This window comes from Capra hircus, chromosome 12 (assembly GCF_001704415.2).
Source record: "Capra hircus breed San Clemente chromosome 12, ASM170441v1, whole genome shotgun sequence".
NCBI lineage: Eukaryota > Metazoa > Chordata > Mammalia > Artiodactyla > Bovidae > Capra > Capra hircus.
In genome coordinates, this window is record NC_030819.1 from 73,423,170 (window position 1) to 73,567,348 (window position 144,179).

The 144,179-nt window shown below is 41.4% G+C and overlaps 1 protein-coding gene across 2 annotated transcripts; it reads left to right on the forward strand.

The window, feature by feature from the left end:
• EPSTI1 (epithelial stromal interaction 1 (breast)) lies at nucleotides 3,028–106,121 on the forward strand. Of its 2 annotated transcripts, XM_018056782.1 has the most exons (11): nucleotides 3,028–3,456; nucleotides 23,438–23,496; nucleotides 25,309–25,392; nucleotides 29,315–29,388; nucleotides 30,221–30,304; nucleotides 45,850–45,923; nucleotides 60,834–60,927; nucleotides 72,629–72,712; nucleotides 93,881–93,954; nucleotides 100,347–100,446; nucleotides 105,584–106,121. In XM_018056782.1, the coding sequence occupies exons 1-11, from the start codon at nucleotides 3,278–3,280 to the stop codon at nucleotides 105,590–105,592; spliced, it is 915 nt and encodes a 304-aa protein (XP_017912271.1). In that variant the 5' UTR covers nucleotides 3,028–3,277; the 3' UTR covers nucleotides 105,593–106,121. The 2 variants fall into 2 exon arrangements, with proteins under 2 accessions (XP_017912271.1, XP_017912270.1); XM_018056781.1 differs by lacking the exon at nucleotides 100,347–100,446 and having other exon boundaries at nucleotides 105,584–106,118.

Sequence of the window (144,179 nt, forward strand, 5' to 3'; positions counted from 1 at the left end):
TGGCTCTTTGTTGTTGCTTAGTCAGTAAATCGTCTCTAACTCTTGGGACCCCATGAACTGTAGCCCATCAGGCTCCTCTGCTCATGGGATTTCCCAGACAAGAATACAGGTGTGGGTTGTTCTTTCCTTTTCCTAATTTATCAATTTTTAATTGGAGGATAGTTGCTTTACAATGATGTGCTGGTTTCTGCCATAAGTCAACATGAATCAGCCATAGGTATCCATATATCCTCTCCCTCCTGAATCTCCTTCCCACCTCCATCCCATCCTACCCCTTTAGGTTGTCACAGAGCGCTGGGTTGAGCTCCCTGTGTTATACAGCGAGTTCCCATTGGCTATCATTTCACATATAGTAATGTATATATTTCAATGCTACTCTCTCAATTCATCCCACCCTCTCCTTCCCTCGTTATGTCCACAAATCTGTTCTTTATACCTGCATCTCTATTGCTGCCCTACAAATAGATTCATCAGCACCGTTTCTCTAAATTCCATGTGTATGCATTAATATATATTTTTCTCTTTCTGACTTCATTCTGTATAACAGGCTCTAGGTTAATCCAGCGCACTAGAACTGACTCAAATTTGTTCATTTTCATAGCTGAGTAATATATCTTTGTATATATGTACCACCACTTCTTTATCCATTCATCCTTCGATAGACATTGAGGTGGCTTCCATGTCCTGGCTATTGTAAATCGTGCTGCAACGCACACTGGGGTATATGTGTCTTTAAGAATTGTGGTTTTCTCAGGTTATATGCCCAGTAGTGGGATTTCTAGGTCATATGGTAGTTATAGTCCTAGTTTTTAAAGAAATCTCCATACTGTTCTCCAAAGTGGCTGGATCAGTTTATATTCCCACTAATAGTGCAAGAGGGTTGTCTTTTCTCCACATCCTCTCCAGTATTTGTCTCTAGATTTTTTGATGAGGGCTATTCTGATCACTGTGAGATGATACCATATTGTAGTTTTGCCTTGCATTTCTCTAATAATGAATGATGTTGAGCATCTTTTCATGTGTTTGTTGGCTGGCTGTGTGTCTTCTTTGGAGAAATGCCTGTTTAGGTCTTCAGTCCATTTATTGATTGGGTTGTTTTTCTGATATTGAGCTGCCTGAGCTGCTTGCATATTTTGGAGATTAATCCATTGCCGGTTGCTTCATTTGCAATTATTTTCTCCCATTCTGAAGGTTGTCTTTTCATCTTGTTTATGGTTTCCTTTGCTGTTCAAAAGCTTTTAACTTGATCTAGTGATGTTTGGGGCAGGATGATTTTCTGTGTGGGAAAGCCTGTCCTGTACACTGTAGGGTGTTTAGCAGCTTCCTTGGCCTCCACTAGATGCCAGGAGTCCCACCTCCAGCAACTTCCAGGCTCCACAATAATTACCTCTTCTCATTGCCAAATGTCTGCAGGAGGCAAAATCAACTCCATTTGAGAACCACTCATGTGGATTATTTACAAATCCTCAAAATACCGCACAGGGTCCCACCCCAGACCTACTGAATCTCAGACACAAGGATTAGGGGCCAGGAGTCTGTTTCAACACACCCTCCAGGTGGTTCTGATGCTCTCTGAAGTTCGAGAGCCCAGGTCTACTTGACAGACCTCTAACGCTGCAGCGTGGCCCAGAAGCCTCGGCTTCCTTTCCTGACAAGCACCTTGCCACTACCTTCTCTCCTGTCCCACTCCACCCACTGCCTGCCCTTCATTCAATTCTTTCACTAGCTATCAAACATGTATTCATCTTTCTTTTCTAAGTACTAGTGTGTGGTTTAGTTGCTAAGTTGTATTCAACTCTTTTGCAACCCTTTTGCAGCCCTCTTTTGCAACCATAGCCTGCCAGGCTCCTCTGTCCATGGGATTCTGCAGGCAAGAATACTGGAGGGGGTTGCCATTTCCTTCTCCAGGGGATCTTCCCGAACCAGGGATCCAACCCTAGTCTCCTGTATTGCAGGCAGTCTCCTGCCTCTGCAGGCACATTCATTACAGACTGAGCCAGGTACCAGTAAGACAAACAAAACAACTGAGCTCCTTGGTGTCTCCCTGACTACAGGCTGGGGTGCTCCACCATCCTGCCCCGCCTGGAGTTAGGTACACACAGTGTCAGTTTAAGCCACAAGCCTCCTTCTTCCTGGTGAACTTCTTGACTTTTGTGGCACGTTCCCAAATGTCCCTTTGAATTATTCAGAGGGGTTAAGCCCTAGTTTTCCTGAACATCCACAGAGGTTGAGTCCCCAACCTCTGGGATCTGAGGTGGAGCTGATGTAGTAATAACAGAAATGAAGGGCATGATAAATGTAATGGATGTGCTTGAGTTATCCTAAAACCATCCCTCTCCAACAATCATTCTTCCAGGAAATCAGTCCCTGGTGCCAAAACTGCTGGCGACCGCTGTCTTAGGGTACAGGTTAGGTGAAGGAAGAGACTTCTTTCATGGTTGTACAGCCAACTTTAGGACAATGGTGATCAACCCAGCACACTTCAGAACCATATGGATGGGGGCACTAGTCCCCAGACCCACAGAATCTTGCAAATCTGTATTTTAAACTATTCCCACACCATGGTTGAATTATTGCCCAATGTCTTGCACAGAGCAGGTATTTCATCAAAACTTGACTGTGGGATCAGTCACTTAGCCGTGGAGTCATCTCTGCTTTCTCCTTGGCTTGCTTCTCCCCACTACTGCTTTTTTTTTTGATTTCACTTTCCATTTCCTGTATCTTGAGCGTACTCGGTAAAAGCCAAACAGCAGCCTTTACTGGCGAAAGGCCAGATTGTGTCTAGATGATTTTGACCTAATCTCTGGCATCTGAAGCTTAATACATTGTTCACAGTCTCAAATACTCTGCAGGAACCTCATATTAGGGTGGAGTTATACAGGCCCTAAGGCGTCTTTCAGGAATTTCAGTTACCTAGTGGCTACTCCTGCTTACACGAGGTGTCCGTCGCTGATCATAGACAGCTTTTAATCACTATTTAAGGTGGTTGTGACATCCTCAAACCGACTCACCTGGAGCCGGCCAGGTTCGCTCCATATCCTTGGTTGGGCGGGGCGGTGGACTCCTGCGATCAGGTCAGAGGGCGCCACAGAGGAGCGAGGTAGGGGAAGTCCTGGGGGGCGGTGCTGTCGGCTGCTGGGAGCGAGAAACCGAAACTCAGCTGTTAAAACCGCTGACGCGGCTCTTCGGAGTCGCAGTCTCGAGACCCGCCACGCATCCCAGCGCCGCCTGCATCCGTCTTGAGCGGCGCCGTCAGGGGCTCCGCGGGCTCTGGACCATGTATCCCGGCACCAGGGTGCAGGGCTCCGGAGTCGGAGCCCCCGCCGCCTCCCGCCCGACCCGGGACCCTCCTGCCTGGCGCGGGGAGCTGGGCTCACCGCAGGCGCCCAGGCAGGGTTTGGAGGCGGCTCCCGAGAGGCCTTCGCGGGAGAGCACGGAGCACGCGGGCCCGAGGTTGTAAGTATTTAACCACCTGTCCGGTGCGGCGGCGGCCCAGCAGGTCTTCCGCGAGCAGACCCGCAGGTTCTTCCCTGATCTATGGAGTTTGAGACACGCGGGCCCAATCAGGGTTAACAACCGGTGAATTACAGTATAAATTGAGAGTGCCAGTCCGGGGCCCTTTACTGAACATCGAAGCCCCTGTTCCTTTCCTGATTCTTGTGACCGGCTCCAGGACTGAAAGACATGCGTGTGTAGTGACTGCTTAGGCTTCTTGCGAATTTTCCAGGTCATGCTCTTGCGTGTTAGTCGCCCAGTCGTGTCCGATTCTTTGCGACCGGGTGGACTATAGCCTGCCAGATTCCTCTGTGCATGGGGATTCTCTAGACCGGCATACCGGAGTGGGTTGTCATTCTCTTTGCCAGGGTATCTTCCCAACTCAGGAATCGAACCCAGGTCTCCTGCATTGCAGACAGATTGTTTACCAACTGAGCCATCAGGGAAGCCCTTAAATAATATGAAAATATTTAAAAATTTCCTTTCTTTAAAAAAAAATCGATGCCGTAAATAGTATCTTCACATCAGCTGCCAGGGTAAGGGTGAAGAGGGAATGTGTTAAGGGGTAGAAGATGCAAATATTGCCTCTAGGAGTTTGCAGCCCAACAACAAAATTGTGGCATCTTAACATCAGAGGACTGAGTCAGAGAGGATATGAGTGGCTGCAGTGTTTAAGAGTTTTTATTATTATTAATTTTTTGGACTGTGGTGGGTCTTTGTTGCTGCACATGGTCTCTCGTTGCCATACATGGGCTTCTCTTGCTGTGCAGCACAGGTTCTAGGTGTGGGGATTTCAGTCGTTGCAGCTTATGGGCTCTAGAGTGTGGGCTCAGTAGTTGTGGAGTGCGAGCTTCGTTCCTCTGTGGCATGTGGGATCATCCTGGACCAGGGATTGAACTCGTGTCCCTTGCATTGCAAGGCAGAATAGTAACCACTGGACCACCAGGGAAGCCCTGCAGTGTTTCTTGTCGCCCGTGTTGAGAAGTGCTCTACATTTATCAACAGGTAGGTAGCACTTATTCCTGGTCTTTGGTTTAGGGACTACAGTTACTATCCTGGAAACATTTATTATGTAAAGTGTCAGTGACACTTTCTTTCCCACCAATGGATAAGCTACGTTATTAAGCCGACAGTACAATGGCACCCCACTCCAGTACTCTTGCCTGGAAAATCCCATGGACGGAGGAGCCTGTAGGCTGCAGTCCATGAGGTCGCTAAGAGTCGGACACGACTGAGCAACTTCACTTTCACTCTTCACTTTGATGCATTGGAGAAGGAAATGGCAACCTACTCCAGTGTTCTTGTCTGGAGAATCCCAGGGACGGGAGAGCCTGGTAGGAGGCCGTCTATGAGGTCGCACAGAGTCGGACATGACTGAAGCAACTTAGCAGCAGCAGCAGGGTTTGTAAAGACATTACTGCTTTTGAAGTGCTGCCTCTGTGAACTGGAACTTTCTATTGATAGGTAGTTTCATTTTCACTTCTCCCTTTTCATCAACTTCTAGTTACATGAAAGGCAAATTTTGGTTGCTCAGGAAAAATATATAAACTTACGACCAATAAACAGATTTTATTTCATCCCTTAACTTTTGAAAGAATTCATAAGTACCTGGCTTTTAATATTATTCAACTTAGATTGGAATGTGAAGTCAAGTGGGCCTTAGGAAGCATCACTACGAATAAAGCTAGAGGAGGTGATGGAATTCCAGTTGAGCTATTTCCAATCCTAAAACATGATGTTGTGAAAGTGCTACACTCAATATGCCAGCAAGTTTGGAAAACTCAGCAGTTGCCACAGGACTGGAAAAGGTCAGTTTTCACTGCAATCTCAAAGAAAAGCAATGCCAAAGAATGCTCAAACTACTGCACAGTTGCACTCATCTCACACGCTAGTAAAGTAATACTCAGAATTCTCCAAGCCAGGCTTCAAGAGTACATGAACCATGAACTTCCAGATGTTCAAACTCCTTTTAGAAAAGGCAGAGGAATCAGAGATCAAATTGGCAACATCCACTGGATCATTGAAAAAGCAAGAGTGTTCCAGAAAAACATCTATTTCTGCTTTATTAACTATGCCAAAGCCTTTGACTGTGTGGATCACAAGAAACTGTGGAAAATTCTGAAAGAGATGGGAATACCAGACCACCTAACCTGCCTCTTGAGAAATCTGTATGCAGGTCAGGAAGCAACAGTTAGAACTGGACATGGAACAACAGACTGGTTCCAAATAGGAAAAGGAGTACATCAAGGCTGTATATTGTCACCCTGCTTATTTAACTTATATGCAGAGTACATCATGAGAAACGCTGGGCTGGAGGAAGCACAAGCTGGAAACAAGATTGCCGGAAGAAATGTCAATAACCTCAGATATGCAGGTGACACCACCCTTATGGCAGAAAGTGAAGAGGAACTAAAGAGCCTCTTGATGAAAGTGAAAGACGAGAGTGAAAAAGTTGGCTTAAAGCTCAACATTCAGAAAACTAAGATCATAGCATCCAATCCCATCACTTCATGGCAAATAGATGGGGAAACAGTGACAGACTTTATTTTTTTGGGCTCCAGAATCACCGCAGATGGTTGACTGCAGCCATGAGATTAAAATATGCTTGCTTCTAGGAAGAAAAGTTATGATCAACCTAGATAGCATATTAAAAAACAGAGACATTACTTTGCCAACGTAGGTCCATCTAGTCAAGGCTATTATGGTTTTCCCAGTAGTCATGTATGGGTGTTAGAGTTGGACTATAAAGAAAGCTGAGCACCGAAGAATTGATGCTTTTGAACTGTGGTGTTGGAGAAGACTCTTGAGAGTCCCTTGGACTGCAAGGAGATCCAACCAGTCCATTCTGAAGGAGATCAGCCCTGGGATTTCTTTGGAAGGAATGATGCTAAAGCTGAAACTCCAGGACTTTGTCCACCTCATGCGAAGAGTTGACTCATTGGAAAAGACTCTGATGCTGGGAGGGATTGGGGGCAGGAGGAGAAGGGGACGAGAGAGGATGAGATGGCTGGATGGCATCACGGACTCGATGGACGTGAGTCTGAGTGAACTCCGGGAGTTGGTGATGGACAGGGAGGCCTGGCGTGCTGCAATTCATGGAGTCGCAAAGAGTTGGACACGACTGAGCAACTGAACTGAACTGAACTTTGAGTTGCCCTTAGATGGGGTGGATGATCTGGGTGATTTCAATTAGCAATTGCTGCATTTGTCTCCAACTCAGAGTAGCTGGGGGTGGGGGAATTCCTCACAGATCCCTCCCGCACTCGTCCCCCTGCACTGTCCCACCCCACACCTCTGTCCAGTGGTTAGGACTCGGTGCTGTCACTCCCTGGGCCTGGAGTTCATCCCTGCTGGGTAAATAAGGTTCCATAAGCTGAGCATAGTGGCAAAGAAAAAAAGGAGGGTTATCTCGTCATAATGGAAGTCCATTAATTTTGGGTAACTTCCAGCTCTATAAGCTGTAGCATTTGATAAAACAGAGGTCATGGATGTATGTTGATAATAAATACCCTCTATGCCTTTTTTCTATTATACAGCATCTACTTAGACATAATTATTTAATTGCAAGCTCATAACATCACATAAACATCGGCAGTGGCATCTATCTGTTTTCTTATTTGTAAATTAATTGTACCAGTAAATTACCCTCAGGATCTTGCTGGACTGAATTATTCAGAAAGAGGTAGTTTTCTAATTAATTTTCCAGACCTCAGTATTTGAAGACCTCACTGCAGACTATTTTGTAGTTTCTAATTTGCCAGTAGACATTAGAGAGTACACGGGTGGGTTCAGTTGTACTTCGCAGAGCTCATCATTTCCATGTGAACCAGCTACAACAAGCAGGACATTATAAGATACATTTCCTCTTAAGTATCTAACATGTAAGATCCTGCTTTGACCACTCTGAACTCTTCTTATATCTCCATTAGTCACTTGTATCTGCTGTTTATACTTGCTTGTCTCCTTTAATGGAAGTAGGAAACTAGGGAACCTGGTTGAACGGCAGATGCTAATAACAGCTCAATAAAACTGACAAAAAGCCATTAAGATTTATTTTCTTGGGGAGAAATTAGAAGCCTTTTCTGATGGGAAATGAAGAAAAAGGAAGGATAGAGTTGAGTGTTTAATAGTGAAACCTCCCTTGTTCTCTTTCAAGGTGAACTTATTTACATGATAAAGTGTTGAACTTTGACCTTGTTTTATATGCATCCTTCCACTTATTCACTAATTAAGCCCCAATCTGGGCAGAGGAGCAGGAGCTTTGATACCAATTAAAGAACTTGGGTTCAAGTTCTGATCCTGCCATTCCTTACTCTCTGCACTTCAACAAGGTTTTAGCTATTTTACCTCTTAGTGTCTTCTTTACGTGAAGTGGGATAATACCAGCCTCTCAGGGTCTGTGTGTGTCTGTATGTGTGAATATATGTATGCATAAAACAATTTCATGCCTGTTAGAAGGCAAATATCCAGTACCTGTTGGGTGCTGATATCCTTGAATTCATTTCAGAAATGTCTTATTGACCAGGTACTCTGCTGTCACCCCAGAGTGTTTATGCCTTGTAAAAGCATACTGGTTTAAAACACTGACTTACATATGAAGAGACTTTAAGGCACGTTGTTAGATTCCTGAGGTCGTCTAATAGACTCTAAGGCAAAGCTGAGCCCTCGACTCTATTTGGATTTAAGTAATTACAAGTGTTTACTAATAAATATTAGCTTTCCTAATTATTTTCAGTTGGTGATTTTATCTTGGCCTTAAATGTTGTCAGCTATTCATACAGATTTAAAGAGGAAAAACTGGGGACTTCCCTAGCTGTCCTGTGGTTATGACTCTGTGCTTCCACTGTCAGGGGCACGGGTCTGATCCCTGGTTGGAGAACTAAGATCCACAGCCAGTTGTGTGTGTGTGGTGAAGCCAAGTAAATAGCGCAAACTTCTAATCAAAGTGATCCTTTACCCTTCCCCCAAACTCTAGATAAATATAAGACGAAGACATGGGTTTTTCTGGAAGGGCATTTTACCCACAGGGCTCTTTGCCTATGACGATAATACAGGCAAGGTTCACATACTGGTCTAAAACCATCTATAGAAGTGGTCCTTAGGCTTGATGCTAAAAAGATATTCTGAAAATGAACCCATCATGTGGAATTTTACTATACAGTTAACTTGAACCTAATTTGTATACAAACTCAGTTTACCTTATTTGTGGCCAATTTTATAGTGAGAACTGTAGGAACAAAGATTAGCAAAAATAATGGCAAATACTTGTGTATTTAACGTATGTATGTTAAAGTGCATTACAAATATTAACTCTTTGATTCTTCACAACAACCTTGCAGTAAGAGAGGGTCTCTAGCTCTGGATGTTTAATTAGAAATATAGGAACAAGCACCTACTCAACAGAAAGAGAAGCCCTTATGAAGCTTATGGTCTAATTAACGGGGCAGACAGTTATCAGAGAACTACATGAGTAACTCTTTATATGCTCTGTGAAGCAGAGCCAGTGCCTGAGCTAGCCCTGGGAGGGGGAGAATTACTTCCAGGAAAAGAGAGAATGTTTGAGCTATAATCTACCAGATAAATTAGGAGTTGTGTTTTTTGTTTTGTTTCTGACGAATGTGTTCTAACACTGATTATTTCTAATTCAGTTCTGACAGTACTCAGAGTTGATATAGACCCCGAATGGCAATCCACTCCAGCACTCTTGCCTGGAAAATCCCATGGACTGAGGAGCCTGATAGGCTACAGTCCATGGGGTCGCAAAGAGTCGGACACGACTGAGCGACTTCATTCATTCATTCATTCCACAAGTTAAGGGCTCAGTCCCACAAATGTGCCCCCACTTTAGGAGTAAGCCGATAAGGGGGACTGCAGGCTGCCTACATTTCTGACTACAAATTTGGCTGTTTCCCATGACCTCCCCTATGCCCAGGTTTAACAGTTCACTAGAATGACTCCCAGCACTCATGGGAACTTCTGTGCTTACAATTACAGCTTTATTATAAGGGATACAGCACTGGAACTCCCAAATGGAAGACATGGGCATGGGTGTTGCACACCCTTTCTCGGGGGGTCACCCTCCTAGCACCTAGATGTGTTCACTAACTTGGAAGTGCCCTAAACTCACTGTTTGAGGATGTTTATTAAGGCTTTAATCATATAAGCATAACAGATTGAACTATTGGCCATTGGTGACTGAACTCAATCTCCAGCCCCTCTCCCCTCCTCAGAGCTGGGGAAGGAGTAGACCTCAAAGTTCTAACCCTCTAATCACAGGGTGTTGTTGTGGTGGTGGTTGTTTTAATGGAAAACATCTCCAATCCTGAAGCTATCTAGGGCCCCCACCAGGAATCATTACTTTAACATATGACTGATACCCTTCTAACTTAGAATTCCAAGGATTTTAAGGAGCTCTGAGCCAGGAACCAGGGACAGTGATCGAATACTTAAACCTCATTATACCAGCATTGTTTAAATAGCCTCTGTGGCAGCCAGGGAAGCCTGCTATTCAGATCTTCACGACAACTTAAAGCGGGGAGCATAGCCAACTGACAGCTCTAGCGGCCATTCTTTGACTCCACTGTACCCTTTGCTCTGAGAGCACATTTATTCTGCCCTCTTGCCACCAGCGGGCTGAGCATCCCAGTGTGGGACTTCTCTACGGGCAGCTTTTGCCAGAAGACTCCCCATGGACCTACCCAGGTTTTCTCAGAACTGTATACCAGTCCAAGGCTCTTCCTACTATCCTCCTTCCCTCTCTCCTTTCACAGACTCAGACCTGCTCACGTTCTGAAGGCTTTCCCTGCCTACTCCTGCTTGCTCCCTTTATCCTTCACAAGTCTTCCTCTCAGCAGATCTCTTGTTTGTCTAACCTCGTCGTGATGTCTGCTCCTTGGAGGACCCAAACCTTTAAGACTCAGCCTTTAAGATCCATCCTGCTCCCAACCATAGCAGCTGAGACACTGTGGCTGGGGGGGGGGTGCCCTGGGTTCTGTGGGAAACCTCTCCTTTCCTGTATTTCCTTCTTTGGGGCTCAGGGGATATTCTCTAGTTTCTCCAACCTCAATGCTTTCTCCAGCTTCTTGTGCTCCAGGGATGAAAGTAACCCCAGTAATTAATACTTCTTTTCTTCTTCATCCACAAAATCTCAAGGGAGAGTGAAGGGAGAATAAAGAATGGCTTGGTAAGCCCACTGATTAATAACTAATTCCTGATTTTTCTCTCTTAAAGAACACGGTGTTATATTAATATTAAACATTTTGTAAATGTAAGGTGAAATATAAGATGGGCTAGATGATAGCATAGTCATTAAGTTATAGCATTGGTCCCATTTTTATAAACATCACTATTTAATCATTGTTGAGTATACTCCTAATCCTGATATATAATTTATGCCTAAAACAGACCATGAAAAAAACTTAAGTCATTCTTGATTCAGCTCATTTGAATCCGAACTAGTCACATAAAATAGTCTTAAATGAAATGCAAGTTTTTACAAACTTATGACACCTATAAGAACTGCTTTTACTATTTCCTCACTGTGAATGGCCCAGATTTCTCTTCTGCCTCCTGTTATGAGTGTGAGAAAATACGCTTTTGCCTGTAGATGTTAAATGGCATGAGAGCATCAGGCTGTTAGCCTGTAGATGTTAAATGGCATGGAAGCATCAGGCTGTTACTTCTCCCTGGAGATGGAGAACCGAATAATGCCAGAGTTCCTTTTAGTGCTCTGAGATAATGGTACATAGGAAGAGAAAATCTATGATTGATTCTAATGAGTAATCTTCTTGATGGCTCAGTAAGGGTAGCTATTCATTAGGGTACTATTTAACTCAATCTCCAGGCAGGGCTCATAAGCATTCAGAAAGTCTGTGAAACAACAGATAGTATTTAACTCAATGATAATTATACAACTCAATGAGCTGGGTAGGTGTCTCAATGATGACCGGATTCTACTACGAAACTAATCAGTTGAGCTCTGCTATTTGACTGATTTTAGACAGGAGAAATGTGAGAAAGCATCGCAACCCTGTGGTAGTGGAAAGGAAATTAATTGTGATCTAGAATAGTTAGATTGGGTACTCTGAGGGACTGAAAACCAAAATAACAATCGATAGCTCGAACTCTGATGTCTCAAACTTGTAATGCTGTGCCACCCACATCATATAATTCATTTTTCTCTTCATAATGAACACTCTGCCCCATTTTAGTTGAAGAAACTGAATCTTGAGAGAGTATATGATTTCCTAAGGTCTCATGGCTTTTTAAGTCACAGAACCAGCAGTCAAACTTGAATCTGTCTACCAGAGTCTGGATACTGAACGTGATGGAGCTGAAGGAGGGAATGACCATGCAACTCATGAATTTCCTATCAATGGTCCTCTATTCACATAAGAAAATAGAATTTCTATAGGCTAAAGACAGTGGTACTACATTTCACATGACGTGCATAGAGAGGTAGAGGAAACTTGCTGTGGGGATGCTCTGCTCTCTTCTGCATTCCTCCCGGCAGCTTGGTTGGCTTGCATTAGAACAGTTTTCTCACGGTCACAGTTTCTGAGCAACCTAAACTACATGCTCCCTTCCAGCAAGCTTTCAGACTTCTGACCATAGCCTAAGGTTAGCAATGCATTTGACATTCATGACCTAGTACATGTATGGGATATGTGAGTTTGTAGATAATTGAAAAAAATTTCAGAAAATAATTCTTACCCCTACTACATGTGATGTACTTTGACATTTTCTATTCTAATTCATTAAAAATAAACCCATTAAATTGATTTCATGGTCCACTAGTAGGTTATCATCCACAGAGTGAAAAGCAAAGCTTTGTTCTGTGCATGACAGATGAGATTATTTGAGTGGATGGAAAGAAAAGACACTTTGGTTCGATTAGGTCAAATTTACCTTCCTGTTTATACAGGAGGGGAGGAATTATGGTCTGATTTAGGATGAATTTCCAACTTTTCTGCACTAGACTCCACTTCTCAGTATGATATGTATTTGCATTCTGCCAGGTCTTGGGGAGCAATCATTTTTGTTCAAATATAATATCAAAAATGAGTGGGAATGTCTCAAAGTCTTTTGACAGCTGAAACAGTGAAACAATAAATCAGCAGTATGATGAAAGCCTGCACACACATAATACCTGTAATAATCAGTGGAAGCATAGCAGAAATGAGGAGAGAAAAAAAGAAACTTAGTTCAATTACACAGTAAGGTTACTTACTTCAAAGTCAGCAGAGTGTTGTAAGGTTATACATATTGTTAAGGTTAATTGCATCTATTCAGAATGTATTTGAATCTGAAACAAAAGCTTAACAGGAACAAAAAATCAAAGGGAGGAGACTGTATTTGAAGGGTCTGTTCTATATCAGAGAATCAGCCAATGATGGTTCCTTTGTTCTGTAATGTTGGTAACCATCCCTGCCCCCCCATAAACACTTAAAAGGCAATTTATTAAAGTCCGGAACAAAAACTGACCATTCAGGTATGACCTAAATCAAATCCCTTATGATTATACAGTGAAAGTGACAAATAGATTCAAGGGATTAGATCTCATAGACAGAGTGCCTGGAGAACTATGGATGGAGGTTCGTGACATTGTACAAGAGGCAGGGCTCAAGACTATTCCCAAGGAAAAGAAATGCAAAAAAGCAAAATGGCTGTCTGAGGACTCCTTACAAATAGCTGTGAAAAGAAGAGAAGTGAAAGGCAAACAAGAAAAGGAAAGATATACCCATTTGAATGCAGAGTTCCAAAGACTAGCAAGGAGAGATAAGAAAGCCTTTCTCAGCAATCAATGCAAAGAAATAGAGGAAAACAACAGAATGGGAAAGACTAGAGATCTCTTCAAGAAAATCAGAGATGCCAAGGGAACATTTCATGCAAAGATGGGCATAATAAAGGACAGAAATGGTATGAACCTAACAGACGCAGAATATATTATGAAGAAGTGGCAAGAATACACAGAACTATACAAAAAAATCATCTTCATGACCCAGATAATCGCAATGATGTGATCACTCACCTAGAACCAAACATCCTGAAATGCGAAGTCAAGTGGGCCTTAGAAAGCATCACTATGAACAAAGCTAGTGGAGGTGATGGAATTCCAGTTGAACTATTTCAAATCCTGGAAGATGATGCTATGAAAGTGCTGCATTCAATATGCCAGCAAATTTGGAAAACTCAGCAGTGGCCACAGGACTGGAAAAGGTCAGTTTTCATTCCAATCCCAAAGAAGGGCAATGCCAAAGAATGCTCAAACTACCGCACAATTGCACTCATTTCACACGCTAGTAAAGCTCAAAATTCTCAAAGCCAGGCTTCAACAGTACATGAACCATGAACTTCCAGATGTTCAAGCTGGATTTAGAAAAGGCAGAGGAACCAGAGATCAAATTGCCAACATCCGCTGGATCATCTAAAAAGCAAGAGAGTTCCAGAAAAACATCGACTTCTGCTTTCTCGACTACGCCAAAGCCTTTGACTGTGTGGACCAAAACAAACTATGGAAAATTCTGAAAGAGATGGGAATACCAGACCACCTGACCTACCTCTTGAGAAATCTGTATGCAGGTCAAGAATCAACAGTTAGAACTGGAAATGGAACAACAGACTGGTTTCAAATCAGGAAAGGAGTATGTCAAGGCTGTATATTGTCACCCTGCTTATTTAACTTATATGCAGAGTACATCATGAGAAATGCTGGGCTGGAGGAAGCACAAGCTGGAATCAAGATTGCTGGGAGAAATATCAATAACCTCAGATATGCAGATGACATCACCCTTATGGCAGAAAGTGAAGAAGAACATCAAGAACCTCTTGATGAAAGTGAAAGAGGAGAGTGGAAAAGTTGGCTTAAAGCTCAATATTCAGAAAACTAAGATCATGGCATCTGGTCCTGTCACTTCATGGCAAATAGATGGGGAACAGTGGAAACAGTGACAGACTTATTTTGGGGGGCTCCAAAATCACTGCAGATGGTGATTGCAGCCATGAAATTAAAATACGCTTGCTCCTTGGAAGACAAGTTACGACCAACCTAGACAGCATATTATAAAGCAGAGACATTAGTTTGCCAACAAAGGTCCATCTAATCAAGGCTATGGTTTTTCCAGTGGTCAGGTATGGATGTGAGAGTTGGACTATAAAGAAAGCTGAGATCCAAAGAAATGATCTTTTGAACTGTGGTGTTGGAAAAGACTCTTGAGAGTCCCTTGGACTGCAAGGAGAGCCAACCAGTCCATCCTAAAGGAAATCAGTCCTGAATATTCATTGCAAGGACTGATGCTGAACCTGAAACTCTTAATACTTTGGCCACCTGATGTGACGACGTGACTCATTTGAAAAGACCCTGATGCTGAGCAAGATTGAAGGCAGGAGGAGAGAGGATGACAGAGGATGAGATGGTTGAATGGCATCACCAACTCAATGGACATGAGTCTGAATAAACTCCAGGAGTTGTTGATGGACGGGGAGGCCTGGTGTGCTGCAGTCCATGCGGTTGCAAAGAGCTGGACACGACTGAGCAACTGAACTGAACTGACAAAAGCTGAAGACATTTGCCATCTTTAAAACTCACGGGCTAGTATTGCCCAGTGTTTGTTTTACTGGGGAACCAGTGAAAGCAAAAATCCTGGGCTACCTAGGCTTGTAAGAAAATTTGAACCCCTGCTTTAAGAAATCTTTAAATATTTTCTCATTTAAAATCCTTGGAATATTTTTTTCATGGCTGGAAAAGTGAAGTTATATCTACTTATTATAAAAATCTAAACTACATCAGGAATTCCCAGACAGTCCAGTGGTTAGGACTGAGCACTTTCACTGCTGTGTCCCAGGTTCAGTTCCTGATCCTGGAACTCAGATCCCACAAGCTATGTGGTACAGCCAGAAAAAAAAGACCAACACCCCCACCTCGACCCCAGAACAAAAAACTAAACATTACTAAACTAATATAGAAAGGAAAAATCCCTTGCAATTCAGAACCTCAGAAATAAACAAGCTGTTGATGTAAGGAACTCTTTAAAGTGTAGGTTGTGCTTTTTCACTTTTTATGCCAAGTAGAAAGTCTTAGAGCCATTATGCCTTTCAATTTCTACTGCCAACTGAAGGTGAGAAAAATAGTCTTATATATAATTATTGTAATGACATAAAATAGATATCTCTAAATAGGTGTCTTAAGCATTGATGGCTTTGTTTCTCTCCTGTAGAATAATTCTGAAGGTGAGTAGTCTAGGTCTGATAATAGGACAAATAACAGGCAACCTTAATGGAACTTTTGTTATTTCCTAGCTTTATTCTAAACATTTTATACTCTAAGAGATGGATATTTATTATCCCCATGTTACAGGTGAAATAATAGAAAAACTAGGCAATTTGCTCAAAGTTATAGCTAGGAAGTAACAGAATTAGGGTTCAAAGCCAGGCAATTTGGCAATAGATTACCACTAGTGTGGTGGTTTTACAGTTACAGGGCACCAGATTACTTCTTTCTGCTCTGCTATTTCTGAGGCATGTCATCTATATCCAAGTTGCCTCACTAACCAAGATGGTTGCTTGAGTACCAGCTACCACTTCAACCATCCAGGAAGGGGGATGGTTGAACAACAAAATACCTTTCCTGTCCATCTGTCTGTCTTCATTTAATGGAGCTTTCCTAGAAATCCTTCTCAATGCTGCTGCTGCTGCTAAGTCGTCTCAGTCGTGTCCAACTCTGTGTGACCCCTTAGACGGCAGCCTACCAGGCTCCCCCGTCCCTGGGATTCTCCAGGCAAGAACACTGGAGTGGGTTGCCATTTCCTTCTCCAATGCATGAAAGTGAAAAGTGAAAGTGAAGTTGCTCAGTCGTGACCGACTCTTAGCGACCCCATGGACTGTAGCCCACCAGGCTCCTCCGTCCATGGGGGTTTCCAGGCAAGAGTACTGGAGTGGGGTGCCATTGCCTTCTCCGATCCTTCTCAGTGGCTTCCCCTTATATCTCAGTTTGTTTATCTCTAAACAATCACACATCGTGTTTGACTATAAAGAAGGTTGGAGACTATAGTCTTTACTGGGCACATTGTTAACCTGAATAATACAGGAGTGCTTTCAGTAAGGAGGTGGTGAGAATGAATGGGTAGGTAGGCCAGCATATTGTCTGGTTTAGGCATTGAGGAGAGTCAAGCATATGAGCAGAAATCAATCATGTGATCAAACTATTGCAGGAACTTTGGAAAATGCAAATGGGGTATCTAAGGAAGAAAAATTTAAATGTAGTCCACATTCCTGTTCAGAGTATTGATTTTAGAGAACTATTAAGGGTTTTCTTCTGGATGATGTTCTGTGCAATCTTTGTTTTATGCTTGGTACATCCTGCAGGATTATAATAGTAAACAGTTGAAATGCCTGAAATGGTTAAGTGAGTGGTTATATCAATGATGCATCGATGCTGTGAAATATTATGTAACCATTTAATATTAAGCTTCTTATGTGCATAATTGGAAAAAACACTTACAAGTGAAAGCAGCATATAAAATTGGACTTAAGATATGACTACATCTGTGTAATATGTATAGAATATAGATTAAACTGAAATTCACCCAAATAAAACTATCATTGAGATCTCTGAAGAGTAGGGTTATGAGTGACTTTTAAATGTCTTCAAGATAATTTTCTCCTTTTTCTTATATGAGTATAATTTATTTCAAAATCAGGATGAATTTCATTTTTAAATATTCTGTGCAGATATTTAGATTATAAATACCTTATATCTTGCATCTCTCGTTTTCTCCTTTATAGGAGTTATAGATGACCGGGTAATAGATGACCTGGATGAGCAATGCTTCCGACCTGATTAGGGAGACATAATCAGATCTTAGTCTAATGATAATGATGATGGTGATGATAATAATAATCATAGAAAGTATATAACAATCTGATAAGGGTTTTTTATGCAGATGCCATTTTTTATCACTAAGTCATTCTTAAATATTCTTTTGTTGGAAAAGATAGTCCTCCTTGGATTTCTTGCATACTAGATGTCTTGCTAGGTGCCAAGATTGCATACCAGACTACTCTTTAAGCTGGACTATCTCTCAGGGTTGTTATGTACCTGGGAACCTTGAGAGATGAGGTACATTCTCCCCAGAGAAAAGACCAGGCTTGCTTACTACCTGCTTTAAAGATGGTGGATTCCACAATTCAGTGTTCCTCGGCTGCAATGCAAACACTTTGTGTGTGCAACATCCATCATGTTAACCTGAAAAGAGAGAGACCAGACATAAATATGCTGATGCTGGTGATGTGCCGTGAGTAAAAGAGTCCTTTGGCTCTGACTCAGGAGTCTTGTCTTCTGCCAGCATCCATGACATAGTAAGAGCCTGTTAGGCAAAGATTTGCTTACATGTAGGCTCCAGTCACATCCCAGATCTGACATCTCTGTATTCTGAAAATGTGAGTTTCTTATAGTTTTTCCTGAGGAAGCAACTTAAAACATTTGCAAGTATTCTTACCAGTTGGTCCTCATCTCTACTTCCATCACTGGTTTTTGGTCTCTTAAAGACAGTGAGTCTCTATAATATTATGTGTGTTTTAAGTGAAGAAGCATCATATATTTCAGCTTTCTGCTATATGATTATCTGGATAAGATAGTAATTTGAAGCTGGAGTACATACCAAATCATGTGCCCTAATCAGGTGGGATTACCTCTGCCTGACAGAAGGGGCACTTTTTTCTGATTTGCTTCAGTTTACCACCTCTGACTAAGCCGTGGGTCTACATGAGGATCCTGGATGGAGATATGTGTGTGTGTCCCTCTTTCTGTTTTCCATAAAGGTGTATTACGAACAAAGGCCCTGGTGTCCTGATGGTCTCTTATCTTTTCTCTCTGGGTGTCTATGCAGCCAGCCTTCTGGACATCTGTTCAGCCCTCCATCAGAAGCTGCTGCTGCTGCTGCTGCTGCTGCTGCTAAGTCGCTTCAGTCATGTCCGACTCTGTGCGACCCCATAGACGGCCTCCTACCAGGCTCCTCTGTTCCTGGGAGTCTCCAGGCAAGAACACTGGAGTGGGTTGCCATTTCCTTCTCCAATGCATGAAGGTTAAAAGTGAAAGTGAAGTCACTCAGTCGTGCCCGACTCTTAGCAACCTCATGGACTGCAGCCTACCAGGCTCCTCCGTCCATGGGATTTTCCAGGCAAGAGTACTGGAGCCATCAGAAGCTATGAGAGAACTAACCAGCCTCACGTCAGCCTCTTGGGTGTGCAGACAAAGTCCTGGGCTCTTCAGACTCTGAGACTAAAGAGAACTCACTCGTCCTTCCACACCATGGATGTGGAATATGGGTCAGGGCTGGTGTGACAGGCTAGGGGTCAAGGATAATTTACGCAGCCTGATCTTGTCATTTTTTTTTTAACTTAGGGATATGGTCTCTTTACAAAAGAACTCTTGAAAACCCAAGTGCCCTATAAGTTGACTCACATTGGTTAAAAACATATGCTTGAGTCCTGTGCCGAAAACCATGTTTTAAAAACCAATATGGAAAACCATATCTAGAAATTAAATATTCAGTGCCTTTGTAAAGTTTTATTTATTTCTTTTTGGCCGTGCTGGGTCTTTGTTGTCATGCGGGCCTTTTCTCTAGTTGCGGTGCATGGGCTTCTTGTTGTCAGGGCTTCTCTCACTGGGCTCTGGATCCACAGGCTTCCATAGTTGCAGCTCATGGACTTAGTTGCTCCGAGGCACGTGGGATCTTCCTGAACCAGGGATCAAACCTGTGTCTTCAGCATTAGCAGGTGGATTACTTACCACTGAGCCACCAGGGAAACCCTATCCACTATGTTTGATTAACCAAAAGGTTTTTTTGTTGTTTCAGTTTCCCCCAAAGGTAAGATTTTCTTGAACTATGAAAACCTCAAGCCAACTTTTTATAGGACAGTAAACTTTGTGTCTACTATTCTGCTTTATCTGTTTGTAATGTAATCTCTTTCTGAATTTTTGCTTGTGACTACATTCCTTTTTCAGCCAAATCAGTGTTGTTCCTAATTAGAAATTCAAATTACATCTGCTGTGGTTTATACACACCAGGGGATATATTTATGTAATACTTTTATCCAGCCAAGATATTCTTCATAACTTCAACAAAACATTTTTTCATAGAGTGCTTATTGATGAGACCTTATTAAAAGCATGCAAGACTGTGCACAAGAGAGACAGTGGTATAGCTTAGGAGAGAGCTCACAAGGCAAAGAATTCTTAAATATATATATTTATATAATGGTACAGAAAAACATTTTTCCCTTGTCACATGCTAATCTTTATACGTTCTCCCTTAGTATATCTCATGGATGTGGGCTATTGGAAAGTGAGAATAATCTTACAAATGGCGATGTTTCATTAAATTTCAATGAGGTAATTAAGGAAACTCATTTTCAAAGATATACATTTATTTCAGTGGCCTTTGAATGTGGCTTAATCAGGAAATGACTGGAATACTAAATATAGTTAGGTTGGGCTTGTCTCCATCAGCAGCTTTGAGAGTCAGGCTGTTGAAAGGGATGACATGGAGGTTAACCCAGCAGAGGCCCTTGCTGTGGGTGGAAACTAATTGGCTGAAAACATGAATAAGTTATACTTGTTATTCATGTCAAGGAAAAGCCAAGAGAGCAGGGATGAATATTTGTGTCTACCCAGGCATTAGGCTGTGCCACGGGATAGTAAAGAATAGAAGGCCAATCCTTAAACTTAAGCACCTCTTCCTACAGGAAGGAAGAAGGATAGAGGCTTCATTACTTGGCCAGTGCTTTCTTCTGAATATTATGTTTCAGCTTTGACATTTTCAGGCAATAAAATACTGCTAAGAAGGTTGCTAAGGAATTCTTTAACATAAAACATTTATTACTGGGACCACTGTCCTTGAGCCCAGGGTTATGTTTAAATGTTTTCAGTTAAAAGCCTCTGATTTCAAGGCTAGAGAATTCTTTTCTCATGGCCCTGTTCTGAGTCTGGGTACTTGACAGCTACCTATGTTGGCCATAGATTGACCATAGTCCTATTTAATCCTAAAACTAAAGATTCTAGTGTGATGTTGTCATACTTAATTAGATTAGATATTGTAGAATAAAATCTTTTACAAACTGTTTTTTTTTTGTTTTCAAACCTTTCCTGAAAATTTCATAAGAGAGATTCATGGAATTTGGAAAATTCTCTATGAAGCTTCTCTTAGCAAACATCCTTGTGGTCTGCTCCGATGGTTTCATGAATTGTTCCTAAGTGTGCATGCTCAATCACTCAATTGTGTCCAACTCTTTATGACCCCATGGACTGTAGCCCTCCAGGCTCCTCTGTCCTTGGGATTCTCCAGGCAAGAATACTGGAGTGAGCTGCCATTTCCTTCTCCAGGGGATCTTCCTGATCCAGGGATCAAACCAGAGTCTAAGTCTCCTGCAGTGGCAGGTGTAAGCTCTGTTAAAGGGGTTGTATCTGTTTTTTTTGCTATCTCTCTTCTCTCCTCATAAGCCCCTAACACACAAGACCATAGTGGGTGCTCAGTTACATTTATTTCCTTTGCTTGGAAGTCTATCAAGAGGCTGAAGTTAAGGATAGTCATATTTTATATTTTCTACTTTGAGATGAATATTTAGCTCCAGACACCCACCCTGGTTTTAGTCAAAAGTGCTAGGTTTGAGTCTCAACACAATTGCTTAAAAAACCTTATGATTTTTGGCATATGATTTAACCTTTACATCTTTATCAATATTTGTGAATCCTTCAATTCCCTTTTGGGGCTTCCCAGGTGGCTTAGTTTGGTAAAGAATCTGCCAGCCAATGCAAGAGCTTCAGGAGACGTGATTTCAACCCCTGGGTCAGGAAGATCCCCTGGAGGAAGAAATGGCAACCCACTCCAGTATTCTTGCCTAGGAAATTTCACGGAGAGAGAGGAGCCTGGTGGGCCACAGTCCATAGGGTCGCAGAGTCAGACACAACTGAGTGACTGAGCATGCCTGCACAATTCCCTTTTAGTCCAAGTATTTGAAGACAGTTTGGTTGATTACATCCCCGCTTCTCAAAGTGTGGTCCCCAGATCCAGAACATCATCATCATCTGGGAATTGTTAAAAAGGCAAGTTATAGGCTTCTCCCTCCCCCACATACCGGTTGAATCAGAAACTCAACATTTTATAAACCCTCCAGGTGATTCCAATACATGCTAAAGTTTAAGACCTATTGATTTGCAGTGTAGTCAAACCCTTGGTATGTTGAGAAGCTCCAAACCACAATATGAGGGGACCTTGAGGCTTCTGCAGTCATTTCTTCCTTGGCATTTAAATCCAGCACCTCATGTTTCATCTTTAAGGCCCTGCAGAATGGCTCACTGTTGCATCATATTCAAGTCTGCAGGTATGACCCACAGAACTGCAGCTCCCAAGCTTCTGTCAAGTGTGGGCACTTGAGAAGTGAAAAATCTTTCTGAGGGTGAACAAAAAATATGCAATGGACAAGGGATTAATTTCCAGCGGCGGCCTCCTAATTTTGTATTCATCATGTACGTATGTGAGGCTACACAGGCAACGTCTGTTGATATCCGTTAGGTAGTTGGGCATCCAGCAGCCACATTTGCATGCAGAGGGGGTTACACACCTCCCATGTACAAGTCTAAAATTAAAGCTCAGTTTGAAGCTGGCTGAAGGCTCACTGCTAGGAAAATAATGAGATAAGGAAGAAATGGCTTCGGTTAATCAGCACTTTTGGCCTCTGCTGTTCAATCTTTGCTAATTTGTCCTTTGAAACGGTACAGTCTGTCTGTGTTGGACAGAGACTTCTAAGAGTATCTGGGATTTTTTTTTTTAAAGGCCGACATTTATAAGCTGATGGTACTTATCCATAACATTTCCCCTCACACGGTACCCATATGTATGCTGCAGTCAGTTGCCGTGTTATATTTTTGCTGTATGAAGTAGTCATACTTTTGTGGGATTACACGCATCATGACAAAGAAGAGCTACTGCAGGACAGACTCGCAGACTGGGGTGTGTGGTATCATTTCAATTCAGTCCACATTCATCAAGCAGCTACTTTGTGCCAGGGGCTGGGCATATACAGATCAATCAAGTGGAGTTTCTGCCTGCAAAAGCTCACAATATTTGAACAACTTCTTGTATCTCAGTGTTGAATATTTTTGCCTAAATGAAGTTTCCCCTAATTCCCACTCCCTCCCCACCTGCTCATCCTGTGCCCCGTGAACTGAAGTGACTCTTTGCTTCTCTGAGCTCCTGATTATGCTCAACCTGTGTCCCCAGGAGAATGAGGGGCCCAGTGGACCCCTGCCTGGAAGTCAAAGCCCCAAAACCCAAGACTGTGGCCATCTGGCCACTCAAATGGGTCATTAAGAAGAGGTGTCTGCATTGCAAATGGCCCCTCCACCCAGTTTGCTGCAACGAGAAAGGAGTGTGTTCTGTATTCCCAGTGTGGGTGACGTGGGGGAACGCCAGTCATCTCAAGTGGATGTGCCCGTGAGGGCCACCGGGCGGAACAGTGGACCCTACGGTTTACCGAGAGCTAATGGGGAAGTAGTCACTTGTCAGGCTTCACCAACTGCTCTGTATTTCCATATTGGGCCATGTGTTCTTGTTTTACTTGAACAACTAGATTGTAAGCTCCTGGAGAACACACTCGGGTCTTTAGAGGAAGATTATCTTTCATAGTACCTATTTGATGGTGATGATCATAAATACAGTACATCATCGGAAAGAATATCTGGTGGTTTATATGCATTAATAATTTCTCATGGGGACTTCCCTGGTGGTCCAGTGGCTAAGACTCTGTGCTCCCAATGCAGGGAGCCTGGGTTTGATCCCTGATCAGGGAACTAGATCCCACATGCTGCAACAAAGTTCTGATGCAGCCAAATAAATATTTTAAAAAATAATTTCTCCTGATAATTGATTTTTTCTCTTCTTTCTAGCACAGGTGCATATACCTTGATAGCACCAAATGAAAAACGAAGAAATGAGATACAACAGAGTATGTATATTATTTAACACTCAAAATACTGCTCATTTTCTTACAGAGTAGAATTGGCTTGCATTGGTCTGAAGAATTTTTAGTTTCTGATCTGTATAGACTCACTGGAGCTCATTTTTTTCCTTTTTAAGTTTTGGCAGTTTAAATTATACCTTTTAAAACTATTTTATTGTTTATGCTTCTAAGTTTCTTTCTCTATGCTAACAGCAGAACTCATGGCACAATCATAAATCTGAGGTTTCTGTTGCAGTTAAACAATTTCACACCTATTGCCAACAGACCTATCAAGTGCCTGCAAAATTGGACTCACTTCACATATCTTTACAGGACTAGGGACACTTTTGAAAGGGACAAGTGATACATGAAATAGATTATAAGATAATCTTTCTTTTTCTTGGAACTCTCCCATTCCTTCTTAATGGAATTTTTCTTTAGTTTCTGTGCTCCTGTAATTTTGTAACCAACAGAGTCTAACCTCGGCTGTTTTTATTGGTGACTTCACTTTCCTTCTCTGGATTATAAGCTCTTTGAGGGCAGGGCTACATCTTGCTTGTTTTTGTGCTCCTTGTACCTAGCGGACATACAACATGATTAATGTCGTGTTAATGTTGCGGTAAAATAAGCGCTGCTGTTTAAAGAGACAGCATTAGTATTTTCGAGTTAGGAGGAGAACTGAAGCTCATTTCATTCACAAAGAAGTTTCTGAGGCTTGTTCAAGTCAGCTGTGGGGCTAGCACTGAGATCTTGTGCTCTCCATTCCTGATCTTACTAGGAAATTTGATTTTGTAATGATTGATGAACAGAAGGACACCACAGGAAGGCAGCTCTCTAACGGTCTCCACTGGACAAGTAGCCTCCTGGGTGGCAGATCGGAGTCTGTGCAGAATACGACAGTCACAGTTGCACAGACATGGCGACAGTGGGTACTGCCTGCAGTTGGCCAATGGAATCCCAAAGATTCTGGCATCTTACACGTTTTTTATTTAAATGGTTAACAGGAATTTAAGCTTCAGTGTGGTCTGGATTTTTGAGATGTTTCAGAAGTTTTTTTTTTTTCCCCTCTAATAATTAAAAAATATAAATGGATGTTTGAAACAATCACGTCTCATGAGATACCTTGGAAAAAACAGAACTAGTATCTCTGGCGCCCCCTGCTGCCAGTCAGTGTATACTTGGGGAATTGGGCCCTGCTCCACTGGGAGTAGGCTCAGCTCAGTGGGCCCAGGTAGTAGGAATTGGAGAGCTCTCATTCCTCACGGTTACAGTAATCTTGGGGAATATTTAAAATGCAGCAGATACAGGCATCAGAATTCTATGGGGGTTTATGTTTACTGTGTGTGCAAAGTTCTTATTGCCACATGAATGTTTTGTATACACCCTATAGGAAACTTCAAACATTAAATGATGTGTGCTTAGTTGCTTCAGTCATGTCCAACTCGCGGCAACCCTATGGACCATGGCCTGCCAGGCTCCTCTGTCCATGGAATTCTCTGGGCAGGAATACTGGAGTGGGTTGCCATTTCCTTCTCCAGGATTAAATGATGTAGGGTTTGAAAAATGCCAGGATGGGAGGAAGAACTAAACTTCTTTATGTAGCAGGAGTTCACATTGTTTTCACATTTGTACTTCTGTGCCAACTCTTGGAGAGAAAGTGCCTTAGGGTGACCCCAAGGGGTTAGGACTGGGTGGTGGCTTCCTTTCTGAGATATCTCGCCCATTCATGCCCGCATGTAGTTAAATGTCCATCTCAAGGGAGCAGTTTCCTTTTCACACTCTGATAATTGATGATTTAATATTTCTCACCTGACTTAGTGGCTGCGAAAGAGCTGGAGGAGCTGGAAAGGTGGAAGGAACAACAAAGGGTGAAGTCCATTACCCTACCGCCCATGACGCTCGGTAAGCCAGCAGGCCAGCTGCTTGAATGCAGGAGGACAGGGCCGCCCAACGATTTGCTTAGCACCTCGCCCACATCTGTCTTTCGATGTCCGTTATAGGTCATTGGGTCATTGTGCTGCTTGGAATGGAAAGCATTTAAAGTCAAAACATATATTTAAAGTCAAAAGCATGCAGGTAGACTGTTGTTTCTGACTCTGCAAGTAGCAAACAGATGATGCCACAGTTATGGGGGAATAAGACGATGGCTTAATTGCCAAATAATTTACAGCCTCTTAGTTGATCAGCTCTGAAGAAACCTTACCTAGGGCATTCCATATGCCCCGTCATAGCTGTTACTCTCATCCTGATTAGTGCTATCACAAGCATATTAATCATGGCAGTTAACTGGTTATGGGAGGGAAAATTGGAGGGTCAATTCCGACAGTAAGATGTCAGTGGGCTGGGGACACAGGGTAGGTACACAAATAATATCATCTGTGTTTTCATTTGCAAATAGAGACTTTGGGGGCCTCTGGAGCACAGGGCAGTGTGATAAATTGCCGGGGCTGCCTCTGCCCGGCGTTTGACTCACTCACCAGGGAAGTCCTCTCATGCGAAGCATTCACATCTTCTCTCTGCCAGCAGCAGCTGGGAGCTTCAAGGGCTGGACACGCAGTTCCCACAGGTTTAGTTAGCACAAATGTGGTAGAATCAGGGGGCACTGACTCTCGCAGTAGTTTGCAAGAAGTACCTTTTCCAAGATGTCGGTATAAAAAAGCTCATTTGGTGATTGTGTACAAGCAATAGCATTATCATTATCATCCCACTGTATTTCATGAACAGGGTTCATCTCATGTCACCTTTATGCTGAATAAGCTGCATTTGAGGGGTACAACCTGGAGGACAGCTCTGTCTTTCCTAACTGGCCCCCTCACACTAGCTATCTGGGTCTTTTTTTTTTTTTTTCCCTATGTTCTTTGGATGAAATTAGATCTTTTTGGTCTTTCTCAAATAATCAAGTTGTCCAGCTAATTCTAGGCATAAAACAGTGTCTTTTCAGTAAGTTTAGCCCTAAATACTGGTTATAACTCTATTGCTAATAGAGATTAAAGCTTCTTCCCTGTTCCAGCCCAGGCCTGCTTTCCTTTTTTTGCCACGCTGCATGGCATGTGGGGTCTAGTTCCCCACCGGGGATCGAACCCCTGCCCTCTGCAGTGGAAACATAGAGTCCTAACCACTAGACCACCAGGGAATTCCCAGCCTGGGCTTATTTTTGGATAGAAAGTTGGCAAAGGAAATGAGTGTGGCTGAAGTTTTCTCTATTGACTCCTCTGTTTCTCTGTTGATCCTTGTGGGTCAAAGGAAGAAGAAGAGATTATGGTCTCTCTTGCACCGATACCAGTTTCCCCAAGTTTTGGGGTGTGTTTGCTGTGCATCTCAGCCCTGGGGTCCTTGAAGTTCTTCAGAGCCCCCCTGTTGCTCGCCATCCATCTCTCCCCTGGCTTTCCCTGATGTAGACGATACTTTCCTGCTGGCAGTACTTGGCTTCACTTTGGCTCCTGGTAGCTAGACTGTCTTTGTAGAGTTCCATTGTGCCTATGGAGTTGTCCACATGGGCAAGTCCCTTTTAAAGTGGCTTTAGATTGGCATTCTCTTTCATGATAACCAGACCGGGAGTGTGGGAAACACTTGTGCACTCTTCCCACAGACTCTGGGAATACAGGCCGTTTGCCCTGTGGCCATTTCTTCTTGATGACCAGTCTGAGTAGCCGAGGACAGCCATGTGCCTTCTGGCACTGTCTTTCCTAAGCAGGGGTTCCTCAGTCTTTTGGGGACACAGCTTGAGCTCTTCAAATGATTTTCATTAAATCTCTCTTACTCACATTGAAGATGTGAAGATTCTTCCTTCCCCAAACACATACTCAGAGAAGATGAAATTCACAAAGACATCTTTTCTCTGATTTCTACCTCCCTTTGACCTAGCTAACCTCTTTTATAGGCTGAAAGTAGTTGCCAATTAATGTTCCCCAAACTGGTTTTAAGTTACCACCTTGCAGATCCTGCTTAGGGAGCCAAGCACTTGCCTTGAGTATTTGGAGTTGTTGGTGTTTATTGTCTTGGGGTTTTACAAAAATGATCAGGAGTTCTGGTATTTGGTGTATCTTGGAATGGTCAAGAGAAAGAGGGCACAGACTAGAAAAGAGTTCTGGGATGTATTAAACTTTGAGATGAGTTTTAAAGGAAAACCTGTAAATGCTTAGACATCTGATTTTCTCCATTTTTAAAATTCTCAACTCTTCCTCTATTCCTCTACCCCTTAAAATGTTGGAATGGTTCTAGGAGATACTAAAATTAGCTGTAACATTAGATAAAAGCTTCAATAGGCCTCACTGTTTCTTTCCTTAGGGCCAGGACCAAACAGGTATTACAGATCTTTTGGGACTCAGAAGTCTCTATGGTATCTTTAACTGTTCAATTATAAAAACTATGATGAATGCAAATTGTTTTAATGCATCTTCTGTGTCAGTGAATCTTTCATAGAACTGACACTTTTAGTGACCAAAGCACCAGAGAATTATTTCAAAGGAATCTTTAAAATATGCACGCCAAGCTTGCATAAACACTGAAAACTCCCTAAACAGTAATTCTTAGATGATTGTCAAGCTGCAAGGATTTCTGGCCCCTGGTTGTTATAGGTTTAAGAGAGAGTAGATGAATAATCTAACATCCATATTTTTTCTCTTGAATACCTAAAGAAAGAACAATAAATAGTATGGATTGACCATTAATTTTACCTAGAATATTCCCATTGTGCTTAAAAACTGGCTTATAAAGACTGTCTACTTGTCTCATGGCAAGACCTCTCAGGATTCCTGGAGCTTTGCTACTTGAATACAGGGCAGTAGAATCAAAAGAAGAAAAACATTAGAAACATCATTGATTATCATCTTTATTAGGTTAAGAAATGGTCATACTCTAGCAGGAAGAATGTTCTAGAATTTCCGAAGCACTATTTCTTATTTAGCATGGACCTTCACATGTGATTTCAGTCTATGTAAAAACTTGAATACCTACATGATTGAAAAACCCTCATAGCATTGTCCTCTTACTGAGGGAGTGTGGCCTTATCTTTCTTTTATGCAATTACTGTTGTTTAACGTCTCACTTAAAAAAACTGGTTAAGTTACCGAGTCAAATTTGGGTCTGCTTGCCCCTGTGCAGTAAAGCTAGTCTACTGATACTGCTTTTTGAAGTCAAGTGCAGTGTTTATTATAAGGCATCAGCCAAGGAGTTGGAGACAAATAGTGCTTAGAAAACTTGAACCCCCTGATGGGTTTCAAGAAAGCATTTCTAAAGGCCAGGTGAGGGAGGGGAGTCACAGAGAATACGGTCGGATTGTGCACAATTCTGATTGGTTGATGGTGAGATCCTAGGACTGTACCACAGGGATTAACATTATCAATCCTTACGCTCCAGTGGGCTTGGGGGCTACAGGCTTTAATCACAGAGTTACCTTCTTCCATTTTTAGCATCTATAAAACAACTCAGGAAAATGTACATCAGATACTATATATTATCTAGGTACTTCGGAGAGAAGCTAAAGTAGAGGATATGAGGATATGAGAGAAGGTTCTATCCTGGGGTCTTCCTGAGGGGTCTTGCCCAGTTACATTTCCCCCCCCTTTTTTTGAGATTCCTTAAGCTTGAGGAGGACAGGTGTTGGACAAAGAAGGGAATAATGTTCTGGATGGAGAGGTTAATCATAAACTCAGCAGAGGAACTAGGTTTTAGAGGGACTCAATTTCAGTTAGGCCCTTATTTCCAGTGGTATGAAAATGTTAAAGAAACACGTGGTATAGACTTATCATGTATTTAATTAGTCTTTGATGGCTGACATTTCAGTTTAACATTCATGTTTCACCTTTGTGACTTTTTTCCTTAGGGGGAAGCCAATCAGAGGCTGAAGTCAGGCGGAGACAACAACTTCAACTGATACAATCTAAATACCAGAAGAAGGTCAGAATCCATCTCTTTTAGCTTAAATTTGGCAAGAAATTAGAGTACCAGCACTTTCAAAATAACCATGAAATAACACAGTAACTTTACCAAAAAGCATAAAACCTTGAAACAAATTGCAAAAGAAAATCTCAAAAATCAAAGAAATCGAGATGTGAGAAGTGAAGGGATAAATACTGTGAATTCTCACCCAAGCTGTGTATCAGTCAGTGGGACCTTGGTAAGGGAATTTCTCCCACCCCTACCCCAGTTTAAGTCTCTACTATGGTTTGAATATTTGATTCCAGGAGCACAGATTTGTTTACTACATTCCCGTCATGAAAGCATGAAAGTAGCACGAAAAAAAACCAATGATCTTTTTTTTTTTAACAAGGAACTCAGGTTTTTTTGTTTTTTTGGGGTTTTTTTGTTTGTTTTTGGTTGTACCATTCAGCATGTAGTTCCAACCAGGGATTGAACCCACGTCCCTTGCACTGCAAGGCAGACTCTTAACCACCGGGCTGCCAAGGAAGTCCCTGAAGTCTGAGTTAAATACTAAGGAAAAATTATCTGCCCTTTCTTCTCCCTAACCTGGGCTGGCAGTGAGGGTGGTTTGGGGCCAGGGAAGACAGAAACAGACATCAAGGTAGAAACACAGAGAAATTTCACGGGCAGCAGATATAGCTTGACCATTTTTTGTGATCTAAGTAGCCTGCAGAACCAACCTATAATCATGGTGTGCTGTAGCACAAACAATACTGTAATTTGCCTTTCATCATAATTTTGTGTTCCAGGGGTTCGGGCAGAAAAATAGTAACTGCTTTTTGTCCTCTGTAATCTCAATACAATTTAGCTAAAAAGAGAAGAATGTGTAAGAATCAAGAAGGAAGCTGAAGAAGCTGAAGTCCGAAAAATGAGGGCAGCTCAGAGAGAGAAGGTAGGAACTGGAGAAGATGGTAAGCTAACATTTACCTAGGGCTTCTGATATGCCAGGTTCCCACACTGTTCATATACAAAGTGTTTAATCCTCACAAGAGCCTGTGAAGTGTATAATATTCTTGTTGTCCAAGTTTGCAAATGAAACTGACAGTTCGGTCGCTCAGTCATATCCGACTCTTTGTGACCCCACGGACAGAGGATCAGATAACTTGCCCAAGGACTCACAGCCAGTAAAGAGAGGAAAACTGAAAGTGAAGTCGCTCAGTCGTGTCCGACTCTTTGCAACCCCATGGACCGTAGCCCACCTGGCTCCTCTGTCCATGGGATTCTCCAGGCAAGAATACTGGAGTGGGTTGCCATTTCCTTCTCCAGGGGATCTTCCCGACCCAGGGATCAAACCCAGGTCTCCCGCATTGCAGGCAGATGCTTTAACCTCTGAGCCACCAGGGAAGTCCCCAAAGAGAAGAAGTAGGATTCAAATCCAGACTAACTGGTCTCAGAACTAGTGTTTTTTTTTTTTAAGTAATTTTATTTTTTTTATTGGCCATACCTCATGGCATACGGGATCTTAGTTGCCCAAACAGGAATCAAACTCATGCCCCCTCCGTTAGAAGCATGGAGTTTTAACCACAGGACCAACAGGGAAGACCCAGATCTGGAGTTCATTATCTTCACACTCTCACCTCCTCAGGAGGGTGATCAAAAGAGTAGCTGTAGCCAAAAGGCACAGCAACTAGTAACGATGGCCGCCAGTGGTACACCATCATGTTTATGCACAAATATGGAACCTTCCAGGCTAAATGTTAAATAGATGAACATGTCTTTCTCACTGGCAAAAGAAAAAGCATGCGTTGCATTTCAGCATTAGTGATATGAACTATTTTAAATCTCAAAGTGATGTGTTTAGTTTTGATCTTCTTTCTGGGGCTTGGGGGGAAAGTGTCTTGAAGATACTCATTCGCCAGAGAAGAAGAATGTACGGTTCTTCTGTCTGCCTCCTCCTTCTCCCATGCCCGGTGAAGTCCTAAGCTGTCACAGGTTTTAAGTGTTGGAGGTTTGGGGGGCAAGAGGTTGGCTGATGATACTAGTGACCAAGTATGATATCTGTTGTATGTATAAGTCATGAAAACACAATTCTTTTTCCTGCTATCTCTATTTCTCTTTATCTTTCTGTCTTATTTTCTTCCTTGTAAAGATTGGGTGTTGGTCAAACTTAAACCTGGTTACCAAGCAATAGATATCTTTACTAGTTAGAGTTAACAAAGCCCAAAGCTGATGGCTTATAGAATGCACAAGAATGTGAGTCTTCTTTCACCAAGGAGCTCTTTACCTGGCTGGAGAGTATATTTCTTGGAAGGTGTCCTCTTGTGTCATGTGACCTTGGACAGGCCCCTACCCCTCTCTGAACTATTCCTGTAAAATGAGTCTGTAAGCTGCACCTCCTCGTTCCCAAGGCCAGGAATATGTGTAGATATAGAAATGCTACATTTGTAGAGATGTAGGCTCTGGGGTAGAGATAAGATTGGACATATACACAAGGAATTGAAATGAGACGCTGGTGGTATTAAAAAAAGAGTATAGGCACTTTGTTTACTAAATTTGATTCAGCAATTCACTTCCAAGTCATTAGCTATTACACCTTCATTGAAAAGATTCTCATAATAATACTTTTTGAAACCTATCTCTCTCTCTCACTTCCTCTCTATTCTTCACTCTTTTGCGTTCAACGCCTCCCCCCCACCCCACCCCACCACCCATTTCCTCACCCTGTCACCCATTTCCTCCTTCAGAGGAAGGTTTACACTTCAGTCTCAAGATTGTAAAGGAGGTATTCCCTTTATATAGCATAGTCTTTCTGCATTTCAGGTCAAACTCAAAAAATCATCAAATAATCACCAGGAACAAATTAAGAGGCTTGCAGATCCTGAAGAATTGTGTTGTGAACTCTTATCCTAAAAGCCATTTCCTAGTTGTCATTTAATACCCATAACTGGCTGGCTTGCAGGTCATTTATAGCTCGTTTCTTCATGGTTCACATAATGAACTGTATACTGTTTAGAAATGTTAGTGGCTGAAACAGTTTCTTTGCCCCGAGTGAAAGCAGCATTCCCTCCTTCTTAGGTTCTGCTACACCACTGGATATACAGCAGCCATTAACTACAAAAATCCAAACTGAATTGTCTTTTCTAAAATGACAGCTACAATGATTATTGGTATAAATCTGTCTAAGAGTAAGGGATGGGGAGAGAGAGTTGATGTTTAGATCCTTGCCATTCAAAACGCAGCAGTTTTTGAACCAGCAGCCTTGGCATATCACTTACTAGAAATGCAGGAACTTCCCCGGTGGTCCAGTGGTTAACAATCTGCCTTGCAATGGAGAGGACAAAGATTTGATCCCTGGTAGGATAATTAAGGGGCTTTCCTGGTGGCTCAGCAGTAAAGAATCTGCCTGCAATGCAGGAGACTCGGGTTCAGGACCTGGGTTGAGAAGATCCTGTGGAGGAGGGCATGGGAACCCACTCCAGTATTGTTGCCTGGAGAATACCATGGACAGAGGAGCCTTGGTGGGCTACAGTCCATGAGGTTGCAAAGAGTCAGACCCAGCTGAAGTGACTGAGCATGCACACAGGATAACTAAGACCCCATGTGCCACAGAGCAGCTGAGCCCGGGTGCCATAACTAGAGAGGGTGTTCACTGCAATGAAGATCCTGATGCAGCCAAAGAAATAAATATTTCAAAAGAAGAAATGCAGAATCTCAAACCCCAGCCCAGACCTTCTGAAACAGAGCTGGCATTTTAATAAGCTCCCCAGGTGCTTCTTGTGCACATCCTGGTTGGAGGAGCCTTCATCTAAACTGCCTTGAGAGACAGGGCCGCCCACTCCAACCCTTGCACAGGCTTGATTTCTCTGGCTAATTGGCTCGGACTGCCACCCTGACCTAGTTTTTCCTACTGTATATAAATCTGTGGCTTTCATACTAAATGTGAGCCTATTTAGTAGCTTGTGTCAGATAAAAGAAAAATGGACATTAGCCATCTCGAAATGGCATGCTTCACATTGCCAGTGTGAAAATGGCCAAGGGAAGCGATAATGGCTGTGCTTATGGAGCATTTATTCTTTGAAATGCACAGCAGACACACACATGGACACCGGCCTACAAAACACCACCCTCCTCCCCAGGCATATGGCTGCTGTCCAGGAACGACAAGCCAAGGAGAATCCAAGCAGCCTGTTGCCTCCCGAGGACTTCGAGCTTGGCCCATTGGTCTTAACACCCCCTTGACCTTTATTTTGTCCTAACCCAGGAGGGTCCCTGGACTTCCCAGGTGGCACTAGTGGTAAAGAACCTGCCTGCCAATGCAGGAGACATGAGAGACTCAGGTTTGATCCCTGGGTTGGGAAGATCCCTGGGAGGAGGGCATGGCAACCCACTCCAGTATTCTTGCCTGGAAAATCCCATGGACAGAGGAGCCTGGCAGGAGGCTACAGTCCATGGGGTTGCAAAGAGTCAGACACGACTGAAACGACTTAGCCCACAAGCACGCAGGAGGGTCACCCAGGAACACCGGGTCTCTTTCCGATTGGTTACTACCTGTGTGTGAGTGAGGGGAGAGTAAACTGCATTCCCTGTATCCTTAATACACACAGAGGTGTGCAAGGCAGCCAGTCCTTTAGCATCTGGTCACGTCGTTGGCGTCCGGGAGGAGTTAATCCTGTGGGCTCAGGGGCACTTAGGCAAGGGCATCGGGGTGCTTCAGGTAAGCTTGTATTCCCTATACTAGGGGATGTTGATGATGCGTGCTCTTCCAGTGGTGTGCTGGGACCTCCCTGTACTGGCTCATGACAGTGGACTGTTACATTTTTAGTTGACTTCATGTTGGTGGATTGAAACTGACCATGAGGGGGTATTTTCACCACTGGAATCAGTAAATGCTACAAATCAACCACCCCTCCCCTCCTTGCTAGAGCTAGGTGTTAAATTTATCAGCACACCACTGCTTCACCCTAAAGGAAATAAGACCTCCCTCCCTGTCTCCCATTCTAAAACTAAGCCTCAGAGGGCTGGTGGGGGGCAAAGATTCTGTGAATTATCTGGCATGTTAAGTATCTGATTTAAAAGTGGATTCCAGGCAGAATAACGCCCCCTCCCCTGCTCTTCCACATTCTACTCCCTAGAACTTAGAAAGATGGGATGTTACGTGGCAAAGAGGAATTCAGTTTGCAGGTGAAATTAGTTACTAATCAACTTACATTCAAATAGGAAGAATAGCCTGCATTATTCACGTGGGTCCAGTGTAATCATGAGGTTCCTTAAATTGGGAAGAGGGACGCAGAATATTGAGAGCATAAAGGTATGGAGCTGCTGCTGCTGCTGCTGCTGCTAAGTCGCGTCGGTCGTGTCCAACTCTGTGCGACCCAACAGACAGCAGCCCACCAGGCTCCCCAGTCCCTGGGATTCTGCAGGCAAGAACACTGGAGTGGGTTGCCATTTCCTTCTCCAATGCATGAAAGTGAAAGTGAAGTCGCTCAGTCGTGTCTGACTTTTAGCGACCCCATGGACTATAGCCCACCAGGCTCCTCTGTCCATGGGATTTTCCAGGCAAGAGTACTGGAGTGGGTTGCCATTGCCTTCTCTGAAAGATATGGAGCAGGAGAAAGATTTAGCCTGCCATTGTTGGCTTGAAGATAGAAGAAGGCCACTGGATAAGAGACTAAACCTATAGGTAGGAGCTACAAAACCGTGACATGGTACCCCTAGCTCTACACTGACCAAATAGATGACTGGCACTTCGGACAGCAGGACATAAAAATACATGTGATTTCTGGAAACAGAGTTCTTATTGTAGGGGTTCAGTTCAGTCGCTCAGCCGTGTCCAACTCTTTGTGACCCCATGAACTGCAGCACGCCAGGCCTCCCTGTCCATTACCAAGTATACTCAAACTCATGTCCATCGAGTCGGTGATGCCATCCAGCCATCTCATCCTCTGTCGTCCCCTTCTCCTCCTGCCCCCAATCCCTCCCAGCATCAGGGTCTTTTCCAATGAGTCAACTCTTCGCATCAGGTGGCCAAAGTACTGGAGTTTCAGCTTTAGCATCATTCCCTCCAAAGAACACCCAGGACTGATCTCCTTTAGAATGAATGGGTTGGATCTCCTTGCAGTCCAAGGGACTCTCAAGAGTCTTCTCCAACACCACAGTTCAAAAGCATCAATTCTTTGGCGCTCAGCTTTCTTCACAGTCCAACTCTCACATCCATACATGACCACAGGAAAAACCATAGCCTTGACTAGATGACCTTTGTTGGCAAAGTAATGTCTCTGCTTTTCAATATGCTATCTAGGTTGGTCATAACTTTTCTTCCAAGGAGTAAGCGTCTTTTAATTTCATGGCTGCAGTCACCATCTGCAGTGGTTTTGGAGCCCCCCAAAATAAAGTCTGACACTGTTTCCACTGTTTCCCCATGTATGTCCCATCAAGTGATGGGACCGGATGCCATGATCTTAGATTTCTGAATGTTGAGGTTTAAGCCAACTTTTTTCACTCTCCTTTTTCACTTTCATCAAGAGGCTTTTTAGTTCCCCTTCACTTTCTGCAGTAAGAGTGGTGCCATCTGCATATCTGAGGTTATTTATATTTCTCCCAGCAATCTTGATTCCAGCTTGTGCTTCCTCCAGCCCAGCATTTCTCATGATGTACTCTGCATATAAGTTAAATAAGCAGGGTGACAATATACAGCCTTGACGTACTCCTTTTCCATAGGAACCAGTCTGTTTTTCCATGTTCATTTCTAACTGTTGCTTCCTGACCTGCATATAGGTTTCTCAAGAGGCAGGTCAAGTTCTCAAGAGACAGGTCAGGTGGTCTGGTATTCCCATCTCTTTCAGAATTTTCCACAGTTTCTTGTGATCCACACAGTCAAAGGCTTTGGCAGTCAAGAAAGCAGAAATAGATGTTTTTCTGGAGCTCTCTTTGTTTTTCAATGATCCAGTGGATGTTGCCAATTTGATCTCTGGTTCCTCTGCCTTTTCTAAAACCAGCTTGAACATCAGGAAGTTCACGGTTCACATATTGTTGAAGCCTGGCTTGGAGAATTTTGAGCATTACTTTACTAGCGTGTGAGATGAGTGCAATTGTGTGGTAGTTTGAGCATTCTTTGGCATTGCCTTTCTTTGGGATTAGAATGAAAACTGACCTTTTCCAGTCCTGTGGCCACTGCTGAGTTTTCCAAATTTGCTGGCATATTGAGTGCAGCACTCTCACAGCATTATCTTTTAGGATTTAAATAGCTCAACTGGAATTCCATCACCTCCACTAGGTTTGTTTGTAGTGATGCTTTCTGAGGCCCACTTGACTTCATATTCCAGGATGTCTGGTTCTAGGTGAGTGATCATGCCATTGTGATTTTCTGGGTTGTGAAGATCTTTTTTGTACAGTTCTTCTGTGTATTCTTGCCACCTCTTCTTAATATCTTCTGCTTCTGTTAGGTCCATACCATTTCTGTCCTTTATCGAGCCCATCTTTGCTTGAAATGTTCCCTTGGTATCTCTAATTTTCTTGAAGAGATCTCTAGTCTTTCCCATTTTGTTGTTTTCCTCTATTTCTTGCATTGATTGCTAAGGAAGGCTTTCTTATCTCTTCTTGCTCTTCTTTGGATCTCTGCATTCAGATGCTTATATCTTTCCTTTTCTCCTTTGCTTTTCACCTCTCTTCTTTTCACAGCTATTTGTAAGGCCTCCCCAGACAGCCATTTTGCTTTTTTTGCATTTCTTTTCCATGGGGATGGTCTTGATCCCTGTCTCCTGTACAATGTCACGAACCTCAGTCTATAGTTCATCAGGCTCTCTGTCAGATCTAGTCCCTTAAATCTGTTTCTCACTTCCACTGTATAATCATAAGGGATTTGATTTAGGTCATACCTGAATGGTGTGGTGGTTGTCTCTACTTTCTTCAATTTAAGTCTGAATTTGGCAATAAGGAGCTCATGATTTGAGCCACATATTGTAGGGGTTGCTGCTGCTGCTGCTCAGTCACTTCAGTCGTGTCCGACTCTGTGCAGCCCCGTGGACAGCAGCCCACCAGGCTCAAAAACTCAGCTGTAGTCTTTGGAGGGCACTCATATTGCTAGCTACCTGAAAGCCTTGTGGACATGACAGCTGGTACTGGAATCTGCTAATTTCCCTCAACCTCAGTATATTATTTGAGCCCCATGAGACCCGTTTTGGATCTCCAGAACTGTAAGATTATTAACAAAGTTATATTGTTTTAAGCCACTAAGTTTATAGTTGGTATAGCACCAACAGAAAGCTAATATACTCCATGTGGTTATATAGTGTATTAATTTCTCTTCTTGGAAATCTATATGGAAGAGAAAATATCTCTAAAATATTAGTGCATCAGTAAAATTAAGTCCTTGAAAAAAACAAAACAACGGCATACCACATGCAAGTACTTGCTTTGTCACTGATCTCAGCATGGTAGACAAGTCTTCAGGAATCGTCATAGCAAGCCTTTCACTCAAATGCAGTGCCATGAAAATAAACCTCCACCACACTTTCCCCTCATAATCACACTGATGAATTAAGTAATGATTTGATTTTTTTTCAGACTTTCATAATGCCCACAAACTTAAAAAATAAAAATCCCCAAGTCCATGTCAAAGACTTTCTTTACCTCTTGGATTTATCTTATTCTGCTTTTGATCAACACATGTTTGAAATAATAGATAGTGCTGTATAGTTTACGAATATTTTCATTCAATTCTCCCAACTTCTTAGAGCATCAGGACGTCAGAGAGGGCAAGAAACCAGCTAGAAATCTGAGTGGCAAATGAAACCTTTCTTTGCTCTTTCCAATAAACTATAAAGTCATAAAGCTGATGAAGTTATGTGGAGCCTTAGAGGTCATGGTATTTTTTATAGACACTGAAAGACGTAATTAGTTAGTTTTAATGCTAAAAGTGAGGTAGGAGCTACTTCATACCTACTTCATTTTCTATTAGCGTAGAAAACAAGGTCTGCGTATTAGGTGCAGAGGAGCATTCACATACATGTTTTTAAGGGTTCACACCTGTTGCTTATTTCTAGGAAACAAACAGTAGTAAGGGCTAATGACTTTAGAACAATTTTAGGGTTAAAACTCAACATCAAGGTAATTATTCCAATACTGCTTTTAAAAATTGGGAAAAGTTTCCATTTCTGAAAACTTTCAAGGAACAAAACCAAACTTTCAAGTTTTTCCCAGAAATATGGTTCCTACATTATGCATTTCTTTGTGCATGACCCAGCGTGGGCATTAAGCCTCTGATTGTTGAAATGCAGTAGGGTCCCATTAATTGACCCTGTTAATTAACACATAATGTTGGGATGTTAATGATATCTCTGAAATGCAGGTATAGGACAAAGTGTAAGCCATTTGTTTATTTATGCTTCACTCTCCTTATCTGTAATAAAGTGTGTCTGTGTGTTAGTCACTCAGTCGTGTCTGGACTAAGTCGACCCATGGACTGTAGCCCAGCAGGCTCCTCTGTCCATGGGATTTTCCAGGCAAGAATACTGGAGTGGGGTGCCATTTTCTCCTCCAGGGGATCTTCCTGACCCAGGCATCCCACTCACGTCTCCTGTGTCTCCTGCATTGCAGGCAGATTCTTTACCCACTGAGCCATCGGGAAAGCCACTATCTGTAAAATGGGTATAATAATATAATAATGGGACTGGCGGGATTAAAGGATACAATACATGCAAACCCCTTTGTATTGAATACCGTGGATAGTGCTAAGTGAGCACGGAATAAGGTGCCCTGGCCTAATTGACTATATCTGTAAACAAGCACCCTGTCTCATTCGACTCTCTTACTATTTTTAAACTATTTGTTTATTTGGCTGAGTCGGGTCTTGGTTGTGGCGCGTGGGATCTTCCGTTGCAGTGCACAGACTCTAGCTGTGGTGCCTGTGCTTAGTTGCTCCGAGGCAGGTAGGATCTTAGTTCTCCAGTCAGGGATTGAACCCTCTGTCGGCTGTATTGCAAGGCAGATTCTTAACCCCTGGTCCATCTGGTAAGTCCCTACCTTTATTACTATATCAACCTCTCATGTGGATGGCAGACAGGACTTTATTCTACACACAAATTGGATTGGCTTACTTATTTCATTTTCGCTAAGCTCACATGTTCATTGGAAGGACTGATGCTGAAGCTGAAACTCCAATACTTTGGCCACCTCACGCGAAGAGTTGACTCACTGGAAAAGACCCTGATGCTGGGAGGGATTGGGGGCAGGAGGAGAAGGGGACGACAGAGGATGAGATGGCTGGATGGCATCACGGACTCGATGGACATGAGTCTGAGTGAACTCCGGGAGCTGGTGATGGACAGGGAGGCCTGGCGTGCTGCAGTTCATGGGGTCGCAAAGAATCGGACACGACTGAGCAACTAAACTGAAGCTCACATGAACTGGGTTGCTGGAGAAAAAATACATTTGGCTCCTCTTCTCACAGAAATTGTTGGGCTTCCCTCTCATCTGGGTCTTTTATCATCCCCAGGGCACAGCGTTTTCCTTTGCAGTCTAGGCTCATCTCTAATTATCAACATGGTTCTCCCTTACCCTCATTTTTCATTTTCAACACATGACCTCATTTCTCACCGTCTCAGAGATAAAGACCATGAGGCTGAAAGTCTCTATATTTTTCTGTTTCCTTACTTTTTCTTTGCTGCTTCTACACCCACCTTATCTCAGGAGGAATAAGAAACTGCTTTTCCTTGTTGCCGTGATGGATTCTCCCACGTGTGCCTCCCATCCCATCCCATCTTTCCTCCATCCTCCTCAGGAACCTTGTTGCTCCATCGGTTAAGGCTCCATTTCTTCTGTAGCTTTCTTGTTTGTTTTTCTCTCTTGGGGTATAATCATACTCAAATCTCTCACCTTAAAAACAAATCTTCTCTATGTTGGCTTGCTTTCAACTCCTTCTTCCCAAGCATCACAGCTCAGCTTCTTGAAAGTCTTCTCTGCCCCACTGGATTCCCACATGCCAGTCTGTAGACCAACTCCTATCAATCATCTGAACTGCTCCCCTCCAAAATCTGTTTTAAGTGATGCTCCCTAGGTGATTTGCTGAGCTCAGCTGGCTTTTAGGAACTCACTCTCTTTGCGTCCTCACCTTTACTTGCTCCTTGGTGGGCCAAATTTGACTTCGGTCTCTAGTAATTCATTGGTTTGGATCTAGCTAAGATGGAGCTTAGTTGAAAAACGCAGTGGAGACTCTTTAGTTCCTAATTTATTTTAACTGTTTGTAATATTGTATCTACTAAGCACTCTGTCCTTCAGATTCTCTCTTCTGGATTTCCTCTGGACCCTGTTCCCTGCTTGTTTTTCTATACTGATGTTCTGTCAGGTCCCTTCCGTTCATCTTCTCATTGCCTTGCGCCGCCATATTCCTAGGTGAAGGCCCCCACCTTTCCACATCCGGATTTTGCTTGTGCTGATCATCTGTGAAAGCCCCATCTCCAGACCGTATTCCTGAATCGCAGAACGTCTATTTTACTGTATGCTTGCTATTCCTCTCTAGGTATGCCACAGCATATCTCAAACACAAATGAGCATACTCCTAACAGGTTCAAAACTGACCTCACATTCATTCTGATGCTCTTAAATCATAGTCACCTGTACTCTTCCCCCTTTTTTGACTCATCCTATTATTAATATGGATTTCCCAGGTGGCACAGTGGTAAAGAATCTGCCTGCCAATGCAGGAGGTGTGAGAGATGTGTGTTCGATCCCTGGGTTGGGAAGATCACCTGGAGAAGAAAAGGTCAACCCGCTCCAGTATCCTTGCCTGACAATTTCCATGGATGGAGGAACCAGGCAGGCTATATATAGTCCATGAGGTTGCAAAGAGTCTGACATGACTGAGTGCGTGCGTGCACACACACACATTAGTATAGCTCGCCTCCCATGTTTCCTCTTTACTCTCCTCTTATTTCTGTCCCTATATTTTTCCAGACTTTGTCCTTTCTTTCATGTCTGTGTTGTCTTAATTTGGGACTCATAACTTTATGTTGTGGCTTGTGAGGACCACACCAATGGTTTTTATATTTGTGATCCTTTCTGCAGCTTATCCTTCATGTTGCTTTCAGGATTAACTGCTTACTATCCTGCTTAAAGTAACACAGTGGCTCATCATTGCCTTTAATGAAGTCCAAACTCCTTTACTTGGCATATAAATTTCTTTATAATTGCCCCTTCCTCCTTTCTCAATCTTATCTTCTACCCATCTTGTACCAACCCCTTTGAATTTATACATAAGCTTCTTGGGGTTTCCTGAACTGATATATTCTCTTCTGCCTTTTGGTACTGAAAATACATGTTATAAATATGCCCTTTTCCTAGTCAGGGCCATAACTAGCCCATCATTGCCTTCGTGCAAATTAGAAACAGATGCTTCGTCCAGGCAGGCAGTTCTGTGGGTGCTCAGACTGCCACAGAGGTGACAGGTGGTACCTTTGTGAGAAACAGACAGATACCTCTGCCATGCTGAGGCCCCCTGTGCCGGGATGCAAAGCTTGGGGAGCTGAATGCTGCCTCTGTTTTAGCCCTTCGGACCTCTCTGCTAGGCCCCTGGGCAGTGAGAGATTCATACAGTGGAATGCAGTATCCTGCTCCCATTACCCCCGTTTCCTCCTGCGAAGTTCTTGCTTAATATTGGTCTCCATCTAGAATTTCTATCTCTCACTAGACCCATGGTTCTTATCCTTTTGTTTGGTCATCAGCCTCTAGGGAAATCTGAAGAAAGCAAGCTATGAACTCATTCACCATAAAACTGAGCATAGTTCTAACAGACACCTAATTCATGAACCCAAGGTTAGAAACCACGTTGCAAATGTTATTCAAATTTTGGCTAACCCTGACTCTACCCCTAACCTAAGATGGAGCCTGCCACATAGAAGATACCCAACAAATGTTTATGGGAACTATTGAAAGCATTTCTCCAACAGGCCACTTCTGTGCTTGTTTCTTTATATTCATACTAGAGATTTGCAAACCTTTACTCCCTAATGTATTGTACACTTTGCCATCATGGCTTTCTTGTCTGTGGTCCCAGCTAGCTTCTCGAATTTTCCAGGGTAGGCACTGCTTGGTTTATATCTGTAGTCCCAGCATCTAACGGAACACAGTATGGAGCATATAATAGGCGTATGATGAAGGTTTAATGAGTGCCTGGAATTCAGTGATAGTAAATGATTTGCTTAAGGTCACTCAGTGATGGTGAACCTAGAACCGACTCCATAATTTTTTCTTCTGGACCTCATGTTCCTAGATATTTTACATCCTGCCTTTGTATATGCATGTGTAAGTATGGTTGGGTGACTCCTTAACTCACTGCTAAATGGACAGAAATAGTCTGACTAAATCTAAGTATTTGGATTAGTGTGCTAAAATACCTGGGCTTCCCAGGTGGTTTAGTGGTAAAAAATCTGCCTGCTAAGCAGGAGACACGGGTTTGATCCCTGTGTTGGGAAGATCCCCTGGAGAAGGAAATGGCGCCCCACTCCAGTATTCTTGCCTGGGAAATCCCGTGGACAGAGCAGCCTGGCAAAGAGTTGGACATGACTTGGTGAACAACACAAAACAATTAAAACAACTACCACAGTGGAAGGGGCTGAATACTCAATTACTCTAGAATTTTGAGAACTACTTCCCCATCAACTCTTCAGGGATACACAGACCTTTGTTGGATGGATATAGCTACTGGGTAACTATTTCTGTGAGCTGAGTCCAGTGACAATCTATTAGTGCAGAGATGAGAGTCCATGTTCCAGTCTCTGACCTTGCTGAAGGAACCCAGCCTTGGCCTCTAGATGCCTGTGTGGCTTTCTCACTGTTCTCTCGGTAGCATTCCTAATTCTGGTTTGATCAATACCTACCTGCTGCTTGCCTGCTGCCTTTTAACCCTTGGCCCCCCTTTCTTCCCCCCGAGATGTGGGGAGCTCATCAAAATTGACCACTTTTGGTCTCATGAGTCAGGATTTTTTTTCTAGATTGAGATCATGTTTATTCAGTTTGCTTCCTAGAACTGTTTCATTAATAACCCCATTGCCTTGTATTATAATTCATGCTTTCAGATTGTAGTAAATTTTCCTATTAATATTATTTTTTTCCCTGAAACTGAAATCATCCATTTTACCTTTCAAGATGGGATAAGTAAATAGTTCTGTGTGAATGAAGACTTCCATGGAAATGAACAATTTTTTCCCTCTTTGGAAAATGGAACTAAACTTATGTTAGAGTTTGGAAGTGATGATTTCTGTATTCCTTTTTCACAGGTCTTCCCAGTGGACAAGTCCATTTTTTTTTATTAAAGCAAATAAAAGATGCTTGACATTAAAACTTCAAATCTCTCCTGTGTTGTGGAACTTGTCTCAACTCCCCATTAAATTTGCTGTCTAGGAAGTCTATTTGTTTTTCATGAGCAAATTTTAAAAATGACAGTTGTATCATAGTAAAAAAAAAAAAAAAGCAAGTGTTTCTAGATTATTAAGTCAGATTAAAATATGTCAGAGCCATGGTGACAGTAATATCACAGTAATATCAAATGTGAAATTCTTTAGACTCTCCAAACAAGTAATTTAAAAAAAAGGAGAAGAGTATTTAAGCAATGGCTTATTTTGGATATTTGCTGTTCTGTCTCTCAACAGCTTTAAGTGTCTGATTCTGTCAGAAGGGAACTGAATTGGCTTACTGAAAATTGTTTCCTGAATGCTTTATCAGGATATATGCTGCTGCTGCTAAGTCACTTCAGTCGTGTCCGACTCTGTGCAACCCCCTAGACGGCAGCCCACCAGGCTCTCCCATCCCTGGGATTCTCCAGGCAAGAACACTGGAGTGGGTTGCCATTTCCTTCTCCAATGCACGAAAGTGAAAAGTGAAAGTGAAGCTGCTCAGTCATGTCCGACTCTTAGCAACCCCATGGACTGCAGCCTACCAGGCTTCTCCATCCATGGGATTTTCCAGGCAAGAGTACTAGAGTGCGGTGCCATTGCCTTCTCCGATCAGGATATATAGAGTGATATATATATATATATATATATATATATATATATATATATATATATATATATATATATGTCGGAGAAGGTGATGGCACCCCACCCCAGTATTCTTGCCTGGAAGATCCCATGGATGGAGAAGCCTGGTAGGCTGCAGTCCACGGGGTCGCTGAGGGTCGGACACAACTGAGCGACTTCAGTTTGACTTTTCACTTTCGTGCATTGGAGAAGGAAATGGCAACCCACTCCAGTGTTCTTGCCTGGAGAATCCCAGGGATGGGAGAGCCTGGTGGGCTGCCGTCTAGGGGGTTGCACAGAGTCGGACACTACTGAAGCGACTTAGCAGTAGACTTAGCCTATATATATATATGTACGTAGTATAAACAATTTAATCATTACATATATATATATATTTATATCAACTATTAAACCATTTATCATCATTTTCATTTAACATGACTGGTATGGAAATTTTATGTTTTCCCTAGAACATTTTGAAAACATTGCTTAAGATAGAAATATTGCTATCTTCTGAACTAAGATTAAAAATATGAAATACTGATTTTTGTGATTATACCCATCAAGCTGGGAGAGGGGGACCATGGAAAGAACTTGGAGCTTCTGGCTTTCAGTGTAGGGCCCAAGAGCTGTGAGAGGGGTATTATGTTTGCAGCCCTGCTAGGCACCATAATGGATTATGGAGGCCACCTGAACCTAAAGATTTTGGACCTTGGGTAATTTTAACATCATGATTCTGCTTAGCTCAATTCAGTTCAGTCGTTCAGTCATGTCTGACTCTTTGTGAACACATGGATTGCAGCGCCAGGCCTCCCTGTCCATCACCAACTCCCAGAGTTTACTCAAACTCATGTCCATTGAGTCGGTGATGCCATCCAACCATCTCATCCTCTGTCATCCCCTTCTCCTGCCTTCAATCTTTCCCAGCATCAAGTTCTTTTCAAGTGAGTCAGTTCTTCACATCAGGTGGTCAAAGTATTAGAGTTTCAGCTTCAGCATCAGTCCTTGCAGTGAATATTCAGGACTGATTTCCTTTAGGATGGACTGGTTGGATCTCCTTGCAGTCCAAGGGACTCTCAAGAGTCTTCTCCAACACCACAGTTCAAAAGCATCAATTCTTTGGTGCTCAGCTTTCTTAGTCCAACTCTCACATCCATACATGACTACTGGAAAAACCATAGCCTTGACTAGATGGACCTTTGTTGGCATAGTAATGTCTCTGCTTTTTAATATGCTGTCTAGGTTGGTCATAACTTTTCTTCCAAGGAGCAAGCGTCTTCTAATTTCATGGTTGCAGTCACCATCTGCAGTGATTTTGGTGCCCAAAACATAAAGTCTCTCACCGTTTCTATTGTTTCTCCATCTATTTGCCATGAAGTGATGGGACCAGATGCCATGATCTTAGTTTTCTGAATGTTGAGTTTTAAGCCAACATTTTCACCTAAAGCTTCCTTAAAAGATAATATTCTGTTACTTGCAATTTCAGAGCAACAAATTAGAGGAGAAAAAAAGACTTCAAGAAAACCTCAGAAGAGAAACTTTTAGAGAGCATCAGCAATAGTAAGTTTGTTTTCAGAACTTTGTACATTTTACAGAGATATTGTTCATTGTGCTTTTAAATTCCAGTTGAAGGTAACTGTTTAAAATATCGGGTAATGAATTTTTGCCTATTAATTATGTAATTGAACTCTAAAAGTGAGTGTCTAAGTTTGGAGACTTCTATACTCACCAAAGTCGTGGTTAGTAGTCAACAGATTAGAGTGAATACTGCTAAATTTGAGAAATTCTAAATAACTTGGAGGGCTTGACTTTTTGGTAATCTAGGTTAGTTTTGATTATGAAGACTTCTGAAACACCAATATAAGCAAGATGATGTTTGAAAAGAAGTACCCAAGCAGAATCTAACTAGGGATTTAGCTAATGGACTGAGGACTTACATTTTTATAAACAAGATTTGAGAAATAATTTCACAGTTTTCAGCACAGCTCCAACTGATGGTCATACCTCAAGGTACTTTTTCCAGTGTGACTTGGGAATCACAGCAGCTAACGTGTATAGGGCAACCACAATATGCTTTATCATAAGTTGGTGTCCCAGCTCTAAGTAACACTGCCTAAAAGAATAGATAAAATTGAAGAACTGTATTTCTGTCCCTAGATTAATACCAAATATTGTAGAATTAAAACCAAGCAGATCTGGGTTCAAAAATCCTAGCTCCATTCTCCAGCTGTGACCTTGGACAAACTACTAAACTTCTTGGAACCTCAGTAGTTTTTTTTTTTTCCTAATAGGGTTGGTAATATCCCATCAGCCATTTGTAAGGATTAAATAAAATATATCAATGGTATACAAGTGATTTCATTTTATGGGGACTTGATAAGTAACTTCGTACAGAAAGAGGTTCTTGTTGAATAGGATCAGAAAACTCATTTTGTAAAGACTGTATAGAGATTTTTGGTTGCACCAGAGCTAGACATTGGCCTCCCACTTTCAGATGGATTGTTCTGACTGCTTCCTCTTATCTGTTCCCATCGTTATACCTCATTTGCAGAATTTAAGCTTATTCGCATGTTGGTATGAGCATATGTGACACCCTAAAGTGTATTCCTCTTCTAAGTACAGCCCTCTCTGGTTTTCTCATTCCACTGAAATTTTCTTTCATCTGTTGTAAGCAACAACTCCTTGCTTTAAGACTCAGGTCGGAATGCAAAATATGTTTCTCAATATTTCACTTCGCCCCTTCTCAAATGGGGCACTTTGCCTCTGCTACCCAGGCCAGGTAAAAAGTGGGAGATGGAATGGGATTGGGTGGAAGTGCTAAGGAATGGTGTTATCTTTCCCCACTTTTGTTTTAAGGCAGGCATGGGGTAAGAAAGCTGGTGTGAAGCTAAACACCAGGAGAAGTTGACTGTCCTGGAGATTGAGGGAGGCAGGCAATAGACTTGGGTTAATGTATTGTTGCCTCTGCCTTCTTTGGTAGATAATGGATGAAAGCTGATTTCTTGGCCAGTCAGAGGAGTTGAAGGAGACACAGGGATTCCATGGGAGCATGTTGCCTGGAGACAATAAGAAAGTATTTTAGTATTGTAATGTATTGTAATACATAATAAAATGCATTTGTCCTGTGGCATCCTCCTTTTACACTGGAAAAGGGAAGACCTTCTCACTGTGAGGACTTAGGTACAGGACTAGGAAAACAAGCCCATTCTCTGCAAAGTTTTAACATGGTAAGGTGAAGGATAAGAGATTCTTAGAGTTTTAGAGGATGTGGGAGATTGTGTCAGCAAACCTTTTTTATTTTTCCTAGTCCTCCAGCTTCTTGAGTTTGTGTTTTACTAAACATTAGAGATCATCCTTTTTCTGTAAAGAAAAAAGAATTCTACCCTCAGCCACCTCACACACTATCAGTGGAGCTGAATTCAATTTCATGCACATTTCACTCTTGCTTTCTTCTGCTTATCGTAAAAGTCCCAGTTAACCAGGAAAAAAAGAAGTTGGCTGAAAATGAGAAGTATCTCAAATTGATTTTTAAAGCCTATTGAGAAACACAAGAAGAAGTATACGTGTGTGTGTGTTTTAAGTATATTGTGTTTTGAAGTGCTTTTGAAATTAAAGGACTAGTAGCTAATGAAATGAATGACCATTATATAGCTAGAAATATGAAAGAAACTTCTTGGAAAAGATGGATCCTCTGTATAACAAGCCTTTATCATATTTTCTTAGAATCAATTTATGATGGAGAAACTGAATAGGAGAGCTGTTAGAATTTTTTTTTTTTTTAATATATGTTTAGCTGCACCAGGTCTTCGTTGCAGCACAGAGGATTTTTGACCTCCGTGGTGGCGCACAGGATCTTTAGTTGCAGCATGTGGGATCTTCGTTCCCTGACCAGAGATCAAACCTGGGCCCCCTGCATTGGGAGCATGGAGTCTTAGCCACTGGACCACCAGGGAAGTCTCCCCTGAGCTGTCAGAATTTTAACAGCACAAAGTTTTCACTAGACCAACCAGGCTGTTCCCTATTCCATCCTCTCACCCCAAAGTTAGATTCTTCTGAAGGTGTTCAAATGAAGGATCACAAAATAGAAACACAAATAAGGAATATTTTCGATGCCATGATATGTGTGATTCAAATATCAGACTGGGAGTGGTGGTCTTTGTTTTCTGTAGAATAGGGCAACCATGGACTTGAGCAGACTGTAACTCCAAGTTGCTGAAGAAAAAGCTGCTGATAGTATCCTGGGACACCACCATGGGAATCTTAATGTGCTCTTTCTTACCACCTTGTTCCAGGCTTGTTCATTTGCTTCTGATTATTTTTAGTGTTGTCAATTATTTAGCTAACAGGCAGAAAACTAGGCTTTTATTGACATCTAAAGGGACTCTCCTGAGTGTAATAATGAAGGCGGTTTATTGAATGCCTGTGAGGTTGCTTTCTAATTGTACACATTAATCTGCCCATGCAAGCTGGCTGGAAATACACAAGCAGATTGCACACGCAGATGGAGCACACGGGATGGCTTTTATGAAAGGACCTCTGGAATGTACTTCTGCCGTACTGGCTTTTCCTTAACAATCGAATGACTGTGACTATTTCAATTGGCGGCTGAGAACAGACCAGATTAATGGTGCATTAAGTCTGCTATTCTGGCTGGGGACAGACTCAAATTTCACGGTGGAGAGTTAGTTCTAGGATTCTTGAGCATGAAAGTGAAGGGGAGAAATAGGCTTCTAACCTTGGCATGGTTTTCATCATTATTTCACTCTGTCATTCTTTACTGCTTATAAAGGGTGAAATGTGATTTTTCAGGATTTTTTTTTTATGAGTCAATAGTACTGGTAGATTTAAGGATTTGAAGTAACAGTTAATAAACCTGTGTGTGTGTGTGTAATGTTATAATCAAAGAAAGGATGTTGTGATTTAGATTTTTCAAATTTTAGCATTTTTAATTTAAATGGTAATTTATTTTGAGTCACAGTCATCTTTCTAACCATGTGGCTTTTGGATGGATGTCAAGACAGGTTTGAATTTGGAGACTACATAATGAGTTATGGGGGCTAGGGTAAGGTATGAATGGGGCAATTAGATGCATTTTGGGTGCAGGTGTTCGGAAAAATAGTGCTCTCATAAGGATTTGCTGGAGAAATGAGAATTGTGTGTGCTTTGAGCATTTATAATTTTAATTCCTAATAATCATTTAATATAATAGATTATACATTTGTATGGTTTAAAAAATATAGAAAGTTGTGTGGCTCTTTAAAATGCTATTTCAAAGTAATAAGCTGCTATACTATTGAGAACTTAGGGTATTTCAGCCATATTAGGCATATTATATACATTTTTCATTTAATTTTTAGATCAATCCTATTAGAGATATATCATCTTTATTTTACAGGTGGAGGGATTGTGTAATTTAAATTCTACCCTTCACTTTCATGTTTAATCCTAGGACTGACCCTCCACTGTGAAATTTGAGCCTGCTGCCAAAGTCACAGACACAGTGAATGATGAGGTCCAATCTTGGTCCTGAAATCTGGGGGGCTAGGGAAAATGAGTATTTTAGAGGTGTGGTCAGGAGCATCTGGCTGGGGTGGGTGATAAGTACTGTAGCTCCATGGCGTTGCGTGGGGGTGCTGTGGAGAAGACTATCGATCAGTTCAAAGATAAAGACTTGGGCAAAATTGACTTCTGATTCTTCCAAGGAAGATCTAAATTTTGCCAGCAGGAAGCAAAAGAAAAACCAAGGAATATGTCTGCTTTCTCTGATTTTCCTCACACGTGAATGACATCCTCTTCCAGGTCTCACGTGGGATTAATTCCACAGTTAAGCTTACTGTAGGGTACATGGGCTTTTGTGAACTCTCCTGGGTAGACTCAATATGTAATGTTTCTAGGGGAAAAGGGGCTCAGTTCCTTTTTTTAAAATTTGTTTGTTTCTTTATTTATTTTTGGCTACACCGGGTCTTCACTGCTGTGTGCTGACTTTCTGTAGCTGCACAAGCAGGGGCTCCAGTTGCAGTGAGCGGGTTTCTCATTGTGGTGGCCTCTCTTGTGTGGGGCACAGGCCCTCAGGCCTGCAGGCTTCAGGAGCTGTGGTGCCCCGGGGCTCTGGAGCGCAGGCTCAGTAGCTGTGGCACATGGGCTTAGTTGCTTGCACAGCATGTGGCGTCTTCCCAGACTAGGGACTGAACCATGTCCCCTGCATTGGCAGGTGGATTCTTAACCACTGGACCACCAGGGAAGTCCAGGGCTCAGTTCTTAAAACCTTAGTTGGAAAAGCGTTTGGAACCAAGCTCATTCCCAAATAGGACCTTCTTTTCCCACTGCCAAGCATCACCATGCACTCCACCTGCCGATGGTAATGTTGGGAAGTTTTCTTCATTCCCGCCATTGGAGCCATGCATCTCTTTTACTTCCGTTTGAATGATAGTGTGATTAGTTCCTAGGAGGCACATCTTCATCTGTTTTAGTTTCTGAGAGCCAGGGATCCAGGCAGGTCTGCTGAATATGCATACTTAGGTTCCAAGTTTGTCTTCTAATATGCTCACAAAACTTCTAATGCCCTTCATGGGAGCTTCCAAAAGACACTTAAGGGCCAAATTGATCCCTTATCCATATGGTAGGCTTACATCCAACCTCACATTTTATAATCCAAGTAAGGTGAACCAAAAGTCATCCTATTCATAACTTTCTGTCTTATGCTAATGAAGTGAACTTATAGATACCAAAAAGCCTGATAGGATTTGGGCCTGTGTTGTTCTGTCTTATGCTAATGAAGTGAACTTATAGATACCAAAAAGCCTGATAGGATTTGGGCCTGATAGGATACCAAAAAGCCTGATAGGATATGGGAGAGGGTTTGAGAAGACAGGGCTTTGTTCTGGGTTGGCTGTTATCAGCAAGCAGCAGTAATAGTGATTAGGTATCAAGTATCTTTTAAAAAACTTTTTAATTTATATTGGAGTACAGTTGATTAACAATGTTGTGTTAATTTCAGGGGTATTGCAAAGTAGTTATCAGATATGTTATTTAAAAGGAGGGAAGATCAGAGTGAGACTAATACTGTAATTGACTAATAAGCACCAGTCTCTATCATTTGCCAAAATACTGGGGGTTTAGTTTAATAGTCATTTTTGTAGTTTAGACAAGGTTCATACATTTTTCTTTGTTCAGCCATGTCATGGAGTGGTCTCATTTTTTCATAAGCCATAAAGTGACCTCCTCTGATACTGATATTGTATGAAATTACTTTCAATAGGAGAAGACCAAGGTTTAGCTATGAGTTCCAGGCCAGCTCCTGGATGTCAGGAACAGCTTCTGCCTTTCTTAGGGTATGATTAATAATTGGTAAAAAAAAAAAAAAAAAAAAAAGTTGACTGGCCACTTACTTACAAAGTAGTTTCACTTAAACGATCTCTCATCACTGGAACATCATACCATCAGTGCCCCCCCCCCCCACCCTTGGGAGGGTGTATCAGGACCCAGATATACCAGGGACCAGACTGCCTGCCTGGTCTCAAAATTTAACTTCTAACATTTTTAATCTCTCTGCTTTATTTTTTTTTTTTTGGCTGCAAGGCATGTGGGATCTTAGTTCCCCAAAGAGAAATTGAATCCGTCCCCTTTCAGTGGAAGGGCCAAGTCTTAACTACTGTCCTAACTGGAAATTCCTGTTTAACCTCTTTGAGCCTCGGTTTCCTCATATATAGCATGGGGTGGGGCTAATATTTGCTAAATCAAAAGAAGATTAATCAATATAAACCACGTAAGAAATCGGACATAGTACTTGGAGGGAGAAGGTGGAGTATAAAGGAACAGCAAACAAGGACAGCAGAGGAAGAAGAGAGAGACCAGCTAACTCTCACCTTTACCTGCAAGGGTAGAGCCTAAGAACTTCTAGACAAGAGATTCATTAAGAAGGCCCCAGGGCCTGAAAGAGCACCTGGTAAATATACTATGCCTGGAGGGATATGCACCACAAGCTACCTGCATAGCTAGCCAATTTATCACTTCTGTGTGAATACTAAGATATTTACTTAAAAATGTCACCACAAAATGAACTCTGGTCAAACAAATAAGGAACCCTAGAGAGAGGAAGAGATATCAGAATAATTGTGAATAAAGAAAACAATGACATTTATAGTTAAATACATGATTAACTTTTTTCTTTTTCATTATTAAGAATCAACATGATCAAAATAAAATCATGGAGGGCTTCAGTGCAAGAAGCAGCATATGGATGGAAGAGAGAAAGATAGGAAGTAAAACAAGTATTATTTTTTATATGAGTGAATGCTAATGAATTTCAGATATTGATGTAAAAAATAAGTAATTATGTTTTTATTATATATTTAATTATATTAATGTTTAAATAGGATATATAACAAAAACATAAGAAACAAATCAAATGAAAAATTGATAATTACAACAAAAGGCAAGAAAAGGTGTGGAAGTTTTGTAAGCAACAAGACTGTAGTCAGCTCAATTCAGTTCAGCTCAGTCATGTCCAACTCTTTGCGACCCCATAGACTACAGCACGCCAGGCCTCCCTGTCCATCACCAACTCCCACAGTTTACCCAAACTCATATCCATTGAGTCGGTGATGCCATCCAATCATCTCATCCTCTGTTGTTCCCTTCTCCTCCCTCCTTTAATCTTTCCTAGCATCAGAGTTTTTTCAAGTGAGTCAGCTCTTTGCATCAGGTAGCAAAACTATTGGAGTTTCAGCTTCAGCATCAGTCCTTCCAATGAACATTCAGGACTGATTTCCTTTAGGATGGACTGGTTGGATCTCCTTGCAGCCCAAGGGACTCTCAAGAGTCTTCTCCAACACCACAGTTCAAAAGCATCAATTCTTTGGCAAAAAGTTATATAGGCTAAATTTCCTTATTAAAAAAATTTTCAGATTGCAAAAAAAAAAAAAGCAAAAATCTAGCTGTATGTTACTATTAGAGATAGCTACTACAACAAAAAATAAAGGCACAGAACATATATCCATAAATGCTGATAAAAAAAGGCAAATGTAGCAATATTGAGACACAACTGAATTCAAGATGAAAGCATTCAATAGGATAAAGGATATTTTATGCAGATAAAATATGTAATCCAAAAGATAATATGAACTATAAATACCAATAGAGATGTGAAATATATGAAACAGAAACTGCTGAAGTCTATATGTAGATTATGGATTTGTCAAATTTTCCTTTTATTTAACTAATTCTCCATAGAAATTAACAGGTCATCATATGAGCCAAAAAAATTTCATAAGGCATAGAGGATATGTGAATAACAATAACTTGGCATGATTATACCTACATAGTCACAAAGTATTGTGCCTAGTTTATGAAAATACCTATTCTTTACAAATATGACTTAATTACCATTGGCCATGACTCAAAGCCCTGGAGTAGGAAATATCAACCCACTCCGGTGTTCTTGCCTGGAAAAAGCCCATGGACAGAGGAACATGGCTGGCTACAGTCCACGGAGTCACAGAGTCAAACACAACTGAAGTGACTAAACAACAATGACTCAAAGACTCTCAGCAAATTCCCAAAATACTCCCCAGATCTATCAAGTCACCATTCCTAAGGGGGGAAAATGTAATAAAATTAGAAATTAAGCAGTAAGAAATTTTAAAGTCTATCCACTTAATATTTTAAAATTGTAAATGTTAGGTTACCATCTGTCACCATATTGGATTTATTGTACTGACCATTTCATAATGTATAAAAATATCGTCACTATACCTGAAACTAATATTATGTGTTAATTATTATTCAATTAAAAAATAAATATTCAGGTTTCCTGGGAGGATGGGGGAGACTATTAGGATAAAAATTTTGAAATTACAAATTACCTTGGGATAAGAGAATATAAAGTTTAAAGTATTCCACATTAAAAATCTATGGAATGTGACTATAAAATTATTTTAAAAATGTAGAGGTTTAAAAGCTTTTAGAAAAATGGAAATAAAATAACTAAGCACATAAATGCAAAAGAACAGAAAGAAGGAATAAAGGAGAAAAGTGATGAAGTTGAATAGAAAAATTTATCATCGATAAACCAAAGCCTAAGTTTTTTGTAAAACTCTGATAAAATGGATAAACTTTTGACTTGTCTGAGTAAGGAATAAGGAAGAACTCCAAGGATAAGAAAGGAAGTGTAACCACAATTCTAGAAGAGAAATACTATGTCCTACTTCTGTTAATTTGTTTAACTCAGATTTCCTAATTTATTTCCTAGGAAAAGGTATGCCATTAGACTTGAAACCTGAATAGAATGAAAACTCTAAATGGAAGAGAAAATGTAGTTTGATCTCATCTTTAAAAAGACACTAGGCCCAGCTGGTTTGAAAACAGAAAAAGAAGGCAACTTTTTCAGTAAAGTCAGGAACAGGATGACAAGACTATTTGCTATTCACGACTGATAGGGATTCTTAGATAGGAAATTAGAGAGAATTTATTTTTTTTTATTTTTTTTTAAATACATGTGGCTTTTATTATTATTTTTTGTGTGTGTGTGAATTCAAACTTTATTTATTTATTTTTTTTTAATTTTAAAATCTTTAATTCTTACATGGGTTCCCAAACATGAACCCCCCTCCCACCTCCCTCCCCACAACATCTCTCTGGGTCATCCCCATGCACCAGCCCCAAGCATGCTGTATCCTGCGTCAGACAGACTGGCGATTCGATTCTTACATGATAGTATACATGTTAGAATGCCATTCTCCCAAATCAACCCACCCTCTCCCTCTCCCTCATCTCCTCATCTCAGCACTGTTTATAATGGCCAGGACATGGAAACAACCTAGATGTCCATCAGCAGATGAATGGATAAGAAAGCTGTGGTACATATACACAATGGAGTATTACTCAGCCATTAAAGAGAATTTATTTGTAACAAAGAAAGAACTTAAATACTGGAAAGGAAGAGATAAGTGACTCTGATTGTTTATCTAAAACCTCTCAAGGGACTTAACTAAAAAATTCTCAAGGGACTTAACTAAAAAACTGTTAGAACTAATCAGTTTGGCTATCATGAATGAATCTAAAATCAATATGCAAATACTTCCGTCTTCACACCATCAGACACACCATCAAAAGTCCACTATAAAATGTAATTAAAAGAAAAATTTCATTTACAATATCTATCGACATTGTAAAACAGGTGAATGTGTGTCTAATAGACTTTTATCTATAAAAAAAAAATACCTAAAATAAGATGAAAATATAGAATATCTATTTACTAGAAGAGGAAAAAAAATCACCATTGTAAAGATAATTCTACTCTTTTTCATATATAAATTAAACAGGTGACTTAATTACCATTGACCATTTCATCCTTTTATGAAATATGATAAACCAATTTTAAAGAGAAAAATATTTTAAAAATAGACAAACTTGAAAAATTGAAGGGATAAGGGAGAAGCTGGTGACATGAATCATATACAACATAGGTATTGTAATAATAAAAAAGTGTTATTGGCATTGCAATTAATAGTGAATGGAAGAGAGTCTACCATTCTCTTAGTTGTGTCCGACTCTTTGTGACCCATGGACTGCAGCATCCCAGGCTTCCCCATCCTTCATTATTTCCTGAAGTTTGCTCAAACTCATGTCCATTGAGTCGACGATGCCATCTAACCATCTCATCCTCTGTCGTCCCCTTCTCCTACCCTCAATCTTTGCCAGCGTCAGGGTACTTTAGCTGTTGATACAAGTATTTTTTTCAAATCAGTGTCAAAAGGACAGATAATTTGACAAACTGTATTAATTCAACACAGAATGTAATGAACAATGCTTTAAAAATTTTGTGGTAGAAATGCCTTCCTATGCTATGTGTGCAACTTAGAATCCATAAGGAAAAAAATACAGATTTGACTACAGGAAAAACTTATGCTAGATGACATAGTGAACTATGTTACAAGGAAGTGATGGTCTAGGAGAAACTATTTGCTTCAAAAATAATAAAGGCTTAGTTTCACAAAGAACTCTTACAAATTAATAAGAAAAAAGGCAACTCCAGAAAAACTGGCAAAGGGATTGAAACCAATAGTCCAAAGAGAACAAATATAAACGAAAAAATATTTGAGAAACACAAGATAAAATTTTTATTCTAATGCATTGATAGTATCTCACAGGAAATGTGCTTTCATATATTCAAGAGTTTGTACTGTACCTGGTATGTATGCGCTTCCCTGGTGGGGAAGTTTGTACCACTATGTACGGGCTTCCCTGGTGGCTCAGATTGTAAAGAATTTGTCTGCAGTGCAGGAGACTGGGTTCGATCCCTGGGTTGGGAAGATCCCCTGGAGAAGAGAATGGCTGCCCACTCCAGTATTCTTGCCTGGAGAATTCCATGAACAGGGGAGTTTTGTGAGGTACAGTCCATGGGGTCACAAAGAGCTGGACACGACTGAGCGACTAACACGCTTACCACTTACGGACCTGGTGCGTGTCAAGCACTACACTAGGTTAGCAAGTTCTTGGTGTGTGTACTGTGTTACTGAGTGGTGCTCCTGTGGCCACCCTCTATCTAGGTGCCCTTCTTACCTCACTGTCTGTGCTCTGCAGTTATTGGAGTTTGTGTGTCAACTGACTAGGCGATGAGAGAAAGAAAAACTACCCCATCCACCCCGCAAGGATCCTGCCTTCCTAATTATGACTCTTGAGGGTTAAAATGGGTCCTTTAACATTTTTATTAGCACCTCCTTATCTGTCATGGTTCAGCATCGGATGTGGGCAACCAGGCAGAGGAAGCTGCGTGGCACAGCCTGTAACCCTGTGGTGCAATGGCTGGCGGGCACCTGACTCATGAGCTCTTACAGATCACTGTGACTGTTTTTAAACTGATTGTTTTTTAAAAAATCCTTGTTGTTTACCTTTTTTTTATATATGGTCCTTGTGCATCTGTTGATCCCATAGTCTCAAGTTATCCCCCCACCCCCACCCCCTTCCCCTTTGGTAAGTATTATAAGTTTTTTTAATATAAACTGATTCTTCCTTGAACATTAGAGATGCTGGTAGTCTTTTCTAACAATTTTTTTTAAAGCCTTATAGGAATTATCTTTGCCTTTCTGGCCTATTTAAATGAGCCAACACATACACATTTCACTCTCTGTGATCTTTCCCATATATTTTATCCTTTCAAAAAGGTCAAAAATTTTTTGATTGATGAATCGCCATTAACATTGATACTCCATCATATTACGTTATAACCAGTCATATCCCTCTCCTTCCCTGACTTTCTCGCCCTCCAGTTTCTCCTTCCAAACTCCCACTTGACCTCAAACTAGGCAAATCTTAGTGGTACTGAGATAAATGCCTATTCATTTTCACACCACGGGCCTAGGCAGCTGCTGGACCTGACACCAGTCAGCCTTAAGGACAGGTGGTTTCCTCCCCTTTCTCACCTTCTCCTCCCCTAAGGTTCTGAAATAACTAAGATGCCAAGCTTAACCCTTTAGAATTCTACTTTTTCTACTGTTCCTCTGCCCTTCTTGGCCTCTCCTCACGTCCTGTGAAACTGATAACCTAAACTGAGAGGCGATTCTGTTGTGTATATTATGTTGTATTAGTAGGGTTGGCTAATTGCTGTAATCAACAAACCTCAAAATAAAATAATTATTTGAGCCCTATTTTTTCTTCACGTAAGACATGGGCAAACAGGTTTGAGAAGAGGCCCCCTCCACGCAGATATTCCGACACCAAAAACAGTGGTTCTACCACTTTCAATACACAAATGACCTCCAGGATTGTGCTGGGGCTTGTCCCTATTCCAGACAGCCAGAAGGAGGAGGGACATGTATGGAGGCTCATGCATGGGAGGCTTATTATCAGTTCATCCTGGAAGTGGTGTGCATTACTTCCTTCCTCATATTGTTGGTCAAAACCACCATGTGGCCAACCTTAGCTGCCTGGGAAGCTAGGAAATATGGTCGGGTTATATGACTAGAAGAGAATGCTCATTTTGATGGATATTTAGAAGTATCTGCTACAACAGAATTATGTCCAGGTGATGTTACCCTGAAGAGGCCTTTTAGGATAAGCCATAGGCACCACCCTAAGGACAAGTAGGAAGGATGCTTAAGCATCCTAAGTTGGAGATGAGTTAAGGTTAACTAAGTCTTCAAAACCAGTCTGTTATTGGTGGTCCCTTTTCAGGTGTTCTCTGGAGAATAAAGGAAGGGATCCTGTATTTGTGCCTGGGTCAAAGTGCTAACGTGGGAGAGGATCACCCCCCTCATTAGGTGACAGAGTCACAGTGGTGGCAAAGAAGGAACCCCAACAAAAAGGTGACTCAGTGCCGGAGTCTGGGGCTCTTAGTTTTGTTGGACTTCCCCTCCAGTAGATGTTTGTCCTGTTGAGCCTCAAGGAGGTTATTTTATTTTTATTGAATTTGACCATAATTACCTACAGGGATTCCAATCCAGTTCAGCCAATCTATTGACAACAGAAAAATGCTAGTTAGCCTGGTAGCTTGGAACTTCTCTTGTTTGTAAAGTTAATCACTTGGGAGTAACCCACATTCTTCCCAGGCCCCTACTGGTATGCCTCCGGCAGTCCCGTGGCCCTGTCACTGTGCTCTGATCTTGTGGCATGAACAGGGCAGTGATCACGGGCACAAAGGCCGTGGCTGCTGGTGAGCTACCCAGCCAGCTCTGTGCTTGGCATTGGCGGGTAAGAAGCATCCCTCAGAACACAGTGCGGGGCTGCTGGTGCACCTGGTCTGAAGCTCCTTACTTGCTTATCATGGTGCTTCTTTTCCGCTGCTTTCTCCCATAGTCTGCTCTCAGCTAAGGATATTCAGAAATCTCAGCCAAACTTCTGGCAACACTCTTCTTTTTACGCTTGTGACTGATGGCTTCATAAAACCTCAGACGACGGGGCAGCTTCCAGATCCACAGCATCATTAGTCTCCTTGTCTACTCTGGGCAAGATAAGCAACCCTACACAAATGGAAAGGCTGCTCGTCTCAGCTGCTGAAGCCTTGTGTTTCTCTGGGTTATGTTCGTCGCTTAACTTTCAGCTCTTCCTTTCCCAGCAGAAGATTCTGACCTTGTTCAGATGCCATGTTCTACCTAAGTAATTATTTGAAGTGATGTTGGCATCTCTGTTTAACTTCTAATTCCTTATTTTGATTTCCACCCTCACTGGATACCATTTATTCTTACCAGACCATTTGTGTCTCCTTTGATGCCCATGCCCTAAGTGCTTGATAAATTGGATCTTAGCATCAGGCCTAAAATATGAGGGGGGAGCAGAGGGGTGACAGAGGAAAAGGCAGAAGGAAAGCAGGCTGCCAGGGTCTCGTGCGGTATAACCAGGCCTTGCTGAGCTATTTGATTGTGAATATGAATTAAGGGGATCAAAGTTCCACCAGTTACATGGGGAAAGGACCAAACAATAGAAATTCATCAATGGGAGGCAAAAAGGGGCAGTCGTTAAAGTAAGGACTAGGAAACAATTCCAGCATTCTATGCTTGACACATGTGAGGGAGAAATTGGGGTGACGGTTTGGATTTTTAAGGGAAAAGCAGCTTATTAAACCTGAGGGGACTTCCCTGGTAGTTCAGTGGCTAAGATTTCGTGCTCCCAATACAAGGATCTGGGTTTGATCTCTGGTTGGGGAACTAGATTCCCTGTGCTACAGCTAGGGTACCATGCAGCAACTAAAGACTCCATGTGTTGCAACTACAAGATCCTGCATGCTGCAACTAAGACCTGGTGCAATCAAATAAATCAATAAAATATTAAAAACACTGAGCTATGCCTTGGTATGCCTTTTGCAATCTCTCAGAGCTAAAAAGAGATACAGATCAGAACTGGCAGCATGTCTTTCTTCCATGGAAGATACAAATGAAATGCAAAGGGGTGTGTGTATGTCTAGGGAGAGGGCCCATTTCTGCTTTTAGGATTCCAAAGGGGTCCATGACCCGTAAATAGTTAAGAGTGACAGGCTTAGTGGCTCTGTGTATCCTGAGGGTAGTCCAAGCCACAGGGGCAGTGAGATGACTAGAAGAGAGACCCCTGGAGGGTGAAGGGCCTGATGTGACAGCAGCGTGGTGTGACGGACACCATACCACGGGAGGGATGTTGTAGGGGAGGGCCGTTCATTCTACAGGCCGTTCAGCCCTACACTGTCAAGCTTCAAGTGTTCAGGTAGGCAATTAGGGCCCATACTGTGGAGTCTGATAGGGCATTTATCTCCATGTAAAGGACACAAAGCAGAAGAAAATGAAACGGTAGGTTCACATTCCACAGGCCTAGTATTATATTCTTCCACCATGAGGTGCAGTCTCGCACTAGCATTTTGCTTGACCTTGTACTCTACCATGCCCACAAACTCGCCTTCTGTTCTATCACCCCCCAACAGAAGTCTAGGCTAGCATCCAGAGGCACAATGAAGAGTGATGGTTCTTCTTTTACGAAGGCACTAACACCTGTTTGTGTTCCTGCCAGCAAAACTGCTGAGTTCTTGAGAAGATTTGAGGCAGACTTGCCACACAGAGGGACCTGTCCAGTTGCTGGTTGTGATCCACAGTCTTCAGCTTGGGTGAGTGGCATATCACGCAAGGTGCCATCTGGCACTTTTTAAAGTGGATGAAGATCAGGGCCAGAGAGTGACTTCTACAGCACAGAATTTTGGAACTAAAGGCAGAGATGATCTGAGCTGAAACTGACCTCAACTATCGTCTCAGCTGTAAAACAATGCTTGCACCTGTTGCCAACATCGTGGACACTGGGACGAGCAGCAGCCTCTGAAAAGCCTTTGCTCTCACCCAGTCATCCATCCCTCACATTTGTATGTTTATATAAATACTGTCATGCGTGCTAAGTTGCTTAGTAGTGTCTGACTCTTTGCGACCCCATGGACTGCAGCCCGCCAGGCTCCTCTGTCCATGGGATTCTCCAGGCAAGAATACTGAAGTGGGTTGCTATGTCCTTCTTGAGGGTCTATTTCCAACTCAGGGATCAAACCCACATCTCTTGTGTCTCCTGCATTGGCAGGCAGGTTCTTTACCACTAGCACCACCTGAGAAAGCCCCAAAAAGGGCATGTTGCCTCCTCATTGGGGAATCAAACCCCTGACTTCTGCATGACAGGCAGGGATAGTCACCACTGTACTAACAAGGACCAGGCACATACAATTTCTGCCTAGAAGGACCTTAGTCAAGTGAAGAGGAGAACTAGGTATAGAGCAGAGTGGTGAGTGCAGGGGATACAAACAGTTGGAAAGCTGAAGCTTAAAAGATGAGTCACAGGAGAGTCATTCCAGGTGTCAGGAATTAGAAGAAGGAAGGAAGGTATAATGGCAAGGAAAAGCATGGATGAATTTTGTGTAGCTGCAGTTGAGAAGGGCAAGCTAGGAGCCTGCAGAAGTCAGGAGCCCTGAGGAGGGTTCCTCAGTTGTAGCAGTCTGGGTGGGGTGGTTCATTGAGTGGGCTGTCTTGGGTACTGCAGGATGTGTAGCAGCCCTGACACCCTGGGCAGAAGATGCTAGAAGCATCTCCCAGGTTTTGAGGCTCCAGAGATGCCATGTACAGGAAGCTCCTGGTCCCTGTGGTAGAACACCACTGCCGACCTGAACGAACTTGAACTTCATTCTGTGAGTCCTGAAGGTACTGAGATGTTTTAAACAGGGACGCTTCAAGGTCACATTTGCATTTTGGCTGCTGGATCACACTGGTAACCAGGTGAAGGATGGGTCTGAAGTAACAGAGAGGTCTCTGAGGCTTCCATATTAGACTCAGTGAGCAATGATGAAGGTCTGAAGCAGAGTGGTGGGTGAGAGGATGGAGATGAGAGTGTAGGTCAGAGGAACGCTTAGCAGGTGAAAAGGGCAGAGCTTGGTTACTGACTGACCAAGTGGGGGCAAGGATGACCAGGGGAAAGGGTTGTAATTGAAAGAAAAGGTTGTTTTAGGTTTTAGAAAGACAGCTTTGGGGAGGTAAATGAGAGGCTGTTAGAGACATCTGATTGTCCTCTTCCCCCAGCTCTCTTTCTCTTTATTGACCACATTTCAAAATGTCAGGAAGATACTATGACACTCCTCGGGAAAAAGTCATACTACTCTTACAGAAACCTCTCAGTGCTTTTTATTTTTTCCCTGCATTGAAGGCCACGGTGTCCCAAAGTCCAGATTTGCTAAATGTGGGCTCCACCAGTCATATCAAATCCATCGTCCCTCTCATTGCAGGTTACTGGAGGGAGAAGTTTTGAGGAGCTGTAGGTAGTAGGGTTAATCCCGTGTAGAGACGCTCCTTGACATATGTCTACCCAGCCTTTTCGTGATGGAGGAGGGGAGGCAAGACAGGAGTTGAAGAGCTTTACCACCTGGGTGTTTGGCTGGCAGGATGGTCTTGATTTCTGTTTGAAGGGTCTTGAATCCTGTGGCTGAAACACCTGTGTGCTTGCCCTATTGATTTTGGCTCATTTCTTCGATTGAACAAGATCCTCCTGGAATTTCAATATTGTTGTCCAAGGCATTAGTAATCTCTCCCAGAGCTGCATTTCCTGTGGATTGATTAGTGCCTTACTCATAAGATCCTCAGGCTATTAATAGAAAATATGGAGCAGGATTGCACCCAGGATGGCTCCTCACCAATAGCATTCAACAGCTGCTCCCATTTTGACACCAAACTATTAATAATTTGTGGGTGTTCAATATATTTACTGACTTGTTACCCATATTGTAGTCTTCTCATACTATCTAATCCATATGCATAGAATTCCTCAGAGAATGCATTGCAGAACCATTTTTTTAATGCTTTAGGAAAATCAAATATGTACATTACACCTCTGTGAATTTAAAGGCAGACACCTGCAGTTTGCCTTAATTATGGTCAATGCGCAGAAGGTGAACACTGTGTGATACCCAAATATGTGGAGTGTGAGGAGCTGCAAGGTTTCAAGTTTGTTTGTTTTTTTTTAAGCTATTTCAGTTTTACTACGTAATGCAACTTTCCTGAGAAAATGGTTGTTCTTACCACTTCTTTAAATGTGGGGCTACCATGGAAGATGGGAATTTAATAAGTACTATATATGATGTCGGAGAAGGCAATGGCAACCCACTCCAGTACTCTTGCCTGGCAAATCCCATGGACAGAGGAGCCTGGTAGGCTGCAGGGGTCTATGGGGTCGCACAGAGTCAGACATGACTGAAGCGACTTAGCAGCAGCATATATGATGTTGATGTAAAAAAACAAGAAAATTCCTGTAGGTCAGAACGTCAGAGAGGACGAATTCACAGTGTTCACTCACACATGGGTGGCTGCAGTTCTCTGTGCTGGGTGTGGAAGCAGATGTGCCAGCATCATCCCCCCACCCCCACTCCCTAGCGTTTCCAGTTGCGCCATCAGTGTACGGCCAGTCTCTGGTTTGCTTCCCCCTGCCTCTTCTACCGAAATCAACACTTTGAGAAAAATACCACCTCATCCTGTTGTTCCATGGTCCAGTGGCTCCCTGTCTTCAAGAATCAAGTCAAAATGCCTTAGCTTATGCACAAAGCCCTCTCTGTGCCTCCACCCCCCACCTTCTCCCCCCACAACCCCCCTCTCTCTGGTGCTGCAGTCTAGGTCTCTGCTACTCCAATGTGGTCCACGGCCCAGCAGTAGAGGCGTTGCCTGATTGATGCTCCAGACCTGAATCAGCGCCCACAGTTTACCATGGTCTGTAGCTGAAGTGTGCACACGTTTATGTTTGAGGAACACTGCTCTCTCATTCTGGCCGCTGCTACTGCTAATTCTGCTACTGCTACTTTCACTTCCACCACCCCGAACACTCACTGCAGGTTGCTTTAATTTCATCTAGGGGCTTAGAACACAAATGGAATCTCTTGCAGTTCTGGAGGTCAGAGGTCAGATATGAGGAGGAAGGGACTGAAGTCAGGGTGTCAGGAGGGCTGGTTTCTTCTGCAGGCTCGAGAAGGAATCTGCTCCTTGCCTCTCCCAGTGTCTCTTGGCTGCTGCTGCCATTCTTTGGTTCCTTCACCCATGTGTGTGTGCGTTAGTTGCTCAGTTGTGTCCAACTCTTTGTGACCCCACGGACTGCAGCCCACCTGGCTCCTCTGTCCATGGAATTCTCCAGGCAAGAATACTGGAGTGGGTTGCCATTTCCTTTTCCAGGGGATCTTCCCTACCCGGGGATCATACCTGCATCTCTTGTGTCTCCTGCATTGGCAGCCAGATTCTTTACCACTGAGCCACCTGGGAAGCCCCTTCCTTGGCCTGTGGCTCACTCTAATCTCGACTCTCATCGTCATATCACCTCCTCTCCACTCTGACCTTCTTGCCTTCCTCTTGTAAGGACCGTTGTGATTCTGTTGGTTCCACCTGTACCACACAGGTGCCTCTCTCTGTGTCCCGATTCTTGATTTCTACAAAGTCTCTTTTGTCATATAAGGTAACACTGACAGCTTCCGAGGCTTCCTTGGTGGCTCAGATGGTAAAGAATCTGCCTGCAATGCAGGAGACCTGGGTTCAATCCCTGGATTGGGAAGATCCCCTGGGGAAGGGAATGGCTTACCCACTCCAGTATTCTTGCCTAGAGAATTCCATGGACAGAGGAGCCTGTTGGACTACAGTCCATGGGGTTGCAAAGAATTGGACAAGACTGAGTGACTAACACTTTCACAGAGAGTGTGCAGGGGTTAGGATGTGGAGCTCTTTGAGGGGGCCCTTATTCATCTAGCCACACTCCCTTAGCTGTGTCTTTTGTTATGTGGCTCTGAATATGTTAATAAAGTTTTCTATAAAGAAAGCTGAGGGCCGAAGAATGGATGCTTTTGAACTGTGGTGTTGGAGAAGACTCTTGAGTGTCCCTTGGACTGCAGGGAGATCCAACCAGTCCATCCTAAAGGAAATCAGTCCTGAATATTCATTGGAAGGACTGATGCTGAAGCTGAAACTCCAATACTTTGGCCACCTGATGCGAAGAACTGACTCATTTGAAAAAGACTCTGATGCTGGGAAAGATTGAAGGTGGGAGGAGAAGGGGATGACAGAGGATGAGATGGCTGGATGGCATCACCGACTCAATGGACATGAGTTTGAGTGAACTCTGGGAGTTGGTGATGGACAGGGAGGCCTGGCGTGCTGCAGTCCATGGGGTTGCAGAGTCGGACACAACTGAGCAACTGAACTGAACTGATGTTAGTAAAGTATATGGGTATCTGTTGATTCATCTATTTTTAATCTTATGATTTTTCCCCCTGATTCTCCCCATCTAATCATTCAGTATCTCAGGCTTTCCTTTATTATGACTCTGCAAATATTTTTCACTGCCAAGCCAGTTATAATTTACAGTTTTTTTCTTTTATAATTTCGGAAATCTTTCCTTTTATTTTTCATTTTCTTAGTTTCCTTTGAACATCTGACTGCCTTCCTTTAGCTTTTGTGAGTGTTCTACAAAGTGCCTCTTGATGCAAATTTCCATAAAATTCTCCACTTTGTGACTGTCAGATTAACTTGTCAATTCTGGGTCTCTTTCCCTTCTGCAAACCTCCCTCCTCACTTCATCTGGGCTGGTTGATTTTGAAGCCTCCAACAGTGCTATTGTTCTGGGACTATCCTTTCAGGGAATAGTTCCCAACCTCAGCTGTTCACTGGAATCATCTGGGCGGGGGACTTTAAAGGTCCCTGATGCCTGGGTCACGCCCCCAGGGCTCCTACTGTATCCTGGCCTGGGCTTTAGGCTTTTAAAGCTCCCCAGGTGATTCTAGTGTGCAGCCAAGGATGGGAATCAGGGCTTTAAAACCATCCGGGGAATTGCTTTTATTGCTTTCCTGTGTTGGGTTCCCTGATTTCTGGGTTGCATTTCTTCTTTTTTCCTTTTTGCTTTACTTATTTGTGTTGGTGGGGCATATTATTTAGTAGCTTCCCAAGAGAAGATGTATGTTCAAGTCCTTGCATGTCTGAAACTGTCTTTATTCAACCCTCATACTCAACTTGCAATTTTCTAGTAAGTATTCCAAATTGCAAATAATTTTCCTTTACCATTTTGAAGGCATTGCTCTTCTGACTTTGAGTTATTCGTTCCTAAGGAATGCAAGGCCATCTGAATTTTGTACTTATATGGGGGCTTTCCCCTGCTTCCCCTAGAAATATTTCTTATCTCCTTCTCTTCTTTTCTGGTATTCTGTAATTGCATAATGATGATCTTAGTGTGAGGGTCATTTTATTCATTTTCAGTCCGGAAATTTATCTGTAGTTTTAGATGATTTTCTTGTGTTATTTCTTTGATTTATTTCCTTTCATTTTCTCTTTATGGGATTCTTATTATTCAAATCTTAGGCTTCCTTGATTTATCTTCTAACTTTTTCATAAAAAAGTATTTTTTCCCCTCTAATTTTTCATTGACTACTCCCCGCCTCCCTACCTCGTGTGTGTGTGTGTGTGTGTGTGTGTGTGTGTGTGTGTGTGTGTGTGTGTGTTAGTCAGTTACTTCCTGGCATATGGAATTAGGAAAAACCCCACTCTTTTCCCTCCTAAGTGTATCCTTAACTCCTACACTCCCTCGTGTGCACGCGCATGTACACACACAGAGACAGCACTTCTGATACAAAATGTGTGTGGGGTTTTCCCCACCAAGCAGTTCTGCAACATCAGCTAAATGGCCCTCAGTTTAACTCAGTTCTGACACTCTCTGCCTGGAGATAGCATCAGATCTCACAGGCTAAGGACTCAGTCCCACAAGACTGCACCCCACTTCAGATGCCAGGCACAAGTAGTCAGTCCTCAGGGTACCCAGGGCTTCTGCCCAACTTGGCTACAAATCAAAAGTATCCACAAGGGACTTCCCTGGTGGTCAGTCCAGTGGTTAAAACTCCATATTTCCATTAGAGGATTCAGGTTCAATCCATGGTTGGGGAACTAGGATCCCACATGCCATGTGGTACAGCCGAAAAAGAAGTTCCGACAGCCTGCATTTGGGATTTAATTAATTTGCTAGAGCCACTCACAGAACTCATTTTACTTAGTTATGTTTATAAGTTCATTAAAGAGAATGATAAAGGATATAGATGAACAGCCAGATGAGGAAAGATAAAGGGAGAGGCCAGGGAGGGTTCTATGCAGAAGCTTCTGTCGCTGTGGGGTTGGGGTGCGGCCACCCTCCTGGTGGATATGTTGTATATGGATATGGGCATCTACTCAACAGTTCCTTGAACCCCTATATTTCTGGGACTTTTATGGAGGCTCCCTCCTATAGGCATGATCAGTTATTAATTCCATTTCTGGCTCTTTTTTCTTCTCTGGAGGATGGAGGTTTGAGACTGAAAATTCCAAACATCTAACCACGACTTGGTTCTTCTGGTGGCCAGCCCCCATGCAGGAATCATTCAGGAGCCCACATGGAGTTGCCTCAGGAGAATAAAAGGTGCTCCTTGTGGTCTGATCACTTAGGAAATTACAGGGTTTTAGGAGCCCTGAATCAGAGATGGGGTCAAAGGCCAAAGACTGGAACAAGAGATGCTCTGAAAGCTCTTATCATTTAGGAAATTACGAAGGTTTTAGGAGCTCTGAGCTTTGTACCAGGAACTTGGGGTATGTGTGTATATATACACGTATACACATATCTGCCATATTTATGTTTTGGAACGACCCTGATGCTGGGAAAGATTGAAGGCAAAAGGAGAAGAGGGCAGCAGAGGATGAGATGGTTAGATAGTATCACTGGCTCAGGGGACAGGAATCTGAGCAAACTCTGGGAGATAGTGAAGGATAGGGAAGCCTGGCACGCTGCAGTCCATGGGGTTGTAAAGAGTCAGACATGACTTAGTGCCTGAACAACAACAACCTGCCATATATACTATATACAAATATGCATATAAAAATTTTAAACATAATCATTTTTTCTGTTATCTCACACATTTTATTGGCTTTATCTTCTAAATATTTTACTTGTTTGTCTTTTTGTGGGGAAGAGGAGATATTTTTAATTTCTAAGAGCTCCTTTTTATTTTGTTGCTAAAAAAAAAAAAAAAACAGCAACCTGTTCTTGTTTCATGGATAAAATATCATGCTCTATGTCTCAGAGGAAAAAGTGCAGGGAGCAGTAAAAAGTTCAAAGAAGGGGGCCCAGAGGCCCACAGCCTGGTATGCAGCAGTTTACAGTCTTTCCACTCTCACCCTGGGGTCTGAACATGGCTGCCTTCTGTCCCAAGCCTGTCTGGTTTGGTTGATCCAGAGGATACACTTTTGATTTCCTGTCAGGCTGGGGGCATTAGCACCTGAACTGTCAGGGTGGAAGCAGACATAGGCGCCTTCCTCTCGTCCATCACCTTCCCTGTAGCTGGTACGTCCATCTCTGGGGCCCTCACCTTGCTCTGTGGGGCTAGCTGCCTTCCTGTGGCTCCTGCATTCCCGCCTCCCCCCACCCTGCCCCCTCCCCCGCAGCAGGGCTTTAGATTTGCTCTTTGCTCTCCCGGCCCCTCAGTGTTTCTTCATCTACTTTGTCTTCATAGATTTTTTGTCTGAGAACACTGGTTTCTCTTGGGTTTTGAAGCTGGGGTTTGTGTTTGTTTCAGTTCCTCCTCTGTTTAGGGTAATTGCTGAGAAAAGCATGGAGCAGAAACATATTCACTTCACCATCTTGAAATGGGAACTCAGTGCTTGTTATGCATTGAATTGTGTCCCCTGTAAATTTATATGTTGAAGTCGTAACTGCCAGTACCTCACCATGTGAGCTTATTTGGAGATGGGGGTCTTTACAGAGGACATTAAGTTAAAATGAGATCTAATCCACTAAGGCTATGGTTTTTCCAGTGGTCATGTATGGATGTGAGAGTTGGACTGTGAAGAAAGCTGAGCGCCAAAGAATTGATGCTTTTGAACTGTGGTGTTGGAGAAGACTCTTGAGAGTCCCTTGGACTGCAAGGAGATCCAACCCGTCCATTCCAAAGGAGATCAGTCCTGGGTGTTCTTTGGGAAGGAATGATGCTGAAGCTGAAACTCCAGTACTTTGGCCACCTGATGCGAAGAGTTGACTCATTGGAAAAGACTCTGATGCTGGGAGGGATTGGGGGCAGGAGGAGAAGGGGACGACTGAGGATGAGATGGCTGGATGGCATCACTGACTCAATGAACGTGAGTCTGAGTGAACTCTGGGAGTTGGTGATGGACAGGGAGGCCTGGCGTGCTGTGATTCATGGGGTCGCAAAGAGTCGGACACGACTGAGCAACTGAACTGAACTGAATCCACTAGGAAAGGTACCCTTATAAAAACACGGAAATTTGGTCACAGGAGCAGACACATATAGAGGAGGATGATGTGAAGAGACATGAGAAGACTGTCATCTGTAAGCAGGAGACAGGCAGAGATCCTTCGCTCACAGCCATCAGCAGAAACATGTATATATACTACCGACACTACATATAAAGCAGATAACTGAGGACCTACTGGACGGTGCAGGAAACTGTTCTGTGTTCTGTGGTGACCTCAGTGGGAAGGAAATGCCAACCCACTCAAAGTGACATCACACTGTAAAGCAACTATACTCCAATAAAAAAAAAAAAAAAAAGAAGAAGCCAACTTTGTGGACACCTTGATTTTAGACTTTCAGCTTCCATGTGAGGCAATAAACATCTGTTGTTTAAGCCACCCGGTCTGTGGTTCTTTGTTATGACAGCCTGAACAACCTAGTATAATACAATGCCATTTTTCATTTATTCACAGAATGTCCTGCCCCTGCTTAGTCTGATTCCTACTCTTTAAAATGCAACCTGATGTCTCCCAATTTGAGAAGGTGTCCTTGATCTGCTTTAATTAAATGTCCTTCTTTTTGGCATCCCTTATCACAATACCTCTCATGCTCTACTGTAATCATTAATCTTGTTAATCTTTCTTTCTGTCTGACTTCCACACTAGGCTGTAAGTACTTGAGGCCTGGGGTCCTGTCTGACCTCAGGGATTGTGCATAGGAGGCTGAAATATTGCTTATTGAATGAATATATTATTAGTATCACTTGTGGGGGAGAATGAGCAAAAGTGTAGTTGAGTAACAAATTTATCATTAATATGTTAAATAATACTTTTTGATAGAAAAATTATATGAATATAATTACATAGAAATTTCTGAGACTTTAAGAAAGCTAGTGATACCCATACATGCACACACAACACTCAAGATTAAAATTTCATTGTGAGAATAAAAATAAAGAAAACCAGTAATCGAGAGTCTTTGCCCGTATTTTTAAAAAGAAACTTTTGTCCTGCCTAGGGGACCACAGCTGGGCAAGCAAGCACTGGGACTCCAAGTCACTTTGAACTCTGCAGTTGCGATGGCTTGTGAACTGCCCAGTTTCTGTGGCCTTTTCATTGACACTTAGTGTATCTAACCATTTTTTTCTAAGTCAAATATCGTGCGCTGGGTCCATGTGTACTCAGTCACGTCCAACTCTTTGCAACCCCATAGACTGTAGCCTGCCAGGCTCCTCTGACATGGAATTTCCATCCAAGAATCCTGGAGTGGGTTGCCATTTCCTACTCCAGAGAATCTTCCCGACCCAGGAATAGAACCCACATCTGTTGCGTCTCCTGCACTGGCAGACAGATTCTTTAACACTGTACCACCTGAGAAACCCAGGACCCATGTTCTGATAAAAACTCAAGAGGTTGAGTTTAACAGGAAGGTATACAAATAGGTTCCTCACTCAAGTCATCTCATCTGCTCTAACTAAATCTCTTATTCCTCCTTTTATCCCCTTGAATAGAAAATGTGCTACCAGCCTCTCTTCCTGCCTTTCAGACCTTCTCATATAAAAATAAAGGGTCATCCCCGTGCACCAGCTCCAAGCATGCTGTATCCTGCATCAGACATAGACTGGCGATTCAATTCTTACATGATAGTATACATGTTGACCCAGAGGGATGTTGTGGGGAGGGAGGTGGGAGGGGGGTTCATGTTTGGGAACGCATGTAAGAAAACAAAACAAAACAAAACAAAACAAAAGCATCAAAAAAAAAAAATAAATCAACTGAGAGGAAAAAATAAAAAATAAAGGGTCACTAGAGAATGATTCCCCACCATTTATATCTTATCACAGTCCCCTTGTGTTCAGAATATGGATAAAGTCTAGGATGTGTGTGCCTGTCTGATGTGGCAGGGTTTGGATATATGTGGGCTTTCTGAACACGTCTGGACACATTTGGAGCGCCGCAGTTCTCCTTAGTAGTGCTACGGCTGATGGCATCCTGAGAATCTCTCTCTTTCCAGCGAGGGCTTCTTCTTATTTGCTGGAAGATGGGTTTTATAGTGACAGAAGTGGAGGAATGAATTAAGAAGTACTTGAGAAAAATTATAGTAAGGGAAAAGGGGGGACCAGGCTACAGAAGCTTTATGGATTATTAGTCCAAAGAACTAGGGCCTGAAATATGTCGCTGCTGCCATGATGCTGCGAGTAGTTTATGAGAACAATGGATTTCCTACGTGTTAGCTTATCAGGCTGGCCTCTCTGCCTTCTGAGGGTGGGCTGCAAATCAGGGTGAGGGAGAGAAAGCATATGACAAATGAACAGATAGAATACTTGAAATCTCATCAATTCCAGCACATGTGGTCTCTGTGCCCATGGAGGAGGGGGACCCTGACATGGAGGGTCTCTGGGACTGAAGGACGTCTTACTGTGTGTGCTGACTCTTCCGAGCTTCCCCCTTGGGGTCCTAATTCAGCCAGAAATGATGGCTTCTGTGCGCCTGAACAGACTTTGCTTTCCCACTCGGGCACAGAAAGGAACTTCAGGTGCAGATTAGGAGCACAAAGACCTGGAGAGAAATTCATCTCTGGAATTACGCAGCATCAATCACCAGCTGACACGCTGTTTAATAGGACATCGTTAATGAGCAGTAGACACGTCCGTGCTGCTGCAGTCAGTGTCACCACGGCTTGCCTCTGATATTCATCAGCTAGTTGAAATATTCTTGAAAAAATACATTTAACTTTCCTCTGCTTCAAATCCTCCTTATGAGAAGGAGTAAACTGTGTTGATTATCTCTGAGGGGATATTTTTTTACAGCTTAATTAAACAAATGTTTAGAGCATCCTTTAAAGTGTGCTGGATGGTTGTGCTTATACTCGTCTCTTTTTGTATATCCCAAGGGGCATCTGCAGACATATGCATAAATCACTCAATTTTACGCAAGTGTACACGGAAAGCTTGCTATATGCTCAGGTTGATCTGTTAGAACTAGACCCACGGTAGGCATTAGACATTGTGGTGATGCTTTGTCTCATGATTGTTTTTTTTTCCATACCATTACAGGCCAGAAGACAGGCTTATATGGATACTCTAAAGGAAGAACAAAATCAAAAATTGCAAAAGATGAAGGAAGAACAGCACCAGAAGGTATTCAAAGACCATAGTGGTATTTGGTTGTGGTACTAGATAATGTTGAAGAGCTTGAGAACAGAAATATTTATATACATGAAAATCCTAAAAACAAAACAAAACACCATTGTTTTGTTAAAAATGGTGAGATGTGAGTATGTTTTAAGAGTATGGTGGTATGATCGTGGCTTCTATTCAACTACGTATTGGCTCCTGCTACTTACGTAGCCTCAGAGGGCTACAGTGTGTCTGCTGTAGTTGGTGCCACTGGTTCAGGGAGAAGATGATAGAACACTTGGGAACTTCTTTTTTTTTTTTTAACTTTTTATTTTGTATTGGAGTATAGTTGATTAAAAATGTGTTAGTTTCAGGTATATAACAAAGTGATTCAGTTACATGCATAAACATGTATCTATACTTTTTCAAATTCTTTTCCCAGTTAGGTTGTTGCAGAATATTAAGTGGGATTCCAGGACACTTGGGAACTTCTGGTCTACAAAATATAACAAATGCCGCTGCCATTTTTTAAATTAAAGATATATGATATTGCAAATAATGTCCAGAGACCACTATAATGCATAATGGAAAAAAAGCAGGCACACAAAATCGTGACACTGGCTTAAATGTTCATCTAAAAATACCCAAAGAATGAAACAATGCACTTTACACACATACAAATATGTGAGGTGTTTCAAAAAAACACAATATTCCCAATAAAATGAGCAATAGAAATTAGGGAGATGGACACTGAGAAAAGTACTTATTAGAATAGGAAATTTCTGACAGGGTAACTGAAAACAGTATTGTGACTTGATGGTCATACCTACCTTTGATTCATAGGCTCAGAGGCTCCTCAACCAAGAATGGGAGTGATGAGAGAGATGGGAGTCAGCTCCAAGGGGCCACTTGATTCCAGGTCCTTTAAACAAGCAAAACAAAAAATTATTCAGCTAGTGGGAGACCATTATCTTCCCCATATTTATTTTCCAACTTTTTTCTTGCTCTATTTGTACTTAATCTATCCTGTCATTTCTTCCAGGATATCCCTCAAGTCTGTTTCTTCAATTATTCAATTACCTTGAATTCTAACGCCCATTCTGATTTCCTTAATTTGGTTTGTTTTTTCCCCTTATATCTTTGCTCTACAAGGTAACTTATAGCAATCGAGTGTGGAAATCATATTTTAACATATTCATATTATGAAATGTGTAGTGATTGTTGTTGTTAGAATTGACCTTTTGAGTGCTACCCTCCTCCCAACAGAGGTCAAGCCCTTACTTTTTCATAGTTTAATCCAACATACAATATAAGTGGTTGTCACTGAGTTGTTTTGTGCTTCAGTTCAGTTCAGTCAGTCAGTCATGTCTGACTATAACCCCACGCACTGTAGCATGCCAGGCCTCCCTGTCCATCACCAACTCCTGGAGCTTGCTCAAACTCATGTCCATCGAGTTGGTGATGCCATCCAAGTATCTCATCCTCTGTCATCCCCTTCTCCTCCCGCCCTCAATCTTTCCCAGCATCAGGGTCTTTTCCAATGAGTCAGTTCTTCGCATCAGGTGGCCAAAGTATTAGAGCTTCAGCTTCAGCATCAGTCCTTCCAATGAATATTCAGGACTGATTTCTTTGAGGATGAACTGGCTTGATCTCCTTGCAGCCCAAGGGACTCTCAAGAGTCTGCTCCAGTACCACAGTTCAAAAACAGCAATTCTTTAGCATTCAGCTTTCTCTATGGTCCAACTCTCACATCCATACATGACCAATGGAAAAAACATAGCTTTGACTAGACAGACCTTTGTCAGTAAAGTAACGTCTCTGCTTTTTAATATGCTGTCGAGATTGGTCATAGCTTTTCTTCCAAGGATCAAATGTCTTTTAATTTCATGGCTGCAGTCACCATCTGCAGTGATTTTTGAGCTCAAGTCTCTGTTTCCATCGTTTGCCCATCTATTTGCCATGAAGTGATGGGACCAGATGCCATGAACTTAGTTTTTTGAATGTTGAGTTTCAAGCAGTTTTTTCACTCTTCTCTTTCACTTTCATCAAAAAGCTCTTTAGTTCTTCTTCACTTTCTGCCAAAAGAGTGGTATCATCTGCGTATCTGAGGTTATTGATATTTTTCCTGGCAATCTTGATTCCAGCTTGTGCTTCAACCCAGCATTTCACATGCTGTACTCTGCATACAAGTTAAATAAGCAGGGTAACAATATACAGCCTTAACGTACTCTTTTCCCAATTTGGATCCAGTCCATTGTTCCATATCTGGTTCTAACTGTTAAATTGTTGAAAGAAATAATGTAAATTGTCAGTTTAGTTATTAAGCCACTTACTAGGCTTAATTATTAAGCCAAGTGCCAATAAGGTGCTTCCCTAGTGGCTCAGTGCTAAGGAATCTGCCTGCAATGCAGGAAATGTGGGTTTGATCCCTGGGTCTGAAAGATCCCCTGGAGAAGGAAATGGCAACCCACTCCAGAATTCTTGCCTGGAGAATCCCATGGACATAGGAGTCTAACGGGCTACAGTCCATGGGGTTGCAAAGAGCTGGACATGACTTAGCGACTGAATACAAGCATGATAAGCAATAAAGAAGCCACAAAGCATTTTTATCTCTTGCTGTTTAAAAAAAAATTATTTTTCCTTTGACAAAGGCTTCATACTGAAATCCACAGTTAAATAAGCAGTGTTATAGTGAGATTCTAGTAATTAGCAAGTAGAAACTGGATCTAGTATATATTTAAGTTATATTTTCAATGATGTCCATCAATGACATGAAAGTATTAATATTTTTCTGTGATCTTTCAACTTATTACCACATCCTGAGGTACTTAGATACTAAGAGGGGTGTTACAAACCAGTGTAGACATAATGTATTTTAAAAATAACTACTAGTGAATCTTAAATACTGTTTTATAAAGTTTGGTATATTTAGAATGTGAAAACCTGTAAATGTAGAACATTTTACAAAGAGCATGCTCAACAGATTAGAAAATCAAATCTGCTATTTAATTTTCAGGTTGAGCAGTTATTTTAAACAGTGAAAATTAAGCTTTTTATTTCTTAATCTTGTTTTTCTTCTGGAGTCAGACAAATGTTGATACATATATATTTTTCTGGTTATTGATTAAACATATTTTCTTTTTCTATAAATTATTTCCTTTTACTTACTGAAGCTTTCAGTAAAATGAATAATGAGTGTACAGATAGTTCCATCACTAGGGACTTCAATAATGGTAGAATCAGTTCAGTTCAGTTCAGTCGCTCAGTCGTGTCCGACTCTTTGTGACCCCATGAATTGCAGCATGCCAGGCGTCCCTGTCCATCACCAACTCCCGGAGTTCACTCAGACTCACGTCCATCAAGTCAGTGATGCCATCCAGCCATCTCATCCTCAGTCGTCCCCTTCTCCTGCCCCCAATCCCTCCCAGCATCAGAGTCTTTTCCAATGAGTCAACTCTTCTCATGAGGTGGCCAAAGTACTGGAGTTTCAGCTTTAGCATCAGTCCTTCCAAAGAAATCCCAGGGCTGATCTCCTTTAGAATGGACTGGTTGGATCTCCTTGCAGTCCAAGGGACTCTCAAGAGTCTTCTCCAACACCACACCACAGTTCAAACACATCAATTCTTCGGCGCTCAGCCTTCTTAACAGTCCAATACATCACATCCATACATGACCACAGGAAAAACCATAGCCTTGACTAGACGGACCTTAGTTGGCAAAGTAATGTCTCTGCTTTTGAATATACTATCTAGGTTGGTCAGAACTTTTCTTCCAAGTGTCTTTTAATTTCATGGCTGCAGTCACCATCTGCAGTGATTTTGGAGCCCAAAAAAATAAAGTCTGACACTGTTTCCACTGTTTCCCCATCTACTTCCCATGAAGTGATGGCACTGGATGCCATGATCTTCGTTTTCTGAATGTTGAGCTTTAAGCCAACTTTTCCACTCTCCTCTTTCACTTTCATCAAGAGGCTTTTTAGTTCCTCTTCACTTTCTGCCATCAGGGTGGTGTCATCTGCATATGTGAGGTTATTGATATTTCTCCCAGCAATCTTGATTCCAGCTTGTGCTTCTTCCAGCCCAGTGTTTCTCATGATGTACTCTGCATAGAAGTTAAATAAGCAGGGTGACAATATACAGCCTTGATGGACTCCTTCTCCTATTTGGAATATTTACCTTATTTTTGCTTCTCTCCCTTTTTGCTCAGTCTGTTGTTAAAAAATGTCCACTGGAAGCTTCCCTAGCTAGTACAGTCTGTCACTCATTATCACTTCAGTGGTTTTGCTTAAGAAAACAAGAAGAATCACGTTCATGGTAGGGAGCCATAACACATTTGTATCATCACATCTTTTCATGTGTTTGATTTCACCTAGTAGCCCAGATGGTAAAGCATCTGCCTGTAATGCAGGAGACCTGGGTTCAGTCCCTGGGTCGGGAATATCCCCTGGAGAAGGAAATGGCAACCCACTCCAGTATTCTTGCCTGGAGAATCCCATGGACAGAGGAGTCTGGCAAGCTACAGTCTATGAGGTCGCGAAGAGTCAGACACGACTGAGCAACTAACACACACATTCATGTGTTTACTTGTTCCCTTGATTCAACAAGTATTTAATGAACACCTACTGTAGAGAAATTGGAGAGTAGATTCTCTAGGTTACAGTGAGGTGACCACATGTTGATCCTTCTCTGTCTGTCTCTGACTTTCACATTCTTCCATTACTCTGGTCTTTGGGGACAGTAGGTTCTTCCTTAATTTTAACTCCTCAGTATTTTACATTTGATTCAATTCCCTCTTCCAAAACTTTACTTGTAATTCCCTTGGCTTCTCTGGTGGCTCAGGTGGTAAAGAATATGCCTGCAGTGTAGGAGATATGGATTTGATCCCTGGGTTGGGAAGATCCCGTGGAGGAGGAAATAGCAACCCACTCTGGTATTCTTTTCTGGAGAATTCCATGGACTGAGGAACCTGATGGTACTATTACTACCTACAGTTCATGAGATCACAGAGAGTCAGACACAACTGACTGACTAATACCTCCTACTTTCAGTTTTTCACCCTATCAGTTCAGTTGAGTCGCTCAGTCTTATCTGACTCTTTGCGACCCCATGGACTGCAGCACGCCAGGCCTCCCTGTCCATCACCAACTCCCGGAGTCCACCCAAACCCATGTCCATCGGGTCGGTGATGCCATCCAACCATCTCATCCTCTGTCGTCCCCTTCTCCTCCTGCCCTCAATCTTTCCCAGATTCAATGTCTTTTCTAATGAGTCAGCTTTTTGCATCAGGTGCTTCAGCTTCAACATCAGTCCTTCCAGTAAACACCCAGGACTGATCTCCTTTAGGATGGACTGGTTGGACTTCCTTGCAGTCCAAGGGACTCTCAAAAGTCTTCTCCAACACCACAGTTCAAAAGCATCATTTTCCCCCTACACCTTCAGTATATTTTCCGTTAACTAGTATATTTTTTGTCAGCAGGCATGCTGACTCTTGCTGTAATAAAATAAACAAGCCAATCTACTTCTTCCTTGATTCAGCTATCCTCAGGGTTATCACCTTTTCTGCTTCTACCAAAAAAACCCAAAAAGACAGAGATAATATTACTATAATCACATCTTTATTGCCCACTTTGTCCTTAATGCTTTACATTTTGGTTTATATCCATAAACGCTCTTACTGAAACTGCTCCTAAAGATAAAATCCCTTCTGAACATTCAGTTCAGTGGTTCAGTGGTCTTTTTGTGCAGTCCCTGTGTCCCTGTAACTCTGACATTATTTATACCATTTAAAGCTTTTATGGCTTTTTTTTTACTCTATTATTCTGATATTATTCTATCTCAGAGTAATCCATCCCAGTATTCATCCACCGACCCATCTATCCATCCATCCATCTATCCATCTATTCTGTCAACAACAGGGACTGAGCTCCTATTATGTACTGAGCCTTCTGGAAGATACTGAAGTTCCAGCTAGAAACAGGATAGACAAGGCCCCTTCTCTCCTAAAGTTTACTTTTTTGTGGAGGAGATGAACAATTAAAAGAAGACAAATAAAACACTGTACTTTTATTTTATAGTGAATAATCACTTGGTAGTAATTAATGCTACACAAGAAAAAATTGTGCATTATAACTTCAGAATGGTGTATCAAATAGTGTTGATTACCTACTTCTCTCCTAAAATCCCATTATTTTTCCCCCTTCATGTATTCATACTACTTAGCATGGCCTGTTTCAGAAAAGTCAGAAGAAGTCAGCCCAGGGATGCATTTACAAATGGTCTAACTGATCATGGGAATTCTATTCTCATTGATTGTGATTGGTTCAGCCATTGATATGAGAAGTAGTTCCAACCAACATGACTTATGGGAAGCCAGCCTTTCAGTACAGGATTTTATCAATATGAAATGGACTACTCTTCTCACTTAGTGATTTTCACCTTGATGGTTCTTGGTCTTAATTTTGTCTGATCCTAATTATTTTGCCATCCTTCTTGCTAGAACTTACGTGGCAATTTCTTTTTCCATTACTTAATTTTAACCTCTCTGTGTCACGTGGCTTAGATTTCTGATTTTTCTTTTACCTAATTTCATAATCTTTTTAATATATTCTCATTTATTGTGATTGCTAGTATATCTGCCCATTTTCTGCTACATAATTTACTTTTTATTTTTGTTTTCCATTCTTATTTTCTTGACTCTGAATTTTCTGTACTGTTTATTTACTTTTCCTCTTTTCTCTCCTCTCCTTTCCTCCCTATCATAAGAAATTTCTTAGTGGTTTTGATTTTAATTTTGTATTACCTTTTGTTGGCCTGTTTAACCTCAAAATATGTCTTACTGTAGTTCTGAGAAATTTCTATTTTCTTTTCACATTTCTTCCCTATTATCATGCCTATTCCCTGTTTCTTGGATATGTATCAAGTAGCTTTGGAAATTCTAGCTCGACCTATCCTCTGTTTCTCTTAACCATTTGTCTTATACTTCCTGTCTGGCCTTTTCCATTGCATTCTGGGAGAAACCTTTCGCTAGATCATCTTGCTCCTGGAATCATTTCGTCATTCTGCTTATTTGGCCCCTGCACTGAATTTGTTTATTTGCCAGTGTTACTGACTTACTTTTTCATAGCAGTGTTCTGCTTTATAAGTGGACTATCCTTTCTGATCTCTTCATTAATGGTAGTTATACAATCATTAACATTTTCTACTTACTATTTTAACAGTATTTTTTTCCTTTCTGATGTAAGTTTTATCTCATGTAGTTTTCTCTCTCAAATGTTTGGTGATTCTTGGTTATCTCATGTTTCTTTGGACACGTGAAAGTATTAGTTGCTCAGCCGTGTCTGACTCTTTGTGACCCCATGGACTGTAGCCCACCAGGCTCCTCTATCCATGGGATTCTCCAGGCAAGAAAACTGGAGTGGGTTGCCATGCCCTTTTCCAGGTGATCTTCCCAACCCAGGGACTGAACCCAGATCTCCTGCACTTGGGGCAGATTCTTTACCATCTGAGCCACCAAGGAAGCCCCTGGCCAAGTTAAGATATATAGAAGCCAATCTTCTGCATGCGGTAGCCTCTTGTTCTCCTGTGGTCAGCATGTATTGGGACACTGTCCCGCTCCTCTGAGCTCACAACCCCTTCTCCATTCTGTGTTACCCAGGGGACTATGTCAGTGTGGGAGAGGAAGAACCCACCATCAAGTTCCTCTCAAAGCACTTCTCCAGCTGGTCATCTTTAGCTTCTCTCAGCCCTCCTTTAGAAACACAGCTAAGTCAGACCCAGTTGATCCTGCATACTCGTTTTTCCATATAATTTATTTTATCCCTTTTCTACCTACAAGGAATTTAAAATGTTTCTGGTAGGTTGAGTGCTCTTACTGATTTTGCATGGTTATTGATTTTATATAGTCATTTGGAAAGTAAAAACAAACCAAAACATGAAAACACACTTAAATTATTCAATGACAGAGAAAATGATTGTAGACTATGTTAGAAATTATGGTGAGAGCAGCTTATAGGGAATCCTTGCAAAGCTGTACTCAGAAAAATCACAGCTTTAAATCCAGTCAGTACTCAAAACAGAAACAAATTAAAGTATCCCACCTAAGAATTTAAAACAAGAACAATAAACATTACTAAAGGAAGTAATTAGGAACAGAAATTAAAAAAAAAAAACTTGAAGAAACAGCTGTTATAAAAATTCAACAGCTTCTTCTTTGATAAGGTCAACAAAATGAACAAATCTCTGGTAAGTCTAATCAAGAAAATATTAGTAAAAATGCAAATACACAACAGTATAAATGAGGGACTAGAACCATAGTTTTAGAAAAGATTAAGTGAATAGTTTTATGAGAAAATGTAAAACTCTAAACTGACTCAAAGAATTAAAGACAAAAATGCAAGTGATTTTAAAGTTTTCTGAGAATTACTTTCCCTTAACAAGCTAAATTTGGATAAATTTACAGGCAGGTTCATTAGAATTTTCAAGGACATATTTCCTGTGTCCTACAAGTTGTTTCAGAGCAAGGAAAAAGATGAAATAATTTAGAATTAATATTATTTAACTGTCATTCTCATGATGTCACAACCTGGTAAAGGGACACACACTCACAGATTTATAGAGATTAACATCTGAAAGAAAATTCTAGCTAATGGAATTTTTTTCTCATATCATTTACATAGACAGTTAAGTTTATTCTAGGAGTGCAAAGATGACTACCTATATATTATAACTTTTTATATCACTGCAATATGATAGTGAAAATTGCTCAGTTGTGTCCAACTCTTTGCGACCTCATGGACTATACAGTCCATGGAGTTCTCCAGGCCAGAATACTGGAGTGGGTAGCCTTTCCCTTCTCCAGGGGATCTTTCCAACCCAGAGATCAAACCCAGGTCTCCTGCATTGCACGTGGATTCTTTACCAGCTGAGCCACAAAGGAAGACCGAAATATGAGAGAAAAAGAGATCATGAGAGAAAAAGAATTCGCCTACCTCTGTAGTTGCCAAAAATGGGCACTGGTAGGTTAAAATCTATCAGTTAAAAGAAAAAAAATAATAAGCTATTTTTTTTTTCCCTTAACATTCATATAGTCTTTCAAACCAATAACCAACATTAATCTCAGTGGTAAAATATTAGAACAATGAACAACATAAAAGGATCTGCAACCCCTACCACCAACTAATATTTGTTCTGGAAATTCTAACCTAATGCTTTTAGTGTTATTTGATGAAAAACTCTTTTCTAGTGAAGGGGAAGAAAACTTCAGTATTGCATGGGACAAGGTTCAAGAATTGTTTTAGCCAACTTGATAGGACAAAAATAGAAAAGGAGTTTTATCTAATTATTGGAAATAAAAGTTATTATTTATGGATGAGAGCAATCTGTACAACCCAAGAGAATCAACTAAAAATTGCTTAGAACAAATGGAATTAAATGAGTTGTATGTATGTATATATATGGGCTTCCTTTGTGGCTCAGTTGGTAAAGAATCCACCTGCAGCATGGGAGACCTGGGTTCAATCCCTGGGTTGGGAAGATCCCCTGGAGCAGGGAAAGGCCAACCCACTCCAGTATACTGACCTGGAGAATTCCATGAACTGTAAAGTCCATGGGGTCGCAAAGAGTTCGACAAGACTGAGTGACTTTCACTTCACTTCACTTCATATATATATGACACACAAATTCATGAAGCGTTCTGTATTTTTTAGGGCTTTCCTGGTAGCTCAGCTGGTAAAGAATCCACCTGCAATGTAGGAGACCCTGGTTTGATTCCTGGGTCAGGAAGATCCCCTGCAGAAAGGGATAGGCTACCTACTCTAGTATTCTTGGGCTTCCCTCATTGCACAGATGGTAAAGAATTTGCCTGCAATGTGGGTGACCCGGGCTCAGTCCCTGGGTGGGAAGATTCCCTGGAGGAGGGCATGTCAGCTCACTCCAGTATTTTTGCCTGGAGAATCCCCCATGGACAGAGGAGCCTGGTGGGCTACAGTCCACGGGGTCACAAAGAGTTGGACATGACTGAGTGACTAAGCACAGCATAAAACATATATGTAAGAATCAGTAATGCTCTCAAATATTAGTAAACATTAATGAGAAAATAGGGGATAGAAAGATTTCATCAAAAAGCAACAATAAAAAATTGCTCAATCCCTTAAAAAAAAACACACACACACACATTCAAAACCCCCAAACCTATAAAAGCCCCAGAATACCTGAGAATTTTCCTATAATCCATTAATGTCAATTTGAATAAAGTAGGGATGGCTGATGCCCCTGAGTGGTAAAATTCAATACTGTAACAACTACAGTTCTGTCCAAATTAATGAGTGAGTTTAATGCAATTCCAGTAAAAATTTCAGTGGAATTTGAGGTAGTTTGAAAAACCATATCTACACTTCAACTGAGAGAATAATCACAAGATTAATAAATAATTTGTGTGTTTGCTGGGGTGAGGAGTATTTACATTATTAGTTATTAAAAAACATTACAGACTCCCTCGTACTGGTGCTGATAAGACGGGCACCAAAGGACTCTGACAGTATTAAATTCTAAAGAGTTTCCTAAAATAAAACTCTTAGATCTAAAAGGTATACATCTATTCTGAGGAAATAATCAGACACGCATGCAAGCTGTATGGATAGGATTGTTTACATTGAAAATCAGCTTAATGGGAGGTTTCAAATAATTTTTCAGTAGTAGAGAAGTCGAGGATTTTGAAGTCTGGAATACCATGCAACAGTGACTACTATGCTTCAATAATGTAAATGTGCTTCAGTTTCAGTTTCAGTTTAGTCGCTCAGTCGTATCCGACTCTTTGCAACCCCATGAATTGGAGTACACCAGGCCTCCCTGTTCATCACCGGCTCCAGGAGTTCACTCAGACTCACGTCCATCGAGTCCGTGATGCCATCCAGCCATCTCATCCTCAGTCGTCCCCTTCTCCTCCTACCCCCAATCCCTCCCAGCATCAGAGTCTTTTCCAATAAGTCAACTCTTCGCATGAGGTGGCCAAAGTACTGGAGTTTCAGCTTTAGCATCAGTCCTTCCAAAGAAATCCCAGGGTTGATCTCCTTCAGAATGGACTGATTGGATCTCCTTGCAGTCCAAGGGACTCTCAAGAGTCTTCTCCAACACCACAGTTCAAACACATCAATTCTTCTGCGCTCAGCCTTCTTCACAGTCCAACTCTCACATCCATACATGACCACAGGAAAAACCATAGCCTTGACTAGACGGACCTTAGTCAGCAAAGTAATGTCTCTGCTTTTGAATATACTATCTAGGTTGGTCATGACTTTTCTTCCAAGGAGTAAGCGCCTTTTAATTTCATTGGCTGCAGTCACCATCTGCAGTGATTTTGGAGCCCCCCAAAATAAAGTCTGACACTGCTTCTACTGTTTCCCCATCTATTTCCCATGAAGTGATAGGACCGGATGCCATGATCTTCATTTTCTGAATGTTGAGCTTTAAGCCAACTTTTCCACTCTCCTCTTTCACTTTCATCAAGAGGCTTTTTAGTTCCTCTTCACTTTCTGCCATAAGGGTGGTGTCATCTGCATATCTGAGGTTATTGATATTTCTCCCGGCAATCTTGATTCCAGCTTGTGTTTCTTCCAGTCCAGCGTTTCTCATGATGTACTCTGCATAGAAGTTAAATAAGCAGGGTGACAATATACAGCCTTGACGTACTCCTTTTCCTATTTGGAACCAGTCTGTTGTTCCATGTCCAGTTCTAACTGTTGCTTCCTTACCTGCATACAGATTTCTCAAGAGGCAGGTTAGGTGGTCTGGTATTCCCATCTCTTTCAGAATTTTCCACAGTTTCTTGTGATCCACACAGTCAAAGGCTTTGGCATAATCAATAAAGCAGAAATAGATGTTTTTCTGGAGCTCTCTTGCTTTTTCGATGATGCAATGGATGTTGTCAATTTGATCTCTGGTTCCTCTGCCTTTTCTAAAACCAGCTTGAACATCAGGGAGTTCACAGTTCATGTATTGCTGAAGTCTGGCTTGGAGAATTTTGAGCATTACTTTACTAGCGTGTGAGATGAGTGCAATTGTGTGGTAGTTTGAGCACTCTTTGGCATTGCCTTTCTTTGGGATTGGAATGAAAACTGACCTTTTCCAGTCCTGTGGCCACTGCTGAGTTTTTCAAATTTGCTGGCATATTGAGTACAGCACTTTCATATCATCATCTTTTAGGATTTGAAATAGCTCAACTGGAATTCCATCACCTCCCCTAGCTTTGTTCATAGTGATGCTTTCTAAGGCCCACTTGACTTCACTTTCCAAGATGTCTGGCTCTAGATTAGTAATCACATCATCATGATTATCTGGGTCGTGAAGATCTTTTTTGTACAGTTATTCCGTGTATTCTTGCCACCTCTTCTTAATATCTTCTGCTTCTGTTAGGTCTATACCATTTCTGTCCTTTATCGAGCCCATCTTTGCATGAAATGTTCCCTTGGTGTCTCTAATTTTCTTGAAGAGATCTCTAGTCTTTCCCATTCTGTTGTTTCCCTCTATTTCTTTGCACTGATCACTGAGGAAGGCTTTCTTATCTCTCCTTGCTATTCTTTGGAACTCTGCATTCAGACGCTTATATCTTTCCTTTTCTCCTTTGCTTTTCACCTCTGTTCTTTTCACAGCTATTTGTAAAGCCTCCCCAGACAGCCATTTTGGTTTTTTGCATTTCTTTTCCATGGGGATGGTCTTGATCCCTGTCTCCTGTACAATGTCATGAACCTCATTCCATAGTTCATCAGGCACTCTATCTATCAGATCTAGGCCCTTAAATCTATTTCTCACTTCCACTGTATAATCATAAGGGATTTGATTTAGGTCATACCTGAATGGTCTAGTGGTTTTCCCTACGTTCTTCAATTTAAGTCTGAATTTGGCAATAAGGAGTTCATGATCTGAGCCACAGTCAGCTCCCGGTGTTGTTTTTGTTGACTGTATAGAGCTTCTCCATCTTTGGCTGCAAAGCATATAATCAGCCTGATTTCGGTGTTGACCATCTGGTGATGTCCATGTGTAGAGTCTTCTCTTGTGTTGCTGGAAAAGGGTGTTTGCTATGACCAGTGCATTTTCTTGGCAAAACTCTATTAGCCTTTGCCCTGCTTCGTTCCGTACTCCAAGGCCAAAATTGCCTGTTACTCCAGGTGTTTCTTGACTTCCTGCTTTTGCATTCCAGTCCCCTGTAATGAAGAGGACATCATTTTGGGGTGGTAGTTCTAAAAGGTCTTGTAGGTCTTCATAAAACCATTCGACTTCAGCTTTTTCAGCATTACTGGTTGGGGCATAGACTTGGATAAATATGATATTGAATGGTTTGCCTTGGAGATGAACAGAGATCATTCTGTCGTTTTTGAGATTGCATCCAAGTACTGCATTTCAGACTCTTTTGTTGACCATGATGGCTACTGCATTTCTTCTGTGGGATTCCTGCCCGCAGTAGTAGATATAATGGTCATTTGAGTTAAATTCACCCATTCCAGTCCATTTTAGTTCGCTGATTCCTTGAATGTCGACGTTCACCCTTGCCATCTCGTTTGACCACTTCCAATTTGCCTTGATTCATGGACCTGACATTCCAGGTTCCTATGCAATATTGCTCTTTACAGCATTGGATCTTGCTTCTATCACCAGTCACATCCACAACTGGGTATTGTTTTTGCTTTGGCTCTATCCCTTCATTCTTTCTGGAGTTATTTCTCTAGTGATCTCCAGTAGCATATTGGGCACCTAATGACCTGGGGAGTTCCTCTTTTGGTATCCTATCATTTTGCCTTTTCACACTGTTCATGGGGTTCTCAAGGCAAGAATACTGAAGTGGCTTGCCATTCCCTTCTCCAGTGGACTAGGCTCTGTCAGACCTCTCCACCATGACCCGCCTGTCTTGGGTTGCCCCACAGGCATGGCTTGGTTTCATTGAGTTAGACAAGGGTAAATGTGCTTACCTATGTGAAAATGAAAACAAAAAAGGGATTATAAAATAGAGTCTGGGCGAGTCTTGAAGCCTGCCTCTTCTCTTATTGTACTTTGTATGGATTACTTTCTCTTTCTAAACGTCATCTGTTATGGATGATAGTCGTGCTGTCTACCTTATGACCCTGGAAGATTACATGAGAGCAAGCACATGGAGAGTTTAGCTTACTGCCTGGCACGTGGTAAGCCTGCACATGTGACCCGAGGTGGTGAGAGGCAGTTACAGTCTCTGTATGTATGTAAACCAAGAAATGAAGAAAATATACTGACATGTTAAAGGAGCTTATCTCTGGGTGGAGAATTTTTATGAGTGGTTATTATATTTTTCCTCATCATTTCTGTACTTTTTATATTTTCCACCATATAAAAGCAATTTTTATGATTAAAAAATATTTTTTATAAGTTGGAAGAAATTTGATAGGAAGTATTTCTGGGTGGGAGATAGAGAACTCAACGACTATTGTAGCTGAACGTCCATTTCTATATATTAATGACAGAATTAACAATAACTAGTAAGAGAGGGGGGCTTCCCAGGTGACACTAGTGGTAAAGAACCCGCTTGCCCCCTGAGGAGATGTAAGAGACCCGGGTTCGATCCCTGGGTCAGGAAGATCTCCTGGAGGAGGGCATGGCAACCCACTTGAGTATTCTTGCCTGGAGAATCCCATGGGCAGGGGAGCCTGGTGAGCTATGTTCCGTATGATCGTAGAGTCGGACATGACTGAAGCGATTTAGCACAGCACAGTAAGAGAGGAGTACACATTATTAATGCTATTTTTTCACTCTCCTACTTTACCCATGAGCATTTACTTCCTTGGATTTGGTTGGTTTCCTCTCAATAATTTGAGTTCATTTCCACTTTTTCTCATAGCCAACATCATCTTTATTCTGGGGAAAGGCATTACTGTGGGGAGCTGCAGAACCAAGGCTCCTCTAAGCTATCTCAGCTCCAAACTCCTCTTGTTTTTTGTTGTTCTTTTAAACATCCAAAGGTAGGGGTTCTTGAAGTTCATGGCATCAACTCTCCCGCTTCGACTATCCTTTTCCCCTCGTTGAGTTGAGAGAACATTCTCTCCTGGGAGAAGCATGTCTGCCCTGGTGATGACACTTTAATGTTTACATATAATGCAGTCAAGCTGACCATGTCAGAACACGCCCCACTGGAATTCGAACATGATTTTAAAATGACCCTGTCCTAGTCTCCAATTACCACAGCCTTGCTTTGGAACATGCCTTTAAACTCATCAGCTTTCTCGCGCATCCAGCCTTGTACACACCTGTTTGTTGTTTAGTCGAGCCTTTGGTAGAATGCACCAGAGAGAAGTAATTTCTATAACCTCTGGCAGGACATGGTGGCCCTTTTACTTCTTGCCGTTAGCTTGGTCCCCCAGCACTGCTTCATCACAGTCCTTCCTCCAGCAAGAGCAGTCCCAGCAGGATGGGCACAGACTGTGGCACTGTTTGCAGTGTTGTCCTCACTAACTAAACACTTAGTTGGTGGCTTAGTTAGTAAAGAATCCGCCTGCAATGCAGGAGACTTGGGTTCAATCCCGGGTCGGGAAGATCCTCTGAAGAAGGGAATGGCTACTCACTCCAGTATTCTTGCCTGGGAAATTCCATGGACTGTATAGTCCATGGGGTCACAAAGAGTTGGACACAGCTGGGCGACTAACACACATATCTGACTTGGCCAGTGTTTACAGGAGGTTCTGCTTTAGCATCTCCAAAATGAGACTTTGTTTTTCAGAGGACTTAAGTATCTTCTCTCGATGGGGCTCTGCCTGAATGCAGGGAGGCAAGCAGAGCAGTGAGAAGACACATATTCTTTCCCCTGGGATGCACTTAAAATGTCGAACGTTCGGGAACATTTGCTCCTTGTCTCTAGTTTGCATCCCTTCCTTCTTATTCTGCTGTCATGTTGCTTGAACTTGTGTCCAGCGATGCGTTTCTTTCTGTTTTGTGTCACAGTTGTTTCCCGGGTCTGTCTTCCTCATTATTCTGTGATTTCCTTCAGGTTGGAGGTGGGTCTTCTTTGCAGCTGTACCTCAGCCTGAATCCAGGTGTCTGGAAAATGGTTGGTGCTTCACAAATACGTGTTGAGTGAGATGAGATTTGACAGTGCCTCAGATGCTGTGTGTCGTGTCCCTCCGACTTGGAGAGCATTTTTATTTTCTTAGTCTCCAAAGCTAGTCCTTGGAACGGGAACGACTTGTTTTCTATCTGTCCAAGGAGGTGTTGCACTTCTGGGTGAGAACCACATCAACGAGCCAGGGATATGCTTATAAAGCATGCAGATTCATCTGCAGTGGCTGTCAGCTCAGCAGAAGAAATTAATTAGTTGAAATTCTCCTTTGTGGCACCAAAGGAAAACCAGCCTCTCCCTAGTAAACACGCTTTGCTGCTTGTAGAATAAAAATCCTGAGCGCAGCGGAACCTGAGCACCCCCTTCTGCCACCTGGAGTCATGGTCCTGCGTGGTGGTGCCTCATCGACTCCCCTCCTGCCTCCCTCTTGCTCTGCTTTCTTCCCTCCCCTGTCCTTGCCTCTGTAACTGGACGCTCTGTGCTAGTCTCTTCCTGTCCTCTTTTTTTGCCTTCCCTGACAGTTCTTGGCTTCATGATGTACTGTTTTGCTCTTTTACATTTTTGTGTCTTAAAAACTAGATATCCATTGGGATTTTTAAATAAAGGAAAGCAGAAAGAAACAGAAATGGTCTCCCACACAGATATAAACCTTTCTTGATAGTTTGAGGAAGTAATGTTCACATGGTTCAAAGATTAAAACAACAAACACTACTTATGATATTAAAGGTTCCTTCGTCTGCCTACCTACCTCCTGTCATGCTTTGAGCTCCAATGATAGTTAGAATTAACATTTTAGTATGTGTTTTACCATAAAAATGTCTAAGATATGTATACCAGTATATAAAAGTTAAAAACGGATATATGTGTATCTTTTCTATTTACATGGAACAATACCCTCCAAACTGCTCTGAACATTACTTTTATCATTTAATGTATCTTAGAGATCTTATCATAGGCACCCCTTCTCTGCCATCTGTCTAATTCTTGGGAGCTGTTGCATAATATTCCGTTGTGTGGATGACGCCATACTTTACTGTGCCAGGTCCTTGCAAATGTGCAAGAAGTCTTTCCCTTAAACTTTCACTGTTTTAGTAATTCAGATCTGCCTCTCCTTTTACACATCTTTGAACATTCTGCAAAGGATGTGCACATTTTACGTATTTATGGTTCAGTTCCGTTCAGTCGCTCAGTCGTGTCCGACTCTTTGCGACCCCATGAATCGCAGCACGCCAGGCCTCCCTGTCCATCACCAACTCCCGGAGTTCACTCAGACTCATGTCCATCGAGTCCGTGATGCCATCCAGCCATCTCATCCTCTGTCATCCCCTTCTCCTCCTGCCCCCAATCCCTCCCAGCATCAGAGTCTTTTCCAATGAGTCAACTCTTCGCACGAGGTGGCCAAAGTACTGGAGTTTCAGCTTTAGCATATTTATGGTTACTGCTTGACAAAAACTATTTTTTTGTTAACTTAGACACTCCACCGAAGTGCTGGAATGTACCTGATTCTCTATCATACTTTCCTAGTTTTTGTCAACAGAAGAAAAACTTTATCTCATTGTTTGGATTTATATTCTTTGGCTATGTGTGAAAATGATGACTATTTTAAAATTTACAGGCATTCTGTGGTTTAGCTGCCAACTTTCTCTTCCTTTGCTTGGCCCTTTTCTGTTTGGTGTCTGTGTTTTCTTTATTGGTTTATATAAGGTCTTTAGCTTCCTCCTCAGGCCTTCCCTGAGCCTCCACCTAAAATAAGAACTGAGTCACTGAGCCTCACAACAGCATGTTTAATCCTCTGCATAGGATTATCAGTGGATATTTTTCTCACTTATTCATGGTCTTCTCTTTTTTTAGAATATAAACTCTTAAGGAACAAGGATCTCATTTGTCTTGTTATTGTACCCCCATCACATAGATGCAAGCCTGCCTCACAATATGGACTCACAATATGTTGAATGACTGAATGAAAGAATAACTGAATTAGCCTTTGTGTGTCATAAACATCTTTTTAAGTTTTTATCCCAGTTGAAGTTTTGAATTTTGAGGTAGCCAAATTTATTCATCCTTTTATTTCCTGAGTCTGTACCCTCCTCATTTCAAGTTTATAAATACACTTACCCATGCCTCCTTTGGAAACTTATATGGTTCCATCTTTTAAGTTCAAGTCCTGGGGCTCTGTAAAATTTATTTTGATATAAAAATAAAGGATCTTGCTCTGATTTTTTTTCTCACAGTAGTCAGCTAGTCCATCATCATTCACTGAACTCTCTCTCCTGTGAGGGTTTAGCAAAACAACTTATGGTAAGCTGTGCTTCCCTGCAGTAAGTCTTTTCCTGAACTCAATCAAATTGTTTTAATTACTGCAGTTTCATGATATGTTTTAATATTTGGGAAAGCTGGTTTTCACTCATTTCTTTTTTTCAGGAATTTTTTTTATTGCTATTTGCTAATTTATCTTTTACTAGATAAATTTCAGGGTCATTTTTGCCAAGGCTGAAAAAATTATCTTAAAAATTATTTTAAGGAAATATGTGGTAATACACATCTATAAAATATATGCTTCAAAGGTTTTTAAAAACTCTTTTGTCTCATATCTAGGATTGATGTCCTAATTTAGTTTGTCCAGGGTTCATGTTATCAAACTTGGAATGGCTGGATACAGAAGTTGTTCCTTGGAGAAATGGGTTAATATAAGTGGGAAGAATTAGCATCCTTTGACAAGTGGGATTTAGGTTTGAACTTAGATTACATAGATTTTGCTAGAACTTTTGAGTGTAAATGGGCTCTACAGTTCTAGATGTGGCTGTTTATTCTTGAGTATGATTACCTAGTGACAAGTTATCCTTTATCTCCACCACCTATACTGGATGCATTTTTATAGATTAGGTACAAAAATGTCTAAGCTCTCGTCTTTATTTTGTTACTTAGGAGCCATTTATCCCTTGACAAAACGCTTAAACTGAGTCTCTGATCCTTTGTTTCCTCTTCTATAAAACAAGTGTAATAATGTTTATCCATTCATCATCAAAAAACACTCTCTGCCTACCTTTGAGAATTGTTGTGAGGATCAAGTAACACAATTCCGGTGTAATTTTTGCTTCAGAATATTAAGGTCTGGTTAAACACTGCACTTTCACAACATTTCATTTGCTTAACTCCAGTCCCTCTCTCCCTAGGTCCCCTAAAAAGACAATAAAGGGAATGTTTTTTAAAAAGGCATAAGCCAGTGTGTAGAACAAGAGTGCAGACCAGGAGACTGTAGCAAAAAAACGTTATCAGCACAATTTTGGAAGCTGGTAGAAAGAGCAGGAGAAGGCAGAACTCATTTTCAAGAAATGTAATACTGATATTGAAGTAGTCCTGATACAGATGTGGAATTAGAGGCACCTGGTACCTCAGAGGGCTAGAGTTGAAAAAAGAGTGACTTGGAAATCTAGCTGAGGAGTGGTAAGACCCGTAGGACTCTTCCCTCACCACAGTGAAACTTAAAGTTATCAGGATGAAGGATGAGGATGGTGGTGTACCAGGAAGGGAAGTGGGCATTGGGATGGAGGTAGTAATAGAGATGTAAATCTCCATGGTAGGAGGCCAAATGATAATGCTATTTTTTTTTAATTAAAAAACAACAGAATATTCATGCTTTAAACAAGACAATTGACGGATGAAACCACACACAAAAACTGAACATGACTGTATGGGTGAGGGGGAAGATTGGGATTTCCTTTATTTTAATATAAGGCTAGTACTTTCACTTTTCTCTTTCCTGTACTGGAGAAGGAAATGGCAACCCACTCCAGTATTCTTGCCTGGAGAATCCCAGGGACGGGGGAGCCTGGTGGGCTGCCGTCCTGCACAGAGTCAGACACGACTGAAGCGACTTAGCAGCAGCAGCACCAGCAGTATAAGTAGTACTGTTGCTTGGTAGATTTTTAAACTATGCTTATACAGTGACAGAAATTAAAGTGAAAGACTTTATGCCACTGTGAAAAAGTAAGTCTCTAGCACAAGCCTCACATTTTATACTTGTGAAGTGACTGAATGAATACTCTAATTTTTTTCCCTTGTCATTGGTGCTCAGGGGAAATTAGAATTGAATATTGTGCTTTAGGGATTAATGTGTAGCTTATTTGGATTATCACAGTATAAGAAACCGGTCTTTACTTTGGAGGCTATACAATGTTGGACGGCCTTAGAATAAAATTAAAACAAAATGTCAATCTGAATTTTGAACTTATTTTATACTTTTCATCATGGAAGTTTGGGGGTTAAAAAAATACACAAGCTGCTATGTGTTTATCAAGAGGTGACGGTATTTTCTCTCTCAGTTAGTGCCGGAGTCGGAAAACCTCTTTCACTCAGGCATTAACTCATGACAGGGGCCTGATAACTTCCCTCTGCCTTTTTCGTCCTGTGACATGAGGTTGTAACTTGGTTTGCCTCAAGGTGTAGGCAGTTGAGTACTGAGATTCTCTGGCAACCTAGTTGTTTGGTTTGATACTGTGAGCACAGTAACTGAATGTGGAAGTTGCTGACTCTTCCAAGAAGACAGAATGTCAGAAGCTAGAGATTAGTTGGAGTAACATATCTGAAGCAAAGCATCCACTCCTATGTTCTGCTAGTACTGGAAATAACTAGTCAATGAGAGCTGAGTGATTATCCTCCAGGATGGAAAATGTGTTTCTAATGGAATTGCTCTACAGAATTGAGCCAAATATGTATTTGTAAGCAGCTGTGAATTTGTTGGGAAAAAGAAGCTCAAGAAATTACCAAGAAATAGTATTGTGTGGCATTACTTAAGGAAACAAATTTGTTTTTCTTTGTAAGACACAGGTGAGTTTGGCTCACATTGCGTTTTCTCTTGTGTATGTTGTACCTAATGGTATAATAGCTTGAACATGCACATTGCCTTTTTAATCTCACAGTTTTACACTCACAGGTATTATTTGGCTAAGGCACAATTATTTTTGCTACCTAGTTATGTAAGAAAACAATTTCACATGGAAATGGCACTTAAGTAAAAGTTTCACAAATGAAATATTGTACTAGCTAAGGTTAAATATGTAATTGATTTGGGTGTCTTCTGTACAACCATGTTAACTGAAAACCATATTTTAATGTTCCTAGGGTGAATTACTAGAATTTAAACGACAGCAACAGGAGGAAGAAAGAACCAAAAGCCACCAAGCTGAACACAGGAGGTATAAATCACTAAGATAAGCATCCTTGGTTAAAACAATTACCTATAAAGTTTTTGCAATGTTTTAGGAAAACACAGTAATACTGAACAGGATTTTGGAATCTATATTAGTTTTTTGATCATTATGTTATTGGGGTGTGGTATGTGTGAGAATGCCAGCTGCTACACACACATACACACGTACATATACAAACAATATCCAATTCTTCTGAACTGGCCGCATAAATTGACCCTAGAAAGTGGACTCAGCTCTCAAGCTCTGTTTGTTTAGGTTATACTTAATCTCCCTCCCATAAGACAAAGCATAGTAATCCTTTTATATAACCCTTATCATTTGTACACTACTTTATAAAAACTGAACTAGTATAGATGGTAAGATACTCATGCCTGAATATAAAAGCTCAGACAAGATCTACCATTAGTTATTTTATGTTGACTAATATATGAGGGAAAATTTTTTTAGAATCAGTAAGTAATTTTTAATAGTGGAAATAGTCTTTATCTTATTTCTAATGTCAGACATTAAGAGTGCCCAGAATATCATGTTGCTATTGGGTCAGTGCTAATAATTACCTTATCTATCATTATTCTAGATTTTCCTAGGGAGCAGTTGGGTTATTTGAGTTTATTGCCATGTGATTGAGTGTCTCAGGAGAAGAATTTAAAATAAAGGCTTTCACGATTTAAAGGAGCACATTCTTTCGAAACTGACTGGCTTCATTTACGTGTTCAACCTTCCCGCTATCACTAAGGTGTACTTTTAAATTGTGGTGGTTTCATTTTGTAAATGAGACTTTAGAAAGTGTTAATGGAAGTCCTTAATTCTGCTGTACCTGCCAACTGTGGCCGTGTTTTCATATTATTTTGAATGGATTATTCTGCTTCCATGGTCCTGTCAAAATAGTTTTAAAATGTTAAATGTGAATTTATGTGTTTTTCTCTGGTTATAAAGTGAAAAAATGAAAGTGTTAGTCACTCAATTATGTCTGACTCTTGGCGACCCCATAGACTATAGCCCACCAGGCCCTCTGTTCATGGGATTCTCTGGGAAAGAGTATTGGAGTGGATTGCCATTTCTTTTTCCAGGGGATCTTCCTGACCCAGGGATCAAACCTGGGTCTGCTACATTACAGGCAGGTTCTTTACTGTCTGAGCCACCAGGGAAGCCCCTCTCTGGCTGTAAGGAAACATCAAAATTCTGATACACTGGTTAGACTATTTTGTTGGATAAAGGGGAACCATTACTATTGCCTATTTTTTGTTTTGTTTTTATTTTTCATTTTAAAAACTTTTTATTTGTATTGGAATATAGCCAGTTAACAAACAATGCTGTGATAGTTTCAGTTGAACATCAAAGGGACTCAGCCATACATATACATGTATCCATTCTCCCCCACAGTTGGACTTTTGCCAACAAAGGTCTGTCTATCAAAGCTATGGTTTTTCCAGTAGTCATGTATGGATGTGAGAGTTGGACTACAAGGAGAGCTGAGTGGCGAAGAATTGATGCTTTTGAACTGTGGTGTTGGAGAAGACTCTTGAGAGTCCCTTGGACTGCAAGGAGATCCAACGAGTCTATCCTAAAGGAAATCAGTCCTGAATATTCATTGGAAGGACTGATGTTGAAGTTGAAACTTCAATACTTTGGCCTCCTGATGTGAAGACCTGACTCATTTGAAAAGACCCTGATGCTGGGAAAGATTGAAGGCAGGAGGAGAAGGGGATGACAGAGGATGAGACGGTTGGATGGCATCACCGACTCGATGGACATGAGTTTGGGTAAACTCCAGGAGCTGGTGATGGACAGGGAGGCCTGGCGTGCTGGAGTCCATGGGATCGCAGAGTCGGACACAACTGAACAACTGAACTGAACTGATTCTCCCCCAAACTCCCCTCACCATTCAGGCTGCCACATAACATTTATTGCTACCTTTTTTTTAAAAAAATAAATTAGGTCATAAATTAGTTTAGTCTTTTACTTTTTCTCTTTAAATTCTTTCTATTAAAAAACCTGATATTTCTATAACACTAGTTATTAGTAGCCAGTATTTCTCTGGATTTCTGAGGATTAATTGGATTATAAAGCTTTAGGCATTTTAAAGATAGTGATATGTCACATAAATAGGCCCCACTGCTAAGAAATTAATCTTTAGTGGGCACCCAATAAAAATGCATTATTTGATTAGAGGTCGAAAAGATTACTTTTTGTTATAGGAACTTTGACCTTTATTTCCTTATTGCTGAATACCTAAATATTGATGGCACTATTTCTTTCCTTCACCTTCTATTCTTTCTACTGATTCTAGTTAAATATAGACCCCAATTTAATCCAATAGGAAATCTCTCTGGATAATAAACTCAGTAACCAGTTTTGAAACAATTGATCAAGTCTTTACACATGTTTTATTTATACTATCAGTTTTTGATAAAAGCTCATGTTTGTATTGTCCTTTGGTGTTTACAGTGAGCTTTTCCAGCTTTTCATATAAAAATACTCATTCAGTTGTCACTTAAAGAATAAAATAACTGTGTCCATTCCTGCTGAGGGCAGCAATACAAGCTATGTGGTTTGGGGAAAGGGGTCGTTAAGTTAGGTTTTCTCCAGGGACATAATTTTATCAGAGACAAGAAGATGATGTGTTTTCTACTGTTTGGAAGTTCACATAGCAGAAAATGCAGCCCTGAGTTTTATGACAGAAATCATGCAGATTCCTAATAAGCTTTACAACCAGCCCTGCAACGATTGAATCTGATGGCACCTGAACCTGACCCAGTGTAACTTTCTGAGGAAGAGAAGAAAGTTAAAACTTCAGAGGAAAAAAACAGAGCGCTGGGGGTGAAGGACTTGAACCGGGCTGCAAGCTGGAAATTGGAATGAACTGAATTGATTTATTGAAACATGAATCATCTCTGAACAATAGTTTATATCCAAGTTAAGCCTCTGAAGAAAATCCTGAGCACTAGCTTGACAGCAATGAAATATATGTATTTTCTAAAACTAGTAAACAAAAATATAAACTGGTACTTTTCCCCCCATTTGAATTTGTTACTGAGTCCAAGCTCGCACTTTTCGTCCCATGACAGCCCAATAAATTGAGAGATAAGTTGCTGGGACAAAGAACAGCAACGTTATTGGACAGTCAGCAAAAGATGGTAGACGTGTGTCTCAAAGAACCAGTCTTGCCTGAATTAGAATTCAGGCTTCTTTTCTACTAAAAGGGGAGGGAGTAAAATCGAACATTTCCTGGTTCCAGTATCAGTCACTGGAGTTTATGTGTTAGTTGATGTTTCCTGCGAGCTAAACAAAGGTATTTTAGCTTAATGCTCATTATCTGAGAAGCAGGGTTCTCAGAGATGGGCCATTATGTATAATTTAAGCTTATAGGCAACATCCCTTTCGTGATTAACTTGTAATAGAATACAAAAGGTTCTTCCCTATTACAAATTCTTGATAGAAATTGAAAGAGTCATCTCTTTACCACCTGTGATCTCTAGTTGACCCAGTCTGCTGTCCTCTTAGTAACACGCTCAAAAGTGAATCACATCACCTTGTGTACATTACAGAGTCATCCATCTTCAAAGTGTTTAAGTGAATTGAGGGCAGTGGACAATGAACTACTCTCACTACCACGGCTAATTTTACAATGCAGCTGCGGTCACAGAAAGAGGCTAATGTGGGGACCATGCACCTGGACAATTCATCATTCACCTCTTAAGAATCAGGGCATACCCTGTGCTTTGTTCTAGGCACTAGGAATAGGTATAAACAAGGCAGAGAAGGTCCCCAACTGCGTGGGATATACAATCTGGAGGAGATAAATAGAAGTTAACAGTTTAGCAACAAGATTATTTCAGATAGCGATGCACACCATGAGGACCACATCACAAAGTGACGCTAAGGGAGAGATTACTGGCGATAGTTCCTCAATGAAGAGGTGACATCCAAGAACAAGAGTCAGTCACACAGAGATGGGAAGAGAGCAAAACATAACAATGGGATGTCCCCTCTTATCAAGCATAGCAACAAACACAAAGGCCCTAAATCGAGAATAAGCTTGAACTTTCTGAGGCCCAAATGATTTGATTATAGACGGTGAGAAAGAGAAGAGTACAAAATGAGGAAAGAAAGATAGGCAGGAAGGAGAAGATTTTGTAAGTCAATTATTTTATTCTAAGACTGCTAAGTTGTGGGAGGGTTTTAAACAAAAGGAAGGCCTGATCCCTTTTATAATTTATTCAAGTGGTTGTGTGGAGAATGGATTGCAGAGGGCAGGAGTGGAAAGAGAGGCAAATGAGAGAAGATAGGGATTTGGACTAGAATGGTGGCCATGGAAATAAACAGGTAAATTCAGGATGTGTTTAGTGGGTGGAGCCAACACGGATTCTAGCGGATTGGATGTGAAGTGGGACGAGGGATATTGAGGGGAACGTCCATCTTTGCTATGACAGAGAGACTGGATAAAAACAGCCCCAGGTGTATGGAATAGTTGGACACTCCAGGTGTATGGACTGTACCACTGGTTGTATAGTTTTAGGGGAATCAAAGCCAGTTCCTTCTTCCTTAATATTCAAGTCTCCAGCTCAGGTATCCTATTTCAGTCTGCATGCTGAGAGGTCTAGAAAAAGTGGCGTAAACATTCAGTTCTGCAGTGAACTAGGCTGACCAATGGAGAAGGAAATGGCAAACCACTGCAGTGTTCTTGCCTGGATAATCCCACAGAGGAGCCTGCTAGGTTACAGTCCACAGGATTGCAAGAGTCAGACACGACTTAGCAACCAAACCACCACCACCAGGCTGACCAGAATATGACACCTTGGTAGATTTTATGGTGAAAGATTAAAAAAAAAAAGGCTTTCTAATAACTAAGATGTAACCACTGCCAAATGGGGCTTGAAGTTGAAAACAGCACCCAAAAAACCAGAGACTAGCCTGAGTCAACATGCAGTTGGCATTTTAGCTAAACACACTAAACAAGACAAATAGGCAAAAACTCCAGCCTCTGACTCTGCAAGTCAGCAGTCATTATCCTCAAAGTTCCTAAATCTTACACAGATGTTGACTTACAGCCCCCCACCATGATCACCTTCGCTAAACTTCATGACTAAAAAGGAGGCTCACCTCACTGGGCCCTGCCTAACCCCTTTTCCACAAGCATGGATTGAACGGTTTCTGGGCTCCAGGCACTGTGTTTCTGTTGAGAAGCTTATGGCCTTCATGACGCTGTTCCTCAATAATTCATTCACATCATAGGGTACTGCTGCTGCTAAGTCACTTCAGTCGTGTCCAACTCCGTGCGACCCCATAGACGGCAACCCACCAGGCTCCACCAGGAACCTGGCAAGAACACTGGAGTGGGTTGCCATTTCCTTCTCCAATGCATGAATGTGAAAAGTGAAAGTGAAGTAGCTCAGTCATGTCCAACTCTTCGTGACCCCATGGACTGCAGCCCACCAGGCTCCTCCCTCCATGGGATTTTCCAGGCAAGAGTGCTGGGGTGGGGTGCCATTGCCTTCTCCGTCATAGGGTACCTGTCACCATGCTATTTCTCCAGCTGCCATGTCTCTGACTCTGCTCAGCCATACATGGGCAACACAGAGCATGGTGTGGCCTTTTTCCTTTTTAAATTTAAAAACTGTAAGATGTCACACACAAAAGTCCATGAAAAGGATATTTAGCATGATTAATTATAAAATAGACACCCAGGTAGCCAGCTCCAATAACATGATATAACCATTGTCCTACAGGTAACCCTATCTTGACTGTTAGGATGATCACTTCTTGCCTTTCTTTTTAGTTTTACCTCTTATACGATTGACTTTGTTTCTGAAATTGGTTGCTGTCGGTATGATCAAACATCAGGGAAAGATGTATCCCTTCTTTTGAAAGCTTGGGCTTCCTTCTTCAGATGTTTCTCTTTTCTCACGCTCTCTTCCTGCTTTCCTTCTACCTTTCACTATTGGGTTTACCTTAGAAAGACTGGCAGTGGGGTACAGGGTGTATGGGAGAGACACTTATCTTGTAATTCATGATTTAGTTCTCGCTGAAGCTTCCATCTTCCTTCCTCCTCTGGGGTTCACGCCTGGAATGGCCCTGAGGGGTATGGTTGTTTGGGTGACCAAGACTCTTGTAGAACTAGTAGAGGTGGGTGAGTGAAACTCTGGAGTAAAGAATTTATGCCTCTTTTGGACTGATCCAAGACTACCACCACCTCCACCAAAGGACTGTTTGCAGCAAGTCATATGGTTAATGTGAAAAGAAGTGTCTGTAGATTTCTTCTGAGCTGAATGGGGGCAGAGCTCCCACAGTCCATTCAGAGAGCACATTAGGTTCTCAGAAATCTCTCAGCCCTGCAGCAAGCTTTCCACTTACCCACATTTTTCATTGTTTTAAAGGGTAAATAATGCTTTTCTGGACCGACTCCAAGGCAAAAGTCAACCAGGTGGCCTCCAGAATTTTGGTGGTTATTGGAATATGAACAGTGGTAACAGCTGGGTGAGTTTTATTATTTTTTTCCTCAAAAAATAAATATTTCCAAGTTGAAGAATAAAAACAAGGAGAATTTAAAAAATATGTTGTGGCCTTCTCTCTAGATAAATATTTTTTTGGTGTGCCATTCAGCTGTGTAGTGGGCAGGCAGCTGGGGTGATTACTGTAAATTCCACAATAGCTTCTGAGAGATGGAGAAAGTCCTGATTTCAGCTCTAGCCCAATGCCAATCACAATAAAAAATGACACCTGCCCTTTGTTTGCTGTGTGATTGCCTGGACTGCAAGGCTTTAAAAAATAAAAAAAAATCACCCTTTGCCCAGGCCTACAATAAAAACCAAGGAACATTTTTTTTTCCAGGAAGATTTTCAGTGAAATATGGTTCTAAAAGTAGTAAGCATTCTCTTGTAACATATTCTTTCAGTGAAACTAGCACATCAAAGAAATCAGTATTTAATTTTTCACTACAAAATGATTTTTTAAAAAACCCTATGGCAAAAGGCACTTTTTGAAATGAAATGTTCTTACAGATTTTGGGGAAGAAAGCCTTGCGACTGTGTTGTAATATGTGTGTAATGTGTTTTGTGTGCACAGTAGATTATTTAAACAGCACCAAAGCTTTGGAATGTATGGGATTGTGGGGTTTGCAATGTGTACAGAATTAAAACTAACCATAGTGGGTTTTACAATTTAATTGAAGCCTAAGTGTATTTATACTTATTAAAAAAGGAACAGACAGAAATCTTTAAACTGGTAAAATATGAGAAAATAATCAAGTACTTGCTGACCTGGTAACTCCAGAGGAGATCACCTCTTAACAAATACTTGGTGGACAAAAGGTCATTTTTGAGAAAATAATCTGTTAGAGATTTGACAGGTTCCTTGGAATGCATCTAGTGGTTAAAATTTATGGATAGACCTCACAAACATATATTGAAGATAATTAAATGTGGGCAAATTGTAGAGAATGCATAGTGGGTGTGACTATTTATAATGTATGCTCCTGTGTATCACTAAGGCATTCAGAGTAGAAAGAGAGAGGTATTCAATGTACAAAGGCATTCAATGTACAAAGAGAGAAAAGAATCAAAACAGTATCTTTGTATTGTGTGTGAAATTGACAAATTATTGACTTAAAAGAATATGTGAGTAGGAGTCATGTGGAAAATAGGGCATTGTGAATTTAAGACACTATCCAAGTTTATAGAATTTATAAGTAGTGAAATGTAATTGACACTCAGATTTTGGACAGGACTTCCTGTACATTTTCTCCTGTACTTAATATCCCCAATTTAGAAGGTACATATACATAGAAAGGGCTTCCCTGGTGGCTCAGATGGTAAAGAATCCACCTACAGTGCAGGAGAGCTGGGTTTAATCCCTGGGTTGGGAAGATCCCCTGGAGGAGGGCATGGCAACCCACTCCAGTATTCTGGAGGCGAATCCCGCGGAGAATCCCATGGACAGGTGAGCCTGGCGGGCTACAGTCCATGGGGTCGCAAAGAGCTGGACACGACTGAGAGACTAAGCACACATACATAGAAAAATACCTGCGGCTGAAGAGAAGATGACAGGAGAGAGTAAATGAATACTCCATGGGCTGCCATAAGGGGAATAGGGATGTGGGAGTCTGGCTTCCCCTGACTGTTGGTAGGTCTTAGGTAAGTGAGCTATGAATCTCCACTTGGGTTCCTCACAGATAGAAAGAGAGAAACATCACTTTCTCAGGATATGATGTGAGTGAGGATGACTGAAGATTCCTTGCTAAGACAGGCATACCCAAGTCCAACATGGTCACTGACTTTTCACTTGCATGAAAGAAGCAGTGGCCTGGAGGCAAAAACTTGCCCAGGCTCTCATCTCCACCTCACTTCACTACAGACATCCCTTCCTCTGTGTCTGCTTTTCGTTATGGCACAGACTCTGTCTTCTCCATCCGCCGGGGGACTTTGTTCTAACAATGCTCCTCCCTCTCTCCTGAGCTGCCACATGTCATCTCAACTAGAAAATTCTCATCAGCAGAAAATGTAAATATTAAATTATATTGATGCCCATTTTCCTCTTGCTACTGTCCTATTTCTTTGTTCCCCTTTAGAGAAAAACTTTGAGGTATTTGTCCTGTTTCCAATTTCTTTATTCCCTTTTCTCTTAAACCCCCTCTAATCAGAATTTAGACCATCTCTGTCTAACTACAAAGTTCTTCTCATGGTCACTAACATTATCTACATTGCAAAATCGAGTGGTTATTTCTCAGTCTTCCATCTTTTGACTGATTAGCATCATTTTTCATGATAAATCACTGCCTCCTCTTTGAAACTCTTTGTTTACTTGGCTTTTGTACTCTCCTGGGTTTTATTTCAGTGACCACTGCTTTCCATACTCCTTTGCTGAATCCTCTATCTTTCTGTCCTCTCCACACTAGAGTACCTCAGGGATACATCTTGGACTACCTTCTTTACGTACACTTAATACCTTCATGGCGTCATTCATTCTCATGAAATGAAATACCAATATGCTTTTTACTCCCAGATTTCAACTTCCAGCCTCGATCTCTTCCTCTAGACTTGCAGATCCGTTTTTCTACCCAACATCACTACTTGTGTATCTCATAGACATTTCAACCTTAACATGTCTAAAACTTCACCTCTGATGCCCTTGACCCCACTTCTCTATCTGCACTTTTTCATGTTTGCATGACTGACTCTTACACCTCTACAGCTGATACATCAGCAAGTCTCCTTGACTCTTTCTTCAAAATGTATCCAGTCTCGCAGCTTCATCCACCTTCACCACTATTATCCTGATCCCAACCACCATCATTGCTCATCTCAATTCTTGAGACCATCTCCTAGATGGTGTCCTTGCTTTTACACTTCCACCTAGTCTGTTCTCAACATGAGACTGAAAAATAAGTCATCTGCTGTCACTCCTTGGCTCAAAGCCCTCCAGTGGCTCTGATGACTCCAGAGTAAAAGCCAAAGTCCTTGGAGTAAAGGCCACAGGATGTCTATTACTCATCCTTACAGGTGCTTCAAGACCTAGAGCCCATGCTACTCCTCGGGGACTCTCCTCCAACTGCCGTTCTTCCTCATTCCTCCCAGCCACGCCAGCTTTCTTTGGCTGTTCTTTGAATACTTAAGAACTGGCTGCTCCCTCTATACTCTTCTCCAAAACATCCAAATGATTTGTTTTCTTTCAAGTATTTTCTTAAGTTCCAAGGATTCCTTGGCCATCCATTTGATGCTGCCACCAGACTGCTGCAGTTCTCTTTCCAGGCTCCATTTCTTTTTTCTATAGCACTCTGCAACCTCTGGCCTAATTTTCTAACATCATTGTCTTAGATGTTTTGTTGATCAATTACTATTATTCTCTCCTTGTGATAATTTATGTTCCATATTCCATCAGAGCAGGTCTCTTTGACTGTTTTGTTCACTGGTATATCCTAAGTATAACACAATGACTGGAACTTACCACAAGGACAGGAAACAGATAGCTGTGGCTGAGGGTCACCAAAATGAAATTTAGAATCAAATGATTTGATATACTTAAATGATTAGATATTGAATTTAAGATATTTATGTATAAAACATCTGGAATAAATATTGACTTTGAAATGATAACCGAAAACAAGAGACAAAGAACAAAGAAGACTGAAATAGAGCAAAGTAGAACTTCTAGAAATAAAAAATTATAATCTTTGAAAGTAAAGCACCCAGTGAATTTATAACAAAAGGAATACAAATTAAGAACTAAACCAAAATACCACTTCTTGTCTATTATTTGGAAAAATACAAGAGATTGACAACATGCTCTATTTGCAAGATAGGGGAGACACTTTCTTTCACACTTTGTAGGTGGATTCAAAATGATTTAAATTGTATCTAGATTAGGTACTGTTTTCCCATAAAATAAAAAACAGGCCTACACATATTACAGAAAAGTTTTACTAAATGTTCAAGAAACAGATTATTCCAAATGTCCAGAATGTTTTCCAGATAAATGAAAAGAAGGGAGTATTCTTCCAAAGGATTAAGCAGGTGAATGTAACTTAGAATCAAAATCAAAGACTATATAGAAAAAAAAATCATAGGCCAGTCTCACATAGATTTAAAAAATCACAACAAAATTTTGACAGATTTAACAATGAATTTTTAAAAAAAGCATAGTATATATTTATCCCAGAAATTTAAGTTTGGCTCATCACAAATAAATAGAACCAAAAAATAGCCAAGATAATATACCATATAAATTATAGGAGAAACACCTATAGATTATAGGAGAAACATCTCAACAGATACAGAGAAAGCATTTGATAAATTTCAATACTCATTTGTGGTAAAAATCTTTAGCAAACTAGGTATAGAAAATAAATTTATCTAATACAAGGGATCAAAAATCTATAGTAAAAACACCTCCAAAGCTTTTCTTTGAATCGCATATAAGATGCATCTAAGGTAGGATATTTAAAGAATCAGTTCAAATGATCATTTCTCTGATACCAGTAGGTAAGACCCTTTGAGATGCTGTGGAAACTCTGAATCCTGTGTCTTCAAGGGCAGTTAAGCATTTGCCATGACCCATGAGGCAACCTGATATTTGTTTCCCAGAATGTTGGAGCAGCAGTAGTCTGAAACCTCGGTGTACCTTGGCCTGGTAGTCTGGGAGGCTTGATTGAGATGACATGACTGTTTGCACATAGTGGGAGGAGGGAACTCATTTAAGTCTACCTCCTTTCCTCCAGGTCCCCTTAGATGTCACCTTCCTGCTGTATAATACAGTGCACTTTACTCCACACATTTCCAGTGAAGTAGCTCTGCTCCATACTGTATTTGCCCTGTCCTTGCTCTAACTATGGAGGTGGGTGACAATATTTGTGAACACTATTAGTTGTCACTCGTGTTAGCCGGTCTCTCAGAACACAGCTGATGAGCTGTCACTCAATAAGCCAATGCACTGTTGACAGAGACCATTTTGTGAGTCGAAATGGAACTTGAAAATTAAATCATTTCATTGGGACTTGAAATCATTAAAAAAATAGTCATGTAGTCAGAGTGTTTTTTTGGAGGAACTTCATTTTGGATTTACAAAGGCTTTGAATTCTGTTTTGTTGCTGGTGCTAATTTTCGTTTTCTTTTTCTTCCAGGATACATGAGAAATATTTGCTTATGTCTGGCCTTTGTCAACTGACCTTGAAAAACCACACGAGATATTTTTCTTTCTTGCAGCTTTGTTCAGCCACACTGTTTTTTACCTTGACTCCCACTGCCCACCCACTCAGCTGAGCGGCTGAGGATGACTGATTTCTTCTCCCTGTCATTATTTATGCATATTTGTAGGCGCAGATTACTGAACTCATATTTAATCTCTACTGCTAGTGAAATGTTGCATGATTTTTCTGATTGGTTTTGCCTCTTATTGGAAGTATAATTACAGCCATGTTGGTAAGCTAGAATAGCAGGGAGTCATTTGATGCTTTCAGGTTAGTGAGAACTGTGGGTGCTGCCTGCCTGCCTGTCTTTATAAACAGCTAATTTTTTTCTGCTTCTCAGATCAGGTTTGGGGAAGCTCTGGCACCTTTAGATTTGTATCCCTGTTTTCTTAATTTAGGCTACAAATGTGAACAAAAGAAAAAATCCTTTATATGCTTTTAAACAAATTTATAAATAAAATTTGAACTGGTTCCATATAAATGGTTTGTGTTTGTTTTTAATGAAAAGCTCTTGAGTTTTTCTCTCTTGTTTTTATATTCTTCTTTACAGTCCATAGAGATCAAATGTAGTACTATAATCACTACTGGATTTGGCTTTGGTTTTGACTTATTAATACTGTTCCTCTAGTTTTTGAGAGTGGGACAGTTCATTTCCTGAAAGGTCATAAAAAATCAGCTGGACACCAATGTCAATACCACATGTGGTTTGTAGGTGTTTTAGAAACTTGTCTTTGCTCATGCAACCTAGTTCCTATTACTAGTTCAGTAGGCTTTCCTGTTCTTTTATGACCTTGAACCTGTTTATAGACCCTGGTGTGGGAATTACTGGTTTTCCACACTGTATGGTCTGGCCACCCCCTCTCCTCCCACATTATATAAGAGAAGCACTGCAGCATTGCATTTAGTCTTAGAATGAAGGTTGGAAGAGCAGATAATTTTTGGAACTGGACAAGAGCACACAATACTGTGCAACATTAAGAGCTCTCCTGTGTTACTACCTGCTGCATTGAAAGTGACTTTCCAAATGTGTATTTGGAGAAGCATTGGGATTTCAGGTTCTTGGACCAAGACTGGTGGGGGAGGGCTCACAGAAGTGGGGTGAGGGTGTGGTACAGAAAGAGCTGCACTGGGTGGTGGTGATGGTGGTTGAGAGCAGATGGTACTCAGTGATCCTCTGAAGTAATGCAGACACTCTTGGTTTCCCTCTCCTCTGCCAGGCAAATCTACGTTAGTGCTGTTGACAGTAATATAAAATGTTCGGTCCATTTGAAATCTTTGTCATTGCCTAATATGGGGACAATGAAATCCCTCAGCCTGGCCTGGAAACACCGCCAAACTGATTGTAAATGTGTGAATGTTGGAGGCGTTTTACTGCAGCCATTTCAGGCCTGCACCTGCCAGCCTGGCTACCTCACAGTTCATGGTCATGCTCTGGTTTTTCTGTCTAGGCTCGGCATTCTCATTTGCTTCTGTTTTCCCATGTGTAACCAGGACTCAAAATAGGGGAAAGAGAGGCTTTCACACTTTGGGGACTCTCAGGAAAATTGATGTCAATTTCTCTTCTGTTGCCTGCCATATCCTGCATTCCCAAAGATTTTGTTCAGGTATCTGATCTTGTTAAAAAGTTACTGTGCAAGTATGGAAGATTGTGACTTTATGGCCAAAATTTTCTAGACTACATATGGGATCATACACATCTTCCTTAAACAATTCTCTATGCAGGTAGAAGTAACCAGAAAAGAAGCAAGAGTTGCTGAGTAAGGGAGCCTACTATTTTGTTTTTCACATTTAACCTGCTCTTTATTGGAATACAATTTGACTTATGAGTAACCCTGGATAGGAATTCCAAAGTTCCAATTACCTTTTCTATGCTTCTAAAGTACATTTTCTATAAAAGAGAATAAAAATGAGACAAACTGTTACAAAAGTAATAGATATTTGTTACAGAAACATTAGACATACAGATGAGTAAATTATAAAAAGAAAAAAAAACTAGTGACTTTTTCAAGTTTAATTTGCTGATCTTCACAGCTTAATATTTTGGTATGCATCCATCAAGATATTATCAACATATATATCAAACCCCCTGCAATAAAAATCCTTACAGATACTTGTCTAATGACTGGATGAGGACAAACACTTTTAATTAGCACTGGTGATTTAAGGGAATCCACGTTTACTGGTCTTTTAATATATGTAGTTTAATTACTTTCCCAAAAGTTGACTTCAATATTTACTGGCACCAAAAGTATGCTCTATACTCTCCTTAATCCTATTGCTATTTAAAAAAAAATCTTTGCTTATAAGCTGAGTAAAAAATCTCATTTGGAGAGCTTAATCCCTCTTTTCTTTCCTTAGGTCTACTGGTCATTTTTTTAATCTTCTTGTGTGTGTGTGTGTGTGTGTCTGTGTGTGTGTGTGTAGCTGATTTATAAAAGATCTCTCTGTGCTGAGATATTATGTTGGAAATACTTAAATTTTTATAAATCTTTTAGTATTATTTAATATTGGAGTTTAAACATTTGTGTATGGGAACCTATTAATCTTTTCCTTTATGGTTTTTTCTTGGTGTTATGTTGATAGATTTTAAAGGCAGAAACCCACCCAAAGACCCATCATAAGAAAATGCAGGACTTCTCGTGGGTATGGTTATGAGTGATATGGGGCAGAAGATCTTACTCCATTCATAGCACAGACCTGAGCTCACAGATTGGTTTTATGTATTTTTAACACTAAAGATATATTTCCTGTGGTACCTAAACATTTTGTTAGCTTGAAAAAAATTAGATTCCTTCCACAGATTGATTTTGTTAAACATGCTAAAATTCTCTAAGCTGTTTTTTAAACCTGAAAATTTGTTTGTCTTTCAGAAACTATCTATAGGAAATTACATTATATTAATAGTTTTAGTAAACATAGAAATATTTCCCTCTAAAAGCACTTGGTATTTGTAAAAATGAAAACTTCAAGTTAAAATTCAAAATTTTGATACCTCTGGCTGAAAATTTGTAATTGACTTTAGGAAACATAAATCATAGAGACAGTGCCTACAGGCTTAATTTTAACTTCTAGAATATTCAACAGATGGGCTGTGATGAGCTGGACCTTTTCCTATGAAAGGGCATGTTTGGAGCTGTGGATGCTGGAGGAGGTAATAGATACTGTGTTAGAACTGTTAATAGATAGAAGAAAATAGTAAGAAGGCTGTGGGCCTTTTGCTTTTAACCCTATGAACTAAAGCATATAGTAGGCAGCTCCGTACCGATGTCCAGGAAATGACTGGAGTAATGTATAATACTTACATGAGCAAGAAAAAAAATATGCCTTTTAAGTTACTATACGGATTACAGAGAGAATAAGTAAATGTTAGGCATTTCTTTCAGGTAGAGACTGTCTGTGTCAGAAATCTTTTCTTTTTGGAGAGTCCATTGTTTAACAGTGGTATTTAAAAAGGATCATAGAAAGAGGATTTTTTTTTTTTTCCTCACAGAATCATATACACAAAGCTGAGGGTTTTTAAAGGCATATAAAGGCAAATGGAGGCAACATTTTATTACATGTATTACCATGTCACTGTGCCATCTGCTTGGGCAGAGGATACAGGGTGACCTGTGCTGTAACACTCACATCCCCTTGTAAGCTGACTACTGTAATTCCTCGGAGCTGCATGCCTGCGCTCCAGCCTCCTTTACTTCCCCGAAGAGCACTGCTACAGCTGAGCTGCAGAAACTGTTCACTCAGTCATCAGAGGGTAGCCATCTTATTCTCCACAAAATGTTACCCGATGATCAACACTGAATTATGAACTGATTACAATTTTTAACTTTAGAAGCCAAAATGGTGCTAAAATGGAGCATAAGATGAGCTTTAGTGATGAGACAGCAGAAACAGATGAGAGAGGAATCTTTGAAATGGGACACTGTAAATTAGGAAAAAAATCAGAAATCAGAGTTTAAATACAATACTTATATTCTAGTCTGATTTGAATATGGCACCATGAAGACCCAAAGATAAATGGTACTGTTCCTGTCCTGAGGGAATGAAGTGGTGAAGATAGACAAGGTTATGTGACCATAGTAAAGCCCCACATCTTAGTGGACTGGTAATATCTGTTTCTCGACTACGTTATATTTCAAGCTTAGGCAGCAGGAGGCTCTGCTCACCTTTGTCCCTCAAGGAACCAAGCCGATGAAGCTTCCATTTCCTCATGTAAGAGGAAGAGACAGTAGCAGTGTCTTGCATCTGTAATTAAAGGCTTTCTCAGAAAACGGTGCATGCTATTATTGCTCCTATGTTATTGGCAAGAACAAATCACATGACTATGCCCAACTTTTAAGGGAGTGGGAAATATAATTCTGCAATATTCCCAGAAGGAGGAAAAGAACAGGAACATTGTAAATAATTCTAATGACTACCCCTCAAAATGCACTGTAAGGTTGAAGAAGCAAGACCCATAAAAACTTAAGACATACATATAAATGCAAAATGATAGCGGAAGCCCTGTCCAATTCAAAATTGACTAAGGGACTACTATATGCCAAGCATTGTGCTGGGTATGGAAACTACAAAATGTACAAAGATACAGACACACACACACAGAGAACTTAGAGAAAACGAGTTAGCAACTATGTAAAGCAATGAGGCAAGAAGTATAAGACATGATCAATGTCAGAGGACTTAGTGTACCATATCAAGTAGCTCGGGCTTTTGAAGGGTTATGAGCAGGGAATGGACCTGATTCGACTTTGTTTTAAATAAATCATGAGAGATCTCATGGAAGATAGATTTGAAGGAGGCAAGACCAGAGGCAGAGCAATCAGTAAGAGTCCAAATGATCCATAATTAAAATCCTAAGCCAGAGCACTGACTAGAGATGGGGAGAACAGGACAGGCATCTGTATTTTTTTAAAAAAAAAAACAGCACTTTGTGAGTGACTCAAATGTAAAAGGAAAATGACAAGTGAGAGATGAGTTTTGTATTTGTAGCCTGGGTCTCTAGTTAAGGAGAGAGAGATGAAGATGGCAGAGTAAGAGGACATGGAGCTCATCTCCCACCCAAGAATATATTTCTAGCCTGGGTGAACGTGTTGGTAGTGATGTAACCACAGAGACAAAATATGTGGTATTTCAGAAGATGGGGAGCCCTGATGTAGTCAATAAAGAGTTTTAAAGACTGTAGATTTAAACTTGGTGAGCTCAGGGACTTTGTCTTGTTTAGCGCTATATTCCCAGTGCCTTGAAAGGTGCCTAGCACGTAACAGGGAAAATATTTGGTAAATGAATGGATTTGATGGAGGAATAGGATTTTCAGAGATTAAGAGAAATAAGTATCATGGTGGTTGGTAGAAGATTGGGTGCAGAGAGAGAGAGTAGGGGAGCTACCTTGGGGGTTCATACAGTTGTTGCTCAGTGTGAAACGAAGTGGGAAGATCAGAATGAGGAGAGAAGAAAACTTCTCAAAAGAGTTTCTTCTGATGTTTTGGGATGTCTCATAGCTAACTGACCAACCCCAGGTGTGGCAGTCAAGGTTTGGAAAGATTCTTGGGACCAGGCTATCAGACTAAACTAGTCAGTTCAGCCCCTGCCACTGGCAGCTGCTGGCACAAACCACTGCCGGCTTTGTCTACTTGTAATTCAGCAAGATTGCTGGTGATGCCAGTCTTTTAATGCCTATATACAGATCATTAGCCATGAGCTGAAGCATTTGGAAAAAGGAAGGAGGACTTCTGGGCTGCCAGGAGAAGGGAGAGTCTAGCTGCTGCTGCTAAGTCACATTAGTCGTGTCCGACTCTATGCGACCCCACAGATGGCAGCCCACCAGGCTCCCCCGTCCCTGGGATTCTCCAGGCAAGAACAATGGAGTGGGTTGCCATTTGCTTCTCCAATGCACGAAAGTGAAAAGTGAAAGGGAAGTCACTCAGTCGTGTCTGACTCTTCACGACCCCATGGACTGCAGCCTACCAGGCTCCTTGGGATTTGCCAGGCAAGAGTACTGGAGCGGGGTGCCATCACCTTCTCTGAGTCAGCTGCTAATGTTGAACAACTCTCTAAGCTCCATATCTACTTCACATTCTGCACAACCTGGGTGGGCTAAATGCTCTTCAAAGGTAAGCAAGGGGATAAGGTGAGGGAATCAGTTCAGTTCATTTCAGTTGCTCAGTCATGTCCAACTCTTTGCGACTCCATGAATCACAGCACGCCAGGCCTCCCTGTCCATCACCAACTCCCGGAGTTCACTCAGACTCAGGTCCATTGAGTCCGTGATGCCATCCAGCCATCTCATCCTCTGTCGTCCCCTTCTCCTCCTGCCCCCAATCCCTCCCAGCATCAGAGTATTTTCTAATGAGTCAACTCTTCGCATGAGGTGGCCAAAGTACTGGAGCTTCAGCTTTAGCATCATTCCTTCCAAAGAAATCCCAGGGCTGATCTCCTTCAGAATAGACTGGTTGGATCTCCTTGCAGTCCAAGGGACTCTCAAGAGTCTTCTCCAACACCACAGTTCAAAAGCATCAATTCTTCGGCGCTCAGCCTTCTTCACAGTCCAACTCTCACATCCATACATGACCACAGGAAAAACCATAGCCTTGACTAGACAGACCTTAGTCGGCAAAGTAATGTCTCTGCTTTTGAATATACTATCTAGGTTGGTCATAACTTTTCTTCCAAGGAGTAAGCATCTTTTAATTTCATGGCTGCAATCACCATGTGCAGTGATTTTGGAGCCCCCAAAAATAAAGTCTGACACTGTTTGCACTGTTTCCCCATCTATTTCCCATGAAGTGGTGGGACCAGATGCCATGATCTTTGTTTTCTGAATGTTGAGCTTTAAGCCAACTTTTTCACTCTCCTCTTTCACTTTCATCAAGAGGCTTTTTAGCTCCTCTTCACTTTCTGCCATAAGGGTGTTGTCATCTGCATATCTGAGGTTATTGATATTTCTCCCAGCAATCTTGATTCCAGCTTGTGCTTCTTCCAGTCCAGTGTTTCTCATGATGTACTCTGCATCTAAGTTAAATAAGCAGGGTGACAATATACAGCCTTGACGGACTCATTTTCCTATTTGGAACCAGTCTATTGTTCCATGTCCAGTTCTAACTGTTGCTTCCTGACCTGCATACAGATTTCTCAAGAGGCAGGTCAGGCGGTCTGGTATTCCCATCTCTTTCAGAATTTTCCACAGTTTATTGTGATCCACACAGTCAAAGGCTTTGGAATAGTCAATAAAGCAGAAATAGATGTTTTTCTGGAGCTCTCTTGCTTTTTCCATGATCCAGCGGATGTTGGCAATTTGATCTCTGGTTCCTCTGCCTTTTCTAAAACCAGCTTGAACATCCGGAAGTTCACGGTATGGGTGGATTTAACTCAGATGACCATTATATCTACTACTGCGGGCAGGAATCCCTCAGAAGAAATGGAGTAGCCATCATGGTCAACAAAAGAGTCTGAAATGCAGTACTTGGATGCAATTTCAAAAACGACAGAATGATCTCTGTTCGTCTCCAAGCCAAACCATTCATTATCACAGTTATCCAAGTCTATGCACCAACCAGTAACGCTGAAGAAGCTGAAGTCGAACGGTTTATGAAGACCTACAAGACCTTTTAGAACTAACACCCAAGAAAGATGTCCTTTTCATTACAGGGGACTGGAATGCAAAAGTAGGAAGTCAAGAAACACCTGGAGTAACAGGCAAATTTGGCCTTGGAATGTGGAATGAAGCAAGGCAAAGATGACTTTTGCCAAGAAAATGCACTGGTCATAGCAAACACCCTCTTCCAACGACACAAGAGAAGACTCTACACATGGACATAACCAGATGGTCAGATTGATTGATCACCGAAATCAGATTGATTATATTCTTTGCAGCCAAAGATGGAGAAGCTCTATACAGTCAACAAAAACAAGACCAGGAGCTGACTGTGGCTCAGATCATGAACTCCTTATTACCAAATTCAGACTCAAATTGAAGAAAGTAGGGAAAACCGCTAGACCATTCAGGTATGACCTAAATCAAATCCCTTATGATTATACAGTGGAAGTGAGAAATAGATTTAAGGGCCTAGATCTGATAGGTAAGAGTGCCTGATGAACTATGGAATGAGGTGAGGGAATGGCAAGTGCTAAATTAGAATCAACTAGAAACAGGCTTTCAAGGTTCAGTCTTTCAGTCTTCTTCCTCCCTTACTTTATCACCATTCTACAGAACACCCTTGACTTACAGACACCATGGACTCTTACAGGACTCACCGGTCTTCCCCTCCACCCCATCCAGGCATAATTCATTGCCAAAACAACCAATTTGACTTCCACCATGTCTGGAACAATTGCCCACTTTCAAGTTATTGCCATCCACTTGACCTGGCCCCTCGGTATGTTTTAAAAAGACCACTGTCACAGAGAACTACCTGGACCTCCTGTCTCCTGCACCTCACTTTCACGGTAGCATGGGAGCGGCGGGGATCTTGAGGGGAAGCGACTGCGCCCTTCTAGGATTTCTGGAGCCCGGCAGTGGCTTGCAAGTGCACGGAAGTCGCTGGTTCTGAAGGATGACAGTGCCGGGCTCTGGAGAAAACGTGCATGTGAGTTTCCTCAGCTACCTCACCTAGGCAGGTGGAGCTCTGATACTCAGGCCGCCCTCCCTCTGTAGCGTCAGTGAGGACCACCGCGGTCAGTGAGGACCACCGCGGAGAGGCGGTTCCCTGCCCCAAGGTGGCCAGGGGGGCAGGTTACGGGATAACAGCCGCGCCTCCCTTACCATCTCAACCCCTCGGAAAGCTTGCTCACCGAAAGCACCATGGCCACGGGGGCCTGAGGGGCTCCTTGCTGGGAACCGGAGACGATGGCCCTACTTGGCCTCACGCCCCTCAGGACCAACACAGAGTACTCCCACTTATCGCCCAGGGCCAGGCGGGACGTGCTCACGCACCAAGGGAACCTCCCGGCCCCAAATCCCACTTCGCAGAGGACTTCTCGCGAGACGCAAGCTGACGAGGCCTCGCGAGAGTGTCTGCTGTGTCTGAGGAACCTGGGGGAGCGTCGGGGTTGGGAGGCGAGAGGGTCTGGCTCCATGCAAGCATCCTTGACTTCCACACACCGCGGACAGGTGGGGAGGAGTGGTGAAGGGCCCCACGTGGAAAAAGAGCGGCCGGGTTAGCCTTGGGGTTGTCTCTGTCCTCTGGCGTGGCCTAGGCCAGTTCTGGTGGGACACCGCTTTGACTCCATCCATCCGTGGACTTCAAGGTAAAGTTAAAAATTGCTATAATCCAGCAATCCTCTTAGGAAGTGTATATACCCAGAAAAAACCCATAATTCAAAAAGACACATGCACCCCCCAATGCTCATTGCAGCACTCTTCATAATAGCCAGGGCATGGAAGCCACCTACATGGCCATCAAGAGATGAACAGATAAAGACGTGGTACATATATATAGTGGAATATTCTGCAGCCATAAACGGGAAGAAGGTTGGGTCATCTGTAGAGATGTGGATGGACCTCGAGGCTGTCATACACAGTGAAGTCAGAAAGAGAAAAATCCTGTGTATTAACACATACGTATGGAATCTAGAAAAATGGTGTAGATGCTCTTCTGCAAAGCAGAAGTATAGAGACAGATGTGGGGAACAAATGTATGGATACCAAGGCGGAAAGGGTGTGGGGGGCTGAGATGAATTGGGAGATTTGGGGTTGACATATATACGCTATTGATACAGTGTGTAAAATAGATAACTAATGAGAACCTACTGTGTAGCACAAGGAACTGTACCTGATGATCTGTGGTGGCCTAAATGGGAAGGAAATCCAAAAAGGAAAAGGGGGGATGTATGTAAACATATAGCTGATTCACTTTTCTGTACCGCAGAAACCAACACAACATTGTAAAAGCACCTATAATAAAAATTGTAAAGCACCTATAATAAAGTTAATTTTAAAAATACTTTTTATAGTGAAAAGTAAACATTAGAGAAGAATCAGAGTAATTGTGTGTTGTTGCTTCAGTTGTGTCTGACTTTTCGACCGTGTGGACAGTAGCCCACCAGGCTTCTCTGTCCATGGGATTCTTGAGGCAAGAATACTGGAGTGGGTTGCCAATCCTTCCTTCTCCAGGTGATCTTCCTGATCCAGGGATTGAACCCAGGTTTCCTGAGGCTCCTGCGTTGCAGCAGATTCTTTGCTGGTGAGCCACTAGGATAGCCCTCTCAGAACCCCCATCTAAAAGACTTCCCCCCCAACTGTTTAACTCACCCCCTTTAATCAGTTTCTTAAAACACATGTATCTCAAATAACATGCTACTGTATTTTTCTGAAGAATATGTTTTTCCCCCAATGCGGTCTTTCTATGTTACATTTTTGAAGAAAATTACTTGAAATTTTCTTTAAAGTTGCATTTTAAAGCTAATAAATTTGAAATGAACCTTCAATTGAACTTCTCTATAGACCATATTATGTTGCAGAATGTACTGTCTCTAGCATACTTAATAGGATCAAAACAAATTCTAAGTGGATGGTATTCTCAATTCTTATGTATTTTCAAGGCTACTTTTGGCCTCCATTCAGAGTCCCTTTCTTCAGAGAGTATTTTTACAAGGCAATGCTTGTCAAATTAGTTTTCTTTATTTTGCCAAGTTTATATTTTGCAAATTTCAGTTCTCAACTTAATGCTAGTCTGAAACAGAAAAAATAGGAGCTTTATTAAATAAAGTTTCTTACAATTTGAGATATTTTGAAGTGCAATTATAGAATTTCAAAGTTAAATCTTGCACATCATTTGATTTGTTCAGAACGAATCATTTAATTTGTTTTGTTCTTTTGTGGGGATAAATTTTAGTGTCTTGCTGTCTTTATACGTTGTTATCAATAATTGGAAGTCTGAAAAACTGAAGCTTTTTGATCTTCCATTCATTGATGATGTTGATAAATTTTCTAAAACTATTTTGAAAAAATATGGACCAAATTTAGAAGGCTCACTTACAAAGAATTTAACACCATTGTCGGGCACTTAGATTGATTTACAAAATATTTCTTCAAAGGCTTAAATATGTCTAAAATCCTGCTTATGGTTGCCAGAAAAGAGAAAAACATGTACTACTTTGTATTCAAAATCAGATTTTTCACAAAAAAGTGTGGTTCAGTTATTCTTACTATGTATATGATATAATATTTATGAATTTCTATAGCTACTGCTACCGTTTGACAACTTGAGTGCAGGATAAATTATGTTGTACCACACCTAATTCCAAGCACATTTCTACTCCATAAATTTCTTTAGAAAGAACATGGTTTTGCCGTGGCATTGTTCTCCATCAAAATCTGTGTTTATATTATTATGTGAGGATAATTTTAGTGTGAACTTTTTAAACACTGAATTTACCATAGCAGTGATTCATTTAACTGAGTTTATAATGGCATCTTGCTCCAGTAATGTCAAATGTTTTACTCTCAACAGGGTGAAATTCCAGATGTTTTACTTTGGTACCATGAATTCCATTTGAAAAATTAAACCGTTATTGAAAAACAATCATCTTCCAATATATAGTGTTTGATTGTTGTATAGTTTCTAAATTGTGTCTGACTCTGTCGCCACCCCGTGCACTGTAGCCCACCAGGCTCCTCTGTCCATGGGATTCTCCAGGCAAGAATACTGGAGTGGGTTGCCATTTCCTTCTCCAGGGGATCTTCCAGGGATGGAACCCTCTCCTGTACTGGCAGGCAGATTCTTTAGCACTGAGCCACCTGGGAAGCCCCATAGCATCTGATTATACTCATGTAAAAATGGCATCATTGAATTGTTTGCAACATTTTTCTGCATTGGAGCCAGTGCATTAATAGCTACCTTCACTTTATGTATGTGCACAAGAAAAATGGAAGAAAGTTAATGTTGGAGAGTTAATGTAGAGGAGCAGTTATTTCTTCTGAAAGTCTTGTCTTGCTGCGTACATTACCCAACTGTATATGTTGGGTCATTGTCTTCAGGCAAAATCTTTGGGAGTTGATATTGGTGCCTTAGCATATTTGTGTCTTCTGATTTTTGTGGGATCAATGGTATCATATAGTCCCCGTGGTAGGTGTTCAGTTTTGATAAACATTTTGAAATTTATAAGTTTGTCATCAACTTTCTCATGAAGGAAGTATTTGATTTTTGATTAAGCAATCTTTCATTTTTTGAGCCCATTAGTAGCAATATATTTGTTGCCAATTTTAAAAGTATTACCAAATAAACACATAATAGTTGTAGATTTATACAGGGTGTCATTAATGTTATTAATAAAAACACCATAGCGAGAGGAGTTAAAGTCCTTTCTATTTTCTCTGTGACGGAGGACCACTCAGTCTTTATTTTCCATAAATATTTCACATACACCTGGTCTTGTTTTCCACTGACTGCACAAATGGTGGCCTGCTGACAGCCAGCATCTCTCAAATTCAGACAAAGGTCACCTCACAACTGGCTGGTATCCCACGGGGCCAGGGGAGGCAGCAACATCAATTATTTCTCCATTTCCCAGATGAGAAGGAGCTGTTCCTATCTCCCAGTTCCCTAACACACTTTTTTTTTTTTTTCTGTTAAGTGAACACCTCATAAGCTGTCCTGGAAAGAGAAATGTTAAGTTGTATCGCAGGTTGTATTATCCAGAAGCAGCTGCTGAGAGGAAGTTTGGGGCTTGAGATGATTATTTGGGAACAGCACCCATGAGAGGACGAGGGAAAAGCAGGACTGGGCAGAGGGAGCTGTCCAGCCGGGATGCAGGCTTGACAAGGCCTTGGATCACCTGATTGGGGTTTCTGGAGCAAATGTGGCCCATTAGAATGTCCCCTATTGGGTCTGAGTGGGCTGGATATTTATATGCACACCTCACCTGGTCAGGCTTCCCTGGTGGCTCCAATAGTAAAGAATCCGTCTGCAATGCAAGAGACATGGGTTTGATCCCTGGGTTGGGAACATCCCCTGGAGAAGGGAACGGCTGCCCACTCCAGTATTCTTGCCTGGAGAATCCCATGGACAGAGGAGCCTGCAGGCTACAGTCCGTGAGGTCACAAAGAGTCAGACACGACTGAGCAACTAAAACTCACCTGGTCACTAGATCATCTGGTCACCAGGTCTGGGCTGTCCTAGAAGGGGCATGACGTTTGCTGGGGCCACTCTCTGCAGTTGAGGCACACCCCGAAGAAGCTGACAGCTCGAGGCCACCTTGCTCACTGCAGTGCCCACAGCTGGGCAGCAAGCCCTTCTTTGAAAACGCATCCAGGCATCACTTTGTCCATCAGGTATTGTGTCTGAATAAGATCTGGCAAAGTGAGATATGTTATTTCGGCATCCTTTGATCTCATCGGAGTGAGAACACACTCTCTCTATCTCATACACTACGGGACAAGTCCATGGTAGGATGTGAAAGCACCAGATGGTGGTTGCCAGAGGCCATGGCCTGCTGAGATGGAGATTGGTATGCAGCAGTTTGCGAGGGAGTGTTCTCAGGATTCATAGCTCCGGCTAAAAGACAGAGGATTAGGCAGAAGGAGAAGCTGGCTTGGGAGATAGCTTCAGCATAGGCCAGCCCCATAAGGAGCTCTGAAGTTAGTGGAGGGGATCAGACATTTATTCTTTCACATAAATCAGTCACTGGGCATAAGTGCCCTGGGAAGGACACCTCTCGGGGCTTTTTGCCAGAACCCCTCTTGGCAGTTGGGGAAATCTTTCAGTTCTGATGGGGATTCTGAGAGGGCTTCCCTGGTGGTTCAGCGGTCAAGAATCAGCCTGCAATGCAGGAGCCACAGGAGACGCAGGTTCGATCCCTGGGTTGGGAAGATCCCCTGAAGGAGGGCATGGCACTTCACTCCAGTATTCTTGCCTGGAGAATTGCATGGACAGAGGAGCCTGGCGGGCTACAGTCCAGAGAGTTGCACAGAGTCAGATACGACTGAAACAACTTAGCACACCCAGGGATTCTGAGGGACACATCAGAGCATCGCACTGTAAGTCTACTGAGCCCTGGCTGGCTTTAATGCGAATAATAATTATAGTGATACGACTACTACCACTAACCTCTTTGCGACCTCGTCGCCTATACAGTCCATGGAATCCACCAGGCCAGAATACTGGAGCCTTTCCCTTCTCCAGGGGATCTTCCCAACCCAGGGATTGAACCCCAGTCTCCCGCACTGCAGGTGGATTCTTTACCAACTGAGCCACAAGGGAAGCCCAATAATAATAATACTTTGTTAAAAAAAAAATCCTGAACCAATGCTGAAAGAGATAAACCCGACACAACAGATATAAATGAAGACTGTCTTTAACCACCTTGAAGGTAAGCTGCTGATCCAGAAATCTTTTGAGCTGACTTACTGGAATTTTCACTGGGATTTTTGCTTAAATGGAAAAGGCTTTACATTGATTATTTGATCCATTTTGGCTAGAATGTAGTACTGCAGAGCTGCTTTAGTTTGCAGTATCTTCCTCCATTTTCAGCAGCCCCTGTTTATTCATACCTGCTTCCCCATCCTGATCACTCAGCAGACCCCACTGCCGTCTAGAGTCAAATGGTTTCAGGTTCCAGCATGCCCGGAGCCCGGTGATTTGGTCTCCACTCTACGCATGGCCTTGCTCTCCCTCAGGCTGTGAGCAGAGGATTTTTCACAACAATTGTAAGACATCGAACCTCATCCCCACCAGTCCTTGCAAAGAGCCCAGGGAGCCCAAGCTGTTTCAAATGAGATGTTTCTGCCCGAAGAGTGTGGCGAGAGTGAGGGAGGCTGGTGTATTTTGTTTCATTATGAACTCAAACCAGGGTCGAGAGGAGGTTCAGTTCAGTTCAGTTCAGTCGCTCAGTCGTGTCCGACTCTTTGCGACCCCATGAATCGCAGCACACCAGGCCTGCCTGTCCATCACCAACTCCTGGAGTTCACTCAGATTCACGTCCATCGAGTCAGGGATGCCATCCAGCCATCTCATCCTCTGTCGTCCCCTTCTCCTCCTGCCCCCAATTCCTCCCAGCATCAGAGTCTTTTCCAATGAGTCATCTCTTCACATGAGGTGGCCAAAGTACTGGAGCTTCAGCTTTAGCATCATTCCTTCCAAAGAAATCCCAGGGCTGATCTCCTTCAGAATGGACTGGTTGGATCTCCTTGCAGTCCAAGGGACTCTCAAGAGTCTTCTCCAACACCATAGTTCAAATGCATCAATTCTTCGGCACTCAGCCTTCTTCACAGTCCAACTCTCACATCCATACGTGACCACTGGAAAAACCATAGCCTTGACTAGACAGACCTTAGTTGGCAAAGTAATGTCTCTGCTTTTGAATATGCTATCTAGGTTGGTCATAACTTTTGAGAGGGGGTTAAAGTACCTTTATTTAGCCCTCAGGCATCATCTTGCCTGGTGCACAGTGCTCTAGAGGGAGGAAGATACAGCAGAGGGGCTCTGGATGTGACGCAAGGAGGCTGCCTTCTGACGCTTCCAGCCCCTGGCATTCTGGTTCTCCATGGATCGGGTCTTGCTCATTCCCACTGCCTAGGAAAGTGTGGGGTTCACAGTGTATGCTCAGAAGTGTGTCTTTGTTTTTAGGGTCCCCCCAGATGTAGCTGGTGTAAAGAAAAGAATAAAATAGGTATGGAACAAAGTTAAGGAATTGTAAAAGTTTTCCAGCTCATGCTGCCCCATCCCATAAGTCCACCACCCAAAGCACAATATGCTGCTTCTGACATTGTATCTTGCAACCCAGTGACAAGTTATTAAATCTCCCAACATCATATATCTCTTGTAAAGAGGTATTCTATTTGGGCATGTATGGACATATGTTCACCCTTGGACCAAACTTTATGCCCAGATGACTAGGGTCCTGTGACCTAAATATTGCTTTTCTACAATTCTTTCTTATTATCCTAGTGGATGTACGTTGGAACTTTTCTTCTAGTCTTTATATTTCTTACTCCCTCCTGCAGATTGTATATTCCTTTGCATTTATGCTGCATTTTGTGTAATTTCCTCAAATGTATTTGGAGTCAACTAATTTTGTCTTGAGCTGGTTCTCATCTGCTGTATTCACTGAGTTTTTAAAATTTAATGAATAATTTCTTGAATATAAAATCATTTATTAAGATGCATCCCTAATATATTTTATTGTGCTAAAAATCACATAACATGAAATCTGTCCTCAGCAAATTTTTAAGTGTGCAGCACAGTATTTTAGTTTTATGTGCAATGTACAATGTTACACAGTAGCTCTCTAGAACTTTTTCATCTTTCATCAACTTTCTTATAGACTGAAACTCTATACCCACTGGACAATAACTCCTCATTTCTCCCCTTCCCACCCCCAACCACTGGCAACCACCGTTCTACTTTCTGCTTCCATGAGTTTGACTACTTCAGATACATCATATCATTGGAATTATGCCATATTTGCCTTCATGTTGATTGGCTTTTTCATTATGTCCCCAAAGGGCTTTAACATTATGTTAAAGTGCCAGTACCTTTAGCATTACATCCTCAGAGTTCATCCATGTTGTAGCACATGATAGGATTTCTTTCTTTTTGAGGTCTAACACTCTGTTGTATATATATACCATATTTTCTTTATTCCTCCGTTTGTTCATAGACACTTAGGTTGTTACTACCTCTTGGCTATTGTGAATAATACTGCTGTGAACTTGGGAGTGCACATGGTGTTCTTTGAGATCCTGATTTCTTTTTTTTTTTTTTTTGGACAGATATCCTAAAGTGGGATTGCTTGATCATGTGCTGTTCTATTTTAATTTCTTGAGGAACTTCCTTTCTGTTTTCCACAGTGGCTGCGCCAATTTACATTCCCTCCAACAGGGCACAAGATTTCAGCTTCTCTCCATATCCTCACCAAGGCTTGGGATTTTTTTGTTGTTTTGTTTTTTGAGGATGGCCACACAAGCAGGTGTCAGGTGATATTGCATTGTGGTTTTAATCTGCATTTCCTTGATGATTAGTGATGTTGAATATCTTTTTATGTACCTATGGGTACATGTATGTGTTCTTTGGAGACATGTCTATTTAAGTCCTTTGCCCATTAAAATTTTTTTTTCTTGTTATTGACTTGTGGGAGTTCTTATGTACTTTTGGATACTAACTCCTCAGATACATAGTTTACAAATATTTTCTCTCATTCTGTGTATTATTTTGTGTACTCTGTTGATAGTCCTTTGCTCCACAAAAGCTTTTTAGTTATGTGGTTCCACTTGTCTATTTTTTCTTTTGTTACCATATCTAAGAAATCATTGCCAATACCAATGTTATGAAGCCTTCCCTATATTTTATTCCAAGAGTTTTATACTTTTGGGTCATGCATTTAAATCTTTATTCTATTTTGAATTTATTTTGGGGCATGGTATAGAATAAGGGTCCAGTTTTATTCTTTTGCACATGGATATTTAGTTTTCCAGGCACATTTGTGTGTGTGGGTTTTTTTTTTTTTTTTTGTCCTTTAAAAATATTTATTTATTTGGTTGCAGCATATAGGATCTTTGATCTTTGTTGTGGCACACGGGATCTTTAGTTATAGCATGTGGGATCTAGTTCCTTGACCAGGGATTGAACCTAGGCCCCATGCATTGGGAGTGCAGAGTCTTAGCCACTGGACCGCCAGGGAAGTCCCCAGGCAAGTTTGTTGACCTATCCTTTCCTCATGGTGTAGTCTTGGCACCCTTGTCAAAGATCATTTGACCATGTATGCATAGTTTGTTTCTGAGCTGTTCTGTTCCATCTGTTCATATGTCTGTCTTTCTATCAGGACCATACTGTTTCAATTATTGTAGCTTTGTAACATGTTTTGAAGTCTGGAAATGTGAGGCATCCAGCTTTGTTCTTAAAATTGTTTTGGAATAAATACTTTTTTTAATGTTTAGAGCAATATGTGTTTTGTTTTTGTTTTCAACTTGTGTTTTCTTTTTCCTTAGCATAAGCTCTTTGATTTTAGTTTCCATTCTTATTTCATAATCTCTTTCAGATTTTGTCTGCTACTGTAGAATATTGGTATTACATCTGTTAATGGTTGTAGCTGCTCTTCTCCTTCAAATGGTTTCATTTCTTGTGTGTTTTGCAATTTTTTTGTTGTGAGTTCTTGTGGTTTTCTCCATGTAAGTCAGACACTCCCTGGTGCTCAATTTTGCATTTACTTTAGCCTGGACTTCAGGGATTCACTAGTTCTAGAGAAGTTTTCGTAATATCCTCTTGACTTAAGTTTATTACACTCGCTGGGCATTGTAACTTCTGATGCCATTTCTGTTACAGGGTTTCAGTTTCATGAAAGGCTTTGTTTTCCACTCAGATTCCCAGCAATTTGCAAGCCTTTCTTTCCTCTTCCTTGAGCTGATGGGTGAGGTTTTTCTAATCTTGTTTATCCAGACAGGGAATCCTTTCAGGAGCTTCAGCCTCTGCAGGATTCTTCTCCTGCCTCACACTGCCCCCAGGCCCTGTCCCCTTTTTCCACCTGCAAGGTAGAGTACACCTCCACCCCCTCACCCCCACGCCCACCCTGCTTCCCACTCTAGAATCCAGGGCTGACACGCATACCCAGGCCACCTTGGGCTTCTCTCTCAGCACTTGTCAGCATTACCACACAGTGTTTGAGTTCTTTTTTCATCTTGGTTTCTTAAGGTTTTTCTCTTCCTTTCTCCCTTCTTTCCTCCTCTCCCTCCTTCCCTTCTTCTGAATTGATTATGTATTCTATTTTATTGCTGTGTGCTTTTACACAGCATTTCTGTTGTATTCAGTTGGATCAATAGTATCTTTGTGTGGTGGCGAAGGTAGTAGAAGGATGCAACTGAATTCAGCTCATGTTGCCCGAGGATCTTGATCTTGAGTGATCTTCTAAAAATAAAACATATCTGGTTATCCCCAGGTTAAAACCTGCTGATGACTTGCTATTGTGCTTGGGTAAATACTTCAAAGTGCTTATTTTGGCTTAAAGTGTCCTATGTGAGTTGACCCCTATCTCCCTTTGCAGCCAGAGATCATGGTATTTCCTCCCTCGTTCAAAACAGCCTTCTTTCTTTTTCGTAAGAGTAGTTGATTCTGCCTGGAAATGTCTCCATCCAGATGTCCAGATGACCAAATTGTCACCTTCCTAAAAAGGCCTACCCTGATGACCCTACCAAAAGTACCTCCCCACTCCATCCTCTCATATCATCCTGATTCATAGTCTTCAAGACACTTATCACTATGTTAATTAATTTGTTTGTACTTGTTCATTATTTATTTTGGAGTCCAGTCTGACAGGAGTTGCTGATGAAGAAGGGAAGAAATAATCAAGGATGAATCATAGATCTGGAGTTTGAGCAAGTGAGCAGATGCCTGTGAGAGAAATAGGTATGGGATGGGAATTGAGTTATGATTAAAAGGTTTATGTTTGAGATTTCTATTCTTCATCCCAATGAATACATCAAGTGGGAAGTTCCACATAAAAGTCTGAAACTCAAACGAAAATCAGGGATGACTTTATAAGCTTGGGCATCATCAGCATGCAAATAATACTGAAAATCATATGACCAGATGCTAGTACCCAGGGAAAGAGTGAAGAGTCACTAGACAAGAGAAGGAAATACATCTTTTGAAGCAATTATCAATGTGATGTAGCCAGAACTGCAAGGTAATTCCTTTGAACAAACATACACAAAACAAGGGAGGACCTTTTCATGAAGAAATTAAGCAGCATGTTCCAAACTTTATTTAATTAGCTTACCCCTTACTCTTGTCAGTGGGGAGTTTGGTGCATGGAAACAGTGATGGTCACTGAAGATTTCCGAAGGAGGAGAAGTAGATTTTCTTGACTCTCTCCAAACATGATGTGACCTTCCCAAACAAATGTACACAAGGATTTCATGAATATTGATTCTTTCCTTCTTTTCCATAGGAATTGATGTGGGGTATTCTGACAGAGAGGACTCATGGGTTTTGTCCAACACCAACAGTTAGGTTAGAAATCTCTGGGAAGCCTTATCTTGGCATTATGTTTGAATGCTGGAGAATGGACCAAAAAAGAATTTTCTCCTCTTCTTGTTTTGGGGACATTAAATTATGCAATTATGCAACTTATTTGGTCTTTAGTGGAGCAGAGTAATGCTAAATTTCTTCAGACAGTTTAGTCCAAGGTGGGAATTATGCTGAAATAAACAGGCTCTCTGTCTGCTCTGACTTCCTTGAGCTACAGATCAACATCTTGCGTTTAAATCTAACTTACTGCTCTCATTGTCTTCTAGACTTATTTAGACTATAAAAGGTTTGCCTAGAGATATGGATTGTTTATGCATATGGTATGGCTGCAACTGTGCAGTATAGCCATGCTTTTGCTTTTTACTTTCAGTCAAAGCAAAATTAAAGGATCATAATCACCCTTATTCAGGGGGTAATGAGGAATATTTTAAAGTTCATGTTTCATAGATCTTTCATCAAGAATAGGACTGAAGTTCCAAGTGAGATGCATTTTCTGTCATGCATGTAGTGCCGCATCCTGAAATAGCTGTTATTTTTTGTCATTCTGATTTGCTGGACAGACAGTTGGATATTAAACAATAAAAAATAAGTTTTCATACATGACATTTCATTTTTGGGTAACCAGCAACCAAAATTCCCAGACATTGGGATTAGTGTATTCATCTCCACAGGTGTCCAGAAATGAAATGTCACCTAAAGCAGTAGACACACTTCATTGGTATCACACTCCAAACTTTCCTCCAGTAAAATATTTTATTAAAATTAAATGAAAAACCAAAACCTTCACAATGGGTGTTCCAGCAGCCTAATGGGTTTTAGGGTAGAGCACACCCCCCAAAAATTCTACAATGGATATTTTATTATATGCAAGACAGTTGTTCCGAGAATATTATACTATTCTTTCCTCATCTTTTTGGCTGTGTGATGAATCAATTAAATTGCAAATTATACATTTCTGTTAAAATCTCTGAGAAGATAGCTCTCGTTTCTATGTGTAGATGTGGTATATGCTTCCTGAAAATGTTTCCTTTCTCCTAATCACTCTCTCCTTTCTCATCATCTGGCTGTTAATTTAGCGAATATTTACTTACGTGCTGTGTCACCGCGTTCATTCCTAGGCATAATCAAAGTCCATAGGCCCTCATGGAGTTTATAATTTAGCCAGGTAGTCCCATGACGATACAGTGAATGACAAAATCAGCTTTTCATACTTACTAGATGTTTACTATTTGCCGGATGTTATTCTAGGTGAGGTCATGTATTAAATCACTTAATCATTACACTAAGATGTGGGAAAGTCCTCAACTTATCCAAGGTCACATGGCCAGAAGTGACACTAACAATACAGAGTGATGAGATACAGGATTTGTTGTTGTTGTTTAGTCGCTAAGTCATGCTGGACTCTTTTGCGACCCCATGGACTAGCTTGCCAGGCTTCTCTGTCCCTGGGATTCTCCAGGCAAGAATACTGGAGTGGGTTGCCATTTCCTTCTCCAGGGACTCTTCCTGATCCAGGGATCAAATTTACGTCTCCTGCATTGGCAGGTGGATTCTTTACCACTGAGCCACTAGGAAGTCCGAGATATAGGGAGTTTAGGATATTGTGAAGATATGATGTAAAGGCTCCTGACCTGATGTCTCAGTCTGTTCAGGCTCCCATAACAAAACAGCATAGGTTGGCGGGTGATTGTTAAACAACAGAGATTTATTTTCTCAAAGCTCTGGAAAAGCTGGAAAGTCCAAGATCAAGCTTTGCCAGAGTTCATTTTCTGGTGAGGGCTTTCTTCTCTGGCTTGCAGATGGCTGCCTTCTTGTGTCCTTACGTAGGAGAAAAAGGGCAGTTGGTCCAGTGCTGCTGCTTTTAAGGGCACGAATCCCATCATGAAGGCCCCCTCCTCATGACCTCATCTAAACCTAACTACCTCCCAGAGGCTCTATCTCCAGATACCATCACATTGGAGGTTAGGGCTTCAACATATGAATTCTGGTGGGACATAACTCAGTCACAGCACCGGGGTTTAGAAATTTTCCAGGTCAGAGATTACAAATCCCTCTCCAGATCAGAAATACTATTTATCAGCTATGAATAAGGCTTTAAAAATACCTGTCTTTGCTGGGTCTCAAAATAATTATAGTGGATTACAGTGTAGATTAGTTTTTTAAGATCCTTAAGGCTTGGTTTCTCATCTATAATTTAGGAGAAGAGTTGTACACTTGCATATGTACAGCATTTCTATATGTGAATGGTATATATTTCCATGTATGGATGTATATGTGAATGGTAAGGTGTGCATGTATGTGTGTGGGCCAGTCAGTGATCTTTTTTGGCATTTTCGTATGTGCAGCATTTTAAAAATAAAGTGCTTTTTAAAGCACATGGTAAAATACATGTGTATTACTCACCTGATCATAAGTGAGATGTTATTTTTTTCTTGTCCTTTTTACCTGTGTAGAAACCGAGACTAAGAGATCATATTTCTTTTCCAAGGTCGTGCATACAGTTGGTAGGTGGCCAAGGTTGGTATATAGACCTCTGATTCTGGATCGGCACTTTTCCTCTGCCCTGTGACTGCCTGGTGCTTGGGTACAGTTTGCCTGATACCTGGGATCTGAAAAAGATACCTATTCTCTCTTGTATGCTCAGCTGACATTTCATTCTGTTTCTTTGCCATCCTTGATTACACCACGGTGTTCAGTGCATTTCGGACGTATTGGTTTCCAGCCAGCCCCCCATCTCCAAGACACCCATTTCTATTTGCCTCACCTCAGCTCATGTATATTGTTACTAAGAGTCCTTGTTTGCTCCTATTCGTGTACAGGCAGCCTTGCAGAGCTTTACTGCAGCTACCGAGACTCCAGTGGCAGGAAAACAGTTGAGTTTCAGAAATGTGAGCTGCTTTTGCTGATTCTTAAGACTGAAAACTTTTTTCTTTATACATTCAGAAATACAAGCATTTGAGTAGTTTCATAAAATCTATACATTGGGTCATATCATAATACCATTTTTTAAGATAAATATTTTTTTCTTTATTTGCCCTTACCTACCCTTTCCTGACCTGTGTCAGCTTCCACCCCTGGCTAGCCCATGTGTATAATCTAGCATGTGCCCTTCCAAATCATTCTCAGTGCTTGGCTTGTAAAGTCACATGTAAACATACATACATGTATATGTATAATATATTTTTTATATGTGTTTTACAAAACATGCCATTGTTTTACAAAAAATGAGTTCATATTATTTTCTTATTTGCACTGTACGCAGAGTCGGACACGACTGAGTGACTGAACTGAACTGAACTGAACTATACATTATCTTGCTTTTTTCTTTCTTTTTTTAAACATCTTTCCCCACCTCCTCTTTTACACTCTTGGCAGGTGCCTCACCCCTTCCCCTAACTGAAAATAGACATACCCCAACTTCCAAAGTTCAAACCTACTATCCTACATCCACCCCATCTCTTCCTTTTTGGAATAAATGTCCAACAAAAAAGTCTCCTTTCTCCAGTCTGAGTTTCTGTAGCCCCTGCTTATTTTATCTTTCTCATAACTCTTTAATCTCTAATCAGCATCCAATCATTAAATACTACATCTTTAATCATTAAATACTAGCGTCTTCCTACGCATAGTAAAAATAAAAGCATCCCGCTGACAGCACGGTCTTTGCAGTTGCTGCCTTAGCTCTCACCCTTCTTCCAGATAAACTCTTGAAAGGGTTGCTTCTCTTGTCATCTCTGCTTCTGTGCCACCCACAAACCCTATGCTGCCCCAGACATCTCATTCCCTTTTCCCCCTCTGGGCCTCTGCACAGGCCAGTCCTGCTGCCTAGAACATATTTTTCCCTGCTTGCTCCTGTTCTGTTGCTAACTCCTACTCATTACTAATGTTTCATCTCCATCGTTCTTCTAGGAGTTGATTAGAAGCATCTTCTATGCATTTCAAACTTCCCCACAATAAACTGCCAAATCACACGAAATGACCAAATTAAGGCATCCCTGAGTTTCCTTTTTGCCTCTTCAGTCCTCATTCTCCTCTCCTGAGATAGTTGAGGCTTCTCCATGCTTTTGTGGCACTTAACCACAATCTGTGTCAAGTATTCTTTTGTATTTATCTGTCCACTAGATTATGAACTGCTAGAAAGGTGCAGAAATTTGAAGCAGCAATAATTGTTTGTTGAATTGGACCGATTTGAAACATAATTGATTATGGCTCCATAATATTACATTATTTTCTTGGCTATTTTTCTCTCTGACTTTCTTACTGTTTTTCTATTTACAGACATTTAGGATTTTGTTGGTGTTTACTATTATAAATAAGGCTGTGATGAAGATCTTTGTGATTGAAGCTTATTTCTGTTGTTTCAGATTATTTACATAGATTTGAGTCCTAAAAGTTGAGCTATTTAAGTAAAAGGTATGATCATTTTAAAGACTTCAACATCCATTGTCAGATTGCTTTCCCACCATTATTATACAATTAAAATCCCTCTTTATGTGACTGTTTTACAAATTGTATTTCAGACCTTTGTGTAGCATGAATACACATCTAGCAACATCACTGCATTGGAAGCACTGCAGTAGCTGTCTGAGTTTCCTGTTTATCTTCACTAAGAATATTGCCTGAGTGTAGAGGCCCTGGGGAACTGGAAGCTTGCAGGCCTGAGAGACCGAGTAGCTGGACTTGCATCATTTCTTGCTGAAGAAATCCATACTTAGTGACCTGGAGATCATTGGAACTGCTCTTCAAATCTTGTTGTGAGAGAACAAGGATCCTTCCTACTCTCTGTGATCAGTTTATGGGCAAGGTTTGATGGGAACTCTGGCTTCGGTTTTTCCTTTCTTGATTTGGCCCAGTGGGGCCATCTGGCTTCTTTCTTTCAACAGGAGATCATGGAAAATGCTCCAGGACTACTGTCAGAACTCTGGAAATTCTTTCATTATTTTAAAATTCAAAATGGAAAATTTAAGACACATATAAAGATAGGGAAAACCACATGATGAATTCTCATTGCCTATCAGCTGGCTTCAACAACTCTTGGCATTTCGACAATCTTATTTCATCTATTCCGCTTGGCTTTGAAATGTTTTCATTTATTTTTTGCTGAAATGTTTTTGCACAAACCTAGACTTGATTATTTTTGTCCAGTAAACACTTCTGTATGTTTCACTAACATAGATGCTTAAAAAAAAATTAACTATAATACTATTCTCACTTAAAATTTATAATAGGCTTTAAAAGCATCTTATATCCAGTTCACGTTCAGATCCCTTTGATTGCCTCAAAGAAGCCTTTCTTTAATAGTTGATTTGTCTGAATGAGGATTCAAATGCCAAACACTGCATTTTCCTGATATGTCTTATGAATATTTTTTAAATTTATGACAGTTTGCCATTTCTCTCCCTCTTTAATGCCCTAATTATTGAAGAAACCATGTTATTTTCCTCATAGAATTTCCCGTTTTCTAGATTTGGCTTGTTTTATCCTATGATGTCACTTACATTCATCATGTCTTTCCTTAACTGAATATAGAGGATTGATGAGATTCAGGTTTAGTTTCTTTAGCAAGAATACTTAATAGCTGGTGACACTGTGCTTCCTCTTTCATCAGCATCAGGAAGAACAGAATGTTGGCTGGCCCTCTTCAAGTGACATCAAAATTGATCAGTGAGTTCAAGTGTGGTCAGCTTCCTTTTGCCAATATAAACTTCCTTATTAACCTTTCCTAATGGTTTGGCGGCCCTTGCTCTCTGTGACTCACTGGGTGAGGGTCCCTCTGGCACAAACCCCACCCCCACCTCCGCCAGAGTCTCCAGCAGCGGCCTGCTGCAGGGTCGGGGCACTGAGTGCAGCAGTGCGTGCACAGAACCTTTTGAAGGAGGTCACCTTTTTCTTCATTACCTCCACCATAGTTTGGTCTCAAGTCAAATAACAGGGAGGGAACACAGCCCCGCCCATCAACAGAAAATTGGATTAAAGATTTACTGAGCATGGCCCCACCTATCAGAACAACACCCAGTTTCCCCCTCAGTAAGTCTCTCCCATCAAGAAGCTTCCATAAGCCTCTTATTCCTATGCATCAGAAGGCAGACAGACTGAAAACCACAATCACAGAAAACTAATCAAACTGATCACATGGACCACAGCTGACTCGGTGAAACTATGAGACATACAGTGTAGGGCCACCCAAGACAGATGGGTCAGGGTGGAGAGTTCTGACAAAATGTGGTAAACTGGACAAAGGAATGGCAAACCACTTCAGTATTCTTGCCTTGAGAACCCCATGAACAGTATGAAAAGGCAAAAAGATAGGACACTGAAAGATGAACTCCCCAGGTTGGTAGGTACCCAATATACTACTGGAGATCAGTGGAGAAATAACTCAAGAAAAAATGAAGAGATGCAGCCAAAGCAAAAACAACGCCCAGATGCTGATGTGACTGGTGATGGAAGTAAAGTCCGATGCTGTAAAGAACAATACTGCATAGGAACCAGGAATGTTAGGTCCATGAATCAAGGTAAATTGGAAGTGGTCAAACAGGAGATGGCAAGGGTGAACATCAACATTCTAGGAATCAGCAAACTAAAATGGACTGGAATGGGTGAATTTAACTCAGATGACCATTATATCTACTACTGTGGGCAAGAATCCCTTAGAAGAAATGGAGTAGCCCTCAAAGTCAACAAAGGTGTCTGAAATGAAGTTCAGAAATAGAGAAAAACAATAGAATGGGAAAGACTGGAGATCTCTTCAAGAAAATTAGAGATACCAAGGGAACATTTCATGCAAAGATGGGCTCACAATAAAGGACAGAAATGGTATGGACCTAACAGAAGCAGAAGATATTAAGAAGAAGTGGCAAGAATACACAGAAGAACTATACAAAAAAGATCTTCATGACCCAGATAATCACAATGGTGTGATCACTCACCTAGAGCCAGACATCCTGGAATGTGAAGTCAAGTGGGCCTTAGGAAGCATCACTACAAACAAAGCTAGTGGAGGTGATGGAATTCCAGTTGAGTTATTTCCAATCCTGAAAGATGATGCCGTGAACTTGCTGCACTCAATATGTCAGCAAATTTGGAAAACTTATCAGTGGCCACAGGACTGGAAAAGGTCAGTTTTCATTCCAATCCCAAAGAAAGGCAATGCCAAAGAATGCTCAAACTACCACACAATTGCACTCATCTCATGCTAGCAATGTAATGCTCAAAATTCTCCAAGCCAGGCTTCAACAGTATGTGAACCATGAACTTCCAGATGTTCAAGCTTGTTTTAGAAAAGGCAGAGGAACCAGAGATGAAATTACCAACATCTGTTGCATCATCGAAAAGCAGGAGAATCCTAGAAAAACTATTTCTGCTTTATTGAATATGCCAAAGCTTTTGACTGTGTGGATTACTACAAACTATGGAAAATTCTGAAAGAGATGGGAATACCAGACCACCTTACCCACCTCCTGAGAAACCTGTATGCAGGTCAGGAAGCAACAGTTAGAACTGGACATGGAACAACAGACTGGTTCCAAATTGGGAAAGGAGTACGTCAAGGCTGTACATTGTCACCCTGCTTATTTAACTTATATGCAGAGTACATCATGTGAAATGCTGGCTGGATGACGCACAAGCTGGAGTCAAGATTGCTGGGAGAACTATCAATAACCTCAGATATGCAGATGACACCACCCTTATGGCAGAAAGTGAACAAGAACTAAAGAGCCTCTTGATGAAAGTGAAAGAGGAGAGGGGAAAAATTGTCTTAAAACTCAACTTAGTTTTTTGAATAAAAACTAACATCATGGCATCTGGTCCCATCACTTCCTGGCAAATAGATGGGGAAACAGTGGAAACAGTGACAGACTTTATTTTCTTGTGCTCCAAAATCACAGCAGATTGTGACTGCAGCCATGAAATTTAAAGACCCTTGTTTCTTGGAAGAAAAGCTATGACCAACCCAGGCAGCATATTAAAAAACAGAGACATTATTTTGCCAAAATGTCCATCTAGTCAAAGCTATGGTCTTTCCAGTGGTCATGTATGGGTGTGAGAGTTGGACTATAAAGATAGCTGAGCACCAAAGGATTGACGCTTTTGAACTGTGATGTTGGAGAAGACTCTTGAGAGTCCTGTGGACTGCAAGGAGACCTAACCAGTCCATCCTCAAAGAAATCAGTCCTGAGTATTCATTGGAAGGACTGATACTGAAGCTGAAGCTGAAACTCCAAACTTTGGCCACCTGATGCAAAGAACTGACTCATTGGAAAAGAGCCTGATGCTGGGAATGATTGAAGGCAGGAGGAGAAGGGGATGACAAAGGATAAGATGGTTAGATGGCATCACCAACTTGATGGACATGAGATTGAGCAATTTCCAGGTGTTGGTGATGGACATGGAAGCCTGGAATGCTGCAATGTATGGGGTGGCAAGAGTCCGACATGATGAAGCGACTGAACTGAATGGTTTTAGCGCTCAGAAGTGAACATTAGTTATATCCATTATTTCACTCAGAGTTGAAGAATGATTCTCTAAATCTATCGATATGTTTCTGCTTTTATTTTCTGGGATTCTTCTCTGAGGACCTCTCCTTTGTCAATCATTGGTAATCCCCCAAGGTATTAGGAAAGGCAGAATAAAGGCTTTATTTTGTTTATTTGTCAATTTTTTAAAAACTGAGTTGGTGTTTTAACAACCCATAGTGATTGTCAGTTACATCTTTGGACTCATAGATTTTCATACCTATATATTTTATTTGCAGCCATTATTTTGTTGGATGTCCAAATGGTTTGATCCTTGGCCAGTGGAAACCCCTCAGATTTTCTCCTTTTGTTTTCTTTTAATAAAACCCCAGTAATTCATGATGTTTTCTGTACTTTCTGGCACAATAAGATATGCTAGACTGAACACCAAATCTGGATTGAGTCATTTCTCCAGGGAAGAATGTCCCCTTTTATTGGAAAATGCTATTTAGAGACCGCCATCTTGGTTCTAGAAGTGAATTGATTGATTTTTTTTAATGACTGTGATACTCCATGACATGCCATGATGTGTTTAACCATTGCCCATTTTGGGCATTCACTTTTCCCCCAGTTTTGTCAGGTTTTGTCTTTCAGTTACAAAGCCGTATAGAAGATACAAGAAAACTGTAAGAAGCTTGCTATGGTCCTTGTGTCATTAACAGAAATTGTAAAATTGAAAACCAATACAAGAAGAGTTGAAGTTTTTAATATAAGCTCTGATAACCAAGTAGTTCTTGGGCATTATGTGAGGACTAAGGGAAAATAACACTTGTTCAGGTAGATAAAGAATTTCTCCTTTGCTTCCTCGTCATTAAAAAGACAAGAAGTTGATACTCTCTTCTCCTTTCCTCTCTTGGTTGGAGAGGAATTTTCCTTCCTTCCCTCAGGGATCTTCTCAGCAGAAACATATTTTCTGCTTGCTTTTTCTAACTGTGCTTCTGGCAAAGGGACGCACACAAGCTCTCCAAGTCATGAAGCAGCTTGGACCTCTCATCAGCTCCATGCAACTTTGGTTGGAGGTACAGCTGTGTGCCATACTGGCAGCACATTTTATTCTTGCAGAGGGCATTCTGGCTTTCTTGATTCTATATTTTATTTCTTTGCCAATCATTAGACAGTGTGCAATGGAGGAAACAAAATTTATTGAGAGCTTTCGGCTCTGTGACTAGCAATAACCATTCCTGGCTGGTTACAATGTTCCCCAGATGCACCATGCTATATAACCCTGGCTTTCTAGTTTATTGTGAATTCACCGCACTGTACTAACTCTGCCAACTGGCCATCTTCTCAGTATCTACATAAAAGAGAAAGATCTTGGTAACACTCTTAAAACTTTTGATAAAGCTTATCAATTTTACAAAAAGAAAATTATGGTAGTACATTGCAGAAAATTACACATAAGGAACAGCTTGATAAATTTCTACAAATTGAACACATTCATATAGTCACCGTTTGGATCAATAAATAGTTCATTATAAGCACCCCTAAAGCCTTGTTATGTTCCTTTCAGTAGCTCCCCTTCTACCTCTGAGGACAGCTATTATCCTGATTCTTTTAAAAGCACAGATTGTTTTTGGCTGGCTTTGGACTTATATAAATAAAATAGTATAGTATATACTCTTATGCATCTGGCTTGTTTCTCTCATCTTTTATGAGATTCAACCATATGAATATGTGTAATTGGAGATAATTCTTTCTAATTGTCATACGAGGTTCTGCTGTGTGCCTCCATCTTCTGTTTATGAGTGTTTGGCCAATTTCCAACGTGGGGCTATTAAAACAATGTTGCTATCAGCCTTCTAATACATGCCTTCACTGAACATGTGTGTTAATTTCTGTTGGTTCTACACATGGAAGGGGGATTTATGGTCATAGCAGTATGCTCTGCCTTGTTAGAAAGGAGCACATGGAAAATTTGGGGGGTGATGGATATATTTACTTGATTGTGATGATAGTTTCTTGGGCATACAGTCAGTCCTCCATATCTGTATGTTCCGTATCAGCAGATTGAACCAACAGTGGATCAAAAGAGTTGGGAAAAGGGAAAAAATTCCAGAAAGTACCAAACACCAAAACTCGAATTTGTGATGCTTTGGCAACAACTATTTACATGGCATTTACATTGTATTAGGTATTATAAGTGCTCTTGCTTTTAGTCGCTGAGTCTGTGTCTGACTCTCTTGCGACCCCATGGACTGTAGCCTGCCAGACTCCTCTGTTCATGGCATTCTCCAGGCAAGAATACTGGAATGAGTTGCCATGCCCTCCTCCAGGGGATATTCCCCACCCAGGAATCGAACCCGCATATCCTCATATCCTTCATCTCCTGCATTGCATGAGGATTCTTTATGCACTGAGTCACCCGGGAAGCCCTTTATTAGCTAGTATACTCTATTTGAAAGTAAACTTTTCACTTTCATGCATTGGAGAAGGAAACGGCAAACCACTCCAGTGTTCTTGCCTGGAGAATCCCAGGGACGGGGGAGCCTGGTGGGCTGCTGTCTATGGGGCTGCACAGAGTCGGCCACTACTGAAGCAACTTAGCAGCAGCAGCAGCAGCAGCATACTCTATTTGGGGCTTCCCTGGTGGCTCAGATGGTAAAGAATCTGCCTGCAAAGCAGGAGACCTGAGTTTGATCCCTGGGTTGGGAAGATTCCCTGGAGAAGGGACTGGCTACCTCTCCAGTATTCTTGCCTAGAGAATTTCATGGACAGAGGATCCTGGTGGGCTACAGAGAGTTGGACATGACTGGCCAACTAACACATATTCTAATTTTAAACAGAGTTGATGATAATACCAAAGGAAAAATACATGATATCCATACTATCGAACCAGATGTCTGATTATTTCATGTCTGATGAGTTATTTTATGAAATGAATCCTGCTTTGTTCTCTGTTTCTCTCCTCTCTCCAGTAGCCACACGTGTAACCATCACGTCTTTATATTACTGTGAACACAGTGATTGTCCAAGCATTGTCTGGCTGCTTAGTGATCCCGAGACACTTCCAGGGAGTCTGTGAGGTCAAATCTGTTCTCAGTTTTGCTTTTCTCACTCTGTTGACATTTGCAGTGATAGTACAGAAGCAAAGGTGGATAAAACTGCTGACATCTTAGCACAAATCAAGACAGCACCACCAGCTGCACTAGCAGACATTTTATTCTTCATCTGCATGCACTGGCAGAAAGCAAAGCAAAGAGTTTCACTTAGGAATGACGTTGATGAAGCAGCAGTGTTATTAATTTTATTAAATCACGATCCTCGGATGTGCATGTCTTTACCGCCTATGTGCTGATATGGGGAGTACAAATAAAGTCTTCCTAATACATAGAAAAGAACACAAAAAAGCATTTGGTGGTTGACTTTTGAGCTGAACTAGCAGCTTTTTTCCATAAACACCATTTTTCAAAATTTGACAGACAGACTGGTTATTCAGATTATTCAGACTGGAGTATTTAGCAGACCTGCCCCTTCACGCACAAAGATTTTCATTTAAAGACAACAATCTTAAGAGATTCTTTTTCCTTGACTGAGAATGGTATTTCCTGTAAAAGCTTGAACACAGGTAGAGCCCAGGGAGTTCCAGGGATTTGCTGAAGGACACATAGCATAAAGCAGCAGACATGGATTAGGCAGGCATCGGGCCCTCTTGCTTCCAGCCTGCTACCCTTCCCATTTCACTAAATGAGACAGGTGGCTTTTCATATTTCATGTGTCCTCTCCTTGAGACAGAGTTAATGCTGCAAGAGAAAGCAATGCCAGGTGGAAAAACTGACAAGTCAGGTATTACACAGCCACTTAATTTTCATTTTGTAATTTTCACAATCTGAGCAACCAAGTAGAATACATAAAGAAGACACTAAAACGCAGCATAATAAAATTCATTTGACCAGGAATATGAGCTTCCATGTTTTTGTCTCCAGATCAGCACTCCCCCCCCCCCCATTTTTAATGTTAACTGTTCTCTGAGTCCAGTACTCACTTTGGCAAAAACTACATTTAGTTGCAAATTGAGACATGGTGCATAGCTGCTGTGATTAAGGAATTCAGAATCTTATCCAATATACGGCCTTGAGGGCAGAAAGAAATGCTGAAGGAAAAACATTTCAACGTTGCCATGTCCAGATGAATGCCTGAAGTAAATATTAACTGTTATTTCTGCAAACTCTCTCACTGTTTTATATACTTCATTTCCCCCGCTTTTGAGAAACGACAATGTATCCTAGCAACATTATGGGTTTCCACTCACGATGAGTCTTCTCAGCGTGGGCTGGGTCAGTGTTTGTAGCTCAGCTGGCTGGTGCCAGAGTGGAGGGCATGTCTGATTTGATTCCACCCCAGGCACTGAAGGACTTTCAAGATTTCCCTCTTAATATTTGGCTTTACTTGATAATCCCAGAGCATGCTGGGAAATCTCAGCAAGAGGAAAAATTTAGTAACCACAGGGAGGCCTGCTCGGAGGGTTTTGTGGGATAAGTATGAAAGCTTCTGAGTATGACTATTAATGACTCCTGAATGTTCTGCTTTTCACAAGATTTCCCATCAACAAAAAGTGTGTAGGCTTATGAGGACAGAGGGCGTTTAGAAAACTTAGCCGTCCCCAGAAAGACAAACCCATGATTGAGTCATTTCCCAAGAGAGAAGCCACTAGCCAGGTATGTGGAACCACATAGTTCAGCCTGTAATTTAGAATTTCAAAAGCAGGAGCTGGCCAAGGGTTGCATGGGATTTTAGCCTCATGTTTTCATCATCATTTTTCGTTCTTGGTTTTGAGTACTGACATTACCCTCGGCATATGCAGAAGAGGAGACATGCTCTCTGCCTCTAATCAACATTGGAGGAAGTGCTCAATTCAGAAATAGCTTTTGTAGCCGAGATGGTGATCAAACCCCAAAGGCTTGAAGAATTTCTCTCTGTGTGTGCAAATCAGTTTCTTATGTATTTTCTTTTTGATTCTGTTTTTCCCCTTTTGTTGTTGTTGTCCTTTGTTTATATATGGTCACTAAGACTCTGTCTTGGAAATGTGCAGCAATAAGCTAGATCCTTCTGTGGTCTGGGTGCTCCAGATGTGAGCTGGCCCCAAAGAGGTGGTAGTATAGACGGAGCGTTTGCACTCTGCGCTGGGGGTGGACAGATTTCACTGACTGGGCTACAAGGCTCTGAAAAATTCTAGCTTTTATGAACATTTGGAGGCATTTGACAGTGGTTGATCTTGACATAGAGGAAATCAAGCCAGCGGCATCTGTGTACAGCATGTCCCAAAATACAGGAGACTTTCCTTATGACCCTGTACCTATAGGACTAACCTAACATGATAGCTGGGTTTCCCTGGTAGCTCAGCTGGTAAAGAATCTGCCTGCAATGCAGGAGACCCTGGTTCAATTCCTGGGTCTGGACGATCCCCTAGAGAAGGGATAGGCTAGCCACTCCAGGATTCTTGGGCTTCCCTGGTAGCACAGGTGGTGTACAGAATCCACCTGCAGTGTGAGAGACCTGGGTTTGACCCCTGGGTTGGGAAGATCCCCCAGAGAAGGGTGAGACAACCCACTCCAGTATTCTTGCCTGGAGAATCCCCAGATTGCAAAGAGTTGGATATGACTGAGTGACTTAACACAGCATCAAGACAGCTAGAATGACCCTGGTATTCTATATGCTGGAGACAACCTCACCTTTGTTTAATTGGATTCAGCTGACTTTATTAGGTTCCTACTAAGAAAAAAATACAAGAGATTTTGAACATAATTAATTCTTGTGACTTATTACCCTCATTTTAAATCATAGGAAACAGAGGATTAGAGAGAGAATAAGTGGCTTATCCAAGTGCATACAAGTGACTCTTCTTGCCACATATCTTCATTTTGATAAGAGAGACAGCTTTCCCTTCTGTGAGAAAAATTCAGTCTCATGGTCTGATTAGTGTATATGACTTAAAAATAAAACACTTAATTTTTCTAGATTGCTTTTAAGTGTACAAAAAATTGAGAAAAAGATAAGAGATTTCTCATGTGTTATGAATACCTGCCTCCCAACCCTCGCACATCGTCAACATCCCCCTCCAGATTGATGTATCTGTTACAATTGATAAACCTACATGGACGTGTCATTACTCTTCAGAGTCCATAGTTTACATTCGGGTTCACTCTTGGTTTTGTGCATTCTGTGGGTTTGGACAAATGTCTAATAATATGTGTCCATTATTATGGTATCATATATAGCATTGTCACTGCCCTAAACATCCTTTGTAATCTCTTATTCATCTCTTCACATTGCCCTCCCTGCAGCCCCTGGCAACGACTGATCTTTTTACTGTCTCCATAGTTTTGCCTTTGTCAGAATGTCGTATGATTGGAATCACATGTTACAGAGCCTTTTCAGATTGGCTACATCCAGTTTTGTGTGCCTGCGTGCTCAGTCATGTCCGACTCTTTATGACCCTGTGGACTGTAGCCCACCAGGTTCCTCTGTCCATGGGATTCTCCAGGCAAGAACATCAGAGTGGGTTGCTGTTTTCTCCTCTAGGGGACTTAGTAATATGCATTTAGACGCCTCCATGTCGAGGATCTTCTATGTCTAGTATCGTGTCATCTGCAGACAGTGACAGTTTAGCTTCTTTTCCAATTTGGATTCCCTTTACTTATGTAGCTAGGACTTCCAAAACTATGTTGAATAAAAGTGGCGAGAGAGGACATCCTTGACCTGTTCCTGATCTTAGAGGGAATGCTTTCAGCTTTTTGCCATTGAGTATAATGCTAGGTGTAGGTTTGTCATATATGCCCTTCATTATGTTGCGATATCTACCCTTTATGCCCACTTTCTAGAGAGTTTGTATCATAAATGGGTGCTGAATTTTGTCAGAAGCTTTTTCTGCATGTATTGAGATGATCGTATGGTTTTTATTCTTCAGTTTGTTGATGTGGTGTACCACATTGTGGATGATGAAAAACCCTTGCATCCCTGGGGTGAATTGCACTTGATCATGGTGTATGATCTTTTTGCTGTATTGTTGGATACGTATTGCTAATATTTTGTTGAGTATTTTTGCATCTATGAAATTATCAGAATTCATCAATGAATTTAGTAAAGTTGCAGGTTACAAAATTAATACACAGAAATCGGTTGCATTTCTATACACTAACAATGAAAGATCAGAAAGAGAAAGTCAAGAAGCTATTCCATTTACCATCCCATTAAAAAAAAAAAAAAAAAAAAAAAACGAAAAACCTAGGGATAAACCTATTTAAGGAGACAAAAGACCTGTACTCTGAAAACTATAAGATCCTGATGTAAGACTTCTCATTGTCTATTAATGAGTTGATAGCTCATTTTTCTTTAGTGCTGAAGAATGTTTTACTGTCTGTTTATACCATAGTTTATTTACCAGTTTACCTACTAAAGAATATCTTGGTTGCTTTCAAGTTTTGGCAGCTCTGAATAAAGCTGCTATAGAAACCTAACTGCATTCCCTCAAATTTTGCTATGTGTGGCAAAGATTATATTTGAACTAAGATCTTTTGGAACTGGAATCCAAGTCCATTATCTTTTCACACTTCCATCTTGTTTTCCCTGCTTCCCTGTAGTTCAAACGGTAAAGAATCTGCCTGCAATGCAGGAGACCAGGGTTCGATCTCTGGGTTGGGAAGATCCCCTGAAGAAGGGAATGGCAATCCACTCCATTATTCTTGCCTGGAGAATTCCATGGACAGAGAAGCCTGTCACTCTACAGTTCATGGGGTCACAAAGAGTCGGACATGACTGAGCAACTAACAGACAGACAGACCTTGTTTTCAGGGGAGATTTTTAGCATCTGTGGTGGTGCTGAAAGTAACAAAGAAGATCAAAGGAAGAAAAAGACTTCAGGAAAAACCGGTAAGAATGCTGAAGTCAGAGCTTTTATTGTCTTTAAAAAAGAATTGATTAGAGGTTTGAAAGTAAACAACTTTTTGCTTTGTTCTTGTGTCTTTGATGAAATTTACCATCAGAAAGTGATAAGGTTTGCTACAGTATAAGCATCGTTTAATCACAGAGTCATTTTTTGATTAGTCATGGTATTTCCCTCATGATGAAATGAAAGTTTCATAAAACTATAATTTGGAATAGAAATGGATGGTGGTTTGGTCAGTTTTCTTGGTAAGTAGAGCCTGACAATGAGAAGACCTGAGCCCAGGTCCATTTCAGTGATCCACAAAAGAGATCAAAGTAAAATTTCTCTCTGTTTAAAGTGTTCTGTTTTATTGTTAAATATTCACTTGGAAAGAATTTCTTGAGAATTTTTCTCAAGGTCACTGAAGCTAATTTTGGTAATAAGTTTAGGATTTAAAGGCAAGCAATGATTTGATTGAATGAAAATTTGGCCACTAATTGTCTAAATGTACAAAGACTCTGTGATTACAGGCCAGGGAGACAATTGCAACTATTTTGGGGGATTGACAGTGTTAGTCACTCAGTCATGTCCAACTCTTTATTACCCCGTGGACTGTAGCCCACCAGGCTCCTCTGTCCATGGAATTCTCCAGGCAAGCGTACTGGAATGGGTTGCCATTTCCTTCTCCAGGGGATCTTCCTGACCCAGGGATCAAACCCAAGTCTCCTGCATTGCAGGTGGATTCTTTACCGTCTGAGCCATCAGGGAAGCCTTGGTGGGGGATTGGGGGAATTAAAGAACCTATAAATGTAAACAATATGATTTTGTTAATGGATTCTATGAAATTTCAAGGTAAACATTTCTTTTTAAATTTAAATTTATTTATTTTAATTGGAAGCTAATTACTTTACAATATTGTAGTGGTTTTGCCATACATCAACATGAACCCGCCACGGGTGTACACGTGTTCCCATCCTGAACCCCCCTCCCTCCTCCCTCCCCGTACCATCCCTCTGGGTCATCCCAGTGCACCAGCCCCGAGCATCCTGTATCATGCATCGAACCTGGTTACAGCAGCAGTTTTGTAGACCCAGTGCTATGTCCCTTTGTCTAAATTGTAACCCCTTTATGGTGATGCAAAGCTTTTGATAAGAGCTTGAACATATGATGAGAATCACTTTGTAGCTAGCTTCAAAATCCTGGTTTTGTAGTAAGAGTGACTAACATCTTTGATAAAATAAGCTTAAAAATCTGTTTCAAATGAAATATATGTATTTTAAAAGTAAAATACCTCCTAAATGATCTGAATCTGCAGTTCTAGATCTTTATTAAAGATTTACTTATTTAATTGAAGTCTAGTTGATTTACAGTGTTGTGTTAGTTTCAGGTGTATAGCAAAGCATTTCAGTTACATACATATGTATCTGTTTTTCCAAATTATTTTCCCTTATAGGTTATTATAAAATATACAGTGTAGTTCCTTGTGCTATACCGAAGGTCCTTATCGGTTATCCATTTTCTATACAGTAGTATGTATAGGACAGTTCTGGATCTTAAATGGAGTTTAGGCATAAACAAAGGCTGAGTTTCACTTTGATTCACTGGTCATCTAAGATACTATAGCAGGATGCTGATTTTTGATGTTCCTTTTCTTCCCTTGTAAAATCACCTCTGCTTTGTATTAGTGGAGAAAGAGTCCATGAGCTGTATCAATGGTTAAAGGATATTGCAGTAGGCTTTTAACTGTCTCCTCACCTCTATTCTTGTTCTGTACAGTTTTATACGCATATTGTCATTGGAGTATATAGTTATCTGCCACCATCCAGCCCAACATGAGGCCATCTGACGTTGAGCTGGGGGCACAGTGTAAAAGCTGTAACCTGAAACGCTCCGTCCGCGGCCTTGTCCCTCAGTCCAGTCTTCTCTCGGCTTCCCGTTTTCTGGCTCTGTGCCTGGCCACAGCATTTCATGCTCTCTGATTCACTTTACTCTCTTCCTTACACAGAGTTCTCTCTCTTCTGGGTACAGTCTTGGTGATTGTGTTGACAGTGGTACCTCTAAGTTTGCAATGCAGACCGTGTGGCCTTGAGAGACACGCCTGGCATGCTGTTTATCCAAGAGTGGTTTGAAGACTGCTTCTGTCAGGATGACCTTGAGAGGGAAATTTGTGAAATATCTGAGTTGACTGAGCCAGGACCTCTGGG

What these genes read in the sequence shown, in the direction of transcription:
- EPSTI1 (XM_018056781.1), top strand. Translation starts at nt 3,278, where the DNA reads ATGTATCCCGGCACCAGGGTGCAGGGCTCCGGAGTCGGAGCCCCCGCC. An exon ending in CCTACCGCCCATGACGCTCG is followed by an intron (nt 25,393 to 29,314) that starts GTAAGCCAGCAG and finishes TTTTTTCCTTAG; the next exon opens with GGGGAAGCCAATCAGAGGCT. An exon ending in AGGAAGAACAGCACCAGAAG is followed by an intron (nt 72,713 to 93,880) that starts GTATTCAAAGAC and finishes TAATGTTCCTAG; the next exon opens with GGTGAATTACTAGAATTTAA.